This window comes from Panthera uncia, chromosome B4 (genome assembly GCF_023721935.1).
Source record: "Panthera uncia isolate 11264 chromosome B4, Puncia_PCG_1.0, whole genome shotgun sequence".
Taxonomy (NCBI): domain Eukaryota; kingdom Metazoa; phylum Chordata; class Mammalia; order Carnivora; family Felidae; genus Panthera; species Panthera uncia.
This window is the reverse complement of record NC_064809.1, coordinates 49,742,518-49,858,300: the sequence shown is the minus strand read 5'-3', so window position 1 is coordinate 49,858,300 and position 115,783 is coordinate 49,742,518. Positions and strand designations below refer to the sequence as shown.

Sequence of the window (115,783 nt, the reverse complement as noted above, 5' to 3'; positions counted from 1 at the left end):
TCAATCAGTTATATTGAGGCAAAGTCCATATTATAAGCCCATGCATTGCTTCCATCCATGCCACTATGACCACTGTTATCCTGGATCATTGTTGTAAGCACAAAGACGGCCAAGAGGCAGGTTGATATCTGCAGGACAGGTCATCCTGTCCCTCTGGTTGTAAAGTGACTTCTCCTTGGTGGATGCTCTCTGATGGGCATAAACATGATACACAAAGATATGAATATTTTATGTTCTCTCTAAGAGATCCATTCACACATTTTTTTCTCTGGTCCTTTTTGTCATCCTCACCCAGTTTTGTTTCGTACTGATCTCTAGCGAACTGGCAAAACCACTGATTGCTGCCTAGAAATCTGTACCATGGGCCACTTTTCATAACATACAAAAGGTAGACAACATAGTGCACTTCTTGAAACTGGCAAATGGGATAATTTCCTTCTACTAAAGAACTTCACGGTAACCTCTGTATAATGAGGCACAGTCCTCTTATAGCTGGCACTAATATCTCAAGCTTAGGAAAGATCTCTATCAACTAGGTACATTCAGATTGGATTGCTATGTAAATGAGAAATAAATTTTATTGTGTAATGTTATTCTAGCAAATTCAATGTTATGCTTTTTATAGTCAACTGTTTGCAAGGATTTCATTAATATTTTATAGTTTCAATATTGTCTTCATATATATATATGTACATAGGTAAATATATATATATATATATACATATATATTTATATATATATATCAGTTTAACCATTATATTTTAATTTTTTGTTTTATTTTGTTTTAATTATTCTCTTGGATAATTTCCGTTTTAGAGATTTGGTCTTCATTCTTTAAAATTATTTTCCCAGTTCAAAAAAGATTCTTTTGGGATGATTTGATGTGAAAAACAACATGTTAATTTATGTGGTATGCAAGAACTCTAATGTCGATATGGTATGAAAATTCTTTAATAGTTTAATCCATGCATACCTGTCTGTGATGAGTCAGAATTCAAAATTCCTCTGTTAAGGATACAAATATTTGAATATATTTTACAATTTTATTTATCGTACCTTGATTTTTTTGTCAAGATGACTTGGGATGACACATCTTGTTATAAGGAGTCAATGGAACAGAGTAACGCAAAGAAATGTTCTCTCACACACGAAAGATAACTGTGAGGTGATAGATATGTTAATTAACGTGATTGCAGTTTGATTGTGGTAATCATTTTACAACATATACGTGTGTGTGTGTGTGTGTGTGTGTGTATATAAATAAAATCATTATGTTGTATACCAAATCTATTACAACTTTATTTTTCAATTTACCAAACCTGGAAAAAAGGGGACCATGTTGGGAAAGGGGCTTGAGCTTGATCTGTTCCTACATCATCTGTTCTCACCTGTTCCCATCGGCTCCTCCCTGGGATTTAGCTTTGGGAGCCATGAGTCAACATATATGAATCTGGTTGCCCTGAAGGCACAGGGCTGGAGATACCACACAGGATTAGTAACCACACAGCCACTCAATATATGAGCATATCCAGCCTCTACCCTTGGACTAACTGATGCCAAGCAGAGCAGAGACGAGTTAGCCCACAGAATCTTGCCCCAATTGCAGATTCGTGAGCGTAATTGCCATTGTTGGGGGCTATTAAACCATTGTTTTGGGGTTATGTGATAATAGATAACCAGAATAGATAACTTATTAAAACTCTTGGCAGTTCAGACAATACAAAATATTTGGCTTTCTTATTGGGGAAAAATGTGAAAAAAAAGAACAAACCCACTTTAAGTCACTTCAAAACAGTCTAGAACCTGAAGTTGTTGCAATATCAGTTTTCTTGTGAATGTAATTCACACGTAAAGCAACTTGCAAGAACCTGAAAAGTAATAAATTACAGTTTTCCAAAGTGAGAAAACCACATCTGCTTACAGAGAAACAAATACATCAACATGAGACCATAGAATATTGTAGGTTTAGGATAGCAAGTGTGTCTATAAATCTCAGAGATAGTTAAGCTGTATCACTAGGCTGGGAATTGCCTAAGCTGCTTCTAGTAAAAAAGATGCTGTCATTCACTTTGGATGAGCTTCAGTGAGATAACACATAATGAGGGGCAACAGCTGAGGAAGGGAATGCCAAAAGGGAGGGGCCTTTAAAATGGTTTTGATTTAATACAAGGCATGCACTATTAATAAAGAGGTTGAATGATACCTGTATGTTTTATAGGTTTATAAATTGGCTGTAGTAAAATATTTTACATCTTAGATCACTAGGTATTGTTTCAGCTTATTATGGGAGATATCTATCTAGAGTTGACTGAATTGTATTAATCTGAACCTAGTTTAATGATGCCTTAACATTTTTATGGGGGAATTTAATGTTTGCAATATCCATGTTCCTTATTTGAAAGCGTGACTTATAGGTTTCTCATCTTCCTTAAATTATGAAATCCTTCAGCTAATAAAGGAAAATGATTATAGTTTGCAAAAAAGGCAAAGTCATTTAATAATCCATATAACTGTCTATTGTAGGACTTTGCATAATAATTGTAATTTAGCTATTAAGGATTCTAAAGGCAGTTATCAGTCATACTCTACAATTCTGGGGGAATCAGGCAAAGCCCAAATTATTTAAAGTATTTTAAATTCCCAAAGAAAAAAAAAGACACACTATAAATTGGAAATATACTTTATAATGACAACATATTATTTCAAAGTAAAGAAGAAGGTCATCATAATTTTCAAATGTATAAACTACCAAACAGATTGTTTTTTTTCTTTTGGATAGAGATACAATTTAATAATGGGAACGTAAGTTCCTCCAAGGAGGGAATTAGAAGACTCTATAGTACTAGTCGCAATGTGGAATTTTACCAACATTTTAGTTAATCCTGGAACCACTAAGTCATGAAGAATTAAGAGAAAAAAACGAGACCATTGAAGAAGAGTAAGATATGAGATTACTTGCCATTATTTGAGAGTATGACCATGAGTTACTGCTGTAGCGTCTAGACCATTCTATAGGACTAAAGATGACTAATATCTAGACACTTGGAAACATTCAAACAGATATTAAGTTAAGCTGGTGTTTTTTCCAGACATAAATTTATTTTCAAGGTAATCAATTATTTAGTTTTGGATGATTTGGGTACAGTTCTACATGTAAACACATCTAGGAATTAAAATTCTTGGGTTGGTTTGGAGGTAGAATGTTTAATTCATTCAAACAAAAATTCTTTATTTAAAAAAAATTTTATGTTTTATTTATTTTTGAGAGAGAGACAGAGTGTGAACAGGGGAAGAGCGGAGAGAGAGGGAGACAGAATCTGAAGCAGGCTCCAGGCTCTGAGCTGTCAGCACAGAGCCCGACGTGGGGATCGAACTCACAAACTGCGAGGTCATGACCTAAGACGAAGTGGGATGCTCATCAACTAAGCCACCCAGGTACCCCTAAACAAAAAGTCTTTTAAAAATAACCAGTTGGATGACTTTTGTCAGAAAATTTTAAAGCCTAGACTATTAGAAGTGTGTATTTTGCTTACATTGTCATTCTCCACAATAAGAGAGGTTTTGAGCAAACCCTGCTAAAAAGTAGTTTAAAAATTATGGGTTTGATCATTCTAAATTACTGTTTATTATTTTAATAATATCTTTTTAAGGCTTAACATTTTGTAGATAAGATTAACACGTCTTTGTGTATATGTATATAGATATACTACCATATACGTAAATAATGTTTTCATAGATATGTTATTATTTAATCAGATAATAACCCATTCTGTCAGAAGGAATACAAGATATCAAGTGAGTTAAAGGCAGAGAAATAAAGGAAACAACAAAATAAGAGAAAAAATGAGGGTTGGTATATGTGAGAAAAGTTGCATTCAAAATTATAAAATTGGGGACAGATTCCAGGATGGATCCCATCCCATGGGGAATGATTGGATACATATAAGTGTTAGAACAATAGGTTTGTAGTTACAAAAAATGGATAGTTGTTCATTAGTATAGCATTATAGTTAAAATAAGTGGGCATGAGACAAAAATGAGATTGAACAGTTCAGATGAAACTGAAATATAACTGAGGAATGAGATAATGTCCCCATTGTTCTTAGCAAACATCAGAATTTGAAGAAGAATTAGTGGACGTCTATAAAGTATTAGAAAATTAAATCTAGGAGAAAAGTTCACAAAAGGGGAATTTTGTACCAAAACCAAAATATACGCAATTTGGTTACCTTATTTTATAACAGTGAATAACATGTAACCAAGAAACTATGTAAAATGAAAAAAAAGATATTTTGGAAAATGTATTTTCTCTTACTACATTTTTACTTGTTAAAATCAGTATGTTAGTTTGTGATATTCAATGTTCTAAAAATCAGGAATAGAGCAACAAATGCTTTGGTTACTTCTTTTTTCTGTTAGTAACGCCTGCTGCTGTGTCAATTATCTATTTGAGGACACTCACCAAACACTGTTGATGGAAAATGATGAAAGGTAAACCCAGAACTTTGATTAATGATCAAAGATCATTTTATTAAATATTTATTAAAATATCTTTAAACAACATAATTTCCTCTCATAAGGAAAATATAAAACAACATAGCTTTAGTAATTTTATTTTACCTTTATAGAACCACTAGTAAGTGGTATCTATGAAAAAAACTTTAATTTGGACACATTGGCATGTATTTTTAAATTTTTTAAATTAAAAATAAATAAACATTAGAAAAATAATAATAATAGGAGGGCCGCATGCGTGGCTCAGTCAGTTAAGCATCCGACTTTGGCTCAGGTCATGTTCTCACAATTCATGGGTTGGAGCCCCACGTTGGGATCTGTGCTGACAGCTCAGAGCCTGGAGCCTGCTTCAGATTCTGTGTCTCCCTCTCTCTCTGACCCTCCCCTGCTCACGCTCTGCTCTCTCTCTCTCTCTCTCACACAAAATAAATAAGCATTAGTCAATCAATCAATCAATATTCACAGTTAGAAGATTAACAAAAGCAGGACTGGCCAGAACAGTGCTTATTAAAGGCAAACTCCGAAGAGATAGAGATTTGGTTGTTGGAAATGTTAGGGCAGAGGCTCAGAGATGTGGTTTACTATTATTTGTGTGTGTAGCATTTGTTTAATGGAAACAAAACAAAACAATTTGTGTCATGTTATTCACCACATATAATTTCTTCCCTGTAATATGAAGATGGCAAGTTTAGGAACCACCTCCCACCTCAAAGAGCACAGCCAACTAAATCAGTCCTGGTTATGCATAGAAATTATGCTGAGATGAACACAACAGCCAGAGTGCTGGAGAATGCACACCGTTCCCTTCCCAAAATAATGATTGACAGGATGATGAAGATAGGATAAGATAGGTGCACCATATGTTGGCAATCCAGGCCATAGACATCTTTCTTTTTAGAGGGATCAAGAAACATAAAACACAGTTAAATCCCCCCACCTTACACATACATTAAAAATAATGGATTTTTGAAAATATTCCTTAAGACAAAAACACAGCAATTGTAATATGAAAGAGGAAGGTATATGTCTGAAGATAATTTTAAAAATGAAAATGAAAATTGGAAGTCTAGAGCAGACTTTAAAATCTGCATTTTTGTTAGTGAAGAGTCAAATTAGCATTACAGAAAATCAGTTAAATGGCATTGATATAAAACAAGATTTTTTAAGAACATGAAGACAGTCAAATAAATGAACATATTAAAAAGCATACAATATAAATATTATAGATATGAAGATTAGAATCTAACTATAATAATAATAATAATACATATTCTTGGAATATAGAAGCAATAGTCCTTATCCTGGTAGTGTAAGGAGATAAAATTCTACATCTCAAATATGATTCAGTGTGTTTCAGAAAGAAAAAAAAAAAAATTCCAGGGGCCCCTGGGTGGTTCAGTCAGCTAAACGTCTGACTTTTGATTTTCGCTCAGGTCATGATCTCTGGGTTTATGAATCTGAGCCCCTTGTCAGGCTCCCTGCTGAGAGTGTCCAGCCTGCTTGGGATTCTCTTTCTTTTCAGCTCTCTCTCCCCCTACCCCGCTCTCTCTCCCGCTCTCAGGATAAATAAATAAACTAAAAAAAAAAAAAAAAAAAAAATTCTGGTCTCCCAGAAAAAAAAAACAAGTAAAAGCAATTGAAAAAATTCAGCATGACTTAAACTCTTTGCAATTATATGAACAGAATTTAGTTAAGAAAAGTAAAAAGTCTAAAGAGTTTAGAGGGAAGGTTTTGCAAAAGTCTAATTATAAAGACAGCTAAATTCTGGTTAAAATAAGACAAAAGAAAGATAGTTTCAGGTATGCAAGTGCTCTGAAAAAATACACTCAATGTTACTTAAAAATTATCAAAGTTTCAATTCCAAAAAACAGAGAATAATCAAAATGAAGAATTTAGGAACTAGAAGGCTATAAAAGAAATTGTGATAAGTCTAATTATATGCATAGAATGAGGTATGTGATATTATTTATTATCAATGACTAAAGTGACATTTGTGGAAATCTAGGCTATGATTAATCATATGATTAATCAGAAAAACAAACTATTTCAAGTAGACTTTGTTAGAGCAGAGAAAAAATTTAACAATATTATTGTCTAACAATATGTTTAAAATAATTATGATATAAAAATAGTTATGATATGTAGACTATATAATCATTTATTGAGTACATACTATATATGTATGTATGTATTGAGTACATACATGCTATATGGCTTAAATATATTTTATGTAAATATATAAAGTGCCCTGCAAAGAAGACATTATCTTATTTTACATGGTTGAATCTTTTATACACCTCAATATAATTAAAAAGATTAATCTAGATCAAAGGCCAATTATTGTCTGAATTAGAACTCACAAATAAATGTAATTGGCTCTAAACAGCTCTCCCCACCACAATACCCTCCTTCAATACTACTGAAAAATATATAGACATTTTAAATCATTTCTACAAGTGGTTTTGAGTTATACAAGAAGATGCCTAGGTTTGATAATAACATTTTTTTTTATTTTTTTCATTTTTGAGAGAGACAGAGCACAAGCAGGGGAGGGGCAGAGAGAGAGGGAGACATAGAATCAGAAGCAAGCTCCAGGCTCTGAACTGTCCACATCTGGCTTGAACTCGTGAACTCCAAGATCATGACCTGAGCGGAAGTTGGTCGCTTAACCAACTGAGCCACCCAGGCACCCCTTATGTTTTGATAATAAATATAAAAGTAAAATATGAAAGTACAGGTTAAGTATGATTTCACTTAGGGACAAAAGTACCACAAAAAAAGGATCGCAAAGAAATATACCAAATGATTATTAGCTATTGGACCTCAAGGGTTTTATATTATGTGAGAGACCCCCTCCCCCAGATAATATGTTCTTTATCTAAAAGTTGCCATTGTTTATGTAACTCAATATGTCTTTCTCCTTGTGCAGATAATGACCTTTATGTCAAAGTATTTTTCTGAGAAACTAGTGAAACTTTTAGGGCCTAGTATGTGTGGAACCTAGCATCTGTAAAACATATTTTAAAAACAAGTAAAGTGATTAGTATTGATCGACAATGTGTTATGGGCCAGGTGTTGCTCTAAGCTTTGGGGATAGAGCAGCAAATGAGACATATAAAAGTCCATACCTTCGTAAAGCTTGTATTTTAGTGGGAAGACACAATGATAAACAAAATATGTACATTATACAGGATGTCAGATAATGATAAATGCATGAAGACTACGGTGAGAAGTAAGTCAGCCAAGAAGGACAGGCATGCTGCAGGAGGGGCAGTGAAAGACTGGTGGCTATTTATTTATTCATGAGACAGAGAGAGCATGAGCACAGGGGAGGAGAAGAGAGACAGAGACAGAGAATCCCAGGCAGGCTCTCCACTACCTGCACTGAGACTGTGAGATCATGACCTGAGCTGAAATCAAGAGTCAGAGGCTTAGCCCGTTGAGCCCCCAAGAGTGGTGGCTATTTTAAAAGAAGGTTAGGTTTGGCATTCTCTAGCAGATCCTTTGAGCGAAAATCAGGAGAGAAGCATTCACAGAAAAAGCAAAACATTTTCCCCCTAGTCAAAACCATGTGGTTTATTGGGGGCTGGCACCATGCGGGCTGTAATGGGTAGGAGGAGCCCCGTGCCTCAGTCCTCAGCGGCGTTGAGCTGCATGTCTCCTGGTCTCGCAAAGCTCTCCACCGCAGTCTTTGGCCGGGGAGCTGTAAGGCCAGGCGGGCCTGGGAAGGGACTTAGGGGCCTCCACCGAGCCCCGATCCAGCTCTGCAGGCGGAGCATCACCACCACCATCCTCACCTGGTCTTCAGTGACTAGGTGCCAGGGCTCGAGCTGCTGTGGGCTGTACTTCTCCACCTGGTTGCGGAGCTCCATGTGCTCCGCAGGTGGACCCACTTGGCGCACTTGAACTTCCTCATCGCCTTGGGCCTTCTGATGTGCACGTGAAGCTGCGCCACCACTTTGAAGGTCTTCCCGCCCATCTGGCAGAAGTGGGGCCGACCCTCCTGGTGGCTGCGGGCCATGTGCCTCAGCAGGATCCCTTTTAGGGGAAGCGCTGCTTGCCGAACTCACACCTGAAGGGCCTCTCGCCCATGGGGGTACAGTTGTGCTTGTCCGGGCTGGCTTGGGGTACAGAAGGTCTTGTCACCGAGGTGGCATTGGAAGGGCTTCTTGCCCGTGTGCGTGCTCAGGTGCGGGTCGAGGCCGGCCTTCTAGAGAAAGGCGTGGCTCCAGAATTCACAGACACACGGCCTCTCGTTCCTGCGCTTGGCCTTCATGCGCATCTGCGGGCCATTTCTGCCAGAGGCCCCACTCCTTGCACACAAACAGCTTCTCCCCGCAGTGCTTAAAAGGCTCACGCAGCTGCAGTTCTCTTGGGACATCAACATTTGGCACAGACGGGATGGGCATGGAGCTTGGCAGCTCTATGCAGCTTGATCACGTACCTCTTCGAGTCCTCCTTAGTGAACTGCTGGGTGCAGGAAGAACACGCAGAGCACATCTCCCCCGTGTGGGACGCCGGGTGCAGCTGCGGCTCCAGCCTCCGGTGGAAGGTCTCCCAACACACGGAACCTGAGAAGACTTGTTCCCAGCCGTTCATATAATTTCGGGCTTCATGCTCCAAGAGTTTCTCCTGTTCCAAAAAAAACCCTGTGCACATTTGGGACATTGGAAGAGTTCCTCCCCAGTGTGTTTCCTGTTGTCAATTTTTAGATGCTATTTGCTAAGGCACGTTTTGGCAGAAAAAGGAAGGTCTTGAGTGTCCCCTCTTTCACCTGTTTCTTACCTGCCTTGAATTCAAAGTAATTTACTATGCCAAAGTGGCAGATTCTGAGGTGGCACTTTACGATTTCTTTCAAAGGAATATACATACTATCTAGGATTATAGGTGCTGGGTGCCTATTTTTATGGTACAGAGTAGAGTGGGGGGACAGCACCTAGAGAAAGTATTTCAAGCCTAGTGAAAAAACCCTCTGTGTGTTTGAGAGCTGACAGGGAGGTCAGGATAGGACAGCAGTCAGAGAGACAATGATGGCATAATATGTGTTGTAGAATGCTTGGCCTTCCTAATTGAAAAATATAAAGAGGGGCACCTGGGTGGCTCAATCGGTTGAGCTTCTGACTTTGGCTCAGGTCATGATCTCGTGGTTGGAGAGTTTGAGCCCCAGCTCGGCCTCTCTGCTGTTACCAAGGAGCCCACTACAGATACTCTGTCCCCCTCTCTCTCTGCCCCTCCCCCCGCTCTCAAAAAGAAATAAAGTATTAAAAAATATCAATATCATTAAATATATATATTTATATTTATATACATATATAAATATATACTTATATGTATATAAATACATATACATATATTTATATGTATATAAATACATATAAAGAAATTCACAACGTATACAGGAGACCTGCTTAGAATTACCAAATAAATGCTTAATATACTGCTACTAGCCCAGAATCTTTTATGTTTACAGTTGTTTGATAAATATCTCACTACAAAACTCTTAATTATTTACCCAATTTTAGGATAAAAAAGAGGTGTGCATGCATCTGTAATTATGAAGACAGACTGAGTGAATGCACTTTGCAAAGGCAGGCTCGATCTAACTCACAAATGGATGAGAAACCATCTTAGCACTATGCACATTGGCTATATCTCTGGACTTTTTAATCCTCTTATTTATTATTATTTTTGTTTTTGTTTTAAACATGAAAACTGCTTATGCTTATATTTCTAAATATCTATTATAAAAGTCAGTATCTAACATTGCTCCTTTTAAAACACAATTATAAAAGCATTTCTTATATCACCGTTAAATTTATTATGTTTCAGTGATATTTTGTTCCTTGTACGATAGGAAGTTAATAGGCTTCATGAACTGTATCTAGAATACAAGTTGTACGGGTAGCATATTCCAACCTCTAAATGCCTTTCATGTCAGCATGAGAGATACCATCAGGCATTTGAAAGCTCCAGCCTATTTATAAAGATACCATCAAAAACTGCCTGATGTAGCTGACTTATGAATCAATTATCTGAACTACACCAAGTGATGTATCTATTCTGAATTTTAGAGTCATATATTTGAAGCTAAACTACAAACAGATAAACTATTCAACAGCCTATCATGATTCTTATCTTCATGTTTATATCTGTCAAATGTAGGGAGAATAAAAGCAAAATCTGAGATTTTACCGGGAAGCTGTTAAAAAAAAATAAATCACACACGTACAAATTCTCTCTCTCTAACACACACACAGACACACATACACACAGACATGTACTTGACAATCAAATTACCTATGACCTGAGGGAAAATGAACACACAGATCAAAAATTAAAAATTTTTAAATAAGGTTTATTAATTTTGAGAGAGACAGAGAGAGAATGGGGGAGGGGCAGAGAGAGGAGGGAGAGAGAATCCCAACCAGGCTCCACACCGTCAATGCAGAGCCAGACACAGGGCTCAAACCCACAAACCGTGAAATCATGACCTGAGCTGAAGTCAAGAGTCAGTCGCTTAACTGACCGAGCCACCGAATAACCCCCAAAAACTAAAATTTAAATAAAATCAAGGACACATGAAGGATTACTATTGTTGCAAACGGGAAAACTAACAATAGGTAAAATTTATTCTCTTAAGTTTTATGTCTTAAATGGCTATTTCAGTAAACAGAAATGCTGTTGCTGTTCTAAAAGTTACAAAGTCACTGGATATGGAGAAGAAATGGTCCTGTTTCATCCCAGATGTTGTTGAAAATAAGCCAAACTTAAGAGAGATGTGTTGTTTTTTTTTTTTTTGTTTTGTTTTGCTTTTTTGCTTTGTTTTTTGCTTTTTGCTTTGTTTTGTTTTTAGGTGATACTTCAAAAGACATTCAACTTAAAAAGTTACACTTCATTTGTAAATGTTAATTTACACTTTCATTGCTTTGTCTGATAGTATTCAGATTTTAGGGAAGACCCATCAGAAACAGAAAAAAACTTTTAATGTTTTAAAACTTTTTTAATGTTTACTTTTGAGAGAGAGAGAGAGAGAGAGTGAGGGAGAGCAAACATGAGCAAGTGGGGGAGGGGCAGAGAGAAGAATCTGAAGTCAGCGCAGAGCCCGACGTGGGTCTTGAAACCACAAACTGTGAGATCATGACTTGAGCCAAAGTCAACACTTAACTGACTGAGCCACCCAGGCACCCCAGAGAAACGGAAATATTAAGATAACAATGTGTTAATATAGACTGAGAAATGTGGTTACTTTAGTCAATGATTTATTTTCTCAACACAAAAACCTGTGTGAGACACCAAGTTAATATCAGAAGTTTGCTCTTCTGCATAGAATTGTAATAAAAGAAACTCAAAACATCTTACTGCTTCCTTGAAAAACAGTGACCGCCAAGGTGAGTGAAAAATAAGAGGCAGTTAGGCAAAAAATGCTGATAAAGGCGTTTGGAGTTTAATACAACATAAACCAAGGCTTCTGAAGTTATGTTCCCTATAGCAGAATCTCCTGGGGGAAGGGGGTAGATGTGAGGGGATAGAGTAAATTTAAAGTGCAGAGTCCGGTGTATGGAATTATTGAATCACTATGTTATACACCTGAAGCTAATATTACTTTGTGTGTTAACCAACTGGAAATTAAAGAAAAACTTAAAAAAAGGCAGAGTCCTGGGCTCCACCCTGGATTTACTAAATTAAAATCTGTGGGCACACCCTAGGATTTAGTCTTAATATGTTTTTTTTAGTATTTCTTAGGCTCACTGGAGCTTGAAACACCTTTTCTGTTAAAGAAGGAATCAAGAAAGCTGGCATGGTAAGCAGGAGACAGGTCAAGATGGCCTAGGCTTCACGATAAGGGATTTGGTGTTTATGCTTAACATGGTGGGTGGCCATTGGACAGGGGAATGATGTGCACATATTTGTGTTTTTAAAATACTATTCTACCTGTAGTGTAAATAAGGGCAATGTGAAGAAAAGAATGGAATCAGGGAAACCATAGTCAGGAAGGAGGTGGTTGTAATGATCTAGCCCCAAGATGGTCATGGGTTGCACTAATAATAATTAAAACAATATTAAAAGCCATAGCTAACCTGTACTGAGCTATTATGTACCATAAAAAGTGCTTTACAAGCATTTTCTCACTTAAATTTTAAAACTACCGTATGAGGTAGGTGGGAACAATTACTATCCTTATACAGACAAAACAGAAAATCTCAACTCAGTTATCAAGTACTTTATATAATTAGCAAGTGGTAAAACAAGGATTCAGATTCCACATGTCAGACTCAGTTGCCTATGTTTTTTCAACTTTTTTTAATGTTTATTTATTTTTAAGAGAGAGAGAAAGAGAGTGCGAGTGGGGGAGGTACAGAGAGAGGGAGACACAGATTCCGAAGCAGACTCCAGGCTCTGAGCTGTCAGCACAGACTGACGCGGGGCTTGAACTCACGGACCGCGAGATCATGACCTGAGCCAAAGTTGGATGCTTAACTGACCGAGCCACCCAGACGCCCCTCAGCTGCCCATATTTTTAATTGCTGTGTTACTGTGTAAGAAGCAGTGAAGCAGCAGATTAGGGAACCACAGAAAAGACAGAATTTGCAGGATCGATAGCTGCTTATATGACAAAAGAGATAGGGAGGCCTGAGATGAGGCCTGGAACTTGGGATGGGTTGTGATATTCTTCGCTGGTGTCAGCGAATACGGTAGAAAGAAAGAGAATATATTCAGTTTTGGATTTTGAGTTTATGATATCTCTGGAACATCTATGTAGGTACGTCCAATAGGCAGATGAATATAACATTTTGGAGTTTGTGATACAAATCTCTGTAGTATGTATTTATAGTATGTAGTATAAGACTGTAGTATGAAAAGTCAGAGGCACGTAGAAGAAACTCAAGGTCTAATATCCAAATCCTTGAATACAGTGAGAAGAAAAGAAGGCTTACAGCAAAACATTAAGAGCACTAACAGGCAGGGAGGAGGAAGTGCCTAAAACTGTTACCATATAATATTTCCAAACTGGGTCTCTCTGAGAGTGAAAGGAGACACTGGTAATAATTACAGTGAGGTGATGGGCATAAGTGGGTTCTGACCCAGGTCGGCCAGCACATAAAGCCACCCTTCTCTAAGGAGACTAAGAAATGAGCATTTTAAAAGGCAGGCAGAAAGCCAGCCAACAGTGTTAGCATTGAATCCAGGAGCATTTACAATATCCCTGTAAGGCTTATGTGTGCATAAACACATTTGCTCTCAGGAAGCCCATAATTTAAGTTGTGATTTCCGTCTTCCCAGTGTGGACACTATGAGTGGGAAAAATCACTTACAGAGTGTTGTCTTCTCTGGCTTCCCTAAGTGTCACATTCCACATAAAGATAAAACTTCTACCTGGATTTAAATGATTATTTCAGTGAAAATTTCATCTACTTTTCTTTAGAGTTCTTCATTTGTTGTGAAAACTTATAATAACACATATTAGTTTTTGAAAGATGTTAAAATATCTTCATTTTTGGAGAACCGCTTAAGGAACGACGATGAAGATTAGGCTGCCCCATTTGTCATCTGTGATCTGGAAATGATCTCATGTTTACAACCCCTGGAATATTTCTACAGATGACTGATGCCATCTATAGTTATTTATTTTTGCATTTATTTCAGAGCAGTTTTACAATCCTGATTTCAAATTGTGGGTTAAGCCTTATTTCCTTTTGGTGTTCTGATGTGAACTTACTGATATGATTTTCTTACAATTAAAGGAGACTTAATATTCTCAGGATCATTATGTCTTTTATTAGAAGAGGAATATCATCACCTAGTTACTCTGCTCAATTTCCTCTCACATAACCATTTCCAGCACACTCTAGTCAAATAGACTATTGTTTTTCCTTTCTCATTCCCTATAGTATTGGTGGTTATTCTTTCCCACATAGCACTTGGGCCTTTTTTTTTTTTTTTTAAGAGAGCGAATAGGGGAGAGGGGCAGAGAGAGAGGGAGAGAGAGAACCTTAAGCAGGATCCACACCTAGTGTGGAGCCCCACGCAAGACTCAATCCCACGACCATGAGGGATTGATTCAGCTTGAGCCAAAATCAAGAGGTGGACTCTCAACCAACTAAGCCACCAAGGTGCCCCATCACAAGGGCTATTTTGTAACTTTCTCTTAACACATGAAATATTCTTTGTTAATCACGCTGGTTTATTCTATTATAGATATACTCAGGTTTTTATAAATATATACATGGAAAAATTAATCTTTGATATATGTATTTTTGTCCATAATAATATTGTGAGGTCCATAATGGTTCAGGACATTAACATGTGTAGTTTAAGAATGTAATAAATACTCAATAAACATTTATTGAAGGGATTAAATTTCAGGATTATTCAAGTGTAGAATAACACCTTGTATAAAGTAGACACAGAAATTTTAACTTGGCCTTCATAACGTACTGTGGTAGGTTGTAGAACAATGCTTGATATTAAAATGCCCTGCTCTTTTTTCTGCATTATCAAAATATCTCACAAAGTAATTACAGCAAATTCTTCTAATTTAAAGTTTATTATATCCTTAGAAATATTGCAAAATATAACAAAAGACATTATATAGGTCTGCCTTTGCACAGAAGTAATCAGAAAGTATTCTGTCTCACATATATATTAAAAACAATATAAAAGTCTAGAGCTGCAAAAGAAATACAGTTAAAGATGAGTAAGAATGTAATAAAAATTTAAATATTTGATATGTGATATGAAATAGATGACATTTGTGAACTTCCAGAGCATATTTCTTTTGATGTAACAAATGTGATGTCTTCAATACTTGATGTTGTCTCATAAATCAAAGGAAAATAATACAGCAGCTACTCCATATAAAATGGGTAAGGTTCACAAAGAAGAAAATATAAATAACCAATGAAAAAACAGATCAAAAATTATTCAAGTTTCTAGTAACCAAAAAAATTAAGATAAAAATAGTGAAAAGATTCAGCCTGGTCTATCACATGGGTAAATGTTAAGATGAGAATAATACTCAGTGAAAAAACCAGGATAGTGAGGCTGGCATTTCCTGCACCTTGCTGGTAGCATACACATTTATTAAACTTTACAGGAAATTAATTTGTCAGTATGTATCAAGAGTCTATGCCTGAAAAATCTGATTTTCTCTATGTGCATGGTATTGTGTAGATTTAGTACATTTTATTAAAAAATAAACACATTAAAAACACAATAATGCTTTATATAACTCCTCATTATTCACTTTTTTCTGACATAATTGTTTAATTATTATTAAATTTAGAGAGGGAGTGGACAAGAAAATATATGTATATTCCCTTTTTTCAAATTTTTGTGCAGTCCTATGATTTTTCTCTAAGTATTCAGATTTAGAACAGTCCAAACTCTATCAAAAAGTAGGTTAGTTTAAATTTCTACAATGTTTTCTTTTAATGTTTAAGTTATTTCAGTTATGTTTTTATGTGGAAAGGAGAAATGAATTCTGATTTTCTTGTTCTACTATGCATAGTTACAGTCCACTTGATTACACACTGGAAATTTATGCAAAAATTTGTTTTGAAGTTTAAATAATATGTTTTTGAGTAGATCTATACTTAAAACTATAGAAATTTTTTTTCCATAAGACCCTTTGTTCGGACCTGGGTCAGAATTATCGGCAGCATTTTATTCATTCTGTTTCTAATTTTTAAAAATATAAAGATCACATTTACTTCAATTCTTAGTCAAAGCTGGCTTTGTGGTAAGAGCTCTTACTTTCCCTGGGGTATTCTTTCATTATTTCAGTGGAATATTGTAAGGACCAAATGTACTACTTGGAACTTTTAAATTTCTAATGATGTTACAGGGCAAGATAGAAATAATACATAGGGCAATCATTCCTCTTTAACTCCTTCAAGATGCAAAGAGGTACACACATACAACTCAGTCTTTTGAAATAATATTTGTATTTTTTTTTGCCATGATATACTTAGTATTTCAGGATTCATTTTACAAATTGTTTTTATCTAATGGGATTAGTAGGAAATTTTAAGGTATTCAACTAATTATCCAATTAATTTATATTACTAATTTTATAGATGTGTGTATTTAGCATAAATGTTATTTCTTATTTCAGTTTTATACAATTAAAAATTCCACAAAGTGAATTATAAAATTATATTTCATTATTTTAACCATCGATGTGATAATAGTTTTTTGACATAATCATCTTAAATTGGTCATTTTATTTTGTGTGTATTAACACTTATTTAATGAATGCTCTGTAGTCACATATTTATGTTTTTTCAATTTTTGTTATAATATATACTGCAATTATATGTGTTATGATACACCTAGTTTTTCGTAAGATTATTATACAGGTAGGATAACATTCTGGAATAGGAAAAAAGTCAAACGATTGCAATGTTTTAAGATTTTTGATACTTATTGCCAAATTACTTGCTAGGTAAGTCTTCCAACTTACGCCATTTCCAGTACTGTTGAAGGTATAACAGTATCTTTGCTTATCCATTATTTCTTTGGTTTTACAATATCTTCTGCATTTGGGCCTTAGGGGACTTTTTCTTACTACAAAATTCATTTTCTACATTTGAGAATATTCATTCTGCTACGGAAGAAAGGAAAGTGAATAGAATAACTTACATGTTTAACTTGTGCGGCTTAGAAAGATAAAGTAGATCATATATCTGTGAATATAGAAGGGGATGGGAGAAAGCAGAAATACCTAACTAATATTCACAAGGCACTAAATATACATGAGGCACCTGGGACACTAAATATTCATGACATACTAAATATACATGAGGCATTCAATATCCTTGCAATCTTAATTCAGCCAACATTTGATGACTGCCATCATGGCCCCGTGAGTCCTCTGCCCTTGCAAGAAACATTCAAACCTCAGTTTTTGTCCTTGTGTCCATCCCGTCATCATACCACAAACACTACACACCCAAGAGCCAGGTAGTGCCCTTTTGATTTAATTGCATTATATCCTAAGCCAGTTAAGCACCCATCTCTGTCACTCAGCTTTGTGCTGTGTGCTCTAATTTAACTCAAGTCATTCAATTTGTTCTGTGAGCCTTTCCATTCCCTGATCTCTGGGGGAGGTTGTCTGGTAGCATACTTGTACTTGGAGGCTACCTTTGTATTAAGATAATTTCTCACATGACATTTTCTTACCTTCCCACTTGTAAATTTGAATACTTTTAAATACATTTTAAGCATTATTAGGTGTTTGTGTGAAGAATTTTAATAACATACAGTGTTAACCAATAGAGAAATGGGAATACATGTACTAATGACTGTGTAAATTTACACAAATTATCTTTCATCCAGTAATTCAACTTTTAGTAATTATTCTGCAATGTTTGCAAATGTACACAAAGAGACGTGTAAAGTAATAGTAAAACCTTTAAAATAATGTAAATATCTATTAAGAGGTAAAAGAATACTCTGAAGCCATTAAAAAGAGATCTCAGAAAATATATGGAATTTAAAATAGAAGGTATAAAAGTGTGTGTAGCATGTTCCTATATGTATAAAAAGAAGACATAGCTTTATTCAACATACACTTTTGTGAAATCTTATACGTTTGTGTATTTGTGTGTGTGTGTCTGTATTAATACCTGCAATTTTTCTGACAAACACACAAGAAGGCTCATATACCTATGGAAATGAAGTGGAGGTCTGAAATGGAAACAAAGATCGGTATTTTATATTTCTTTGTTTACTGTTTGTTTTCTTATGGAGTGCATGTACTATTATAATGATGATAAGGATAATAGACTTAATATATAAAGTAGTAGTTGTAAGACCAGAGTCTGGAGTTAAGATGCCCCTAATTGTTTAGTTTCATGACCTTGGGCTGGTTACTCAAAATCTCTGTGCCTAAGCATCATGTAAAATGTCAATAAAAATAGTTCTTAATTCCATAGAATTGTTAGCTCAGAAAAAAAAATTAAGAAGTGATTGACACCTGACAAACATCTAATAATAATCGATACTATTATTTCATAGAATGCAAAGTTATATAATTACATTTTTGTTGTATTCCTCAGAGAAATATGACATTGTAATGTCTCTTCCCTTGATAAACATTAATGTAGATTCTAGAAATAAAAAAAAGGTGGGGTAAAGACAAAATATAATTGTAGCTTAAAATTTGGTAGGTATGGTTGAAGGAAAGGAATTAAGGGAAGAGGAAGGAAAAAAGAGAGAAAAGAAGGAAGGCAAAAAGGAAGAAAAAGGAAGGAAGGAAGGAAGGAAGGGACTATATTTTCAGTAGGCAGGGTACTAGATTCTAATGTTATCACTAATATATAGTTTTGGACAAGTCATTCACTTTTTTTTTATTCAGTTAAGAAATATGTAACATACAATCTATATTTTTACAAACTTTTAAGTTAGTACAGTATTGTTAACTAAAAGTACAATATTGTACAGGTGATTTTTAGAACTTTTCCCACCTTGGAAAAGTCACCATTTTTATAAGATTTTTTCCTGTATCTCATGGGAGTTCTGGGAATTAAGGAGAGCAGTAGTGAGAGTATGTTTTGAATGGCGTAACGTGCTATACAAGAGTAAGGAATTTTAGTATTTTGGTTGTCATATTCTTGGCTTTCTGTTGGTGCACCAGAGTTGGCTGCTTAATAGCAGTTTTAAATATTGATAAAACACTTCCTTCCTCACTCTGTAGTAGTATAACTGCTATAGTGGTGAACAGATGATTGCATTATGTGTAGTTAAAAGTGACAGTGTTTGCAAGAAAGTTCCTTTAAAATGTAGTTTCATTTTGGATGTATCCATACGTAAGACAGAACAAACAATTCTAGATGCCTTCTTTGCTACTACTGAGTTACCAGAAAGCATGCAAAATGCATTAGCTGCTATTACTAGAATAATCTCATGGCGTATGTATCTCATATGGGGATTAGGAAGCACATAGGAGAGGGTGCTCACCGCTTTGACAAGTGAGGATGAGAAGCCAAGGGTAATGGATGGCTGTCTCTGCTTGGGAAGAATAACTCTCTGCTATTTAGAATGAAACTCTTTTCTCTTCCTAGGCCTCAGTGTTCTTTCATCCTTTCAAGCTGGGACCACATACTTATGTAGTAAAATTAAGGTTATAAGACACTTAGATCAAGTGGAATACTTTTATAAAAGTACTCACTGAACACAACCATAAAAGAGATGAACACCTACTGTGGTTGCCACAAAATAAACTATACCAACCAATAATTTAACTGTAGTCGAGAAATAAGAGTAGTTTTATTATTAGTGGAATATATATTTCTTTAAGAATTGAGAACTTGGAATTAAAAATAGAACAGATGCCCTAGCACTCATGTAATCCATACATTCACTAGGTTTTAATTAAATCTTATGCACATACTACTTGCAAAAAGTAGTTTTGTGGTAGCTATTGCATGTATGTTTCCAAGTTTATGGTTTCACACATACTAGGACCTAACAGTTTCACTAGTTCCTAGGAGAAATACCTTGACATAAAGGTCATTAGCTGCACAAGGAGGAAGACATAGTGAGTTACACAAGCAACTGCAAATTTTAGATAAAAACAGATTACATGCATGTATCATTGTCTCACATAGTAATAAGAAACCCTTGATAGTCTCTCAAATTCCTATAAACTGAGGTTATAGTTGGGGCTGCCCATGGATATACCTAAGCCTGCAGGAAGGAATCATGTCACCTCTAGTATAAAAGAGGAAGGATGGAGAAAATAGGCACCATGGCATCTGACCTATTCTCAAAGAATTCACTGCCAGTGAAAACACATACAACTGATGTGTTTGGTCTATTGTTGGTGTAGGTGACACTCCATCTGGAGACTCATTTAGCACCTACGTTCACAAGAGTCATCAATTTGGAGTCTATAAAGCACTGAAAAGCAATATTTTTCCTAAAATGTCTTAAATAAGTTGGCAAATAAGCTCACAAATAAAAGAAAGTATACAACCTGCCACAGAGCCAAATATGTTAAAAGTCCACCTACCTTTGCTAACTTCCTTGAAGTCCCAAACATTACAGAAGTCCCAGCCCTGACTAACATTTTGGATTTCATCCAAAACATCTTTTTCTCTCTGAAAACACTAATTCCAACTTCATAATATTCTCTCCTCTTTCTTTTATATTGTTTTGTAGATTGATTAATCACTCTCTGATAAGGCAAACGTCAGCATCCATTATCACAAATGACTCAATAGTTTCAGCTAGAAACTTCCTTGCAAAACAGAGTGAGGGGTAGGACACCTGAGTGGCTCAGTCGGTTCAGTGTCAAGACTCCAGAGTTTGGCTCAGGTCATAATCTCATTGTTCCTGAGTTCAAGCTCCAAGTTGGGCTCTGCGCTGACACTGTGGAGCCTGCTTGGGATTCTCTCTCTCTTTCTCTCCCTGTCTCTCTCTGTCCCTCTCTCTTTCTCTCAAAATAAATAAACTTAAAAAAAAAAAAAGCAGAGTGAGGAGGAAAAAGTTTGCTCTTTGTCCATGACGTATTAGTGGTATAAAAATGCTTTGTGCCTGTAAGTTTTCTCTTCTTTTGGTTTCCTTTCCTTTTTTCCCTTTAATTTCCTATTCTTTTTTTCTCCTTTCCTTTGCTCATTTTCTTTATATCCTTTCTTTTCTTTATTGTTTTTTCATTGTGTAGAGCACAAAAGATTTCGCAGGAGTGAAACTGTAAATTAGCCATCACTTAGAATAAAGTCAATAATCCTTACCATAGCCTGAAATGCTGTCTACCTTATATGCCCGTGCCAACCTACTGGACCTCATCTAGTTACAGGTTGCAAAGCCCCTGAGAAGCAACTGAAGTTAATTCTTGGTATTAGGGTGGTAGTAAATACTGTAGTCATATGAACTCCATTAAATATACCCAAAGCACACGCACACTCCCTCTTTGTGTGTGTGTCTTTCTCTTTCTTTCTCCACTCCACTTCTTTTAGTTCATTCTTGAGGGATGCTTCTAAGGAGTAAATGGACCGTATAAAAAACTGAAAGAAAAAAATGTGGAAAAAATAAACAAACGATCCTTGGATTTCTGGGATCTAAAGAGCTGCTTCACAGGAGGTTGTGAAGATATTGAGGCTGTTTTTCTGCACTCATTTCCCCCTGTTCTTTGAATCTTTCCACCTTCTATTTGTCTCTGTTACTTTTACATATAATGCTTACTGGGTGGAAAAATTTAGACACACCTCTTTTCAAATTAGAGCTTCACACTTACTAGCTGTAAATTGCCTTTCTTTGTTGCTATTGTCACATGTTGAAAATAAAAATAACAATGTCTATTTCATAGGCTTGGAGGCATTAAATCAGAGAGTGTATATAAAGTACTTCATGTACTGTAGAGCAAACAAAAACTGGTCAATACATGTTTCTTACCTCCTCACTTACTTTTCATTATTAGAATATATTTTCCTGTAAAAGTCTAATATCAGGAAGCTACACTAAAAGGAGAAGTTTTGTCAGTGAATTGCTTGTCCTGAGAGACTTCAAATTTTAAGCTTTCTAAGTAATAGAAAAGTATCCAATTTATTCTATATTAAAGGGGATTCTAAAATGTTTGAGCGGGTAGAATCGAGATATAATTTATTTCAGTGAATCTTGTGTGTTGGAGAGGATAATACTTGAATATTCGGTTCTGTTAGTCACAAAGCTTCTTTCACTGTATTCTTGTCAATAAAATCATTTAAATATATGAAACATGAAGGCAAAGTGAAACATTATGGTTTCCAAATCTTTACCTAGTTATAGATTATCAACATCTTAATACCACAGTTTTATTTTATACACGATGATGTTTTATATCCTGCACTAGACACCATAGGAACCGTTAATCTCCATTTCTAATAAAACTTCATAACTAGTTAAGTGCAGTTGTTAAATAATTTCTTTTTATAGTAAAAGCTTTTACAATTAACAAGCCAGACACTGATTCAAGTCATTATCAATTTCTCTGTGATTATTATAGCTTCCATAATAATCTGCACTCTATTAACATGGATTCAGCTGCACTTTAAAGAGCGGCGTCATTAGCTTTGGTTTCACAAAAAGATGAGAAAAAAGTTGGCTTTTAAGTTCATGGAGTCTCAGAGTTGCAAACTAACACCAAAGCTCTCGGACCAAAGACATAGACAAACAATATTGTGTTTAATTTTGAATATGACTTGTCTTTTGTTCTGAAACCAACTCTGAGGGCTTGTGCCCATTAATATTTTTTACACTTGTCTATTTCTCATTTAGATTTCAAATTTGAATAAAGTGACACTTAGACACTCATGCAGTTACATAGCAGAAAAATCACTTAGTTATAATTCATATTTATCATGCAGAGAGAAAAAAGGGTCCCAGAAGGAGAGCCCATGATTTAACAGTAATGCATCAGATATATTGTAAATGTGGTTGCGTCTAGACAAATAAGGAGAGTGTAAAACAATAATTATATTATATAAATGGAGTAGATGAAAGTTCAAAACACAACTAAAATCTAGAAAAGAGCATGCCTTTCCAGGAGAAGATGAAAGAAAAATATGAACTTCATGTATTGTTACATATACATTTCTATGGTAGGGACTTTCAGTTCCAATGTGGAGAGAGTAGTTATCAGTGGACCAGCATTCCCATCTAGTATAGATAAACATAAATCAAATACATAAAATAAAATAAAATAAAAATGAATAAAACACATATAGCATAAAATTCAGAAAAAGAATCTGTTTGAAGGAAGTAGATAGTTGCTGAAGTAAAAAGAACTAGAGAGAATTCTGAAGGGAGGAAAACTCAGAGATAAGGGATGGCTCTTCAGTGCTTACAGCCTGGGGCGTCTACTAGACTCAGGCATTTAAAGTAGCTGGATGAGAAAGGACAGGGAAAACAGAAGAATTATGGACGGGAATTTAGACTCAAGTACCTAGCTAAATTTCCTTCAGTACATTTGCCAAATGCTGAAGCTACATGGAGTGCAGGGGTAAAAGTTTAGCAGAAAAATTTTGAAGAACATGAGAGTGTTCACCATTCTCAGGAGGATAGAGACTAGAGGTTTTTACTGGTAGAAGAAAGATGCACAGAATACATAGTATTCTTAGTGGAAAACAAAAACAAAAACAAAACAAAACACAACCTGGGAAGCAGTATGAATCAGAGATGGATTGAGCCTTACTAGAACTTCAACCCAGCTTTGATTTATCATAATGTCTGGTAAGATTAAGATGATCAGCCACTTCTCTATGTGAGCTATGAAATGAAAGAGAGAGATTTCTAGCTACAGAAAATAACATATGAAACATATTACACAAATTACTATAATATTTTAGAAACACAATGTCTGGAATTCAATCAAAGATATCTACTGAATATAAGAACACAGAGTGATTGAAGTAATCAGATGGAAAACAACAAATCATGAAAACACTAATTAGAAGAAAGCCAAACACCAGACAAAATGGACTTAAAGCAAGAAGGCTTTAAATTGTTATACGCTTATAACACAGATTCAAAATATGAAGGATAAAAATTGACAGGAAACAAACAAAAAGAGCCAGACAAATGTACAATCATAATGGAATATTGTAATAAAAAACAAAAAATGAGGAAATATGTAGAAGACTTTATTGTAATTAAGAAATTCAAATTTTTAGACATACAGATAGTATGTGGATTCTTTTCAAGAGCATATATTGTACTTCTCCAAGTTAACTATACCCTGCATCATTAAAAAAAATAATTTAAATTATTGAGAGCATGGTCTCAGATTATAGTGAAATTAATCAAAGAGATAATCAGAAAATTCTCAATGGGTCAGAAATGAAACAAAATACCAGTAAATAACCAAAGGGTCATTGAAGGAAATATAATGGAAATTGGAAAAAAGTTAAAGCAAATGGAATGATGATATGACTCCTAAAATAATTCTAATGTCACACAAATGCATTAAGGAACACTTCCTAAGTTTCTCAGGTCAATTAAGCCTGAAAAAGGAATTTAAAAGAAGAAAATTACTAACAAATGTTGCTGAGCAAAGTAAAGGCAAAATAAATCTCAGCAAAAGAATAACCATAAAATTTAGAAATATATATGTGCATAAAGTATATATATATATATATATAGTATGAACATTTCCTTAAAATTTACTATATATGTGATACACACACACACACACACACACACACACATATATGAAAAACTGAGAAACTAATGTTTATTTTAGGATTGAAAGATTGGTTTAACAGAAAAAATAGTCCATACAATTCATCACATTTAAAAAAAGGACCAAACTTGTTCAATCAACTTGACAGTTACAGAAAAGATAGTTGAGGGGCACCTGGGTGGCTCAGTGGGTTAAGCGTCTGATGTCATCTCATGGTTCATGAGTTCGAGCCCCAAGTCGGGCTCTTTGCTGACAGCCCTGAGCCTGCTTCAGATTCTGTGTCTCCATCTCTCTTTCTGCCCCTCCCCCACCCACGCTCTGTCTCTCTCTCTCTCCCTCTGAAAGCAAATAAACATTAAAAAAAAAAAAGGAAAAGATAGTTGACAAATCCAATACATTTTCTACAGTGTACCCTCTAAATCAAGCCACAAAAAAAAAAAAAAAAAAAAAACTTCTAACAATCAGGAATAGAAGGATACTTCCTTAACCTGAAAGAAAATTTCTACAAATAACTGTACAAAACAGAAATATATATTTGATGAAGACTTATTTAAAAGAATGGCACCTGCTGTTGATTTGATTTGTAAATATTGATTTGAACATGTCTATACACAAAATGTCATGAACAAGAATACTCATATCAGCAATTTCTCAATAGCCACAAACTTGAAATCACTTCCAATGTTCAGATATACTGGAATGTATAAATCGTGGTGTATTCATCCAATGGAATAGGGTACCATAATAACAATGAGTAAACCACACTTACCCACAATGACATGAAAGGATGATTACACATAGTAACACAAAGTGATGACATGGAGGAATCTCACAAATATAATTTGAGTGAATGGAGCCTAACACAAAATGTACACACATATTATGCACATTATATGCTATTGTAAGTGAGGAGAGTGCATAAACTTGGGCACTGTAGCTGGAAGACAATAAAAGGAGTTTTGGGGGTTTGGATAATAAATTCATTTTTTTGTCTGGGTGCCAGTTACCTCATGGTTTCATTTCTGAAAATTTATCAAGCTGTACGCTATTACACTATATACTTTCCATGTGACTTTATTTAAATTAAGTTTATTAAAAATAACATAAGGATTCTGAAGGAATAGTGTTATATACAAAGTGCATCAGATTTATAGGGTAATTTTGTTTTGTAAAAGCATAAGAGGAAAGATGATCAGCACACTTATTTTGTGTAATTATTTTCCATAAGAAGAAACTACTTCTTTTGACCCTATCTCTTATGTGTATGTATATGAATATGTAAATGTAAATGTATATGCATATACATATGTATATGTATATGTATATGTGTATGTATATCTCTTTCTGATGCACAGATCATTCCTCATTTCTGTGAAAAAAAATGCCATTTTAAGATGAGGCAACCCAATTACTATCATCAAATCATAATTTGATGACACATAGGCCAATACAACCTAACAGAGAACTCAGAACAGACCCATAAAATATGTTCAACTGATTTTTGACAAAGATGAAAATGCAGTTCAAGTGGTAAAGAGCCTTTTCAATAAATAATGCTGGAGCAAGTGCGCATCCATAAGAAAAAAGAACAGAACCTCAACGCAAATCTCACACCTTATACAAAAATTAACTCAAAATGAATCATGAACATAAATGTGGAATTAAAAACCATAAATTTTCTAAAACAAAAAGGAGAAAATCTTTGGGACCTATGGGTAAGCAAATAATTTTTAAGCTTGTTACCAAATCACAATCCATAAAAGAGAAATCTGATAAATTGGATCTCAGCAAAATTAAAAAGCTTTACTCTGTTACAAGAAAGAAAAGACAGAAGAGTAGATTTTGGAGTCACATATCTGACAAAAAAAATCCTTTTATCTATAATACATAAAGAATTTTCAAATGTCAACATTAGAAAACAAAATATTCTAATTAGAAAATGGGCAAAAGATATATGCAGACATTTCACAGAGAAGATATACAGATGGAAAATACACATTTGAAAATATGCCCATCATTGGCCATTAGAAAAAGGCAAAACAAAATCACTTAGCGTTCACAAAATAGAGAATAGGAGAAGAAAGCTACACAATGCACAAGAGAACTCTTAAAAGGTCTTTAGACATAGGGGCACCTGGGTGGCTCAGTCGGTTAAGTGTCCAACTCTTGGTTTCGGCTCAGGTCATAATCTCATGGTTCGTGGGTTTGAGCCCCGCTTCAGGCTCTGCACTGACAGCTGCATAGCCTGCTTGGGATTCTCTGTCTGTCTCTCTCTCTCTGCCTCTCCCCTGCTTTCTCTCTCTCTCTCTCTCTCTCAAAATAAATAAATATTTTTTTAAAGGCAAAAAAAGGTGTTTAGATGTAGTCAGCAGAACAGTGATCAATTGACATGTCTGGGGAAACTATTCACAGGGAGGACAGAAATGTGAAGGTATTAGAGAAAGTGCACATGGTACTCACACAAGGCCAGGAATAGTGCTTATTCCCACCAGTCAGACTAGAAAATTTTATAATTCACAGGTAGAGAATGGAGAGGGGTCTAACAGTAGTGAATAATTCACTCTAAACTAAATACTACTCTAGTCCTGTAAAACAAACTTAAAACGCAAGGCACAAAAAGATCAAACTATTTGTGAGTTACTTAGTGTATCCCAGGAGGAGACTCAAGAATATTTTTAGGAATATGGGGCACTTGAGTGGCTCAGTCGGTTAAGTCTCTGACTCTTGATTTTAGCTCAGGTCATGATCTCAGGGTGATGGAATGGAGCCCTGCTAATCCCACACTCAGCATGGAGTCTGCTTGGGATTCTCTCTTTCCTCTCCCTCTGCCACTATGTCTCTCTCTCTCTCTCAAAATAAATAATAAAATAAGCATTAAAAAAATATTTGTAGGAATAAAAAAAAAATCCAGCACCGAACAAAGTAAAATCCACATGTCTGGCATCCAATTAAAGATGATCAAGTAAAAAAAAAAAAAAAAAAAAAAAGATGATCAAGTATGCAAAGATTCAAGAAAATGGGGGTGGTTCAATCAGTTAAGTGTCGACTCTTGATTTTGGCTCAGGTCATGATCTCAAGGTTCATGAGATCAAGCCCATGTTAGGCTCTGTGCTGACAGTGCAGATCCTGATTGGGTTTCTCTCTCTCCCTCTCTCTCTGCCCCTCTCCCGCTATCGCTCTCTCTCTAAATATAAATAAATAAACATTAAAAAAAAGATTCAAGAAAACATAAGCCTTAAAAGGGGGGAAAATACCACGCAATTAAGGCTGAGAATGGACATGCATGTTAGCTTTAGTAGAAAAGGATATAAAAACAGTTGTGCTAAAATACTTAAGTAGAGATATACATAACATAATAAAAAGACCCAAATAGAATTTCGAAGATGACAAATACACTGTGTGTCATTGACAGCAGATCTGACATTGAAGGAGAAAAGAATTAGAGAACTTGAAGACACAGCTACAGAAACCTTCCAAAATGAAATACTCAGAGAAAAACAAAAAATAAAATTGTAAAAAATGAACTTTGGACAACTTCAAGAAACCTAGTATATGTATAAAGGCGATTTCCAAAAGAAAGGAGAGAACAAGGAGGCAGAAAAAATATTTGAGAAATAATAGCTACAAATTTTCCAAATTTGATAAAATATATTGTCATGTTTTCCAAGAAGCTCAATAAATCTTAATCACAGAAACATAAAGAAAATTAACCAAAGCACATAATCAAATTGTTGATAATGAATGATATAGAATTTTAAAAGCAGCCAGAAGGGGAAAAAAATCATGTTACAGAAAATGGAGCTAAAAATGATAGGAGATTTCTTACTGGGAGTAATGCAGCAAGAAGAAATTGAAGCAGCATCTTTAAAATACTGAAAGAAAAAATATACTGGCAACATAGAATTCTATATCCAGCAAAAATAAATTTTGCAGAGGAAAACCAAAAAAAAAGAGTCTGTTTCAGACATAAAAAAACGAAAGGAACTCCTCACTGGCACACCTGTCAATCAGAAAGAAAATGATAGCATGGAGAAATCTGGATCTACACAAAGGAGTAACAAGCACTGGAAATAACTACATGGATAAATATGTGACTTTTTTATTATTTAAATCTCATTAAAAGGTAATTGCTTAAGTGAAAATAATAGTAATGTGTTTTTGGGTTTATAACATGTGCAGCATAAAATATATGACATTAAAATATGTCACAAAGGCCAGGAGAAGAGAAATGGAAGTATACTGATGTGAAATCCTTATACGACGTTTTTGGTGATATAATAGCACATAAAGGTGGACTATACCTTCATGTTAAAGTTGTACACTATAAACCCTAGACCAAGCAAGAAAATAATGAAAGAAACAGAGATAAAATGAATTCATAAAAAAATACTGGTTAATCTAAAGATAGAAAAAGAGGAAAAGATAAAGAATGGATGAGACAAATAGAAAATAAATAGCAAGGTAATATAAATTTACACATATATAAATACATTAAATTAAAATTATCTAAATATCTTAGTTAAAAGCAAAGATTGTCAGATTACATTAAAAAGCAAGACCCAGCATGTATATTGTAAAGAAGAATCCCCACATTAAAAAAAGAAAGAAAGAAAGAAAGAAAGAAAAGAAAAGAAAAAAGAAAATACACATAACTTTTAAGTAAAAGGGTGGAAAAAGGCATAGAATACTTGCAGTAATTAAAGGAGACTTAGGTAATTATATTAATGGCAGACAAGTGCCATTTAGAACACATTCACATACACATAATACACACATACCCTTCACGCTACACAGATTTTATACCTTTATAAGAGAGGCAAGAGTTTTGAAAACAATGTTCTATATGCTTTTGCTTTTCTTGAGCCAGAAAAGGTCTTCTGAGATTCCAAAATCTTGGCTTTGGTTATGAAGAACCAAGGTTTGGAAGAACCAAAATCCCAGAGTCTATAACACCAGTCAGGAGGCAGAGAAAAGAGTAAGAAGGTGTGCTGACATAAGAGCAGATTTCCCACCAGTAGAAAAGGAGATAATGGTGCATATAGCTTGTGGTGAGGAAAGACATCAGAGAGAAAAGAGTTAGGGTGTTGTCGTTGAAGGAGAGGAAAGTATGTGGGCACAGCAATTAGCGAGAGCTAAAAGTTGATTGCAAAGTTGTAAGAAGACAGCAATGCCCTCCTGAGTGCTACAATTAAAAGTTTAAAGTGATAAAAGAAACAGCAAGTGCATAATAAGTAAAAGGAGGGGTGTGTGGATGGCTCAGTCGGTTAAGGGTCTGACTTCAGCTCAGGTCATGATCTCACAGTTGGTGAGTTGGAGCCCTGGTTCAGGTCAGGCTCTCAGGCTCTGTGTTGACAGCTCAGAGACTGGGGCCTGCTTCAGATTCTATGTCTCCCATTCTTTCTGCCCCTCCCCCACTCTCTCTCTCTCTCTCTCTTTCTCTCTCTCTCTCTCTCTCTCTCAAAAATAAATAAATAATAATAAAATTAAAAATACGTGAGTAAAAGGAAACTTGGTCTGAAGTAAAAGTATAATCAGCAGGATCATGTTTGTGATATTAATGAGAAGGTGACTCTAAGTCTCAGTAAACTTCAAATATTTAAATTAAATTAACAGTTGTCCAGAAGCAATTTAATGTTAAAATTCAGAGTTCCTGAAAAGTCAATCACCGTGAATGTTTTCCATCAGGAGAAACTTATTTAAAATAAGTATATATGAGGAAAAATGGAGCTTGCTTTCCCTGAGCAGTGTTATTTTAGGAATTTGTTCTATGTGGTTAGATATTTTACATACCAAATAGTCATCATGGCTATTATGGTAACATAATAGTGAACCACTTGGAATCATCAATGAGGTGCTGGGGTGGTTAATTTACATGTTTTACATTTTATCCTTTTCCACATGAGTCAAGGAAAATATTTTTATCTCCATTAAACATATGAGGAAACTGCTACCCAGTGACATATCTAAATGGTTTGACTAGAAAGTGGCAAATTAGACTCAAAGTATTCTAACTCCAAGACCTCACATTCTTAACAGGATGACAGATTATGAACCTGTAACTAATAAAACTGAAAGAAAATAGCATAGCGAAAACAATAGTTTCCTACCTGAACAATATCAACACTTTTGCACGTGCAGTGCAAAAGTAATCTATTCTAGTTTCCAGGGACTATTAGTGAGAGTTCCATCTGGAATTTCTGAGATTTAAATTCGACCACCGGGCTAATCTTCATTTCAATCTCCTACAACTTTCTCTTCCTCAAGCTGAAACAAACATTCTGCCCAGCTGGTTCTTCCCAGGTCCCATTTCTCTCCATCCTCTCCTGTTTTTACTCAGTATCACTTCTACTTTGCCCATAGTCTGAGCCTGATTCCTGGCTCCTGTTCTGAGCACAAGGACTGTATCTGGTTCCATAGCCCCTCTCCAACAAGTTGAGATCTAGGTAGGGTCATTTGGTTGCAAAGAATGAATGAGAAAGAGACTCATTCATGCAACTTAAATAAACATGTGATTTATAATTAAGAATCCCATGGGCAGAATCTGGAAGAATTTCTTCAGTAAGTGAAATAGCTCTGGAAACCATTTCTTTCTCAGGAAGTGAAGATGTTAGATATTAGTGAAGATGGTTTCGCTTGAATCCTCAGTGGAGTGAGCTGTGTGTTCTTGGAAGATTGTTTCTTTTCACTCTTCTGTAGAATACAGATGATAATAGCACCTACACCATTGGCTTGTGATAAATAAATGATTATAGTACATGTAAAGCCATTATATTTTGGTTGGACCTCAGTATACTTTAAGTATGTGTGAACTTTGCTCCTACTTTGCATAAGCTTCATAGCCACCTTTTTTTTCTTTAGTTTTTTATTGAGGTGAAATTCACATATTATAATATTAACCATTAAAAATGTACATTTTCCCAGGCACCTGGGTGACTGAGTTGGTGAAGGGTCCAACTCTTGATTTCAGCTCAAGTCATGGTCTCACGGTTCCGTGAGTTCAAGCCCCAAGTCGGGCTCTGTGATGACAGTGTGGAACCTGCTTGGGATTCTCTCTCTTCCTTTCTCTCTGCCCCTCCCCCACTCTTACACTCTCTGTCTCTCAAAATAAATAAACTCAAAAAAATGTACACTCTCCATGTTGTGCAGCCACCACCTCTATCTAGTTCTAAAACATTCTTCTCCCCAAAAGAAAACTCCATACCTATTAAGTAAGCTATCTCCATTCTCCCTTCCCTCCAGGGCTTTTTTTTTTTTTTTTACATTTATTTATTTTTTGAGAGACATGAAAGACAGAGCACAAGTTGGGTAGGGGCAGAGAGAGAAGGAGACACAAAATGTGAAGCAGGCTCCAGGCTCCGAGCTGTCAGCACAGAGCCTGACGTGGGGCTCCAACTCACAAACTGTGAGATCATGACCTGAGCCAAAGTCAGACACCCAACCGACTGAGCCACCCAGGCGCCCCGGTCCAGGGCCATTTTTTTAAAAATTGTGGTAAAAGTACATAACATAAAATTTACCATCTTAACTATTTTTAAGTGTACATTTCAGTAGTGTTCACTTTGTTCACATGGTTGTGCAAACACATCTTTAGGACTTTCTCATCTTGCAGAACTGAAACTCAATATCCATTGAACAACAGCTCTCCCCACTTCCCCCTTCCCCAGCCCTTGGCAACCTTCATTCTACTTTCTGTCTCTGTAAGTTTGACTATTTTTGATACCTCTTATGAGTGGCATAATACAGTATCTATTTTTTGTGACCAGCTTACTTCTCTTAGCCTAATATCCTTCATGTGCATCCATGTAGGAGCCTCTGGCAGGATTTTCTTCTTCTTTTAAGGCTGGATAGTATTCTATTGCATAAATACACCACATTTTCTTTATCCATTCATCTGCCCATGGACCTCTAGGGTGCTACCATCTCTTGGCTATCAAAACTAATGTTACTATGAATATGGTTGACTTTTGACTTTGTCTGCAAATTTTCTTTGCTCTTCTCCTACTACGCACTTGCATATTGGGTTTTTTTTTTTTCAATTCTTAATATCTTTCTCTACCTCATAGACAACCATTTTTAAATTAATCACCACAAGTCTGATTTCATTAGATGACATGAATTATAACATTTTTGTGGCAGATTTATTACCCTTGTGTATCAGTTATGATTGTTTCAGTAGCAAGATATAGAAAATGCAATTAAAACTGGGATTTGTCCACATGACCAAAGATCATGGAACAGAGGCTCATGAATGAGGCTTTTCTGTGAATCTCAGCTTTGCCCTCCAATTTGAACTGGCTTTGTCCTTAAGGTAAGAAGATGACTCCTGGCAATCCAAGGATTACAGGCTTTCTTCACAGAGAAAGTGGTGACTTTTTTTCCTTTATCAACAACAAATCTTGAATCTTCCTTTGCCTGATTTGAAGCAGGACAAGTGTTTGTGGCTAAAGTGACCACCCTTACTCCAGTCACTGCAGCTAAGGAGTTTTGGCATATACCAAATGAGTGAGTCTAGTCAGGGGTTACCTTCTGGAAATCCAGGGCTTATTAAGAAGAGAGAAAGGGGAAATGGATACTGGAGAAGCAGCCAAGAACAGCCTCTCTGCTCGGGATTTTTCTCTTCAAGGATCGCTGCTCATGTCCTATTGCTGTCATCTTGTTACATCAATGAAACTCTCCTTTCTGAGTCCTTTAGTAGCCCCAGTGCATCATACTTTTTTCAGGTCACAGTGCTTCAGGAACCATGTATTCAGAATGCTCTGATATTATTCAGGAAAGAAACACATTGTGTGTACATATAAAAGTGCATACTCCAATCTTAATATCAGTATTGGGGCAATTCATAGACTAACATGGCCTCAAACTTGGGCATTTCTGATACTTCCCAAGAACATCTTTATAGGAAATTGAGGATCTTCTTTCTCTCCTGGGATCCAAACTCAGGAACATAATTGATCCTCACATATCCAGGAAGAGAACACAGGAGGTTTGCATGTATACTTCAGAAAAACGAATACACTCAGGTGTGAAAATTAAACTGTAATACTGCTCTGGATTATATTCATGTGTATGTTCACTCACACTACTTTGAGCTAAATAATAGTTACTAAGTATGTTTTAGTGTTATTATTCTCATTTTGTAGATCAAGATACTGAGACCCAGAGTTAGAACTCCTGCTTTAGGAAATAAAAAATCACTTAGGTTGCAGTAAGTGAATCAGCAATTAGAACTTAAGTTTTTCCGATGTCCAAACTCTCTTGTTGCATGCTTCAGAGGAATTTCACTCTTGGCTGTCTCCTTGTATCATGTTCCACAGTATAATTTTATTTATAGTCATCTGTTGTCTTACTTGAGCCTGTAGATTACCAATTGGGAGATAGATAGATATAGATACAGATATATAGATATAGATATAGATATAGATATAGATATAGATATAGGTAGATACATTTTTTTTCTTATTTTGGATGCTGCAAACTCCCAGGTTGTTCTGGGCAAGGACACATTCTCATCATCAGTTATTTTGTACGTCTGTCTTTAGTATGCTAACACAAAATACCATAAATTAGTTTTTGAAATATTGTAGAGAAGATGTCCTAACTAGCTATTGACATCCTTCAATGAGTTAAATTATATGATAAGGATCAATCACTAGAAAATAATTAAAGGATTTTAAATTAATAAGAACTCTAAGGCAATTTTTCTAACCAGCATTTGAAGCCAGAAAAATGAATTCCTGGTTTCAAAGTCACAGTTCTCAACCCTGACATTTTAATGCAATGCAGACTTTCATGAGGGAATACAATATGAACATGGCATTCTCTGAACTTAAATTGCTCTCCTTGGGCATGGTTTCCTTATTACAACCCATAAGAAAGACTAATTTCCTTGTTGGTAAGTTAGGAGACATTTTGGAAATATTGTCTATGGGAAGAAAATAGTTTTTTGTATGGTTTTGTTTGAGCCAATTTTGTATATGATGAATTTGTTTTGCATAATTGTGTGTATGTAGTACATGTACATCATACATCATACACACATGTACATCATGTGTGTATGAGAGCCTCTATTTTTGTGCTTATTCCAGGACTTTATTTATTGTATCCTAAATATTGTATCCTAAATATGTAATTTTGATTATCTCAAATCCTAACTTACCATTTATTATACCTAGGATCCAAGCCTATCAAACATATTCTTCCCTTATTTGATAGTCTTTTTAATATTTACTATTTAGTCCTCTATCAGTCTTGTAGCTTCAGTGACTTCATTCCATTAAATTACTTGTTTTCCAATTTAAGGCAGCAATAGAGAATTAAACAATATTTTAAATGAAGTGTGCTGGTCTTCTCCAGCTCGATTTAGACTTACATGTGTGCATACTGGTACACACAGTGAGATACATATGCCCTCTAAGAAAAATATAAGTTTAATTAGAGAGAATATTAATCAGATCTTCTACAATCATTGTGTAAATGCACATGTTTAAATAGCTATAAAACATTTATTCTGTATATACATGCATATGCATGATTCTTTGCCTATTTGAACTGAACTTTTTATATAGCACTGAAATTATTCAAAATTTTTCTTTTTTATCAGCTTTGCTAATTCAAAATATAGCTTAGAATTAGAAGTACAATGTAGAAATCATTTATATATTTCACCAAGTCATTCATAGAAAAATGTGCCTTCCTATCTAAGCCTATTCTTTAGATGAACTCAATGTTGCTGGATAGCTGCTATTAATTTGAGCAGGTATATTGAAGACAGACCAAAACAATTAGAGTTGGAAACTATCTGGGAAGAACTGTTTCTGTGATTCATGCACATGAAAGTCACTGACACAAATAGAATGATTAATTAATTTTAGAAAAACCACTACTCACGCCAAGGAAATCACCCCTGTGTTCTAACACAGTTTAGATTGTTCGAGTCTTAAAACCAATTCAGGCTTCCCAATTTCTGTAAGCTAGAATCAGCCTGCAAAATCTGAGCAACTACAAAAGCAGGTGTACTCCTAAACACCCTGTTCAGATGTGGCTAAGAAGAAAACTGACAACAAAGAGCTCATTAGCCAGAATTGCTGGGGGTTCTGCAAATTTCTACCAGAGAGTGAAAAAGCAAACTTCTCCAGTGATCCCAATGATCCATACTGGGATAGAAGACATAATTTGTCTTTTCAAAGTATTGGCTATAGGATTTGCTTCTGAACGTGATGGGGATATCTACACATTACCACGTGATTCTGGACTTTGAGCCAAATAGGACCTCAGGTTTTCTCCTTAAAAAGGAGAGTCAGCTTGTTCCATGTGTGGGAAGGAATATACAAATGGATATTTGATTACTAGCGGTCAGGCTATTGCAGAGAATGCTAGTAGCTATTCATCACATATGTTTATTTCTTCACAGGCACATAACTAGCCTGTTCCGTTTTCCTTCCACAGGTAGCTGTGGCCATGGGACTGAGCTCTGACTCATTTCTAGTGGAAATGCTGTACCACTTGCAGGTCTGATGTGCCCTCCCCTTTCTGGCAGACTGAGATGATGCTGCCCCGGGGATCTTGGAAGTCACTCACTGAAGAGGAGAAAAAGGTATCAGCTAGGGTTTCTAAAGGACAGTGTCGAGATCACTGCCCTGAAGTATTACTTATGAAAGAAAATAAACCATTTGGTCTTTAAATAATAAATTTGGTCTTAAAGTAAACCACCTGTAATTTTTTCAGTCCACTTATTAGTGTAACATACTGAGAGCTAACTGTCCTATTTTGCTGGAGAAAAAATAGGGCTTATGCCACTAATATAATACCATGATTTGTACCGTACCATTAAAATCAATGTTAAATGTGATCAGTCTCTACTGAAACATCCTAGGTTATTTGTTTGAAAATTAAAATGCCCAAAGTTTGCTTCTTCTCTCGTCCCATTAAAATGTGAAAAAGGATTCATTTTTCAAAGTGGTAGCTGTATAAGCATGTGAACAACTTGGAAAACAAGAGATTTTCCACAGTCTTAAGCTCAACAGGGATAGAGCGCATTTCAATATTTCTAATTAAACTGACAGAATAGGTGATGATAACATCTGGAGTTTTTGGGTAATAAAATCTATTGATGTTGCTGACCTGAATGTTTCTTATCTGTGAAAGACAACAAACGAAGATAAGCAAAGTTAAAAAGGAGGAAAATGGGAATAAATTCACCAGTAAATAGCTAATCTACAAATTCATCATTAATTATGTCTTAGAAAATTTTTTCAGGAAACTTTTACTTAATAAACATTAGATAAATTAATCAATATAAATTTTTCATGGTGTTAAGAGATATTTGACTATAGATACAAAAGGTGTTACAAAAATCTCTTCATCTCTCAAAGATATATGAGGTAAAAATTTACTTTCCCTAAGAGACTCCAACTTTTAAGTCACAAGTAAATAGAAAGTCCATTTGCACCCACTAGAAAAATGCTAAATGTTGGTTTTAGTGTGTTCATAAAATTAAATAAGAGCATACGTGAATGGATAGGTAACACGCTGTCAACCTTATGTACAATAAGAATGAAGAAGTCACTTTGTGGCTAATGCTTAACAGTTGACCAAAAAAGCACGCTAAAAAAAATAAATAAATAAATCTGTCTATAAAAAACAACATGGTTTGCAATATTTGAAATTACTGGAGGTTTTTGCAATATAGAAACAAATGTTTTCTTTGAAGGCAGTCTTATTTCCAAGCAGAGGATTGACTCTGTAATCATCAACTTCTATGGTTTGTAAGATGGAGGCAGCATCAACAGATGTGTGTTCACAAAACAAACACACTAAGAGTTGGTCCTTTTAAGTAGCTCAGAAGTAAATTAAGCATGAACAACATAATGCTACTTAACTTGTAATTGTGACAACCAGAACCAAAAATTATATCCAGGCTGGGCAAGCAGCACGTGTTCTTCCTTCTCTGTAATTATGCTGTTTATTTTCTCACTTTAATAGTCTTTTCTGAGGGAAGCATCCCATTTAGTATTCGTACTCTTTTTATTTCTGTAAGTCTGCATTTTGTCTTCCACAGTATTTAATGTGGACACAATATTGTCTTCTCTTTTGACCTTCTGGGCGGATTGTTGCAAGAAGAAAGTGTTTGATGGGAGTAATTTATGCAAATGTGAGTGTGGGGTCTGCCACTAGGGGGAGAGCAAACACAGTTTGGTGACAGTTGGGAGAAGACAGAAAGGGACTATGTATGGAGAAGCTACTTGCCGTGGACCTTGAGGCTTGCCGTTTTTACCTATGTTGCATGCAATTATGTAATTCTTACAAAAGTTTCCAAGGTAGAGTTTCTTTATTTAAGGATAAGTAGCCTTTCTGATGGTCAGAACGGCTGTGATTGGCTCCAGGTGATAGAGCTAGAAAGCCAGCATTCCAGCTAGGCGTCTACCATTACTCCCCGGAGAGCTTGCTGGTGTTTTCTGATAGTAGAAAGCAGTTGAGAAGAATTACAATGACAATGGGAAGAAAGGAGTGTTCTGTTATGTCCCCCCTGCCTTCTGACTCTCCCACAACACATCCACACAGACAGACACACCTCCACCCCACAGATGCTCAGGATGAGACTGGCCAGAAATGGGCAGAGGTGGGACCAAGCTGCCAGCCTGGCTGGCTAGTGCTCTTCTAATGTGGTATCTCCTGCCAGAGGCTGACTGATCACTGAGCATTGGAGCTGGAGCACAGCAGGGGTGGAGAGGAAGACACGATCGTGAGAAATGCAGAGACATTTATATATATATATATTATATATATATTATTATATATATATAATATATATTATTATAATATATATTATATGTATTATTATATATTATATAATAATATATATTATATATATATAATAATACATATAATATATATATATAATTGAGGATCTGGGCATATTTAGTTTATATTACACCTCCACATTTTTTATGTTTGTTACATTATTGTCTATAGTCTTGCTTTAACAAAGGTTATACACGTGTAGTTTAGGGGTAAGATGGCACTTTTCCTAGTTTTTCTGGATGGAATTGCATTTTAAGTGAGGTCATCTGTCAAAGAGTATTATCACCTACTAAGGAGGCTTAAATGGATAGAGGCTAATTTAACAGGGATATGTCCTAAAACATTTTGTATTAGCATACCAAAGAGGTTTTCGTTTTTTTGTTTTTGTTTTTGTTTTTTTTTAGTTTTAATGAACAGAGGACATAAGGATGTATCTGACACCTTATAGTTGACATATGATGCCTGCCTCAATAGCTAACTTATTTTTCCCTATATTGTACCATGCTGAACTGCATTTTCTAGCTATTGATTTTAACCAGAATTATTTTTATTATGCATAAATTACAACAACAACAAAAAACCTAATATGAGTGCCATTCCTCAGAGTTCAAAAGCAGACTGACACTTAGGTCACCTACTTAGAAGTTCAAAGTGGGTTTTTTGGGTTTTTTTTAACATTTTATTTTTTATTTTTGAGGGACAGAGAGAGAAGGAGACACAGAATCCAAAGCAGGCTCTGAGCTGTCAGCACAGGACCTGCTGTGGGGCTGGAACTCATGAGCTGTGAGATCATGACCTGAGCTAAAGTCTGACGCTTAACTGACTGAGCCACCCAGGAGCCCCAAAGAGTTTTTTGTTGGTTTGTTTGTTTGTTTTTTAATTCTGATCTCTTTTTGTTATATATTAAAAACAAAACATCTGCTTTCAGAGAATAGGTATGTGGCATCACGATTATAGAGCATTATAGAGGCAAAGTTAAAAAAAATGTAGCATTTGCAGTACAATACTCATCTGAAGTTGAGTAAGTTAAAAGTTTAATTAAAGACAGAAAAAATAAAGAATGCTTTGCTATTTTCCTGTCTCTCTAGATATGTGGAATGTGCATAGCAAATGGTGCACACACACACATTACCAAAAAAAAAAAAGAAAGAAAAAGAAAAAAGAAAAAGAAAAAAGTTAGCCCGAGCCAATTTCAGGCTCTCTTATTTAAAACAATACTTAATGCAAAAATAATTTCAGTATAGTAAGACATTGTGAGCAATCTCTATTATACACTGTGTAAAATTCAGAAGACATGGCCTCAATTGTATATTCTTTCTTTATTTGCTATTATATAATAGCCTTGACATGTAAAAATCATGTAATCTTTAAACAAACAAAAAGAACAGCCTTTAAATCAAGTTTATTTTGAAGCTTTATTGCTGTTCCTGTGATAATCACATGCTAACAATCGTGAAGCCCGGTTGGAATACTGGGAGATGTCTGCGGCAGGTAAAGTAAATACTCTTGCTCAGCATAAATTCAGCTTCCTTGTGGTCTTCCTTCAGTACTGCTAAAGACTACATTTCCCAGACTTCCTTGTGGCAGGAGTTTTGGATGTAAGTGAGGTTCTACCGATCATGAGCACTCATGTTAAGTCTTGAATTCAGAGCTAATCTAAGTGGAAGAGGGGCCTTACTATCAATATGGTTGGTGTAGAGGAGCCCGCAGCCAGCCTTTTCATGCCTGGATCACAGCAGGTGGAGCATTCCCCAAACTAAAGTTGTCTGATCTCCAGATTCCAGCTAACATTTTGTGATCATGAAGTCACAATTTGGAATATCAGTGCCTTTCTTTAGTTTCTTGATTTTGTTTCAGGCAGTTTAGTGGTCAGTTCTGTGATGTGATTCTGGAATTATTCAAGGATGTCCAAATACTGATTTGTTAGCACTTAATTCCTTTTAAGTACATCTTTGCTGGAGGTACTGCTAAAGCAGTTTCTGTTAGCTACAGTTAGACCTGACTGATCTTGTTTTCACAAAAGTATTCAGTGATAAAATGAGAAGAATCTAAGAATTTCTAAAGACTTTTAAAAAATTACACGTTAGAAGAGTATGAGAGAGAGAGTAAGAGAGAAAGAGAATCCTAATATGCTGTATCTGGACTAGAGTAGAGCAAGAAGATAAATCTGAGTCTACTCAAAGGCAAGACTAATTAAGCCTTGGTGGCCTAATTTCAACTACCCAGAAAGGCAAACTCTCTGCCTGCTTACTATGTTTTAAAACCTATTGTGACAAAAACCTCTATGACTTTCTTGTCTACAAAAGAAGGACAGTATTGTCCTAAAGAGTCTTTCTTTGTTTTTATTTTTTTAAAGTTGGTAAAATATGACTTTAAAGTTAGTGTTCTTCATCTCAGCATAATAGATTTGTGAATTCCTTCAGGTGGTCTGATACTCTAAAATTAATTGCAAAATGTTGTGTATGTAAATACGGAAAGTTTTCAAGTGAGTGATCTATGTTGGTGATCTCCAGATTTTCAAAAAGTTCCATCATTCAAAAGGAATCCTATGGATCATACATGAAAATCATTCTTTTTACATTATAGTTATACTACTACATGCATGAAAAAAAATCCCTATGCTCATATGATATTGTATTTAATTTTTATTATAATTTTGTATAAAGCATTCAGGGTAATTCTTTGATTCATCAACACCATACTTGAAGTAAAGAAAAAAAAAAGTCATTGGTTCACTCAGATGGAAATTCGTCTTAAAATCTTGGCAATTTATAGAATTATTTTCTATGATTTGCAATAATTAATTGTAATCATTGTTTTATTAAAAGTTCAAATCAATACAGTCACTACATGGTGGCGTAGCGTAGATGAATCTCATTATGTAAAGTGAAAACAAAGTACCTAGTATGTGATTCCCTTTTTTAAGGTTCAAAAGGAGTCAAAAAAAAAAAAAAAAAAAAGCTATGATATTTCTTTTGGAATGAAGAGAGCTGTTCAAGGGATTTAAGGGGGGGTTCCCTGGCACCAGTAATGTTCTGTATCTTTACCTGGTTGCTGATTATATGGCTGTGTTCTTTTTATGATAATTAACTTCACTTCAAATTAATGATATATTCACTCTTTGTATTATACTCCAATACATTTTACAAATTCCTAAATAAGAAGTTCATTTCTTATATAGATGCTCCAAAAATTGCACCAAGCACTACGTGTATTAACTACCCAGTCAAGTTCTATGGTTTCCCCTTTATTTTACCATGTTTTCCCTCCTGCCTTAAACCCCTCTAATATTCTGCCAGGCATCATCATTGATCTTTAATCATTTTTGAGGTCACACCCGACATTCTAAGGGAAGCAGTCCCTTAATATATTTCCTCTGGACATTAGTTTAAGGAAGCCTGTGGGCTTGCTTGTGAAACAGGTGGAAAGTGGGAGGTAACAATGTTCTCATTTGATCTTTCATTTATTTGATCTTTTATTTACTGTATGTGTCATTTGATCTTTCATTTATTCAGTATCATCCTCTTCATTTCCAAGACTCAAAAAAATTCTATGAACTAGATTTTGTATTCGTCTCCTTAGTATTTTATTGTCACATATCCCAGAAACAGGAAGATACCTACCTAGTAAATTTTAGTCTGACACGTTCTACTTCTTTATAGACTGAATACACAAAATTAGAATTTCAGATGCTTCTTTCTGGAGATCCATATCTACATTTGAGAAAGGGTGCTACTTGATAAAATGGTGTATATTCTTAGACTGATACCAGGTCTAAAAAGCTAAATTCTTGTAGGTGAAAAATAGTACTTAGAGTGCACATCCTTTTTGCAATCAATAATGACTTTTACAAATCTTTTAAATTTAATGAAACATAAAAATAACTATTAGTTCAAAACAGGATTGAAAGAAATACATATATGACGGTACAATGAGACCCCCTTTTTGAAAAGGTTTTTTTTTTTTTTTTTAATGTTTATATCTTTTTGAGAGAGACAGAGACGACAGAGTGTGAACAGGGGAGGGACAGAGAGAGACAGAAACAGAGAATCCGAAGCAGGCGCCATGTTCTGAGCTGTCAGCACAGAGCCCAAGGCAAGTCTTGAACTCAGGAGGCAAGCCATGAGATCATGATCTGAGCTGAAGTCAGATGCTTAACCAACTGAGACACCCAAGTGCCCCAATAAGATCCCTTTTAAATATGTATTTAGAAACAATCATAAAATCCTCAATTACAGCTTAATCTACCCTAAATTTTTTGTTTTTTGTTTTTGTTTTTTTTACTATGATGATAGCACTTAATTGAAATTGCATTTGAATACAGAGAATCTTATCTCTAGGAACTCCCAATATAATTATGCCAAAATCCTGTCAAGTAAGTGCTCTCCATTTATCTTCTACCCATTGCAACCACAGTAGTTACTCTTTTTATATCACCAACAGATGAATGACATAAGCTAATTCACTTTTCCTAGCATTGTCAATCAGAATAATTAGCGATCCCAAGTAAACTCCAAGGCACATGATTCCTTTTTATGAAAATGTGATTTCAAATTCAAGTTAACTTGGGAAACCCTGCAACGTATAAATGACTCTTGAATACCTGCAGCTCACATCGGTGTACTAAGTTCCAAGAAATTTTTCAGAAATAAAACTTAACTTTCATTAAACATTTTTAAAATGTATCTGCCACAGAAATCTCATTTTGTATAACACTTAAGATTCTACTTATGGGCTCTGCAGAATACACTTTGAATAACTAATATAGAGCACTGAAGGATCATTACTCATTTATGCTATTTCCCAAACACTGTATAGTGGGTGCAGGGTTCCAAGCTTCGTGCCATTGCATATATCCTCATGTGACTTTCTTGATCTTACATTTTTTCTTTCACCTTGAGGGGATGAAGAGGGGCTCACCTTTTATAGTCTGTGGAAAAGTCTTGCATATATCTTTCCCCTGCACAATAATATCGAATTTCTGTGATAACTAATATTTATGATGTTGAAATAAGAGTTTCTAATTATAAATTTTAAAACATAGACAAATGTATACCTTAGAATTTTTTCTAGTTTTCTTAGTTTTCTCTTCCACCAATATTTGTGTTACAATTTTGATGGGAAATTCTTCTTCCTCCAGGTACAAACCTAAGCTTTCCAATGTATATTTAAGTATAACCATTGTAGAATTAGGATATTCTTTTTTAAAAAATATTTATACTTTTACTAACAGTTCTTCTAGTGGTGAATAGAAAAATGATAAGAGTATGTGGACAAGTATTTACCTACTCACCAGTCAGAAAGAGCAGAAGACAATAGAATAGGAGAAAATTATATGCTGTTCAAGGTAGTCCAAATAAAACAATGACCTTCATGCTGCCTAGCACAAGGGAGTTTATTCATATTATTTTCTATGTTCATGTAACAATAATGCAAATGGCATCCCTAGACTTATCAATGTGTTGGAAATATACATAATCTTTCAAAGGAAATAACTATACTTATAATAATTCAAAGGAAATATTCATAATCTTTTGTGTCAAAAGAGGAATTTCAAAGAGTGAAGTAGTTAAGATTATGTACCCAAATCCTGGTTCTGAGACTCTCTCTGACCCAGTTCTCTGATATCAAAAATGATAATAGTAATGGTATTTAAATCATTTAATGCTAAGGAAAAAACCTGATATAATGACTATTACTTTTATTAGTTCCAAATACTTTCTGTAGTTACTGATGCTTAAGGACATATTTGGAGTTGTGAGATGACCTGATACCCATTATTTATTCATTAGAACAGCAAATACAAGGTGCTTACAATGTATTTTGTAAAGTTCTGAGAATTTAAAACACTGCCGTGATCATGCTGCCAGCATCTCTGCTGCCAGCTCACACACTAGTTAGAAATAGGTAGACAACAGGGTAACCTGGATGGCTCAGTTAAGCGTCCAACTTCGGCTGAAGTCATGATCTCACGGTTCTGAGTTCAAACCCCACACTGGGGCTCTGTGCTGACAGCTCAGAGCCTGAAGCCTGCTTCAGATTCTCTCTCTCTTTCTCTCTCTCTGCTCGTCCCTTGCTCACACACTCTCTCTCTCAAAACTACATAAATATTTTAAAAATTAAAAAAAGAAGTAGGTAGATAATAAATAATTTGAATGTGATGAGACCCAAATGATAAGATATCTGCCGTCTGAGAAAACAGCAACTATAAAAATGGAAGAAGAGAGTATGTGGGAAAGTATTTACTTCTAGTCAGAGAAAGCAGAAAATAATGTTAGGGTGTGGGGAGCCTGAGTGGCTCAGTTGGTTAAGCATCCGACTCCTGATTTCCGCTCAGGTCTCGATCTCACGGTTTGTGAGTTTAAACCTCGTGGTGGGCTCTGGGCTGACAGTGCAGACCCTGATCGGGATTCTCTCTCTTCCTCTCTCTGCCCTTTCCACGCTCACTCTCTCTCAAAAATAAATAAACCTAAAAAATAAAAAATAAGTAAAAAATGAAGGGTGTATTTGAGAATCCAGAAGAAATCCCATGTAGCTAGGCACTTATGAACTTAAAGATATGAAGTTATCAGTTAATAAAACAGATGTTTTTTATCTGTTAATAAAACATGATTTTTATCTTTGTGGATGTCATTGACTAGTATAATATTAACATTTTAATTTTAAGAAGTTTCATTGGGTTGAAAAAAATCCCAAATGAAGAGCTAATGAATTGGCGTGTGGAATATTAAATTAAAGGATTAAAATATGGTCTGGTAGAGGAAAATTAATGCAGGTGTTGCATACGACATTTAATTTCTTCAAATGTGTTTGCTCTGTCAGATGGGGATGGTCACAATTGTCTTGCCTACTTCATAGGGTATTGGGAGGATTGAATCTAATGATATATCAAGAACATTTTGCAAAATAGAAAATGGTAAGCCATTGGAAATTATTGTTACAAATGCCTGATTTTTTTCCTATAAGGTGGTTTACTACCTCATCTCTTTCTGGTCTATTACTATGTCATTGAGGCCTATTCCATTATACTTTTTAAGGTAAAAACAATCTCTAGGCATCTCCTTCAACCTTAAATGATTTTATTTTTTTCCATAGCATTTATATACTTATCACCTTCAATATAACACAGGGAAGGTAGGATTTCCTGCCTATACTATCACTGCATTATCCTCCGTATCTAGAAAAGTATCTGGCATGAAGCCAGCAGTCAATACATATTTGTTGTGTGAATGAATCAATGGAAAAAGGGTGTAGTTTACAGATCACCATTAACTTCTTTGTAAGCATTTTTTTTTTTTTGCATTTTTAGTTAATGTATGTTTAAAGAGACAAGGAAAGAAAGAGTTTTTCTCAAGGTCAAAAGCAGACAAGGCAGAGAGGAAAGAAGAATGGCCCAGGGAACACTCTTCTCTTGATTCTCTTTACCTGGCATCAAAACACTTCTCTGGATCTCCTCTGTCAACTATACACCATTATACCTTTTTACCCTACTTTACAATTGGTTAAGGGGATGCAACTGATGTGGAGTATGAAAACTCTTTGAAATTATCCATCCTGCTTATGCAAATATAAAGGATATTGTCATAAAGATAACCAAGCTGAAATAAAAAGTAGATACCTAGAAACCTGTGCCAAGGAGTACCAGTACCAGTGTTTAACAATTCTCTACAAGCTAAGTTAGCCTTAACACCGTTCAACTTCATACAGTGCTTAAGAGAAAGACAAAACTACTTCCTAATTGAAATAGTGATCTTATTTTAAAAGTTGTTTACCATATACTGTATTTCAACTCTAATGATTGGATTTTACTCCTTTAATCAAGATAGTATATTAAAAGAATGAGTAGGGCTTTTTTATGCTAAGCAAATTATACTAGAAACTACTTTGTAATTTGTGATTGTGCATGATTCTGATAGTGAAGAAATTTCATTACAGGTAGGTTGAAAAACCAGAATGCATGTGCATTTGCATGTCTGGATGCAGGTAAATAAATAGTAAAGCTCATTGATAACAGAGGCCATTATAATTTGAATAAGTTATATTCTTTCTAGGAGAGATAAAGGGTAATGAAAGACAATTCAGAGCCAGTTTGTTATTACTTCATCAAATACCTCAGCCTCCAGCTGATAAAACTCACTTGTATGGTTCCCTTGAGACATTAACGACAACAATGCTGCCAACCATTTGTAGTGATTTCTAAAATCATTAATATCACCATTAAATGGGTTTGTGATGTAGTATAACACAGGGTAGAGCCAGAGGTGAAACTACTACATACGCTTTCATAAAACCATAAGAAGTGAGTTATGAGAGACAATCAAATGAATTGTATTCAGCCTGGACAGATGCAATGAAAAGATAATTTCCCAGTGACACTAACAACAGGTCTTAATAACATATTAATTATGTTACTTATAAAAACTCAGACTTATTTAGTAACTTAATTTGCTTAAATCTTACTAACCAAATTTTAAAATAAGTACTTCTGCAAACCCTAATTATATTAACTGTTTATAGATTATACTAATATTTATTGTCTTCATTCCTCCTTAGCATATCAATTCATTGTATATAATCTTTCCTGACCATAGATCCACAGATAGTTATTTCTGAAATAGATGATCTACTCCAAAGATGGGACAAAGGGTCATTTTGCATTTTGTCCTTTTTTAGTGTTGTATCTGTTCAATAAGAGAGTAGGTCTCATTGTGCCAGCATTCATTTGGGTGTGACGTAAAATACACAATTTTTTTTTAAGTCCATAAATAAAGAAATAGTGATGGACACCCTAGAAGCAGATATCTAAGATTAGATATACAAGCTTGAATCTAACATCCAGATACCACTTTGAAAGTTGTTCTCATTTTAAGTTCCAAACTACTTACTCTTCAGTAATTTCCTGAACCTTACTGTCACGACAGCTTTTAGTTCTTGATTTCTTTCCTGTTGACTATTAACTGTGACTGCAACGCAATAGAACACATCATTTTAAAGTGAGGGTTTTTAGGGGAGGAGCAAAATACCAAGTTTCTGAAAATATGAGGGTTGTTGATGAAAAAAAGTAATAAAGCTATTATAAGATAAAATATTCTTTCAGAAGAAAAATTTTTATTGACATAATTTATTTCACTAAAAACATTTAGTTACCTGCAACCATAGGTCAAACTGCTTAACATCTTACATATGCCTATATAAAATAAAAGAGAATATTCTGGATATCTTACAAAGCCTATAGACCTTATCACGTAGCTACCAACACTTATTATGTCATCTCATTTTTATTTTTTTATTTTTTATATTTTTTTATTTTTGAGAGGCTGAAAGAGAAAGAGAGAGTGCTAGTGGGGTAGGGGCGGAGAGAGGGAGACAGAGGATCTGAAGTGGGCCCTGCACTGACAGCAGAGAGCCCAACGCGGGGCTCAAACTCATGAACTGTGAGATCATGACCTGAGCCGAAGTCGGACACTTAACTGACTGAGCTACCCAAGCGCCCCAAGTCATTTCATTTATATATTTATTTTCTACTGCTCTCACTGCACGTGAAAAAATTAACTGACCATGGCCCGAGCAAAACCCTCTGCTTTTTCATAGACTGCTTTTGGATGTAGTTGCTTGTGAATCCACAAACTAATCTGTTAAGCTTGGCATTTAACAGTTTACTTTTTTGGGTAAAATTTAACCTCAGAATGAATACTCAGTTCTTTTGTCTTACCTCTGCCTGCTTCTGGCCTTGTCACTCTTCAGCTCCTGTGGTCAGGAGAGGCTTTTCAACCATATCTTTGTCAGTTTTCATCACAAATGCTCTCTTCAGGGTTCCCGGCCCCAGCAGGGAGTCTTTGATTTTGTTCCTACCTGAGCTTTAGTCGATTACCTATTGTATCCTCAGCTTATTTATCTTGGTTTCAACCTTTAGCCTCAGTAATGAATTGTTTACCAGATTCCAGCTCCGATTTGCTGGCTCTGACACCTGACTCACTGGGCAGCTCATACCAGGACGTTACTGCAGACCTTGGCAGCCTGCCCCCATTATGCCACACGAGTCCAAGTCCAAACCTCCTGAATATTCCATGCTTCTCTCCAGGCTCACACTTCACAGCACTGACATTAATGTTGTCTGGTGTTTGTGTCTAAGAAACTCTACCAGAGTCACCTTACAATGACGACCACACACATGTTATGATTTATCTAAAATAGCATAAAATATGCTATCCATCATCCTTAAAATATGTTTTTCCATCATCAAAGAACACATCTTACAGTTTCCCCTGTTTCTATGCCTTCACTTACTGGCATTTATTCTTCTGCATCACATTTAGTATCTAGTTTTTTCTCCTTGTTTTTCTCCGCTGTTCAAAACTGATGGTTATTTTACTTCCTAAATACTTCTTGAAATTATTTCTTCTCTCTAGCCCTATTTGCCATTGCTGCCATTCAGGATCTTACTGTTTCTCATCTGGACTGTTCCAGGGGTTTCTTACTAGTTTTTATGGCTTTAGTCTTACTCCTTTGAATGTCATCTTCCAACCAGGTGCCATATTAGTCTTTCTAAATGGTTTATCTGACCTTATCAATAATTATTTAACATCTTTCAAAAGCATCTTCTTACTTGCAAAATAGATAGATGATATAGATAGATAGATAGATAGATAGATAGATGATAAATAGATGATAGATAGAATAAAAAAATCAGGAGATAGTCTTAAATTACAATGACCATAGAATTGATTGTCCAGAGTGAGACACATATGAGTGAAGGGGAATGCAATTTCTAGTTGCATCAGCACAAACGAGCAGAAACTTAGTAAATGGAAATATGTGGTTGCCCAGATTAAGATGCTTTCTATGGCCTGGTGTCTGATTTATTTTCCAGTCTCAACTTTTCTGATCCTAATCTCAAAATGCAAGTTCACCTTTACTATCCCATATCCCATCTGCCTTTACTATCCCAGATCTCAAAGTAGTCGTTCATGCTGTCTCATTTCTTTGGATTATTTTCCTTCACTCATCCTTTACATGGTTAATGCCTAAGTGCTCTTTAACACTGAAGTTATGCTTCATTTACTCTAGGAAGCTGTCCTTGACTCCTTCAGGGTATAGTGTCAAATAATATCACATGTTTGTGCCTATTATATTGCTATTTAATTGTTTTTCCTGTCCATCTTTTCTGCTAAACTTTGAGATCTCCATCTCCCCAAGGGAAGAGACTTTCTTTTTTATTTCTGCAAACTTACAGTAACAAATTAGTAGTAGTAGTATTTATGGATATTCTACAAGCGTATCTTGTTTTATTGTGTTTGTTCTGTTGTGCTTCTCAGATATTGTGTTTTCTCCAAATTGACAGTTTGTGGTAACCCTGTGCCAAGCAAATCTATCTGCACCACTTTTCCAACAGCACTTTCTCACTTTGAGTCTCCGTGCCATGTTTTGGTAATTCTTGCAATATTTCAAATATTTCATTATTATTATATTTGAGTGGGTAAAACTTTACCAGATAAAACTTTAACAGATGAGGAATTGTTTCTTATGGATGAGCAAAGAAAGTGATTTCTTTTTTTTAAAGTTTTTATTTATTTATTTTGAGAGAGAGAGCAGGGGAGCACCAGAGGCAGAGGGAGAGAGACAATCCCAAGCAGGCTCCATGCTGTCAGCGCAGAGCCAGGCATGGGGCTCAGTCTCACAAACTGTGAGCTCATGTCCTGAGCTGAAATCAAGAGTCAATGCTTAAGGGACTGAGTCACCCAGGTACCCCAAAAGTGGTTTCTTGAGTTTGAATCTACTTCTGGTGAAGAATCTGTGAAGACTGTTGAAAGGATTGTTGAAAGGATTTAGAATATTCTATAAATTTGGCCATAAAGCGGTGGACAGAGTTTGAGAGGATCGTCTCCAATTTGGAGAGAGTTCTACTGTGGATGAAATGCTATCAAATAGCGTCACATGTACAGGGAAATCACTCATTAAAAGGAGATTCTATTGATGCAGCAAACTTCATTGTCTTATTTTAAGAAATTGCCACAGCCACCTCAACTTTTAGTAGCTACCACCCTGATCAGCAGCCATCAACATGGAGGTGAGAGCCTCCACCAGTAGAAAGATTATGACTTGCTGAAAGCTCAGATTATCATTAGTATTTTTTAGCAATAAAGTATTTTTAATTAAAATATTTATTTTTTAGACATAATGCTACTGAACCCTTAATAGGCTATAGTACAGTTCAGCATAAACATATATGCACAGGGAAACAAAAAAATCACTTGACTTGCTTTATTGTGATACTTGCTTTATTGCAATGATCTGGAACCAACTGTGATATCTTCAAGGTATGCCTGCATAGATATGAAAAAGACACCACACTTGAAGTCTGTTGGAGAGACAGATAGATAATAGTACAGTATTAATGGAGAGTATGTTCTAAAAAATTAAAGAAGGTTTAAGAAAATGGGTGGAATCTGGACCTTATCTTGAGGTGGAGTACGAGTTTGATAGGTAGAATAAGTAGAGGAAGGCAGCAATGTATGTGTCTTCTGATGAAGAGATGAAGAGAAACTCCACTTACTTGATCAAATCATCAGACTCAACCCTGGTCATCAATGAGGTTATGATATATAGGTATTATTGTCTGTCAAGTTTCTGAAGATTATTTAATAATGTCCTCCCTGCTCCCAAGAGAAATTTGTTTAAAAAACAACATGTCAAAAATTTCAAGAAGAGGAATTATTGATTCACAAAAACTTGGAAGTTGTGAATTTCAAATGTACTACATTTCCTCTCTTGAGAGGTCAAAGAGAAGAGTTGCAGGGAGTAGATACAGCTGTATATATATATATGTATATATATGGATACATATATGTGTATATACATGTATATATATATATATATGTATATATATATATATACATATATATATATATACACACACACTCAGAGATAGAAAGAGGGAGAAAAATTATATATATATATATATCTATATATATATATCACAAGCATGTGTGCACAGAGAAACACATACACACTCAGATTATTGCATATTAAAACAAAACTTGGTGCACCTGGGTGACTCAGATGGTTGAGCATCTGACTGTTGGTATTGGCTCAGGTCATGATCTCACGGTTTGTGGGTTCAAGCCCCAAGACTGTCTCTGTGCTGGTACAGCAGAGCCTGCTTGAGATTTTCTCTCTCCCTCTGTCTCTGCCCCTCCCCTGCTTGCACTATTTCTGTCTTTCTCAATAAATAAAACTTTTAAAAAATTAAAAAAAAAAAACAAAAAAAACAAATGTTGTGGATGCCTGGGTGGCTCAGTCGGTTAAGCCTTTGACTCTTGACTTTGACTCAGGTCATGATCCCATGGTCATGGGATAAAGTCCCACATCAGGCTCCACGCTGAGTCTGAATTAAAAAACTCTCTCTCTGTCTCTAAAATAAAATAATATTAAAAAAAAACTTGGCTTGTCAATATACCAGCTGGAAGTTTAGTCTGCATGTAATTATTCACATGTCCAAGACACCTGAAAATTTTATTGTGTATATAGAATATTAAGCATGTTTTGTGTTTAGATTTCTTACTATGGAAGTGTTTTGGTTTTCAGTGCTGTAAAATTTTTTGGATCAGTAAAAATCATACACCACTGGCACTTTAAAACACAGATCCTAACTGCTATTTCTCTTTAAACTGTAGGATTTGTATATTGTAAATAAGTAGAGAACAAGTTTTATTAATTTAGTAGAAACTTGAAGATTCACACAATAGGAAGGACGACCTGGATTTAAAATGGTTAAAAGAAAGAAATTCACCACCATTTATAAAACCCTTGACATTTGTGACATGTACAACTCTTAAAATAGAAAATACTTGCAAAAAGGTCTATCCACAGGATGCCCGGGTGACTCAGTCAGTTAAGCAACCAACCCTTGAATTCGTGTCAGGTCACAATCTCATGGTTCTTGGTTCATGAGATAGAACACTACGTTGGGCTCTGCACTGACAGTGCAGGGCCTGCTTGGGATTCTCTCCCTCTGTCTTGCCCCTCCTCTGTATGCTGTCTCTCTCAAATTAAATAAAGAAATAACTTTAAAAAATGTCTATCCAAAAATAATGCACTAAACTTTGGGCATGAATTGGCACAAATACAGCATTTTATAAACATAAGAAAAGTTAGAAGAAACACTTTTGATGCATACATATTTTGGTTATCTGGCTTTTGTGATTTGGGTCTGCATCCAGAGAATATGCATTTATTTCTAGTTTTCATCATACCATAAAAAATACCTTAGAAATAGTAGACAATCACAAAAGATGTCTTAAAATTTATTTAGTCAATTACTTTTTTAATTACGTGAACATAAACTATTTTCTTATTTAAACAATAATGCCAGCTCTTCTATCCATTGCTGGAATAGCAAATTCACAGGGCTGATGGTTATTGCATTGAAGAAGCAAACAATATTGTAGAAATTGTAGTATGTTTTTCTATGAGATCAAGTTAATCAGCTAATGGCTTCAATAAAAATATGGAGAGTCATCCATTTGTTTATACTATTTCCAAACAACTGTTTGTTCTCATGATTGCAAAGTCATTAGATAGTGTACGTATTGTGTAATCACATCATGTTTCAAAGATCTGGACTCACACCATTCAAGCAGACTTCAGTTACAGTAACTTTCAGGTTTGCTGAGTAGATGTTAATTATAAAAAATTAATGGGCAAAAATTTTGACCAGACACTTCACCAAAGAACATATATGGATAGCAATAAGCACATGAAAAGATGCTGAGTATCATTAGTTATTAGGGGAATGCAAATTAAAGCCACAATGAGAAATCACTACACACCTATTATAATGTCCAAAATTAATTGTCATACCAAAAGTTGGCAAACATGTAGAGAAACTGGAACTTTTGAAGTTGGTTGATGGAAGGTAAATACGTGCAACCACTTTTGAAAACAATTTGATAGTTTTTTAAAATGTTAAACATACACTTGGGGCACCTGGGTGGCTCAGTCGTTTGAGTATCCAACTTTGGCTCAGGTCATGATCTCACGGTTCATGGATTCAAGCCCTGGATGGGGGTTGACACCTGAGAGCCTGGAGCCTGCTTCGGATTCTGTGTCTCCCTCTCTCTCTGCGCCTCCCTCGCTTGCACTCTGTCTCTCTCTCTCTCTTTCAAAATAAATGAAAAACATTTTTTAAAAATTAAAAAAAAACCTTCAACATACACCTACCATAAGATGTGGACTTTTCATTGCCACGTATTTACCTAGAGAAATGAAGATGTATGTACATGCAAATACTTCAAATGTTCGTGGAAGGTTTATTTGTAACTGAAAACAACTCAAATCGTTATAAAAAGGTGAATGAATTTTTTAAAGTGTGGTATACCCATGCAACGGACTATTATCCAGTAATAATAAAAAAAGAGATCCACTTATATATACTTCATAGGTGAATAACAAAATAATTATGTTGAATAAAATAAATCATGAAGAAGAGTACATGTTGTATGGTTTCATTTATGCAAAATTCCAGAAAATGAAAACTAGACTGTAGTGACAGATGGCAGATCTGTGATTGCTTGGGGTAGGAGTGGAGGGTGGCCTAGGGAGGAGTGGGAAGGGATACTGGGAGAATCACAACAGGGCACCTTGGGGCACAATGGACAGTTTCACTATCTTGACAGTGGCAATGACTTCAAGGATGTACACATATGCCAAAATTCATCAAAATATACACCTCAAATATGTGCAGTTTATTATATGTCACTGGCAGAGGGATATGGGTCAAAGGGATTGAAGGAAAACAGTTTGTGAGACATTGGGTAATCCATGATCCATGGTGCAAATTACCTTTCTTCCTTTTATTGTCCTTTCACATTTGACTATGAATGGATGAGGGTATTGGCATATTAGTGAAAAGAAAATCAATTTGAGGATATAGAATTCCTAACTTTAAATATCAAGGAACCTGCAGATACCCTCCATTAGCAAAAGTGGACCTTGGCTCACAGTGAAGAAATGTCAGATGACTTGACTTTCATTCTCTACCAACACCAGATGGTCTTCAAAAGACTCAGAAATACAGTTTCAACAAAAAGAATGCCCAGGACTTTGTAGTTACCTGAGATCAATGTTATTTCTTACAAACAATCATTATATAAACAAATACATATTGCAGGTGTAGATTTATGAATACTTAGGCAACCTGTACAATGATAATTCTCTTGTCTGACTTACCAGAATAAAAGAATAAATTCTTTTACAATATGATTCTTACTTCATATAGAGGTCACTTAGAAAAATAATTTAACCTTTATAATCTGACAGGACAGATTGTTAAAAACAAAAAGAAAAGAAAACATGTTACCCAAATGTAGCTATTAGGTCTATAGATTGCCATTGGCCATGTTAGTAAGTTTCAAATGATGTAAACGTAGAAACATATATCTTTAGACTTTTCTCAAAACACAATGGTATAATCTTATATACCAATTCACTGATATGTAAAGTAACACAGTCTCTTCCAGCTTCATTTAATTACAAAGCATGGACCTGCTTCTTTTTAATAAAGTTAGCTTTCCAGATTTGTATTTAATGCTTTTACGTATTTAATTAATTTGATGTCGAATATCCAAATATTTGGTTTGTACCTATATGCTCTTTGTTTACTGTGTTCTCAATTTTTTTTTTAATCTGAATGTCTTTGGTGACAAATACACAGAGCCCAAGGATAGTTAAAGCATAAGACTGAGAGTCATAAATCTAACTTCTATCCTTTTCTTTGTCATAACTGGCAGTAACCTTGAGGAAATCACTTAATCTCTCTGTGCCTCCATCACTTCACTATAAAACTTGGATAATGATACTTATCTCACTGGATAAGTGGGAGATGTTAATGTTTGTAAAGCTTTTGAGATCTTTAGATAAAGTAAACTAGCACAGAATTGTTAACATAAAGAAATCACTATTGTTATGTTTCTTCCTCTAATAATTTCAAGATATTTACAGGTAGACTGATATATCTCTCTCTATATAAATGTATCATTACAAGTACTTCATCCATGTTACTTTAAATTAGTCACTGGAAAATGTAACATACTAGATGTAGAATGGTTTTGGTGTAATGCATGCCAATTTTCATTAAAATGAATAAATTTCCATTTTACCTGTCATTCTTCAGGTATGAGATTCTTATATATAATAAATACATTTTTATAGAATATACCTTATTCACCTGCCTTACATAGGTCCAAAGAATCACAACCCTGAATTGTTCTTAATGCTCAATTTCTAGTGTTTACACATTTTTCAAACATTAATTATTGAAGTATATAAACATTCAGAATCTTTGTACTATACATTTCATGTTTTCTCAAATCATGTATTAATTTTATTCAGATGACTCCAATTATTCCAAAAAAGGAGAAAGGACTATAGGAAGTGTAGTTCAAGGGATATAATGATAAACTGGACAAAGTTTCTGTACTAAAGGATGCTATACTATAGTGAAATACACAACTCCCTCTAATACATACCCTGAGAAGATGTGATGATATAAACTAAAAATGAGAAAAATATAAGAGTAACAAATCCTGGCTGGGGGAATCTGAAAAACCTTTAAGACAAAGACGTGAGTTTAATGTGGGCATAGAAAGTTAAATGCTTAGGATGGCTTTGTGGGAAGAAAAGAACAGGGGTTCAAAAGAGGTCGTTCTAGGCAGATACAGCAATTTGAACTATAACATCAATGGAGATGACTGCATTCAACAATAGCAGAAGCCAGATAGCAGCACATAATTGTCAACAGCAAGGTGTATGCAATTACTGTAATGAGTAGGCAGCAAGATTGGAATAGCCAGCAAGAGGCCATCCACACACAGGAATATGTGATGAGGGTGAATAAACCATTATGTTATTAGGAGTAAGGAGATGGTTAGCCAATAAGGTCATTATTTTGACTAAACATCAGAAACAATAAACAATTGGTGAGCAGAATGCTGATGTCAGTTACCACAGTAGAAAATCATAATCCAGTTTCCTGACTTGCAATATATCTTCTAAGGGCTAATAGATATATTAGGAAGTTAAGCAATACTGAGGTACATAAAACACCATTATGACCCTCCATGAGAGGCAGGGAATACACAGGTCAGATGATAAATGCATTCTTGCCCTAAGTTTGCTTCCTAGTGAATCCAAAGGGTATGAGTACCAAACACTGGTCATCTTTCTAGTCATGGATTTGTAATTAACATGAACACATTTAGCAGCTGACAGAACCCTCACACTAGCTAGCTGTGGAATGAGAACCTAGATTTTACTGTAGGGAGGCCAGGAGGAATCCTTTGAAACTACATACATCCTTGACCCACATAGAAAATCAGAAGCAATACAGTATCTCAAGTTGAATGGTAGCAATTAGTGCTACTCTGGAAGAAGACTTAGGTGTGGTAGTCTTATCATACCACTGTTTATTTCACCGAAGGTCCTTAAGATGAGTAAATAATAGAAGGCTGTATTAAGCTAAACAAGTGATAGCCCCAATCTTAGCTGATATGCTGAATATGGATTTGGTACTAGAACAAATCAACAAAGCCTCTGGCACTTTAAGGTAGCTATTGATTTGGTGAATATGTTGTTTTCATCCCTACAAAGGAAGAGGGTCAGAGCAATCTGTATTCCCTTGAAATGGGCAGCAATATACCTTCATTGTTTTATGCTATAGCTATAATTGTTTTCTTGCTCTTTGTCACAATATCATCCAAAGTAAACTTGATCATCTGGATATTCTAGTAAACCTCAAATCGTTCTCTTAAACTGATGACTTTATTTTAATCATATTCAGGAAGCAAGGAATGGAAAGAACTGTGGGAAAATAAGAGACACGAGCACCATAGGTTAGAAAATAAACCCTGCGGAGACCCAGGGACTACCTTGTTAGTGAATATTGTAGAAGTACAATGATCTAGTATATCCCATCTAAGATATTGCTTCTTGGAACTCCTATCTTTAAGAAAGATACACAGTGCTAGGTGGGCCTCTTGGGATATTTGGGACATTAATAATGCATTTAATGACTCAGAAGACCACAAGTATAGAGTAGAAAAGAGACAAAGAGAGAGCTCTGCACAGATTAGGGCTTTGGAATGAATAACATGTGATAAAATGAGAACACCAAGTCTCATTTCTGGCAAGTCCCAAGGAAAAGTCTAAGAATTTAGCAGCAGAGACCCCTAGGTTACTGCTCCAAAACCATGTTCTCTGCAGCAGGGACCTATTTATCATTCAAAGTCCAGCTTCTGGCATGCAACTGGGCCCTTAGACACACACAGGCATCTATCAAGAGATACAGAAAGTGTTTCATAGGAGACAGGGAGGCAAAGAACGCAATACTCTCCTGGAATAATATACTGATAGCGAAAATTGTATTATCGTAAGAGAGAGGGTTGATGCTACATAATGAGGACCAGTAAGAGTGTATCTGGAAATCAGAGAATTCACTATGGCTTCTTTGTCCATGTCCCACAATGGGCAATTTTAGCAATAATGGCTTGAAAAGACATCATAACCAGTGGTCGTTCCTCTCAGAAATTAAGGTCTGAGTTACTCCACTAGTCAATAAATTTAGGGCAATGGAAGTGCTGGCCATGGATGAAGTACATGTTGAATGAGTGGTATGGGAGCTATAAGAACATATTCTTATGGGACACGAGTGAGTCTTTGCCGTGCAAGGAGTACACTGGAGCAGATAGTTTTGATATCCTACCCATATCCTTTTGAGCTTTCCTAGGGCACTAGCTCTCGGTCTATCTTCCAGTCATTCAAGTTTCTTTATGATTGGACTCCACTATGTCCACTTGCCAGGCAGAAAACAAGTACTAGAAATTTCCATCCACCCCAGGAATAACAGTCCACCAATGACTGACAGAACTTGTTAAATAAATACCCCGGGTCCCTTAATCTGTGGGAAACAATTTTGAAGCACACAATCTGCACTGACTTTCAGATTCCCTCAACTTTACCTCCACATTTTACCCCCAGATGTTCTGTGGTTCCATCTCCTAAATGATTTTACTATCAAATTTTTGTTTCTGGATTTTCTACAAGTGGAATGCAAACAAAGAAAATATATGTAATTATTTGAAGTAATTTGTTACAGGTTAATAGGAAACTGGTCCTGGGACAAGAATTATATTCCAGAAGAGCCTCTTTTCAGTTTATGAAAGTTGTGTGCAACTCTATTGTATGATTCCTTTGGCAAAAGTCAGGACCAGAGCCTGATTTTTCTATTATCTTTTCTTTTCTAGATTTCTTTTCACTATAATATATTGATTTTCTTTTTTTAAGGAAAATAAATTTGTGTTTATAATTAAAAAAATATTAATTCAAAGATAAGATTATATGACAAGAACCTTGCTCTTCTTACTAACAGTCTTGCAATGCTAATATTTTGCTAATTTTCTTTTTAAATAATGCTTGATTCTTCTAAGTTATGCCACTCTCAAATGGAATCTTATTCCTTTGTTTTCTCTTTAGATATTAAAAATATGATTTTATGCCTATTAAAGCAATCAGCCATTTGCAGGTTACTGGTGATACGGTAGTAAACAATAACACTGTCCCTACTCATTTGCATTTAAAGTATAGGGAGGAAACAGACATTAATCACAGATCACATGCATAAATGTACCTATCTAATAGAAACAATGGGAACATAGACAGAGAATCATGGTCAGGAAGTCTCCCTGAGGGAGGACCGTTTGAGCTGAAGTCTGATTTGAAGAAAAGCAGGGCAGAGCCTAGGCATAGGAAATAGTGTGCAAAGGTACTTTGGCTAGGAGGAGTAGAAAACACTGAGTGCCAGAAAGTTGGTGTGACTGAGATGTGAAGAAAAGGAGAAAGCATGATAACAAATAAGAATGGGAAATGGATCAAGATCTTTCAAAGAAATTGAAAGCCAAATACTTTTTAAATAATGGAGATGGTTGTGTTAGGGTAATGTGATCAGATTTGCATTTTGTAATGACCACTTTGGCTAAAATACAGGTGTGGAATTGGAAGCACTGAGATGAATGACAGACTGGTTAAGAGTCCATAATTGTCCACATGAGAAATGATTTCTTCACGTAAAGTGATGATGCTAAGGAAAGAGAGTAATGTGCAAATGTAACAAAACTTAAATCTAACAGTATTTAAAAGGAAAATGTAACGGGACTTCCTGATACATTTAAAATGGGGAATATTGGCCTATGCAAGAAGATGAATAGTTAAGTACTGTAACAAAAACTTTGGAGGACAACGATTTCAGGGCAAAGATTATGAAATTAGGCATAGATATGTTGAGCTTGAAGGGCTTTGTGAAATCTAAGTAATACTTTTTAGCAAACAGTAGCTTAAGACAGCTGGAGTTCAAAGAGGTTTGGCTCAAAGTTAGGCATTTGGGAATCATAAGCAAATGTATATATGGTGCGTGAAGTTATACGTGAATTTATGTGGAGGAGGTTGGCTATAGAGGAAGTACAGAAGAAAAAGAGATTGCCTTTGAAATGCTGTACTGATGTTTTCTCTATTCACCCACTTCTGTTTATGACAGACTTCTGTTACAGCCTTCTCACTTTCTGTCTGCATATCGCCTATTGCTTCTCAATATATTTTTTTCTTTTTAAAAAATGTTTAGGTATGTGTTTTTGAGAGAGAGAGAGACAGAGACAGAGACAGAGAGAGACAGAGAGAATCCCAAGCAGGCTCCATGCTGTCAGCACAACCCCCCCTGATGTGGGACTCTATCTCATGAACCATGTGATCAGGACCTGAGCCAAAATCAAGAGTCAGATGCTTAACTGACTGAGTCACCCAGGAGCCCCATCAATATGTTTTTCAAGTTTATTTGATACAATTGTTGCTGCTACAGGTGTTGATAATCAAAACAACAAATGTCATGATAATCATAATACAAATAATGGCAGGTAACATATATGGCCTGTAAAAAATGATCAGAAGGTTTATATGAACGAAAAAATTTAATCTTTATAACACATTATGAGGGCAGGTATCTTTAGTTGATTTCCAGTTCACAAATAAAAACAACTAAGTCACAGTGAGGTTAAGTATTTTTTTTTTATGATTACATATTAGAAAGCAATAAAGTGCAGGGACACCTGAGTGGCTCAGTCAGTTAAGCCTCCGACTTCAGTTCAGGTCATGATCTTGAGGTTCCCGAGTTTCAGCCCCGCATCAGGCTCTGTGCTGACAGCTCAGAGCCTAGAGGCTGCTTTGGATCCTGTGTCTCCTTCTCTGTCTGCCCCTCCTCACTTGCACTCTGTCTCTCTCTCTCAAAAATAAATACATATTTAAAAAAAAAAAAAAAAAAAAAAAAAAGGAGTAAAGTGCAGATGCAAACCCAAGCACCCACCTCCAGAAACTTTGCCATTAGCCATTCTGCTCTTCTAACAGAATATATACATTTTTAAAGTGTGCATTACTCATTTACTAGCATAGACAATATTCCAGGTCATAAGAAAAGTCTTCATAAATTTAAAAACTTTGAAATCTTCAAAGTGTGTTCTTTGGCTATAGCAATATTAACTATAAATCATTTTTTAAAAAGGTATCAGGAAGAATCATCAAACATTTAAAAAAATTTAAATATCTAAAATAACTAATGGAATAAAGCAAAAAATTCACAGAGAAATTAGAAAACATTTTGAACTGAATGAGAAGAGGAAAATACAACATATCAAAGCTTGTGGTTAAAGTAGTCCCTAGATAGAAATATGTTGCATTAAATGCTTCTATTAAAAACAAAACAAAACAAACAACAAACCTAAAATCCAAGATCTATGCTTTCACTCTAAGAATAGAAAAAAAATGAATTAAATACCAAATGGGTAAAGAAATAATAATTTTTAAAATGACCAAAGATCAATGAAATAGAGAAATTATAGACAAAAATCCATATCAACACCATACTAGTACAATAAGACAATTTTGAAAAACATTTACAAAAGATTTCTCATCTTCCCAAAAAATTGGAGAAGAAAAAATTTAAATGTCTTTTTCAGAGCTGACACAATTGTCTGTGTCGAAACTCAAAGATCTTCAAAAAAACTTCTGGAATAAATAAGTAACCATAGCAAGGTGGCAAGAAACAAGGTCAGTAGGCATAAGTCAATGGCTCTTCTATATCAGAAATGAACAATTAGAATTTGGAATTTTTAAAAATGTCACTTATAACAACTCCTTCCAAATACTTAGGATTAAGTACAGCAATACATATATACAACATTTTTAGGTAGATACTACACAGAATTGATGAAAGAAATCAAAGACTTAAGGGGAGCCTGTGTGGTTCAGTTGGTCAAGCAGCTGACTCAGCCCAGGTCATGATCTTAAGGTTCCTGAGTTGGAGCCTTGCCTCAAGCTCTGTGCTGGCAGCTCAGAGCCTGGAGCCTGCTTCAGATTCTGTGTCTCCCCCTCTCTCTCTGCCCCTCCCCTGCTTGTGCTCTGTCTCTCAAAAATAAATAAACATTTTTAAAAAAAGGAAATCAAAGAAATAAATGAAATTTTATGTTCATAGATTGTATAATACAATATAGATAAGATGTGAATTCTTCCCAACTTGAACTATCTTTGACAGAATTACAATCTAAATCCCAGGAGGTATTCACTAGGTAATGAAAAACTGACTCTAAAATTTATATGGTGGGACCTGGGTGGTTCAGTTGGTTAAATGTTTCACTCTTGGTTTCAGCTCAAGTCATGATCTCAGGGTTTCGTGAGTTTGAGCCCCATGTGGGGCTCTGCACTGCCAGCATAGAGCTTGCTTAGGATTCTCTCTCTCTGCCCCTTTCCCACTCACACTGTCTCTGTCTCTCTCAAAAATAAATAAATGGACTTAAAATATAAATAAATAAATAAATAAATAAATAAATAAATAATAGAATTTATATGGAAAGGCAAAAAGACCTAAAATAGCCAATAAAATACTGATGAAGAAAACAAAGTTGGATGACTCACATTCACTGATTTGCACTTATTTTAAAGCTATACTAATCAAGATGCATGGTATTAGTGAAATCACAGATTTGTAGATCAATGAAACAGAAGACAAAGCCCCAAATAGACCAAAACAAAAATTCTAAATGTATCCTTTACAAAAATTCAAAGGCAATTCAATGGAAAAATGATATTATTTTCAACAAATTATGCTGGAAAAATTGGACATCTATTTGCAAAAATTTGAACTTAGACATAATTCATATACTTCCCCAAATACATAACTCAAAATAGACCTAATATAAAATGAAAAGCAACAAAACTTCTAGAAGAAAACACTTAGGAGAAAATCTATGTGACATTAGATTTAGTGATAGATTTTTTTTATTTAAAAAAAAATTTAAGCTTATTTATTTTTGAGAGATAGAGACAGAGCATGAAGAGGGGAGGGGCAGAGAGAGAAGGAGACACAGAATCCAAAGTCAGCACAGAGCCCGATGCAGGGCTCAAACTCACAAACTGTGAGATCATGACCTAAGCTGAAATCAGAGGCTTAACCCACTGAGCCACCCAGGCACCCCAGATTTAGTGATAGAATTTTATATACAACACCAAAAGCATGATCCATTAAAACAAAATAGATGCATTTGACTTTATTAAAGCCAATGATTTTGCTATGCAAAGACACTGTTAAGATACTAAGTATAAGTGACAAACTGGGAGAGCAAACAATTATCAAAAGTTAATCAATTCCTAAAAGTAATTACCAAAAGTCAATATTCCATAAATCAATACCATAAAGCAACTTTTTCCCCCCAAGATACAATCAAAAGATTTTAGGCCAGTTATAAATCTACTGAGCTAACTTGAAAGTGATATTTTTCCTCTATAGGATGCTGAAGTCACCAATGCCTGATTCCATTTGCAAAAGATCAGTGTTTCTACTATTAAAAACAGAAATGCCAATAGTGGGAAAAAAATCATTTTCAGGTTCAAAAGTATTTTTATTACATAAATTGCATTTTTGGGAGTTGGGGAGTTGGACTATGGTAAGTAGGTTCAGAGTAAGCAAAACAAAAGAATATATGGCTGAAGTAAATATACTTTTTAAATAAATAGGAGTCAATTCCCTTAACCAAGAAGTATCAATAAAACTGAGTCCTCATTGAAATTTTACACCTGAAGATTATTACTTATAACTAAAAAACATGAAAATCAACAGTGTTTAAATTTGTATAGCACACTGGAAACACAAAGGTATTGAAACTCCAGAAATTAGAAGCAATGTTTATTTCATATAATATAGTAAAGAATAGCTAACTCTATACATATAACATGAGATATTTCATTTTAGAATGAAAGAAAGTGGAATATTTTATAATAATCTGTATCAAATCTAAAGGAAGGGTGACAGTATTTGTGAATTAAGAATAAAATCTTTTAGAGCACATTCCCTAGAGAAGAGGTTTTAAGATTTGTTTCCCTAGTCATATGCTAACCTTCTTAAACTCATAGTAGATATAATCAATTTTTGAAATGCCTTTTATAAGTGTCAAACTAGATAAGATTACAGATTTGTTGGCTCTTCAAAGTGTGTTGTCATAAAGTCCCATTTGCTTCAGCAAGATCATTATTTGTCTTTTTTGATAGGCTGTTTTACATGATCAGTAAGAGAATCATGGGAATAGTTAAAGGGGCACTTAGAAATAATATGTTTGAATTCTTCAGTAAATATTACTTTCTTTAGTAAGAAGTCTGTGTGAATTCAGGAATCAGGCTAAAATATTTTTTGGTAATAAGATAGAGTTTATTTTAGCTGTAAAGGTTTTAGTGTACTATCAGAAATGCTAACTTTTTATATTCATATATAGGATATGTCAGATTTTCATCATGTTTATTCTACTTATCTCAGTTTTAAGTTTATCTAAAGCTTTTGAGTTAATTATATTTTGTTTAAAGCATTGTGCATGTGTATGCCACGTGTATCCCATTGTAAGAATACATCACAATACGTTCATTCATTCATTCATTTGATAATGTCAAACCAATTTTGGCCTCTACAAGCAATGCTGTTATAGACATTCATATACATTCCTTTCAAGATGCACACTTTAGAAATTTTATATGGTGTATACCACTAGGAATGGAAATAGTCATAGGTTATGTGCCTTTTACTATCAACTGACATGGTGTTTTGCAAAGTCATGATAGTATTAAGTTTAGCACTATCATGATATAAAAATGTCCAATTACTCCATATTATTGCTTGATATTGTTAAAGTTTATAATCTTTGCCAATTTTTCCCATTTATAATAGCAACATGTATTCATCATAATTTGCATTTTCCTGATTACTAATGAGACTTAGCGTTAAACAACTTTTCATACATTACTTGGTCTTTCATCAGCCTCATTTGTGAAGTTTCTATGAAATTATTTTACCCATATTTCTATTGAGCTTTTTCTGAATTGATTTGTAAGTGTTTTTAATAGTTTCCAGAAAAAAAACACATTATTATGCCAGTTTGTGTTGGAAATATATTCTTTCATTCTATGTATTCTTTTTTACTCTTTTTTTCTTTTTTTTTAATTGAGGTAAAATTGGTATATAACATTATATAAGTTTCAGGTGTATACACCATTATAATTTGACATCTGTATACACTGCAAAGTGATCACAATCAAAAGTCTAGTTACCATTAATCACCATCAAGAAATCCTCTTTTTCCATTTTACCCATATCCCCAATTCATTTTTTCAAAGAATAGTTTTACTTTGGTTAGATCTACATATCTATTTATTATTTACTTCATTTTATTTGTATATATATATGTGAGTGTGTGTGTTAATAAATATATATGTGTATATATATGTATATTTATAAATATATATTTACATTTATATTATGTTTATATGTATATTTTATTTATATTATATATTTATATATATTTTATAATATATATATATTTTTTTTTAATGTTTATTTTTGAAAGAGAGAGACCAAGCACAAGTTGGGAGGGGCAGAGAGAGAGGGAGACACAGAATCCAAGGCAGGCTCAAGCTCTGACCTATCAGCACAGCTCACATCAATGGCTTCCACTGCTGTGAACATACCTATGAGGAGATCTTGAAGTCACAGGGGTGCATGACAACAACCAGGGCCTTGCAGATGCTAATGTGCCCATTGTTGGTGTTGGCCCTTCCTGCTGGTCCCAGTCCTCACTCATATATGTGTGTCCTCAACTGACCCCTGCCACTACACAGGCACAGGCATCTGGTGCCTCAGAGTTGAGTGTATACCAACCACCATCTCCAGCCATCACTGGCAACTGCTCTGGTTCTTAGCTGTTGGGCTTGGAGGTGCTACTGAGGACTCCAACAGCCCTTGAAACTACTGGGGACCACCACAGCGCTTGGCAAAGACCACAGAGTTGTCAATGTTATAGACCCAGTGGTCTGGGTTGTGAAGACATCATGCCCCAAATCAGGTAATAGTCATATTCAGAATGTTCTATATTGTATATTCATAATATTCTAATGTTATAATATGATGTGTTAACCACTTAACTGTACTATAAAGATCAAAGGCTAACCATATTAAAAAACATATATGCATATATATGTAACTATAGCTATGATAATTTGTTAATGGATACATAACACAAAAATATATAGTTATATGTGGAAAATTGTGACATCAAAACACAAAATGTGTAACAGGAGTAAAGGGTAAATTTTTCATATTAAAATCAAAGTTAAGTTGTTGTTAGCTTAAAATAGACTATTATCACTATAAGATGTTTCAAGTAAGCCTTAGGATAACCATAAAACAAAACCTATAATAGTTACATGTAAGGTAAAAAGAAAAGAATCAAAATATAACATGACAGAAAATCAACTCAACAAGGAAGAAGGCAAGAGAGGAAGAAAGGAGAAAAGGAACTACAACACAACCAGAAACAATTAGCAAGATATCAATAGTAAGTTATTACTTATCAATAACTACTGTGAACATAAATGGGTGAAATTATCAATCAAAAGACAGAGAAGTGTGGCTGAATAGATTAAAAAGGAAAAGGAGGCACAACTGTATGCTACCAACAAGAGACTGCACAAAGGTTAAAAATGAAGGGATGGAATATGATTTCAGTCATATGTGGAACTCAAGAATTGTTGAATCATTATATTGTACACCTGAAACTAAAAACAAACCAGTGAACAGCAACAACAAAAAAAGTGAAGGGATGGAAACCAAAAGAGAGCAAGGGTAGCTATACTTATACCACACAAAATAGACTTTACGTAAAAGATGATAACAACTGACAAAGAAGGTCATTATATAATGGCACAACAATCAATTCATCAAAAGAATATAACAATTGTGGTTTTATTGTACCTGGTTGGCTCAGTGAGTAGAGCATGTGACTCTTGAACTCAGGTCATGAATTCAAGCCCCATGTTGGGCACGGGGCCTACTTAATTTTTAAAAAAGAATATAGCAATTATAAATATATCTGCATACAACATCAGAGCACTTACATTTATTAAGGAAATGCCAACCATTCTGAGGGGAGTAATAGACAACAAAACAATAATAATAAGGGATTTCACTATCTCACTTTCAACAATATATAGATCATTCAGACAGAAAAATCAATCAGTAACACTAAACCCAAACTATACTTTAGACTAAATGAACCTGATAGAAATACACAAAACATTCCATCTGATGGCAGCAGAATAGAGATTCTTCTAAAATACACATGAAACATTCTCCAGGATAAGACATCTGTTAGCTGATAAAATCATTCTTAGAAAATTTAGGACTGAAATCATACCAAGTGTCTTCCATCATCACAGTGGTATGAAACTAGAAATTAGTAACAGGAGGAAAATTGGGAAATTCTCAAATATGTGGAAATTAAACAGCATGCTTCTGAACAACCAATGAATCAAAGATGAAACCAAAAGGAAAACTTTTTAAAATACCTTGAAACAAAGGAAAATAGAAAAATAATTATCAGGACTGGCGGAATGAACCAAAAGGACTCCTAAGAGGAAAGTTTATATGATAAATGCTTACATGTAAAAAAGAAAGATCTCCACCTAATTTTATACCTCAAGGGACTAGGAAAATAAGAACAAACTAAGTGCAAAGTTAGCAGAAGGAAGGAGATAACAGAATAGAAATAAATGAAATAGAAACTGAGAAGTTATGAAAGATCAATGAAATTAAGAAATGGATTTTTGAAAAGGTAAACAAAATTGACAAACCTTTACCTAGACTTACGAAGGAAAAAAAATAAATAGGACTTAAATAAAATTATAAGTGAAAAAGAGTATATTACATAATTTCACAAAAATACAAAGAATTATACACCAAAAAATTAGACAACACAGGATAAATGGATACATTCCTAGAAATGCACAATCCATGAAGACTAAAATATGAAGAAATAGAAGATGTGAACAGACCAATTACTAGAAAGAAAATTAAATCTGTAATCAAAACCTCCTGACAAAGAAAAGCCCAGGACTAGATGGCTTCACAGGTGAATTCCACCAAATAATTAAAGGAGAATCAATACCAATCCTCAAACTCTTTCAAAAAGTTGAAGAAGAAGGAACACTCCAAAACTCATTTTACGAGGCCAGCATTACCCTGATACCCAAGCCAGATAAAGACTCTACAAGAAAAGCTAGAGACCAATACACCTGATGAGTATAAATGAAAGAATTCTCAACAGAACATAGCAGACTGAATTCAGCAGTACATTAAAAGAATGATTCACTATGATTAAAGAGGATTAATCTCTGTGAAACAAGGACACTTCAACACATGCAAATCAATAAATATGATACATCACATTAATAGAAGTAAATACAAAAATTATGTGATCATCTCAATAGATTCAGAAAAGCACTTAACAAATATCAACATACTTTCATGCTAAAACCTGTAGACAAATTGGGTAAAGAAAGAATATATGTCCACATAATAAAGGTCCTATATGATAGATCTGCAGCTATTATCATACTTAATGGTGGAATGTTGAGAGCTTGTCATTTAAAATCAGGAACAAGACAAGGGTGCCCACTCTTATAACTACCATTTCAACATCATGGTAGAAGTCCTAGCCATAATAATCAGGCGGGAAGATGAAAAGACATCAAAATTGGAAAGGAAGAAGTACAATTATTCTGTTTTCTGAAGACTTCATATTGTATATAGAAAATCCTACAGACTCCACATAAAAACTGTTACAACTAATTTAAAAATTCAGCAAAATTTCAGAATTCAAAATCAACATACAAAAATCAGTTGCTTTTCAATACACTAACAATGAAATCTCTGAAAAATAAACAACACAACTCCATTAACAATAGCATCAAAACCAATAAAATATTTAGGAATACATTTAACCAAGACTGTAAAAAATGTATACACTGAAAATTAGAGGCCATTGATCAAAGAAATTGAAGAAGCCACCAATAAATGGAAAGATATCCAGTGTTCATGACTAGAAGTTAATATTGTTAAAATATCCATACTACCCAAAGGCATCTATAGATACAGTGCATTCCCTATCAAAATTCCAAAAGTATTTTTCACAGAAATAGAGAAAACAATCTTAAAATTCATAGGGAAACAAAAGGCCTTGATAGCCAAAGCAATCTTTTTTTTTTCCCATTTAGAATTTATTTATTTTTTTATTTTTTTATTTTTTAAATATATGAAATTTATTGTCAAATTGGTTTCCACACAACACCCAGTGCTCATCCCAAAAGGTGCCCTCCTCAATACCCATCACCCACCCTCCCCTCCCTCCCACCCCCCATAGCCAAAGCAATCTTGAGAAAGAACCAAATTGGAGGCATTGTGCTTCCTGATTTCAAACTACATTACAAAGCTATGATAATGGAAAAAGTATGGTACTGGCATAAAAACAGACACATACCAATGGAACAGAGTTGAGACCCCAGAGATAAACCCTTACATATATGGTGAACTAATAGTTGATAAAGAAACCAAGAAGACTCTATGGGGGAAGGACTGTCTCTTCCAGTCCCAATAGTGTTGGGAAAACTGGACATTCACATGCAAAAGACTTAAATTGGATTCCTATCTTATACCATCCACAAAAATTAACTCAAAATGGATTGCCTACTCAAACATAAGACCTGAAACCATAAAACTCCTTAGAAGAAAACATAAGGAAAATGCTCCTTGATAATGTCTAAGCAATGATTTTTTGGATATGACACCAAAAGCACGAGCAACAAAAGAAAAAATCAAATGCTGCTACATAAAACTAAAAAGCTTCTGCAGAGCAAAAAAACAACCAACAAAATGAAAAGGCAACCTATGGCATGGAAGAAAATATAGAAAAGCATATATCTGACAGGGAGTTAATATCCAAAACATATAAGGAATACATACAACCCAATGGCCAAAAAACAAATAATTCAATTTAAAAATAGATGAAGGACATGAATAGATATTTTCACAAAGAAGACATACAAATGGCCAACAAGTACACAAAAAGGTGCTCAACATCACTAATCATCAAAGAAATGCAAATCAAAACCATAATGAGAAGACACCAGCTCACATCTGTTAGTCTGGTTAGTTATCAAAAAAGAAGAAATAACAAGTGCTGGTAAGGATATGTAGAAGAGGGAGCCCGGTGGCAACATAAATTGGTACAGCTACTATGGAGAACAGTATAGAGGTTCCTCAAAAAATTAAAAATAAAACTACCATATAATTCAGCAATCTCATTTCTGGGTACATAGCCAGAGGAAATGAAATCTGGATCTTAGCATTATTCACAATTCACAGTAGCCAATATATGAAAAAAACCTAAATGCCCATTGACCGATGTATGGATAAAGAAAATGTGGTGTGTGTGTGTGTGTGTGTGTGTGTGTGTGTGTGTGTGTATCTGTATATATTTACAATGGAATGTTATTTAACCAATAAGAGAAGGAAACCTTGCCATTTGGGACAATATGGATGACACTTGAGGGCATTATGCTAAGTGAAATCCATCAGGCAAAGAAAGACAAATATTATATTGTATCATTTATATGTAGACTCTAAAATGTTAGACTCTGGGGCATCTGCATCTGGGTGGTGCAGTTGGTGAAGCGTCTGACTCTTGATCTCGGCTCAGGTCAGAATCTCACAGTCCATGAGTTCAAGCCCTGCACTGGGCTCTGCACTGGGCTCAAGCAGAGCCTGCTTGAGATTCTGTCTCTCCTTCTCTGTGACCGTCCCCCACTTGTGCTCTCTCTCTCTCAAAATAAATAAATAAACTTAAAAATTTTAAATAAAATGTCAGACTCACAGAAACGGAGGGTATATTAATGGTTACCAGGGGTCAGGGAGTGGAGGAAATGAAGAAGGATTTATCAAAGGGTACAACTCAGTTGTTAAGAAAAAGAAGTTCCAGGGATCTAATAAATAACATAGTGTCCACACTGAACCATTCTGCACTGTATACTTGAAAGTTACTATGAGATTTTAAAATGTTCTCACCTAATAACAACAACAAAGTACTAATTATGTGAGGGAAGAACATTTTAACTAATCTTATGGTAACCATTTTGCAACATATACACATGTCAAATCATCACACTGAATCTTAAACTTGTTGTGTGCCACTTATATATCAATAAATCTGGAATAATTAAATAAGTAGGTAAACAAACAAATAGTTCTTTCCTAATCTGAGTTCATGAAGTCATTGAATTCTTTGAAATAGAATTTTGTACTTGATTGCTGGTAGTGGTCCAAATTTATTTTATTTTTCCAGTGCAAATTTAAGTGTCCAGGCTACTCACTAAAATATCTTCCCCTTCTCCACTGATAAGCCATTTTTCTGTTATATATAAAATGTTTATATATTCTTGGGTCACTTCAGAAGTAATGCTATAAGCAGGACTTCCATGCCTGCCACCAACAATAGGCTGGCTAGTCATGGAATGTCAGTACTCCAGAGCCCCTTGGTCCACAAGAACTGATTAGATGGAAGAAAAGCAGAGAAATTTTAATATAGTGATTAAGAATTGGATCTGCATTCAATAAAATTGGCCTCAAATTCTGTTTCTATCTATAACTACCTGTGTGATCTTGGACAAGTTATTTAAGTTTCTTACACTTCAATTTCCTCTTCATTGGGATGAGGGCAATAATAGTAATATTAGCTAACATTTATTGGAGTTTTGCTTTGCATCAGGTCCAGTTTGAAATTATTTATATAACATTTCAGTATATGTATCTCTGCATTACTAATAATGAAGAAAAAGCTAAACTTTTATTCTTACTAAAATTGGGAAATAGTGTATTATTGCTTCAAAACCTACCAAAAGCTAATTAATACTTTGGTACTTCTCTAATATTTCTTACCTCAGTAAATAACATCATTATATTTCTGAGTAACCCAGATATTTGGAAATTATCTTTATTACCTCCTTCTCCCTCTTCCTCCATACTTACTCCTTCACCATATCCTACTAATTTTAACTAATTTAGAAGCATCTTCCCTGTTTCTACATTGACACTCCCCTGGACCAATTTACTTTCATCTCTCACCTCTATCACACTAATCTATTCTTAATGGTTCATCCTATGTGCACTGTTTTCCTCTCCTGTAATCCCTGCCTTTGCCCCCCAAATCAGACTGATCTTTTAACAATGCAAATAGCATCATGGCAGAGATTATTTTACAGCAGCATTCTGGCCCATTCCCAATAATGAGGTGGGAGAATACACATATATTACAGAATACCATGAATGCAAATGTTAATGTTGCTAGAAAGAAGGAGAAATTCTGAAGGTAAGCTTGGTTGTGAGGAAGAGTGGTGACATTTAAATCGAGTTTAACCTCCTATTTTGCCACCAATTAGCCCTGTGACATTGGGCAATCACTAAATCCCCTCCAAGTTTCTCATCTTTAAACTGTGTGCTTAAATGAGATAATTTCTAAAACACAATATTGTCTTGAAATTATGTGATTATATTTCAAAATGATTTAAAGAGAGTAACATAACTTTGCTCCTATGACAGAACACAGGTTTGTAACTGCATTTTACACAAATGAAACATATTGTCTGAATGGCAATTTTATATGATGTTGAAAAGTCAAATGAATACACTAAAGCCAGAATCATAAGAACATCTATCAACTTAAATAAGACTAGAAATTCGAAGTTGCTTAATATTTCTTTTTAAATCAAACAGTCATTGAGCATTCACCACTCTGCTTTTACCCATTTTTTTGGTACCTTGCTGACATTTACAAGGGTCTGTTTTATTTTTTTCCTCCTCTCTTACCTTCAAAGAAATGGCGGTGACAACAACAAATGTGGGTATTTTTAGATCTGATTTAGAGGATGGTAGTCTGTTAGATATTTGCTTCTGACCCTATCTCCAATAAAATTAAATTGATGTCATTGACAAGTAGTAGTATTTGACGGATGTGTTTATCAAGATGGTGAAGAATTATTGTGGGTGGCTCATGGGAATGTAAGCAGAAGTGACAGGACAAACTGAGCCAGTGAAATCACAGCCTGAATCTCAGGACAAATGCCCTAACAGTACTTTGACCTCTTTGGGGAAATAGCAAAAGATCTATTTTTTTTTTTTAGTACATTCAAAACTTATAAGATATCTGGCAACTGAAGTTAAGATGGTGAAAATAGACTTATGAATGCTCTCTCATATTGTGGCTTTTCAGTTGAAAGAGAGTCATAATTCTGGGGCTCACTTTCTATGAAAAAACTAGGTTTTGGCTTCGATGTCTTTTAGGCTCATATTTAGTCTGCCAAATGTTTGCTTGTATGCTTTTCAACTTTCCTTAATGTAACTTTCCTTGACTCCATTTATTCAATTATTTATTTACTTAATTCTTCACCAACTACGAAGAAAATATCTTCACTAGACCATTCCTATAATTTCTTAACTTGATGGTTACAACTTGCTCTACTCCTGGCCATTTTTGTGTTTACATATTATGAGCAGTCACTACAACACATGAACCAAACCATTGGTATGCTGTTACCTGTGGTAGGCAGAATAATGCCTTCGCTCCCCCGCCAAAGATTTCCACATCCTAATCCCAGGCACCTACGATGATTTTACCTTCCATAGCAAAAGGTATTTTGCAGATACAATTAAGGCTGAAGAACTTGAAATGGGGAGATTATTCTGGATTATCTCAGTGTGCCCAATCTAATCACACAAATTCTTAAAAGCAGAAAAATTTTCTTGGCTAAGGTCAGAGAGAGAAAGGTCAAAGTGATGAGACCTTGCTAGCTTTGAAGATGGAGGCAGGGCACAAGTCAAGGAATGCAGCAGCCTCTAGCCACTGGGAAAGGCCAGGTAATAGATTTTCCTCTAGAGTTTAGAGAAAGGCATGCAGGGGCTCCTGGGTGGCTCAGTCAGTTAAGCATCTGACTTTGGCTGAGGTCATGATCTTACAGTTTATGAGTTGGAGCCCCGCATCAGGCTCTGTGCTGACAGCTCAGAGCCTGGAGCCTGCTTCAGACTCTGTGTTTCCCTCTCTCTTTGTCCCTCCCTCTCACATGCTCTCTCTCTCTCTCTCTCTCTCTCTCTCTCTCTTAAAAATAAATAAACATTAAGAAAAAAAAATAATAGAAAAAGGAATGCAGTCTTGTCTTGGTTTTAAGCCAGTGATACTCATGTCAGATTTCTAACCTACAGAGCTATAAAATTATAAATTTGCAATTTTTTAAGCCACAGAGTTTGTTGTAATTTGTCATGGCAGCAATAAGAAACTAATCAAGTATTAATTTCTCACTGAACCATTTTGTCCTTTTAATATGGTATCTATGAAGACGTCCCAAAATTGTTCCGTTCATTTGTTTATTCACTTTTTCATATAATCCTTTTTGTAAAAAAAAAATAACTGTATATAGCCAGCAATATGTTAGGTGTAGAAGCTATTTAAACAACTAAAGTATGGCCCCTCTTAAAAATCTCACATTCAAGGGGCACCTGGGTGGCTCAGTCAGTTAAGCATGGGACTTTGGCTCAGGTTATGATCTCGCAGTTCGACTTTGGCTCAGGTTATGATCTCACAGGCCATGTGTTCAAGTCCTGCGTGGGGCTCTGTGCTGACAGCTGAGAGCCTAGAGCCTAGAGCCTGGAGCCTGCTTCAGATTCTGTGTATCCCTCTGCCTCTGCCTTTCCCCGCTCGCACTCTGTCTCTCTCTCTCCCTCTCAAAAATAAATAAACATCAAAAAAATATTTAAATCTCACATTCAAGTATGTGATTAACAATAAAGCATTATCTATGTAATATATATATGCAATTGCTATTGTCATAACTCAGAAGTAATTAATTTTCCACAGGGGTGATATGATGGAAATAGCATAAAAGAAAGCTGCAAAGAAGTGAAATTTGAACTAAAATTTAAAGGTTGAGTAGGTTCCACTAGGTAGAAAACTGAGGAAAAAAATGAGTTAAATATAAATAGAATAGGATGAGCAAAAGCAAGAGATTTGTACAGCTGGATACAGTGTGCTCAAGTCAAATTTGTTGTTTGGCTCTTTAGAATGCAATTTGCTTATTAGAATGCATACTAATATGAGAAAAGTTTTGCTCACTACTGAATCCTTAGCACCTAGAACAATGCTAGCACAGTGCTGGCATTCAATAACCCCAGGTTGTTTGAGTGGATGCCTTTCTTCTTGAATGTGATTTAAAGGAAATTTATTTAAATATAAAAGTATTGGGGTGCCTGGGTGGCTCAGTCGGTTAAGCGTCCGACTTTGGCTCAGGTCATGATCTCACAGTTTGTGGGTTTGCGACCCGTGTCAGGCTCTGAGCTGTCAGCACAGAGCCTGGAACCTGCTTCAGATTCTATGTCTCCCTCTCTCTCTGCCCCTCCCCGGCTCACACTCTGTCTCTCACTCTGTCTCTCTCTAATGTTTAAATAAACATTAAAAAAATTTTTAAATATAAAAGTATTTTACACATATCTTAACAGATTAAAACATATACTTAGATTTGCATTCCATAGTACTTTGGAGAATTATGCAAAGTCCAGTGTGCCAAATTCGGCTAATATATGGGACATGGGAAACAAAACTTGAAAAATTAGAGAGCTCATATGCAAGTAGGTATGATATTGCAAAATATTTCGTGGACCCTAATATCACATCTTAGGATGGCAATTTTATTCCAAATTTTCTAAATAATGATATCATCTTTAAGTAACATCTAATTTTGATAGTACAAATAATACAAAATGTAATTTTTTCCAACACTGGTATCTATCATCAAGTTTAATATGCTTAAAATTTTTTGAAGCACCTGATTTTAGATAATCTAAATGTGAAAATACACTCTGCAACCACTCCAAATTTATTATAACTAGGAACAGATGTTCAGCAATATAAATTAATGAGCTCTGCTTTTTATTACACTGATTAGAGTATTTTTAAACCTTTTAATAGATAATTGATTTTTTGTAATCTTTAATTTTAGTTTATTGGAAAAATCAGTATTCGTCTACATTTTATCCTTTGTATTGTGTATTTTAAGATTTTAAAAGATCATTTATTCATTTAAATAAAAGAAAAAAATTCAAGCATCATTTCAAGTTAAAAAGAATTCGTTTCTTACAGCTCATAAGACACTTCAGATTTTACTCATTGGAGACAGAAGAAACATCCAAAGGACAGTTTTTTCTGTTATTTTCATTTCAGTTGGAGAGCAAAAAGGCAAAGGGATATAGTTTGAGGAAATCAGCAATACTCTACTTTCAAACTCTAGACTCTGTGTAAGAGGATATGGACCTTCTCATCTAAAATGGTTTTCACTGGGGGCGCCTGGGTGACTCGGTCGGTTAAGCATCCGACTTCAGCTCAGGTCATGGTGGGTTCGAGCCCCGCGTCGGGCTCTGTGCTGACAGCTCAGAGCCTGGAGCCTGCTTCAGATCCTGTGTCTCCCTCTCTCTGTGACCCTCCCCCGTTCATGCTCTGTCTCTCTCTGTCTCAAAAATAAATAAACGTTAAAAAAAAATTAAAAAAAAATAATAAAATAAAATGGTTTTCACTGAAGTTACTAGTGCAAGGTGTAGCTGGAGTTGCTGAGGTGTCTTGGATACATTGAGCTAATATGGAAATATATTTGGGGGTATAGAATAATAAACTTTATGATAAAAGAGAACTCTCCTCTTTTCTAATCAGGAGTAGTTAATTACTTCCTTCTGAATGAGTTATAAAAGAAAATAAAGGAGAAAAGAAATATGAAGATGTTTTGCACTCTCAGCAAAAATAAAGAGCCCTCTTCTTTTGTATAGAAGCAGAAGACTGAATGTAGGATGATTCTAAGGAATAGTCTTTTTTGCCCCCTTTATTCTAGTACCAATAATGTCTACAGCTGAAACCGAGGAATATGTTTGGTCTAAATGGTAAATAATTGAGTTCTTGATGCCAAAAGCCAAGTATTTGAGAACCAACTACCCAGCTGATTAAAAAAAAAAAAAAAGTATGAATTATAAATTAAAGAACAAACCTATAAATGACATTTTGTATGCTGCCTAATTTTATTATAATGAATCTATTCTTTTAAGTTATTTAGACGTATTCAGAATTGCTTTTGAATCTATGTGACAGGAATTTGACCGGACTGACATGAACAAGTAACCAATTTTATGGTAATAAAAAGTTTCTGAAATCAGTTGAAACTGCTTTCAGTACTGAAAAATCTAGACATCTTTCTGGTATTCTAACATTTTTTTTTTAACTCTGTAGCCCTATTTTTTCCAGTTTTATTGAGAAATAGTTAAAAAAAAAAGAAAGAAATAGTTGGCATACATCACTGTATAACTATAAGGTATACAGCATGATGGTTTGATTTACATATGTTGTGAAATGATTAACACAATCAGTTCAGCTAACACCCATCATCTCATATTGAGACAATAAAAAGAAAAGAAAGAAGAAAAGAAACAGAACATTCTCCTTGTGACTAGAACTCTTAGAATTTACTCTTGTAACATCTTTCCTATATATCATATAGCAGGGACAACTGTAGAAAACATATTGTATATTACATCTCTAGTGTTTATGTATCTTTTAGCTGAAAGTTTGTACCTTTAAAGAAATTTTTTTAATGTTTATTTATTTTTGAGAGGCAAAGAGACAGAGCATGAACAGGGGAGGGGCAGAGAAAAATCTGAAGCAGGCTTTAGGCTCTGAGCTGTCAGCACAGAGCCAGAGGCAGTGCTTGAACGCATGAACTTGTGACCTGAGCCGAGGTCGGTAGTTTAACCAATTGAGCCACCCCGGTGCCCCAGAAAGTTCATACCTTTTGATCACCTTCCTCCTACTCCCCATCTCTGCACCTGGTCTGCTAATATATGGTAATCCTCTATATGCTTATAATAAGACTGAAGCCCTGGGAACTACATCTGTGTTTTACATTTTGAAAAATGGGGCATGAGCAAAAGAGTAAAATATATGTCAATTGAATATCTTTTTGTCAGGATATAAAGCAGTGGAGTTTCATAGTTGCAAATTTGTCTGGGGAGGCAAGTGTCTATAATCATGTGTACTGCTATTCCCCTAAATCGGGATTCTGCTTACAAGAAAGAAAGAGAGGATAGGTATTAGATAACCAATTAGTGGGGCACCTGGGTGGCTCAGTCAGCTGAGCATCCGCCTTAGGCTCAGGTCATGATCTCACAGCTCATGAGTCCGAGCCCCACGTCGGGCTCTGTGCTGACAGCTCAGAGCCTGGAGCCTTCTTCAGAATCTGTGTCTCCCTCTCTCTCTGCCCCTCTGCCACTCGTGCCACGTCTCTGTCTCTCAAAGATAAATAAACATTAAAAATATTTTTTTTTAAAAAGATAAGCAATTAGCAACATGTCTTATTTTGCCTTTGATTTTTTTAATTATTTTTTTTTTATTTTTTAATGTTGCTCATCAAGTTATTTTAATGGTTATTATTTTTAGCAAAAATAATCAGTGGGGCCTGAATAAATAGCATAGTTAAGTCTCTGAGAAAAAAAAGACTATTCTTCATAGTTTGGACAATGGTACTATTCAATATATATCATAATGATCTGGTGTCTGTAAATCAATCTTAAAGTTTAATTTTAAGGCAATTAAAAATGGCTTACAAGCAAACTCTTCTAGGGACACCTGGGTGGCTCAGTCGGTTAAGCGTCTGACTTTGGCTCAGGACATATCTCGCCGTCCCTGAGTTCGAGCCCCACGTCGGGATCTGTGCTGACAGCTCAGAGCCTGGAGCTTGTTTCAGATTCTGCGTCTCCCTCTCTCTCTGACCCTCCCCCGTTCATGCTCTCTCTCTGTCTCAAAAATAAATAAACGTTAAAAAAAAAAAAAAGCAAACTCTTCTAATGATTAAAATGGTTGTTACTGGACAGAGAACTGGTTCTGAACTCAAGTTCAGCTGCTCACTGCTGGAAAATCGATATTTGAAAGATAAGTCACGATGGGAATGGAAAGTTCGCTTTATTCAGGAAGTGGACAACTTGGGAAGATGGTGGACTAATGTCCCAAAGACCATCTTCTCTGTCCAGGTAAAAACAGAGGGTTTTAAAGGAGAAGGCATGGGAACCTGGGGGGGGAGAGGTAGTCAGCTATCTGCAGAAGAAGTAGGTGCCCAGGCAGTTGTGGTCCTGAACAGACTTGCTGGTGTCAGCACTAGGTATTTTCAAATGTAGTCAGGCCTTATCTTTTGGGAAAGTTTGGTTCTTCACTCTTCAAGGCCCGTGGTCTGTAAATCTCAAGGAAAGGAGGCTAGTTCTGCTAGACCAAGGGACTCAAGTCAGCAAGCAAGGAGTGCAGTAAACTTGAAGCAGGTTAACCCTTAAGATTGGTTGGAGTGTTTTATAGTTATTTTATCATTCTTTTAGCCAAATACCCGAAAGAAAAATAATAGCTATGGATACTGAGAGGAAAGAGGCAAAATTTTCATTAGCGTAAATGATTGTTTGTTTAGGACTTAAGACAATCAATAGAAATATGCTAATGGAGTAATTTGGCTAAATGAAAATATCAAAATTCAGTAGTTTCTCTATAAAATGTCAAAATAATCAGAAAAAAAGTATAATGGTGAAAGCCCTTTGCAGTAAAAATTTAAACCAAGTAAAAAACTATGAAATTTAACTTTAAGAAAAATTAATGGAAACAATTAAAAGCATACACTCATATTTATTTAGAGATATAGGAGAAGTCTTGGAAAATGGAACAAGATACTTTGTTGCTCCTATGTTAGAGGAGTGGATGTTTATATAATGTTGATGCTTCCAGAATTATACCAGATATTTAATATAATTTCAACATTCATCGAATGTATTGAAAATTTATGTAAGCATGATGTTAACAGGAGCTGGGATAATTTTGAAAACAAAGATGGAAATGAATGTGGTCCCCTAGGGTATAATACTCTTATATAATGTGCTGTATAAAAACATAAATTGGTAGGTCTATAACTATAATGAATTGCCATTAAATTGGACCTAATACATAAAGCAATTTAATATGTGATAAGTAAAGCATCATGAATCAGAGGGCAATTATCTCCTCACCTATGAAGAATTATACTGAAAACTTAGGAAGTCATTGTAATGAAAATGTTAAATTTGACTTTAAAATTTTAACATCTTATGCAAAACTTATAACCAAGGTTTAAATTTAGCATCATAAAATTGTGATGTAAAAGCAAAAAGCACAGGAAAAAATTTCCAATATTCTTATTTAAGTTTTTTGATGCTGTTAGTAGATATCATTGACAAAACTTTATTAAATGTATTCTTATTATAAAATTATTTCTGAAAAATATATTTGTTTATTTTAGATATCATAGTATTTAGATACTATATATATATATAAATAGATATAAATAATATCTATTTATTTATAGGTATATTGTATCTATAAATTTTATTTAAAATTTTTTTAATCTGTATTTATTTTCGAGAGAGAGACAGAGTGTAAGCAGAGGAGGAGCAGAGAAAGAGGGAGACACAGAATCCGAAGCAGCCTCCAGGCCCCGAGCTATCAGCACAGAGGCCATCGCAGGGCTGGAACTCACAAACCGTGAGATCATGACCTGAGCCTAAGTTGGACGCTCAACCGACTGAGCCACCCAGGCGCCCCTATAAATTATATTTCAAACTTTAATATATTATTTATTACATAGGCATATTTTTGAATATTTATGTTGTTCAATTAATTTGGTTGATATGATAGGAGTTAAAAAGATATATGGAATTTGATACTTCTCTAAGTTTAAAATTGAGTAAAGAAGGTATATATGCAAATAACTAGAGATTATAAAGAGTTATATAAATGATATGATAAAATATTTGTGATAAATGAATAATCAATCATAATTATTTTAAGAATTTTTTTATTTCCCATGAGTAGCCATCATTATTTTTAGAGCATATGCTAACTTAATTTATTTAACAAAAACCCATTATAGGGGCGCCTTGGTGGCTCATTTGGTTAAAGTGTCCAACTTTTGATTTCGGCTCAGGTCATGATTTCACAGTTCATGTGTTCAAGCCCTGAATTGGGCTCCATGCTGATGGTGTGGGGCATGCTTGGAATTCTCTCTGCCCCTCTCCCACTTTGTCTCTCATTCTCTCTCTCTCAAAAAAAGATTAAAAAAAAAACTATTATACATATATTAGGTTTGAAGTTCTATGTTATATGCTATAAGATCAATGAATCCAAGTAAAAGAAAATTCACACTTAGTTCTGCAATTAATTCCCAAGTTAAGAAATTAAATAATCAAAATTAAAAGTTAAGAAAACATGCACAAAGCATAATTGGAACTCCAAATAAAGAATAAAGTTATTTTTTACAGGACAAATATGCATATAGATTAATTAATTTAATCAGGGTCCATAGTAAAATAGAATAATCAAACAAAGATTCCCTCCCCTCCTCCCCCTCCTCCAGTGTTTTCTTTTAAAAATCATTGTTGCTGATGAATTTTGTTTTCCTTCTTAATTGAAAATTAGTTGATCGTAAAGAAAGCAATTGCTTTAATTTTATAGCCTCAGATTAAATTTAATTATTTGGACACCTTAATATTCTCATTTAAATGTACTCTTATAGGTCTTTATTAATATTATTATTATATTAAAATGCTTAATAAAAGTTGATTTTCCAAAATATGTGTGTGTGTGTGTGTGTGTGTGTGTGTGTGTGTGTGTGTGTTTGTGTACTGGTTTTGGTTGCTTTGACAGTAAAAGCAAATAATCTCATGTTCAACATACCATTTATATAACTATATCTTCTTACACACACACACACACACACACACACACACACATCCACACACACACATCAAGGAAATTAGTTATTAAGGTCTTTAGTAGTTTTTAATTTATTATTTTAAAACATGCAAATGAGGGGGTGCCTGGGTGGCTCAGTTGGTTAAGCATCTGACTTCAGCTCAGGTCATGATCTCACGGTTTATGAGTTTGAGCCCCACATCAGGCTCTGTGCTGACAGCTCAGAGCCTGGAGCCTGCTTTGGATTCTGTATCTCCCTCTCTTTCTGCCCCTCCCCTGCTTGCATTCTGTCTTTCTCTCTCTCTCAAAAATAAATAAACATAAAAAGAAGAAAAATTTTAAAAATAAATAAAACATGCAAATGAGGGTATCAGAGCAGTAACTCAAATGGCATAAAACTAGACAAATCAAGGATTAGAAAATTTTTCAAATAATAAAAGGGAATTTTGACAGCACTGCATAATTCAGAAAGACAGATATTTGATAGTAGGAAGATTCCATTTAAATTCCCATTGACACCTATATATAATAATTTATCTTAAAAGCAAGGGCTCTCTTATTCACTATTATATTCTCAGGACCTAGTCATTAGTGCCTAGAAAATACTACTGCTCAATAAACATTGAAAGCAAGAAAGAAAGCAAGAAAAAGGAGAGAGGGAGAGAAAGAGAGGGAAAGAAAGAAAGAAAGAAAGAAAGAAAGAAAGAAAGAAAGAAGCAGAGAAGGAAGGAAGGGAGAAAGGAAGGAAGGCACAAGGCAGGAAGGCAGGAAGGAAGGAAGGCAGACAAAAAGGCATAACCCAGGTTAGTGTCTGAATTACAGAATGGAATCAATTGATACATTAATACATTAAATAAAATGATAACTTGTTTAACGTATTTGGAAGTTCTAAATCAACCTTCTTTAAAATGCAAGCCACCTAATATTACTTCTCTAAAGAACAGAGCCTTCACAAATGCTACAAGAAATAATCACTGAGATATAATTTCCTTTAGTTAATAAGGAGCATATAGTTAATACAGAGCATAAATTGTGTGCAGTAGGCCAAAGAAAAATATGTTAATGTGTCTGCGATTTGAGGTCCCATTTGTTATGTAGATGACCGTGCGTCCTTCTGTTGGAGCTCCTTTTTATTTTTTTCACAAAACATAAACTATTTAATTCTGATTTTTAAAGAGCAAAATAATTTACTATATTGAAACAGCCCATTCATCATATAAAGCATTTGATTCTGTCACCTCGAGTGCTTGTTAAATCACTTCCAGCTGCTACAATCAAGGGCCAGGTACTTCTAAGGTCTGGCACTTTCTGAGCTCTATTACACCTTTAAGTATGATTCTTCAATCCAATTCTAGCCTTCATAATAATCAAGTGCCCACTCCAGTTAACTTCAAGGCAACTGGGAACTTAGAATTCTCCATATGTGTCTGTATCTGATTTTCAATCAGACCTCTTCATCCAAAACCTGAAAGGTTCTGAATATCTATGAAGTAGTATAGTAACATTTTCACTTAAACCAGTGTCAAGAGCAACATCATTGAAATAAAACTTTGGCAAGGAAACTAATCTATAAAAGGGATACTTTACCAAACCAACAAGGAAGGAAGTTAGCAAAAGAACTGAGAAGCAATGTATTCTGTGATTGTACCTACATGAATCCATTGATTAAATAATTTGGCATCAAGGTGGAAATCAATGTCACTTAAATTACAAGAGGAAAGGAGGGATTCCATGTTTAAGAGTCTGTATTGAAGCAAGTTCATTTGTTCAACAAATATTTATTAAGCATCTATTAGGACTGTTGATGTATATACATGTATAAAATAAAATATAGTTCAAACATCCCATAAAAGTAACAAAACAGAACTCAGTGACCTTTAAATCTCCAGCTCATCTATTCACTTCATTCTTTTTTTTTATTTAAAAGACTTGAAATAACTTTAGAGATATGATTCACATACCATAAAATTCACCCTATTCAAGTGTACGATGTAATGTGGGTTTTTTTTTTTTTTAGCACATTGACAAGGTTGTACAACTATCAGCACTATTTAGTTTCAGAACATTTTCATCATCCTAAAAAGAAATCCTTGGTTGTTATCAATTGCTTCTCATTTCTTCCCAATCCTTCTTGCTGTAGGCAACCACTGATTTACTTTCTGTCTCTATGGATTTACCTTCTGAACATGTGATATAAATGGGGTCATCAAACTTTCATGAGCTTATTTTACTCAGCAAAATGTTTTCAAGTTTTATCTTTTATTCCTTTTTATGTCTAAATAGTATTCCATTGTATGGATATACCATATTTGGTTTTTCCACTCATTAGTTGATAGCAATTTGTGGGTTGTTTCCACTTTTGGGCTACTATAAATAATCGTCTGTGAACATTTACGTACAGGTTTTTGTGTTGTGCATATATTGTCAATTCTCTTGGATTTGCTAGCCAACTTAGTACATCTATGAAGATGACACTTTAGTTGTACCAACATTCTTCCTCACTTAAGAACTAGTTATACTTTACTAAAAATTGTTAGTTGAACATTTTTAGTGCTGTTGTTAGTTTCACAACTTCATTCAGTGTCCAATTCTGACAGTTGCTTTGTAGGTAAACTAACATTTGCTATATTTCTTTGTTCACCCCCAGATTTGGTGACATATAATTGACATATAACATTGTATACATTTAAGGTGTAAGTGTGGATCTGATATCATTTTATATTGCAAAATGAATTACCAACTGAGTGCTAGCTAATAGCTCTATCACATCACATAATCAACATTACTTTTTTGTTGTATAACATTTAAGATTTACTCTTAACTTTGAAGTATGTAATATATTATTACTATAATCACAATTCAGCACCTCAGACCTCCAGAACTTATTCATATTCTAACTAGAAGTTTGTACCATTTGGCCAACAGTTCTCCATTTTCCCCACCATCTTCCAGTCCATGGTAACTACAATTCTTCTCTCAGTTTCCGTGAGTTTGGCTTTTTTAGATTCCACATATATAGTACAGTATTTGTCTTTCTCTGTATGACTTCTCTCAGCATTATGCCCTCAAGGTCCATCCTTTTGTTGCAAGTGACAGGATTTCCTGGATTTTTTTTAATAGCTGAGTAATATTCCATTGCTCTTCTTTAACCATTAATTTGTTGAAGATCACTTAAGTTGTTTCCATATCATGGTTGATTAACTGGTATAATTTAGAAGTAAAGTCAACAGAATTCCTTATGGATGAACGTGGAGCAGGAAAGATTGAGAATAATTAAAGATGCTACAGGCATTTTGGCTTGAGCAACTACAAAGAAGGAGTTGCTATCAATTAAACAAGAATGTCTTCAGAGACATAGTGAGGGAAGAGGAAATAAAGGTCCTTTTCGTGACATGTTAAATTTGAAATGTGTCGTGAAACCTAAGATTATCAGTAAGTACAAACAGGCACGGAGTCCAAAGACAGAGGCCTGAGTCACTCCAAATTCAACAAACAAGAGTGATGAGAGGAATCAGCAAAGGAAACAAAGAAGCAACAATCAGTAGGGTAGCATGACAATTACATGGCTGCACTGTCCCAGAAACAGTATCTTTCAAGAAGCACAGAATTACAATTGATGTCAAATGCTGCTGATTGGCCAGTCATGAATTATAACACTTGACCATTGCAATAAGACTCATCAATGTCCATAAGGGATATTTTAACAAAGGGAGAGTGTAGAAACTTGATTGGAGTAGATGTAAGAAAACAAATAAGAATAATTGGAAATGGTGAACATAGTTCACTGTTCACTCTTGTGGAATTTTGTCAACAAAGTGGTGTAAAGGGAGGAAGTACCTATAGAGTATTTTTTAAAGTTACACTTTTTAATTTATAATAGTGTTACATTTATAGGACAGACAGTTTGTTTGTACCCTGTACCTAGTTTCTTATATTAATACTTTAAATTAATATTGTACAGTTGTCACTATGAGCCAATACTGATACATTATTATTAACAAGTATCTATATACTAACTAGTATATTTGTCTGCTTTGTCTGACAATCTGCTTTGTCTGAAATATCTATATACTAGATTCCTTAATTACCTTTTTTGAGTTCCAGGATTCCACTGAGGATACAATATTGTATTTAGTTATCATGTTTCCTTAGGCTTCATTTGGCTGTGACAGTTTCTCAGACTTTCTTATTTTTGATAACTTTGGTCTATCGTTTTCTTATCTTGAAATATCTTCATATGGTTTCAATATTAAAGCAATGTTGACCTTATAGGATGACGTAGAAGGTATTTCTTTTGATTCTTTTTTCTGGAAAATATGGAGAATTTGCCTAATTTTGTGGCTAGAATTCACCAATCAAATCAATTGGGTTGAATGCATACTTTATTTTTTTATTTTTATTTTGAGAGAGACAGGGGGAGAGAGAGTGAGAGAGAGAGAGAGAGAGAGAGAGAGCGAGAGCATGTGAACAGGTAAGAGGGGCAGAGGGGGAGAAAGAATCTTTAAGCAAGTTCCATTCTCAGCACAGACCCTGACGTGGGGCTTGACCTCAGGACCCTGGGATCATGACCCGAGCTGAAACCAAGAGTTCAGATATTCAACCATCTAAGCCACAAGGTGCCCCAACTATACTTTTTTTTGGAAGATTATCAATTATTGGTTAAATTTATATAATAGTTATAGAGTTATTCTTGTTGTCTATTTCTTCTCTGTGAGTTTTGAAAGCTTGTGTCTTTTAAGAATTTGGTTGTCAAATTTGTGAACATATAGTTAATATTTTTTTGATTAGCCATTGCATGGGATCAATTGTGAAAACCCATCATCTATTTCTGATAGTGGTAATTTGTGTCTTGTATCTTTTTCTTGATTAGCCTGACTAGAGGTTTATAAGTCTTATCAATATTTTATATTCAACTTTTACTTTGGTTGATATATATATATATATATATATATATATATATATATATATTTTTTTTTTGTCTTATTTCAGTTTCATTTATTTATTTCCTAATTTTTATTATTTCTTTTATTCTTGCTTTAAGATTATAGTACTCTTTTTTTCACCACTTTCTTAAAGTAGAAATTTAGGATATTGATTGTAGATTTTTCATTTTTTAAAGTAAATTTCTCTCTAAGCACTGCTTCTGCTGCATTGCTTAACTTTTGATAAATTGTATTATAATTGTAGTTTCAATTCATACATTGTTTTCTAGTTTAATTCCATTGTGTTCTAAGCATATACTTTGTATGATTTCAGTGGTGGCCTTTATGGTCAGTATATCGTCAATCTTGGTGAATGTTCTATGTGGATTGTGAAAAAAATGTATTCTGCTCTTGTTGGTTGGAGAACTTTGTAAGCGTCAATTGTCATACAATTGATTAATAATATAATTCAGGTCAGGGCACCAAGAAGGCTCAGTCAATTAAGCCTCTGATTTCAGCTCAGGTCATGATCTTGCAGTCCGTGGGTTCAAGCCCCAGTTTGGGTTCTGTGCTGACAAATGGAGCCTGGAGACTGCTCTGGATTCTGTGTCTCCCAGTCTCTCTGCCCCTCCCCTGCTCCTTCTCTGTCTCTGTCTCTGTCTCTGTCTCTGTCTATGAAAAACAAACCAGAAAAAATTTTTAAAAATACGGTTCAGGTCATCTATATTCATACTGACTTTGTATCTCTTTGATCTATCAGTTACTTACAGAGGGTTGTTGATGTCTCCAGCCCTAACAGTGGATTGGTCTATTTCTTCTTTCACTTCTATCAGTTTTTGCTTCGTGTTTTAATGCTCTCTTATTAAGGGCATGTACGTTTAGGACTGTTATGTGTTATTACACAATTAACCCCTTTATTATTATGCAATACCTTTCTCTATTCCTGTTAATTTTCCTTGTTCTGAAATCTGCTTTGTCTGAAATTATAACTACATTGCTTTTCTTTGGAGTGTTAATATTGGGTGTTTCTTTCAATCCTTTTACTTATGTCCTATAAGTCTTTACATTTAAATGCGTTTCTCATAGACAATATGGAATGCTTTTGTTTTGTTTTGTTTTGTTTTTAAATCTAGGGTGCCTCAGTGGCTCAGTCAGTTAAATGACCGACTCTTGATTTTGGGTAAGGTGGTCAGGTCATGATCTCAGTGCATGAGTTTGAGCCCCACATTGGGCTCTGTACTGACAACATGGAGCCTGCTTGCAATTTTCTCTCCTTCTCTGCCCCTCCTCACCCTCAAAATAAACAAAAAATAAAAACAAAAAATTGGGCCCCTGGGTGGCTCAGTCAGTTGAGCATCCATCTTCAGCTGAGGTCATGATCTCATGGTTGGTGAGTTCAAGCCCCACATCTGGTTCGCTGCTGTCAGTGTAGAGCCCACTTCAGATGCTCTGTTCCCCTCTTTCTGTCCCTCTCCTGTTCATACTCTCTCTCTCTCTCAAAAATGAATAAACATGAAAAAAAAATTTTAATTAAAAAAAATTAAAATTCTACTCTGACAATATATGTTTTAATTGATAAATTTAGACTTCAAATTTAAAGTGATTATTAATATACTTTTCTTAGTAGGTACTGTGTTTAACTGGTTTTTACTTGTTGCATTTGTTCTCTATTTCCCCTCTCTTTTTTATCTTATCATAATTAAAAAAAAATTAATGTTTATTTTTGAGAGAGAGAGAGAATGACACAGCGTGAGCAGGAGGGGGTCAGAGAGAGAGGGAGACACAGAATCTGAAGCAGGCTCCAGGCTCTGAGCTGTCAGCACAGAGCCCGATGAGGGCTTGAACTCACAAGCCAGGACATCATGACCTGAGTGCAAGTTGGACCCTTAACCAACTAAGCCACCGGGTGCTCCATTACCTTCTCATATTTAAATTAAGCATTTTATATGATTACATTTGATTTCTTCCTTTAGACTATCAATTGTACTTAATTTTTATAATTTTTGTAGTGCTTGCTGTATAGTGTAGTATATTTAAATAATTTAAGTATAAAATAAGTATATTTAAATAATTTAAGTCTACCTTAAATTATACTTCAAGTAACTCTATATGGTTTCATATGGAGTGTAGTTATAACCAATTCCTTCCTTCCATTCCTTATAACATTCCTGTCAATTACCTCATTTGTATATAAGTGATTATAATCACCCATTACATTATGACTATTTTTACTTTAAACAGATATCTTTTAGAACAGTTAAGAGCAGATTTAAAAAAAACCTTTTCATTTATTTATTCTCTGCAGCTCTTCCTTTGTCTAGGTAGATCCAAGTTTATTCCTATGTCATTTTTTTTTTCCTGTCTGAAGAACTCCTTTTAGCATTTTATGCAGGGCAAGTTTGCTCATGATGAATTTCTTCAATTTATGTTTATGTGAGGAAGTATTTCTCTTTCACTTTTAAATGATACTTTTGCTTGATATAGAATTCTAGGTTGACTTTTGTTTTCTTTCAAACTTTTATTGTTATTCTACTCTTTTTCGTATGGTTTCTAGCAAGAATTCCACTGTAATTATATCCTTGTTACTCTGTAAGTATTTTTTTAAATCTTATGGCTTTTTAAAAGAAATTTTTTCTATGTCTTTGGATTTCCATTGTTTAAATATAGATAGAGTTTGGGGAGCTGTTTGTTTGTTTATTTTTCATTTATCTTACTTGATGTTCTCTGAGCTGGATATGTGGTTTGGTGTCAGTCATGAATTTTAGAAAGTTCTCAAATATTATTATTTCAAATATTTCTTCTGCTCCATTCTTTCTTTCTTCTCCTTTTGGCATTTCAATTGCACATTGAAGTTGACCCCTAACTATTGGATATTCTTTTATGCTTCTGTTTTTTATTTTTATTCTTTTTTGTCTATGTATTTCACTTTTGCATGTTTTTTATTTAACTATATTCAAGCTCACTGATACTTTCCTCAGCTTTATTGGATTTATTGATGTGTTATCAAAGGCATTCTTCATTTCTGATACAGTGTTTTTGATTTTCAACATTTACTTTTTATTTTTCCTTAGAGCTTTCATCTCCCTGCTTATTTTACTCATTTATCTTGCATGTTGCCTGCTTTTTCCATTAGCTTACTTATTCATCATAGCTTTGTTAAATTGCCTGTCTGATAATTTCCATAACCGTGTCACATCTGAGTCTGGTTCTGACATGACTTCATCTTTCAGATTGCTTTGTTTTCTTTCTTCTTCTTTTTTTTTATTTTCCATATGTGTGTGTATACACACACACACACACACACACATATATATATATGCCAAACTAGACAAGTTGTACTGGGTTGTAGGAACTGTGGTAAATAAGTCTTTAGTGTGAAGGTATATACTAATCTGGCTAAGAGTTAAGTTGTATTTTATGTTTGCTATAGCTGTAGATTCAGAAACTCTAAGTGTCTATAGTATTCTTACTTTTTAATCCCTCTTTACTTTGGACTTCTCTCTGTATTCCTCTTCAGCAAGAAATACTGTGTCGTGCAGCACCTTCAGCTATAATACATCGTTAATATACTAGAGCTCCTTTGGTGTGATGGTAATGTGTGTGGGAAGGGTTATTAGTCTACAATCCTATTAAATCTGTTTCAGTGGCCTGTGTTTCAGGGCTGTGACTTTCATAACTGTTTCTGCAGTGGTGTATATATATATATATATATATATATATATATATATTTTATTTTTTTCCTCTTGTCCATTATGCTCTTATCTGGCTGCAGTGTTCTCAATCTATTTCCATGAAGCCCTGATTCGTTTGGATGGTTTTGTTTTTTGTTTTTTCCTCTCTCAAGTGAGACAGAATGGCTAAAAGTTCCTGGAGTGGGAGGAATGAACTTCTTCTGATTTAGGACAAAGCTTTAGCCTGGATGTTTTTCCCTGGATAGTAGGTTCTTTGTTAGGTAGAAAATTCTAGGTACATTTTACAATGAATGATTCTTCCTCTCCCCTGCAAAATCATGAAGGAATTTGGAGTTTGAATTCTCACTGCTTTACCATGAAAGACTGGTGGGTTTCCTTCATATAAAGCTCATGAAAATCTGGGCAACCCTAATATCAAAATCCCTAGGAATTTCTCACTCTTATGCTTGTCCACCCTTAGTCTCAAGCAATTCATCAAAATTACCATTTAAGTGTTCATTTTCAGTTTGCCCACCATTTTTCTTCTTATTAAGACAGAAGTGACAACTTCCAAGCTTTTGACATGTAGGGGTGAAATAAGGGGTCTAAAGAGTGATTTTTAAAAGTAGCAAATGTTATAACATGCTTGACACATATACAATTATGACAATATATTAGAAAAAGAAAAATTGAATATGAAGGACAGAAAATCTACCTAAGGAGGCTCCTGGGTGGCTCATTCGGTTAAGCGTCTGACTCAGGCTCAGATCATGATCTTACAGTTCGTGAGTTCGAGCCCCACATCAGGCTCTGTGCTGACAGCTCAGTGCCTGGAGCCTGCTTTAGATTCTGTGTCTCCCTCTCTCTCTGCCTCTCCTCTACTCATGCTCTGTTTCCCTCTGTCTCTCAAAAATAAGTAAAGGTTAAAAAAAATTTTAAAAAAATCTACTGAAGACAATTAAGTCCTTAAATAGGTGAGCGGGGTTAGGATCAAATTCATGAGAGAGCTTGATCTTAGATAGGAGTACAGATAATGTATTAGTTGAATTGAATCTCCCCCCAAAATATTGTAGTCCTAACCCTGAGTACCTACACGTGTGACCTTATTTAAAATTATGTCTTTGCAGATGATCAAGTTAAAATGAGGTCATTAAGGTGAGTCCCAATCCAATACTAACTGTATCTTTTTAAAAATGGAAAATTTAGGGAAAAATACACAGGGAGAATGTCATGTAAAAATGAAGGCAGAGATTGAGCTGATATATCTATTATCTAAGGAATAACAACAATTGCCAGCAAACTACTAGAAGTCGGGAGACAGGCATGGAAGCAATTTTCCCTCACAGCTCTAAGTACAAAAGGCAGATCCATCAACACTTTTTAGTAGAAGTTGATTTGACTTACAAAGTTTTTTGTCTAACTTCTAGCTCATAGGTATTGAAAATGTTATCAGCCAAAACATTTAATCCAGGAACTCTGTGAAAATTCAAAAAGACACAAGCACAACTTGTATGTATGTGGGAGTAGATGTAACTGAAGGCCTAACTGCCATATATAACAATGAGTTTATTCTTTTTTCCAATGATAAGTTTTCTATATTAATAAGATAACATCCTAGGCAGCATGGCATTACTTAGGGTAAGCTATTTTATATCCAGTCATTGAATACAAAGGAGAAACTATTTTTTTGATTACTTGATAATCCTATATAATATTTTATTTTAGAATTATCTATGCACAGCCAAAAAAATAGCTCTTTTTTCCATTCTGTTTCATCTTCCTGAATGTGCTATATTATACTTTAAAGATAACAAAAGCGGCTTATATTAAGGTGGTTGTTTAATCATTGATCTAAATGTATTTGATCTATTCTTTGTTATGTGTTAGGCTATTCTAAGTAATTTATACTTTCCCTTAAAGATAATGGAAAGCTATTGAAGGAGTTTAAGTAGGAGAATAAATTAATTAGCTAACACTATCTAAAGAATCACCCCCAAAACTTTGTAGCTTAAAACAATGACTTTATCTCAAGAATCTACAGGTCAGCAATTTGTCTAGACTAAGTGCGTGTTTTTTTGTTATTGTTCTTGGCCATGCATCTGCTATCAACTGAGAGTCAGCTTTGCTGATCTTGTTGAAGCTCCCTGACTTGTCTGGGGCCTTGATTCATCTATGCTTCACATTTGTTATCTTCTGGTAGTCTGGCCTGTGTCAGAGGCAGAGGTCTCAAAAGAAGTAGCAGAAATACACAAGCACTATTGAAACATGGATTCGAAATTGGAATGTTATCACATCTTCTATAGCCTGTTACCCAGAACAAGTCATAAGGTAGGGTAAGAGTAAAGAGGTGGGGAAATAGACTCCCTCTTGGATAGGGGAAGCTGTTATTTCAAATTGCAAAAGGTGCAAATACTGGGACAGTGAATAAAAATGAAGAAATTTTTACTAGCAATATACCACAGAGAATGATATGATAAGACTCACATTTTAGATAAAATGTCTTGGGGATGTCTGCATGGCTCAGTCAGTTGAGCATCCAACTCTTGATTTCAGCTCAGGTCATGATTCTAGGGTCATGGGGATTGAGCTCCCTGTTGGGCTCCCCACTAGGGTGGAGCTTGCTTAAGATTCTCTCTCTCTCTCTCTCTCTCTCTCTCTCTGACCCTCTTCCTTGCTCCCATGCTGTCTTTTTCTTTCTAAAAAAAAAAAAAAGAAAAGAAGAAATTCCTGCTTCAGTGAGAAGAGCAGATGGGAAGAAAGCAAGATATTATCTATTATCTCAACTACAAATGTATTTAAGGACTTAATATTTTCTTTAAAATACATTTATCATATGGAAAGAGTGATATTTTTATGTGTTTTGTATGTGTATGTGTGTGTCTGTGTGTGGTAGTTGTTGAATTAAAAATAAAAGTATTCTCAGAAAATATCAGCAAGCCAAATTCAACAGCACATTTAAAAATACATATACCGTGACCAAATTGGATTTACTCTTGGAATAAGAGGATGGTTCAACATATGAAAACCAATCAATAGAGTATACTTCACTAACAGAATAAAGGACAAAAACCACATGATAATCTTGACTGATGCAGAAAAAGCACTTTACAAAATTTAATATTCTTTCATGATAAAAACACTCAACAAACTAGGAGTGGAAAGAAAACATTCCCACAAAATAGGGGCTATTTGTGATTAACTCACAGTTAACATCTTACTCAGTGAAGAAAACCTGAAATCTTTTCCTCTAAGATCAGAAATAAGACAGAAATACCTGGTTTTTCCTCTTTTATTCAGCATAGTATAGAAAATTCTAGCCAGAGAAATTAGGCAAGAAAAAGAAATAAAATGCACCCAAAATGGAAAGGAAGTACAATTATATCTATTTGCAAATGATTATCATCTTTATGTAGAAAATCTTAAAGTTACATACACACTCCAAAAACAAACAAACAAATAAACAAAAACACTGTTAGAACTAATAAATGAATTCAGCAAAGTTGCTGGATACAAAATCATAAAACACCCCTAACAAAGGAGATAAAACAATCATATACTTGAAAGTAGAAAGCTTAGTTGAAAAAAATTAAACAGCATACAAATAAATGGAACAACACCCATGTTCACCTTAATATTAAGGTATCGTATTATCAAAAAAAAAATCTACAGGGGTTCCTAGGTGACTCAGGTGGTTGAGTGTCTGACTTCTGCTCAGGTCATGATTTGTGAGTTTGAGCCCCACATCGGGCTCGCTGCTGTCAGCACAGAGCCCACTTTGAATCCTCTATGCGATATTGGTATAAACACAGACATATAGATAAACATAACATAATAGAGTGCCAGAATGAAGCCTTGCAAATGATCAAATGATTTTCAACAAGGTTGCCAAGACCATTCAATGGGTAAAAGATAATGTTTTTGGGAAATTATATTGGGATTATATTATATCCACATGCAAAAAAATAAAGTTGGGATCTTCCCTTACACCATATACAAAATTTAGTTCAAAACAGATCAAAGGCATACATGTCAGAGCTATAAAACTCTTAAAAGAAAACATAGGGGAAAATTTCAACATTGTATTCAGCAATGATTTCTTGGAAATGACACCAAAACACAAAGGAAAAAAAAACACAGATAAGACTACATCAAAATTTAAAACTTTTTTTCATCAAAGGATGCTACCAACAGAGTGAAAAATCACTTAATGGAATGGGGAAACATATTTGCAAATCATATAGTGCAAAGAATTAGATTCAGAACAACAAAATAATTCCTACAACTCAAATAACAGCAAAAATATGATTTAAAAATGGACAAAGCACTTGAATCAATATTTTTCAAAAAAAGACATACAAATAACCAGTAAACACATGAAAAAATGTTCAACACCATTAATCATTAGGGGAATGCTGGTCAATATTATAATGAGATACCATTCACACCCACTAGTGTGACTATTTAAAAAAAAGCATATAGAAAATAACAAGTGTTGGCAAGAATGTAGAGAAATTGGAAGCCTTGTGCACTGCTGGTGGGACCATAAAATAATATAGCTTCTGTGGAAAATAGTATTACAACAGAATTCAGAAAATTAAAGTGAAAGTGAAATTACCATATGTTCCAGCAATTTCACTTATTTCTATATATCCAAAAGAATTGAGAGCAGAAACTCAACTATGGCACACCCATATTCATAGCAACATTACTCACAAGAGCCAGAAATTGGAAACCACCTAGTGTTCACTGACAGATGAATAGACAAATAAAATGTAGTATATACATATAATGGGATATTATCCAACCACAAAAAAAGAAGGTAATTCTGACACATACTACCTCTTGGATAAACCCTGAAGACATTCGTTAAGTGAAAGAAGCCAGTTACACAATGACAAATACAAAATGACAAAGTATGATTCCACTTATATTTAGGATCTAGAGTAGTCAGCTTCATCGACAGAAAGTAGAATGGTGTTTACCAGGAGAAGGGGGAGGAGCTATGGGGAGTTAGTGTTTAATGGGTACAGGGTTTTAGTTAGAGAAGATGAAAAGGTTCTGGTGAGGGGTGGTGGTGATGGTTGCACAACAATGTGAGTGTACCTAACGCCACTGAACTGCACACTTTAAAAAGGTTAAAATGGTAAATTTTACATTGTGTGTATTTAACCGCAAAAAAAAAAAAGGAAAAGTAAAAAAAAATACATATTTTTACAAAATAGAAAGTTTTGCTGATATCATTCTTAGGGAAGTCTTTAATGATCTATGAGCAAGCATGTATTAGGTCTTAGAAAGAGCCTTGAGATAAATTCTAAATATATTCTCACTTCTACCTACTGGGTCTGATCTGGAAAGTGAATCACTTTTTATTTTTTTCACTCCATTGTTACCTTTCTTGGCATTATGACCTAGTTTATCCCCTGAAATATGAGTGAAAGTTGCATGTGTTTCTTTTGTGCAGAAGAAAGAAGGGTGATCATGTAGCTCTGATAACACTTTTTCCTGCTACAATGAGACCATCATGTCCCAGCTAGCTACTACTAGAGTTTCGGTCCCACTATGCAGAGAATGTGAAGCAGAGCTGTGGCTGACTTGAAATGGATGTAATCTGGACATGAAACGTGTCTGAAAGGCACTAAGATTGCAGGACCATTTGCTACTGCAGCATAGCTGAGATTTCACTGACCAATGAAGCTTAAGATAATGAATTAATTTTAGGTACCTGGTATATTGTTTTTGTTCACTTTTTCTTTTTTACGATTTTATCATTTGTGTTGGAAACTGGATTTTTTTTTCATGTCTCGATGTACCAAAATTCATGTTCCTGGGTCGTAGCCAGACACATGAAGTGACTGGCTCTCTCTGAATTTTTTTTTTTCCGATTCTGAGGCCATTTGATAGACCTAACTTGTGTTCAGTGTGTATAGCTGGTATAACCCAGTACAATTGATTGAGTGTGATGTTGCCATTTAACACAAACATGGCTGCCAGGTGTACATCTCTGTTCATAAGAAGTGGCAATATTTTTAGACGGGATGGGCATCCAAATATTGCCCACTGCACCCCACATATGCTGTTTGTAAAAAGAAGAGACACAACATCGGAAAACACAAGAGTCTAAACATGCCTGTAGAAATTAATCACATATGCCCAACTAAGCAAAGGAATCCAAAGACCTTAAATATATTACATTCATACTTGTTTAGAATTTAGAATTTAGAATTTAAATGTGGTTTAAGATAACCAACCTCAACCTCTTATGAACTGCATGTGGCAAACAAAAACACATCGAATCAAGGTGCCTAGAGTTTCTTCCCACCAAGTAACACAATCAACAGTATTTCATTGTTTAATTTTGTCCCCCTATGACTATGGTTTGAGTGAGATGTTTTAGGAAGATAAATATGAAGAGATTAATTTACAGGCTTTTTTTGGGGCACAGCCTTAGTAAACTTCTTTTAGATACTACCTATTTGACTTGAAATGGCTATATAACTAACTTTCACAACTTAATAAAGTAAAGGAAAATGTATTTTTATAGAGATATCTGTATTCTTTGATTTTTTTAAAAAGGTGTGGAGATTATAATACAAGTGGCATAAGATTGAAGTCTTAATTCCTTCAATTGTTAAAAACTCTAATGCCCAATTCTTCTTGACAGCTTACCACTATTTTAAAAACGACCATTTAAAGGTTTATAGGTCTTATTTACTTCAACTTGCTGTTGAAAATCTGGCATACCATTAGACTTCTACTTTTTAGATAATATTATTTCACGTATAAATAATCACGAGTGCTGTCCATTAGTACTTCTGTGATGATAGAGATATTCTTTATCTTCAATACCCAAGCCACTAGCCACCTGTAGCTATTAAACATTTGAAATATGGCTACTCTGACTGACAAACTGAATTTTAATTAAAAAAATAATTTAAACAGTTACATGCAATTAGATGACCTAAATCTAAATCTCAATAACTTGGAAAATACATTGGATTGATTCATGTTTTTATTTCTGATATGATCCAATTCAGTGGTCTAAAGGACACACTGGTCTTAGAGGAGGAAAAAAGAAATTACGAATAAATATTTTAAGCCTATACTATAAGATTGATTTTAATAAGGAGGACTATAGAAAAATTATTTGTTTTAGAATATGGAAATGAGAATTTTCTTAAAGCTTTACCCATATAGGTATAATAGAATTATAAAAAACAAAGATTATAGTGATAAAATGTTATTATAAAAATGTAAATGCCACAGGGTTTTATTTAGTAAAATTAAAGAAATCACAGTGCAAAATAACATTATAAAAAATATGCCAGATACATCTAAGTGAGTTAGAAAAGTAATTTTTTAGATCAATATTAGGATTTATTTCTCTCTATATAAAATAGAGATTGAACTACCTCTCTCATATAACCAGCTTGTCATTCTTAGGATCAGAATAAAACTTACATTTTTTTGATGCTGCATTGTTTATTTCATATATTTAGTTTCTGTAACTAAATTAGTAATGACAGAATAAAATTATATTCTAAGACATAGCATGTGTGTTATTATTTACATTGACGTAAAAATCCAGTTTTCATAGGATTTGTACTCTATGAAAATTTTCCTCAGGAAACACTTGAGAATAGGATTTGAAAAGATAGGAATATTTGATAAATATATATTAGAATCATGAGTATTTGGGAAGAAATACGTTACTACTCTAAAGATAACTGAAGAAATAGTATCCTGGGTCCTGTATTCTGGCAAATAAGTACATTGCAGAAACTCCTTTCAGAAGCCATAAATATCAAGTAATTTTAAATGATCATTATTAAAGATTCATATAAAATTAATGCATACTGAATTTATAAGTAATAATGGAGAAATTAACAATTTCAAAGGTAAGCAGTTTCTAACATATTTTAATTTTTGTTAAATGAATAAAATATAATTTTTTTTCAGATGACCTTATTTTTGTGGCTATCTTCTCTTGCACAAAATGTTGCCTTCATTCTTTGAAGCCATTTTCTTAAATTATACTGCAAAGGTGGTTCATACAGTAAAATGTCAAAAATACAGACTTCAGAATTTACAAGTTTGGATCACTTTCCTTAGAAGGCCAAAAGATGGTGCTGCTGTGTAGCTGAGTTATCATTCCTCAATAATCAATTGCCTTCTGCAGTTTCAATTCAACTGCTAAAATGGCGGAAATACATCTGTCATCAGAACAAGTAAAACAGGTCTGAAAATGCAGTGAAACGAATCAGGTAACAAATTAACTTAGAGTGATACCCAATGATAATTGGACTTAGTGAAAACTGACAGTTGCTGAGTGGCAAAGACATTGGTAGTCTCTTTCTGCGTTAAATGTGGAAATTTCTGAGAATTCAAGTTAAAGACTCCTTGTAGAGAAGTCATAGTTTAAAGGAGAGGCAGGGAGAAAGAGAGAGAGAGAGAGAGAGAGAGAGAGAGACTTTAAAGAAATTGTCATCTTATGAGGACAACCTAATGGGTCAAGTATTAATGTTTTCATTTTAATAATTTAGTAACTTATAATATCAGAGTAAACCTCAAAATTATTTTTTCTTCAAAACTATTAAAGTTTTGTTATAATTAACATTAAACTATAATGCTTTTCCTTATAGTCACTACATTACATAGAGCTAGACATTTCCCATTTTAATTCTTTAATTTTAATTTTATGCTTTATCACATTAACATGTGCACAGACTTTTTTTTAAAAAAGGTTTATTTATTTTGAGGGAGAGAGAGACTTCACGCATGAGCAGAGGAGGAACAGAGAGAGAGAGAAAGAGAATCTCAAGCAGGCTTTGTGCTGTTAGCACAGAGCCCCACATAGGGCTCGAACAAATGAACCTTGAGATCATGACCTGTGCCAAAATCAAGAGCTGGACGCTTAAGCGACTGAGCCACGCAGGTGCCCCTATGCACATACTTTTAAAAGTTAAACAGTTTTATAAAGTTTATAATAGAAATTAAAAAAAAAAAAAAACTTCTTTACATCTCGACAATGCCAAATGTCTGCTCCTCGGAAGATAGCTTTTACAGATTTTATTCCTGTATTTTGTTAGTATCCCACATTTTTAAATGACCTAATTATTTTATTTTTTTATTGATTTTCCTGTGTTAGACCTATCCATTGACTTCCTACTGCCAGTCTGCTATTTGCCTTCTTTCGTGCACATGTCTTTCTCTGTTTTCCCAGTATAGGTGTATCTGTAGGTTTTTTTGTTAAATACATAACATTGTATTATGAAAATGTGAACATTATTCACAGTTGAGCGATGAAGTGTACTATGATTACATTTAACTTCTGTGCAACTTTGTGTTTTTTAGATTATATAGTCTATTATGTTTTTCTTACTGAGTACCTATCACTGTAGGCAGTTTATAATTTATCCCCAAACCCCACTGAAGTGTTAATTTCCTCTCCACACATTTAAACACATTATCTGTATAGCTAATATAGTATTAGTTATTTTCACCATGCTGTATATTAAATATCCAGTACTTATTCATCTTACATAACTGAAACTTTGTGCCCTTTTTTTTTGGAGGTCATTGAGAGGATATGAACACCGGCTGACCCTCAAGCACAACATGGGCAATCAAAGACTCCTTACTTCCTTATCCTTGGAATGTGTGTTCCTCTTGCCTTCCATGCACTAGAAGCTTCCCTAAAGATGTAACTTTGAGACAGTTATGTGTTGTTGAGAAGTGTGTCTGGACGATATAAGTGACTGCATCCAGTTGAGACATTTATAGAAACTTTTAAGATTCTGGTGGGCAGATGTAGAGATCTATAGAGATCTACTTGTCTTGCAGCTTCTCAAATCAAGCCTCCTAAGTCACCTTGCCAGTTAAACCTGGAACCTACTAATCTGGACTGGCCTGCCTTTCTTCAGTCTCTCCATGTACAGAAGACCAAATAAACGGGCCTTGGGAAAGAGGCATCCATGGTGGAAATTCTGCATTGGCCACCATCATCTCTGTGGGGAGAAGTTCCTGTAGATCAGAAGCTTGTGGACTGCTAGCTGCTTTAAAGTACTTGCTTGAGAAATTGCACAGAGACCAACATGGCAGAGAAGGAAAGCAAATGGCTGCCACAGTGAACTGGTTTCTACTGTAGACACTTCAGCGGGTCACTGATGTCTAAGAAGAGGCTGAAACTCAGGTTAGAAAGATGGAAGAGCTGAGGTCAAAGAAGAATGTATGGATGTCTGCTTTTCTACTGGCTTCTGGGAGACAGACAAGGTGGGGGAGTGGGATAAACAGTTGGAGATATTAGTGTGCTCTTTTGCAGAGCTAAGAAGGTGCAGGCTGTCACAGATAAAGATCTGAGCATGTGTGACACAGCCTGGTAGGATGCTAAGAGGTGGAATCCCTGGGAGGGTGAGCATACTGAAGAGGAGGTGTTGTGGTGATTGACAGTGAAGCGATGAAACGCCTCCTGCCATCTGACCCCAAACAAAGGAAAGCAAAAGCAAAGCAACCTCAGCCAGCAGGACAGCTCCAATTCAGGAAACGTTCACTATGAGAGAATATACTCCCACTGAGCTTGTTGACATAGCTGCCAAGTTCTAGCAAAAGGCCAGCAAGTATCCAGGCATGGTTAGTGCAGCTAAGGAAATATGGGTGGAAGGGAAGGGAGAGACAGTGGCATTTTTCTGACCAGGTATGAGGCAAAGAAAATGAGCAATATCACACACACTCAGTCCTCCAGTAGTGCCTACATGCTGCTTGCTTGGAGGTTCAAGGTACTCATTCCTTCATACACTGGATTATTCTAGCCCACAGGGAGGATTGGCCCAATGAGGGAGACTTCCTTCAGCATGTGGGACCCTGGAAATCTACACAGGAGGTAACACAAATTCTTCGGGAGTTGGGAATAAGATAGGTCATACACACTCCTGTGTTTGAAGGACCTAATTGGGCTACATTCACTGCAGGAATAAGAACTAAGATTCTCCAGTCCACTCCAGCATCCAGTATAGGATGCTGATATCCATGCTGAACCCTGTCATGGAACAAGACATATGTGATGTTGGGCAACCCATTGCTGATCTGGGGGAGACTGACAAATCTCAGGAATGAGTATGGGCTATGAAAAAGTCCCAAGAAAGAGAGGGAGCTGGAAAAAGCCAAAAGGCTATCCTAGTTGGCTATAAAGTATCTGGCTAAAGTAACCTGAAAACAAATGTGGTTTGGCCTGATTGCTGCAGGGATTCCACTACAATAGATAGACTGGCAACACTGTGCTGGTGGGTCTGTGGAAGTCTTAAAACCAGAACAATGGTTCAGACTTGGGCCATCTGCTCCTATCTTACCTGACACCCCACCTGCTCCAGAGGCCTCAGAAATACAGTGCTATTAGGGATGAGTGCAGGATGGCTTGAGTATAGGATGCAGGCCAAGACTGCCACCAGGTGAGGGCTGTTGGAGGTGATCAGAGTCCTCACATCAAGCTCACTGTTCACTGGTCCTCCAGAAATAAACAAAGATGACTGCTCTGGTTGACACTGGACCTGGATAACAACGGGCTGCTGAGGATTGAATAAAGTCGTGCTTGAACAATCACAGTGAAACCGTATATTCCACCCATTCACATAGCTGTGTCCAATATTGCCACCATCTTAGATACCTTGGCCAGAGTCCTAAGAGCATACTATGCTGGAATGGACTTATCAAATGCCTTTTTCAGAAAATGCCTGACCACTGAGTCACAAGATCACTTTTCCTTCACGTGGGAGGGACAACAATGGACCTTTCAAGGGGTTGCCCAAGGTTACTTGCACAGCCCTACCGTATGTCATGGGATGACAGCCAAGATCTGTCCCTGTTTTCCTTCCCCACATCAGTACAATGGACTGTGAGTTTTTAGGAGTCATTTAGTCAGGTAAGACATGTGTTGTCCCAGAAAGCTGTAATGGATCAGGTGCAAACCTATTCAACCCCTATGAATGAGAAAGAGGTACAAGCCTTTTCAGGGATTTTGAGTTTTGGTGTATTTTTATTCTTTCCATCCCTTATACTGGCTGGTAAAAAAAAAAAAAAAATGGGTGGGGGTGGCATGTGTGGAACTGGAAATCAGAACAGCAAGCACTTTTGAGAAGGTGAAAATACTAGTGAGGCAGATAAAATCTCTGGCCATCTCCCAAGAAGGGCTTGTGTTAGATGTGTCTGTGACTCCAGAAGGTGTGGATTGGGCACTGTGACAGAGACAACAAGAAGAGTGTCCTTAAGATTTTGATTCCAGCTCTGGAAGGGGGCAGAAAGCCCTTGTACTCCCTTAGAACAGCAGGTCCTGCTAGTGTACATGTCGCTCCTCCAGGTAAAGCCTTTCACAGAGGAACAGCACATTGTGGTCAGAACGGCCCTGCTTATCAAAGGGTGAGTTGAGAACATGTTCCATGTTCTGCCATGGCTCAAACTCCCACAATGCCTAAGTGACATGCCTGTCTGCTGCAGAGGAGCACCTTTCATCTAGAAATATGGGAGCTACTAGGCCCTATAGAATATGTGGATTCCCAAATGTTCCCACTCCTATTCCTGCAGCAGCAGAGAGGGAGCAGGGGAAATTCCTACTGATGCCTGATATACATACAGATCAGTCTAGTCTGGGCAATCTGTCCACAGGGTCTGTAGTTGCTATTCAACTCGGCACTGACACCATGTGGATGGAAACAGGAATAAACTGCATCAACCAGGGGACTGATTGATGTCAGTCCACCAGTTTGGCTGGTGATTACTCATGAGCCCTGGCTATTAACCATTTGCACTGACAGTTCGACTGTTCTAAAGGGATTGACCCTATGGCTTGGACAATGGGAAGTCAAGGGTTGATAATCATAAATAAGCCCACAACCAGGCGTATGTTAGGGATGAAGATGTGTGGAAAGACATTTGGGTTCATCTATAAACTACTGAGGCAGTTTTCACCATCTTCCACATCCCAGCTCATAAGGCACTAACACCCCCCTAGCAATCAGGAATGTCCTAGTTTGTGTACTAGGAATGTCCTAGTTTGTGTACAAGCCCTAGCAACTGACCCTTTGGTAGATAAGCAGATTGGGTACATAAAAAGAATGGCTCCCATAGAGCCTGGGTGGGATGGTATATTGCATAGGCTGCTGCATTGTCCTTGAAGTACAATGCTGTTACAGTGCAGTAGTAGCATGTCTTGCATGTTCTAAATGAGGCCCAAGGGAACTGCCAAAGGAGTCTGGGGCCATCCACTGGAGCCCAACCTGTGAGGGAAGCTAATATTGATTTGACAATGTTCTTCTTCTAATGTGTGATGCTATAGATTCCCTCCAAATACTGTTATAACTTCCTCTCACAAATTTTCTTACATTGTGTTTTCATTTTTATTCAAGAGTTACGTATATCACTTTCAATTATTTATTTGGTCTGCATGCTATTTAGAAATGTGTTATTTATTATTTAGATTGCAATTATTTTGGGGGTGTTTCTAGATATCTTTCAGCTGTTGACTTCTTATTTAATTTCACGATTAGAGAATGTACAGTTGAGAGAATATACAGTGCATATTTGAAACTATTGAAATGTATTGATATTTTATGGCCCAGAATATGGTCTTTCTTGGCAAATAGTCTATGTGTAATTGAAAATAATATTTCCTACTTCTGTTGGTTGGGGCACCTCATAAAGGATAGTAGATAAATTGGGTGGTAGTGATATCTAAATCTCTATCCTTACTGACTTTCTGTCTACGTATTCTATCAATTATTGGTAGAAGGATGTTAAACTCTCTGGTTGTAACTGTGGAGTTGTCTATTTCCCCTTCTGGTTCTCTTGAGTTTTTGCTTCATTTTGATCTCTGTTATTAGGTGCATAAATGACTAGGATTTTTATGCTTTCTTAAATTGACCTCAATCATTATGAAATGACACTATTTAACCCTGGCAAAATTATGTGCTCTAAAATATACTCATCTGATAATAATATGCCCTCTCCACCCTTTGTTTGATTAGCATTAGCATAGTATATCTTTCACCTTCTTTTATTTCTAATTTACTCATATTTTTATATTTTAAATTTATTTCTCATAAAGAACATACAGTCCAGTATCGCTTTTTAAGAAACCCAATCTGATAATTTTTGCTTCTTGATTCCTGTGTTTATTCTGTTTACATTTAGTGTTATGCATGCTATTGGATTTGTATCTATCATCTTGCCTTTATTTTTAATATACCCCATCTCTTTATTTCTTTTTTTTCTATCTTTTGTATTAATAGAAAGATTATTAGTATACCATTTTATTTTTTGTTGTTGGCTTATTTGCTATAATTTTTGTTTTATTGTTGATTGTAGTATGCATATTTAACAATCACAATATATATTCAATAATACTGTACCACTTCAGGTACAGTTCAAGAACCATAAGTATTTTTCCAGTACTCCTCTGATTGCTTTATTTTCAACTGAACTATTCCTTGACCTAAGTAATAGCATTTCTGGTGTTCAACTCAGGGATAAAATTCATTCTTGGCTTTCTTTGACTGCTAACTCAATTACTTTGAGCTACTTTGGACTTTATTTGTCTAAGATTTTGTCACTCATACCTCCTGTCCCATTCCTTTTGTTCTTTAGTTATTATGTACTTTTAAGTATTTTCTAACAGTACTTAATGGGGCTTTAAAGGGGAAATGGTACATGCATCATTAATCAATGATGTTTAATCAACAGGAACCACCATTTCATTTTAATGATATGTTTATATTCAGACATACTACCTTGTAGGAAGACAATTTTATAGCCTATATATTGCCTGAGTGTAATGCTTACACTTCCTCTATTTTTCCTTACTCAGCGCATTTCCATTACCAGCCTCTCTATAAGCTCTAATGTGTTTTCAGACTGAAAACCAAATTTCATTACCAAATCCTTAGTATTTGCCTTATAGTTTCTCTTTCACCGAAACTTGTTTTTCCCTGGACCTTGTTCACTTCCCAAGCAAGCATTTCAAGTGAATGCAGCTCTTTTTTCACATATTCCTGTTACTGGTAGAGGCAGAAGTCAAGTTTTTGTCTTCTCTACTGAAGTCCATATTATTTGGTTATCCCACCTTTTTCCAATACTCAATTTTATAGTTCATCAACATCTAGATTACTCTCATGTTATAAGTAATTCAGATCCTGACTCACAGTTTTCCTCTTTAGTCATTCATTATTGGTAATGACAAAGAATCACATTGGTATTAGAGTCAGACTCATTAGGATTGATTTCTAGCTGTGATATTTACCTAAAAGATATTGTGATAGATTATTTGCACTAACTCCAATTAATGTTTTTTATTCAAATATTCTTGGCAAAGAGACTTTTCAGCTCCTTCCATTAAGAGTGAATTCTACTTTCCCGCCTCTTATATCGTTAGTGGATTTTTGACTTGTGTTTGAGGGATATGGGGAATATGAGAGTTTACCAATTTCTAAGATAGGCTCATGGGATGTCTTCCTCAGAACTCGACTTCTGCCATGATAACAAAGCCAGCAAAGGAGATAGACTATAAAGACAGAGACGAATCATCTCAGCTGAGGTCATCTTTGACGAGCCAGTCCCAAGTCTACTTAGCCAGCTGGTCACAAATATGTAGGTGAGCCCAGCCAAAACCTACCAAGCTTGGATCAAATCAGCAGGACTGCCTACATGATCCTCAGAATTATTGTGCATTATTATGGGACAATTGTTTCTATTTGTAGGCTCTTGAAGTATGATATGAGCTACCCAAAGTGCATGGTTCAATTGTTGTCATTTGGTAGGTATTTAATAAATGTACTTATCATCCTAGATATTATTATTCACAAAAACTGTAATACCAACGTTTATACTTCTTTTAATACCTTGGACAAATTGCCTTCAATGCTTCATAACTTCAACAATTTCAATCCTTTTTTTCTTCTTCAATTTTCAAAGCAGCTCTATATCATATTATCTCACTAGTTAAAAAATTCCACCTATAAAACTCAAGATAGAAAATCAAACTTCTAACTACAATCTTCTTTCATTACATTGTTGAATGCCATGAAGTCAATAACTATGATAGACTTTGATAATTTTAAGTTTAATATTGAGTAGAGCTCAATAAGACAGACAAAAATATTGTAAATAAAAAAAACCAAGAGACTAGAAGAAAGTTGTCAGCTTTGTTGGGTCTGCATTAAATGACCAAATACATTTTTCATCAGAATTGATTTTTAATGACCATTTCTCCACAAAGATTCTGATGCTAACCTTATTATAACTAGATAAGCTTAAAACGGCAAGACTCCAAGTACTAATATTAACTACCAAACCAAATATACACAGACCAAATAACTGTGAAGATCACCAAGAAAAAAAAAAAAGTGGAGTACTAAAATGACCCTTGAACATAGGTCGATTTAGGAAACACTCATGAGTTTTGTACAATAAAATAGAAACTCCCTGGAGAACTCTTCAAATCAACTCCACATCTCTGGAAATTTAGTAGCCTTGATCTTTTCTGAGTTTACGAACCCACTTTAGGTCAAGAGAAATTACATCTGAAGAAGACTGTGTCAATTTCTAACTTAGGCTTAGGAAATCCTGCTTAGTTCTATGTTCTTTTTCTCTCACAATTGTTAACTTCAGTGTACTGTTGAGTGAATAAAACCTTGAAGTGAATAATTACTGATTTATCCTGTATCCTTCATGATATCTAATAGTAGAAAACATCATTTGTTTGTCTCATGTTCTTTTACTCTCTTTTATTTCTTTATTCTCATTACAATTTTCAGATGTTCAACAATTCCCACTTGTTTAGCCATCGACTCAAACCCCCCCCCCCCACTTTTATTTTTGGCTTCAGTTGCCACATTGGGCAGTTATTTGACATCACTTGACTTTTTACCTCTTACTATTTTTGGCCAGTTACTTCAAATCCCCCAAATTGTCTTCCTGCTATCCTGTCTTTCCTTCCTCTAGAGAAGCCTTCTTTCAACTCTGATAACCCCAAATTTATCATATCATCATTTTCTTGTATTTCTCTACCAAAATTATTATAAAAGTTTTGTATTTTATGATTTCATTTTCTCAAGTCCAACTTATTTTGTTAATGGCTTCAATCTGCCTTTCACCACCATCTTGTTACTGAAATAGTTATGGTCTGCCTCTATCTCTCTTGCTTTTGCACTGATTATTTTCACCTCTCCTTAACTGAGATATGTACATAATCATGCCATTGTTTTGTTCTCCCTTTGAGTTTGTTTTCTTTTTTTCTATTTACCACTTTCCCTTTTAAATGTTTTTCTTCCTTGGATTTCTCAGGTGGTCAAAATTTCAATTCACCTTGTAATGCCTTAAGGACCTGGGATTCTGTGCATCTTCATTTATGAATTTATTCACTTAACAATAATCTTTTTGAGGTGCTTGTGTGGCTCACTTGGTTAAGCATCCAATTCTACGTTTTGGCTCAGGTCATGATCTCACGGTCCTCAAATCAGTTCCCATATCCTGCTCTGTCCTGGGCTTGGAGCCTGCTTGAGATTCTCTCTCCTTCTCCCTCTGCTCCTCCCCGACTTGCATGCATGGGTGGGAGTTCTCTCACTCTCTAAAAATAAAAATAATAATAATAATAAAAAAACCAATAATCTCTTGAATAATTGCTATCTGTCACACACTATTGCAGACTGGAGATATATAATTATGAAAAGGAAATAAAAAGTCCCAGATTTCTTTCAGCTATGTCTCATGTATGATACAAACAACAAAACAATGTCAAAACTGTGTACTAAGGGTGAAAATAGGGATTTTCAGAGGATCAGCCATGGGCTTTTATGGAGTAAACACATAATCCATACTGGAGGGTTGGAAGTGATCAGAGGAAAGTGTTTCATTCAAGGCATTGGCATCACATAAAACCAGTCAGATGGCTAAAATTAAGGAGAATTAGGGATGTGACTGCTTGCAGAGATAAAGATTTTAGAGGCACCCAGAGACCAACAACAGAAAAAAGACCATTACCACCCACAGCGCTGAAAAACACAGGGAGAAATAGTGTTACTGGAGTCCAGGGGAGCTGGAGCCTGAAGAAAGGTCAACCTTATCTGGGTTGAAGCTGCAGTGCTGGAAGAGAAAATACCCAGAATTCTCCATTCCCCTAACCTTCAAATCCCTATCCTTCAATCTGTCGTTAATGTCTGCTATTTGCCAAATTTAACTAACAGCAAACTAGTAGGGAGCCCCTGGTGTCAACCACCAGGAGTACTGAACAGAGAAGAAAATTCAAGGGTTAGGATGGGGGAAGGTGGCATATTACCAATATAGACTACTTCTCTTGTCAATAATATTTATTCTTACCATTTACTCAAATGAAGAAATTCTCATTTAGAGGAAGCATAAACTGCCACTTTATTCTTATCTAGAATCTAAATGATAACACTACTATCATTATTCTTCACACTAGTTAGCATGAAAGAAGCAAATTTTATATATATGTATATATACATATATTGTATAATTTCTGTAATCCTGACTCTTTCTAGTCATGAAACCAAAAATAAAAATTATAACTTTTTATTTTACCATCATCTATTTTATATTCTCTTTTTCCTCTATGAGCTGGTAAGATAGCCCTATATTGGCTTACCTAATTGACTAATTCAACAGAAACTGGGTCTTAAATCATTCTGCTTTTATTTTCATGTCCTTCATAGTATGAAATAAAAATTCTAGAATCTTAACTGCATTTATAGGAAGACACTATTACGTCCAGGCTTCAAACAATCAACCAAGCAAACTCTTAGAGCATTCCAAGTGCTTTAGCTAACATATGAAGTTGCAAAACTCAGATAAATATACCAACAATGGAAGATCTGTTACTATGTGATATCAGGTTTTGCTTTCTTTGACCTAATAACTGTAGAGTCCATTTGAATCCATATTTCTCTTGGTAAGATCTTGCAGGTACTTGCAGGTACATTGATATGTACTTTATTTCCCCATAGAAAAGACCTTTCAGTTCTCCTTATGTGTGACATGCTGGTATTTAACTCTGGAAGCAATGAGAAGTGTTGAGATTGTGTCTTTTGGAAAAGAGGTATTATCTCTGCATAATATTCCTGCTACAGTTGAAGTTATTGAAAGGCATTTAAACAAAGAAAGGCTTTTTTGGGTTCAAATTCAGTGTATGAACTGGACCACTGCATGCCCAAATTCTCAATTCTCAAGGATCCACTTCTCCCTATTATTTTCTTAAGTATAGCATGAGAAGAAACTTGATGCATTGATGTATTTTATTGGAATAAAAATTGTGCAACCCAAACAATCAGTTTTTGAGTCAGGTGTTTAGCCTGTTAGTCTTATGCTTACAGGAGAAAAGATAACTTTTAAAAAGGGACTCATAAAAACATTCAAGTTCTCTTCTCTAGCCTTGAATTAGGTATATTTATTTTTTACACTTTTCAGCATTCTCTGATGTCACTGGCCTCTTCTATATTCTTTATATGTGTCACTGTCACTATTACAATGAATTACAAGGACCACATAATCACCCAAGTTCTTGTGCTATATTGGCGACCTATCCTAAACTACTACCAATGGTAATCTGGATAACTGTGATGCAATGTATTCCACATACGAGTACCTAATTTTTTCCCTCACTAAGAGGTCATGTTTTCATCAAATATATGAGCAATCCAGATGCATAACCTAATGTTAGTGGTCAGATATTGGTTACCTTTCCAGAACTGAAAGGGCAAAGGGTAGGGTATAGTCTTATTGGAGCCACAGAATTGGGGCCATCTGATGGAAATTGTTGTTACAGAGAGACACAACTACTGTCTGAAAGTGGTGTCGAATATGGGGCTCCTGGCTAACTCAGTCAGTTCAGCATTGGTCTATTGATTTTGGCTCCGGTCATAATCTCACAGTTTCGTGAGTTCGAGCCCCACTTAGAGCTCTATGCTAACCCTGCAGAGCCTGATTGGGACTCTCTCTTTCTCTCTCTCTCTTTCTCTGCCCTTCCCTGCTTACATTCTCTTTGTCTCTCTCAAAATAAATAAATTTAAAAATAATTTTAAAAAAAGTGGTGTCAAAGAAAGGTGGTAAAGAGAACTACTTTGATGTCTCTTTACTTCTGCCCACTGATTTGTTGGTTCCTCCCATTTGAGGTAGAGTACAACTAGAAGCCAGATCATAAAAGATTCTAGTGATTCAGTCATGAAGTCAGCCTCCTGGCATGGTGAAAATCAGAAATTGTTAGAGAGTAGTTTGGAGATGTGGAAACAAACAGAATAGTCCATTTACGAAGTAACAGTTACACCAATGCATAAAATCCAGAGCATTTTTAACACATTCTCGTGTTAAAGAATATGATATCTGGAAAAATGTTGAAGGGAATGTTTTATGCATACACACACACACACACACACACGATCATGTCCAAAATCTGGGTACTGAGATGTTGTATTTTTCTGAAATTAAAATAAGATTGGTATGGCTGAGATGTGAAGTGGGAGGTGGTGAAAGGGCAGGTGCAGCAGACTCTTAGATAATGCCACATTTTCTAAACCAAGTTGAGAAATTTAGATTTTTTTTCCAGGAGCAATAGAAAGACACTCAATGGTTTTAAGCAGGGATATGGTAAGGTAATTTTCCTTTAAGAAAGGGCATAGATTGGAAGAATAAATTCAAGATGTATTAGAAAAAAAAATATCAGTGTTTTAGTTGATAAATAATGGGATCCAGAGTAAGAGCAACCATTGGAATGGAGATGACACATGGAGAGATATTTAGAAAGTATAAACAGCAGGACTTGATAATAGGTGTGTGTGTGTGTGTGTGTGTGAGAGAGAGAGAGAGAGAGATAGAGAGAGAGAGAGAGAGAGAAACAGTAATAAGTAAAGATGCCTATAACCGAAATGTATGCATTTTACAAGGCTCTATCCTTGGAACACTCTCCTCTTTCCTACAATACCTTCCTTGTCAAACTTATTTGTAATTACAGATGCCTCTATTATGCCAATGTCATTTCCAGCCTGTATCTCCAACTAAAATGTGTGTGTGTGTGTGTGTGTGTGTGGTTTTTTTTTTTTTTTTGAGAGAGAGAGACAGAGAGAGAGAGAGAGAGAGAGAGCACAAGCAGGTAAGGGGCAGAGAGAGACAGAATCCTAAGCAGGCCTTGTGCCTGCCAGTGCAGAGCCCAATGCGGGGCTCAAACTCACAAACTGTGAGATCATGGCCTAGGCTGAGATCAAGAGTTGGATGCTTAACTGACTGAGCCACTCAGGTGCCCCTCCAACTAAAATCTTCTTAATTTTTTTTTTGAAATCCAGCCTCAGAGTAGCAGTTGCAAGGTAGTTCTACCTAGATCACACTGATTTCTGAAACTGAACACGTTCTAACAAAGATCATTTGTCTTTCATTATACTTCAACCCATTTTTCTGATTTCCTGTTATTATTTTAATGGTGCCATCATTCTCCAAATTTCTCATCCTTGAAACCTTGGAATCATCTTTCATTTACACCTCTTTCTTGGTTCATCATCATATGCAATCAAACAAGTCTTGTTGAATTGAACTTTTTGTAACTCTTGCGCTCATCCCTTCTTTCCTCTGCACATGCTGACTTCGTCTCTACTATACTTTTAAGCCACCATTTCTTTCCAAATGCCCAACTGTGATATCCTCCTAGCTAGTTTGATTAGATTTTCATTCCAATACATTAGGTAAAATTAGTATCTCTAACATAATATTGAGTATGTCATTTCCTATATGCAATATTATCAAAATCACTCTTTAGAAACTAGTTTAAATCAATATTTGACATCATTCCATTCATTACATTTTGTTTTCTTATTTTCATTCACATTGGTTAAAAATTTCTTTAGAAATCATAAAATTTGTCCTTTAACTGCAGTAAGTGTTTGGTCTTAATTCAATTGCTAACCATGTCCAATCCTTTATGTTAAAAATGTCTAGTTGGTTGTGAATATGAAAACAATTATCTATAGTCAGAAATACAGATTTTCTAAATAATGTGTTCTGACATCTACATATATCTGTCATAACAGCTATGGATATTAAGCCATCTGGACCATACAGTTAGTTAAATTGGTAAAACTACTTTAAAAGATTGATTCTGTACTGCCTCTTCAGACAGAATTTTTCTCAGTGCTTCTTAACAGTAATAGCTTCTTTATGATAACATTATTATAAACAAGAAGGAATTAATCATAATTGCTTAGTGAGAAAATATTTGACTTCCTGGAAATGAGATTTTTATATCTGTAAATGGGGACCATAGCACTTGCCCTACATACTTGACAGAATTGTTTTGAGGGCCAAAAGGCACTTTAAAATACAAATATAATATTCTAGAGAGAGAGATAGGGATCCTATATCTGTGCTTCAAAATCTCAAACACATATAAGGATGAGAAAACTGCTTGTTTTAGTTTAAGGACTACCATTAAACATGAATCCTTTCTGAAATTACTAACTGGGATATCGGGCATGTTTAAGTAAGACTTAAACTCACCAAGTAATTTCTTTTTATTTATTTTTAATTTTTTTATGTTTATTTTTGAGAAAGAGAGAGACAGAACCCAAGTGGGGGAGGGTCAGAGAGAGAGAGGGAGACACAGGATCCGAAGTAGGCTCCAGGCTCTGAGCTCTCAGCCCAGAGACTGACACGGGGCTTGAACTCATGAACCAGGAGATCACGACCTGAGTTGAAGTCAGACACTTAACTGACTGAGCCACCCAGGCACACCACTAAGTCAATTTCTATATTTGAAAAGTTAGGTTAAAATCTAATACTCATCTGTCAAGTCACTGTACTGTGCTTGGTGAGTAAAATTCTCATTAAGTCTTAGTTTATTCAATTCTCCTTGTTCTAGACAAAATAGGCCAAAACATATGAAATAAATTCCAAGTGTAGTAAAGTTCAGTCATTAGAATCATAATTTGTATCCATTAGTTATATCTTTCTGTCATTTTGAAAAAAATCACAAAAGTGTTCCAGCTTCAGTTTCTAACAAATTTTCTAGCCACATTAGGTTAAAATACTAAACAAATAAAGATCAGCTTAAAGTTGTTATCATTGGAATTACAGGAAAATAAAATCAAAGGAAGTAATAGAAACCATTTCAAAACATGGGGGAAGAGGTTGGCATTCTTGTTTTTAAAGTTTATTATTTTATTTAAAAAATGTTTACTTGTTTATTATTTAGAGAGAGAGAGAGCAGTGACGCCCAGAGAGAGAGACAGAGAGAGACAGAGAGAGAGACAGAGAGAGAGACAGAAAGTCCAAAGCAGGATTTGCACACTGTCAGCACAACCCCTATGTGGGGCTCAAACTCCCAATCCATGAGATCATGACCTAAGCCATGACCTGAGCCAAAGTCAGGTGATTTACCAACTGAGCCACCCAACTGTCCTGAGGTTACCATTCTTCAAACTAAATTCTTCATATCCGCAGGGCTCAGGGATGCACCAGAAGGCAGAGGTGGAGGGAAGGTTACAACAGACTCTGACACCTCCCCTAAGTAGATACAGAGGGTTTTCCCAAAATCTTTTGAGAAAAGTTTCTGTTGTCACATGTTCCCCTCCCTGCCACTTCCCACGGTAAGTCCCCCAAGGAAAATGTTTGAACAATTCCATTATAGAGGAAGGCATTTCTTCTCTGCAATGGATGTTACTCTGCTACCCCACACTGAAATGTTGTTTCACATGATGGTGATGTTATGTCATTAAGAAAACTACACTATGTTCACATAATTCTCTGTCAGAATGCAACTGAGTTTTAGTGATAGGCTGAACAACTGAATGTTTCAGTTCCCAAAACCTATTAACGTTACCTTACATGGTTAAACAGATTTTGCATATGTGATTACATCAAGAACTTGAGAAAGGAAATTACCCTGGATTATTTGTGCAGGTCCAATGTAATCACAAGGGTCCTTACAAGAGGGACACAGGAAAATCTGAGTCAGAGGAGAAGGAGATGTGTCCGTAGAAGCAGAGAGGAGTGTGATGTATTTTGAGCATGGGAAAAGGTGCCACAAGCCAAGGAATGCAGGTGGCTTTGCCTACTAGAAGCTGGAAAGGGCCAGGTAATGGATTCTCTAGAAGGAACCAGCCCGGCTGGCACCTTGACCTTAGTCCAGTGAAACAAATTTTAGGATTATGATTTTCAGAACTATAAGAGAACAAATGTGTGTTATTTAGCCCACTAAATGTTTGGCAATTTGTTATAGTGACTAGAGGAAACTAATATAAGTAATACATTTGTATCTGTGGCTGTGATAGAAATATGTATGTGATGATTATAGCTTCATTTGACAGTGTTTTCTATGCGAGTTCCTATGAAGTTTCTCTAAGTCATTCACACATTCATTTATAAACTTAATGCATGCCAAATATTAGCTGCTGTTTTAGGTTTTGCAGATTATGTGTGTGTGTGTGTGTGTGTGTGTGTGTGTGTGTGTATATATTTCTACAGTGCCAGATCTTAAGGGTCCAGGAGGAGTTTGGTTGAAGGGATGGGATAGATATTAAAGAGGTAATTATGATAAAGAGTTAAATCTTTGTTGGTATTGTGATTTATAATAAAAAGTGTATATTTGGTCTTCATCCTCAGTTCCTCACACTCGACTTCTAAAATCCTAGTAAATTTCTAAGTGATAAGAGAACCAGGAGCATTTTTTTATTCTAATGAAGTGACTGTGTGTAAACTCCTGGATGGCTCCTAGATGAGGGCTGGTCTCTGGTAAGACGAAGCCATGATTAGAAACTTTGGAATTGTCAGCTCCGCCCTTCTTTTGAGAAGGTGGAATGGCTAAAAATGGAGTTTTAATAATAATAATCAATCATGCCTATGTGATGAAGGTTACATAAAAATATCAATATGTATAGGGTTGGAGGAGCTTTGAGGGTGATGAACACATTCATGTATCAGGAGGGTGATGTACCCCAAAAACTTATGGACAGAAACTCCCAAGCTCAGGACCCTCTCTGACCTTGCCCTGCCTATCTCTGCGCCTGGCTCTTTATCTATATCCTTTATCATACCATTTAATAAACTGGTAAACATAAGTAAGTGTTTCTCTGAGTTCTTTGAGCTGCTGTGGCAAATTAGTCAAACCCAAGCAGGAGGTTGTGGGAACCTCAGATTTATAGCCAGTTGGTCTGAGGCACAAATTACAATCTGTGGCACCTGAAATGGGGTGGGAGCAATCTTAGGAGACTAAGTCCTTAACCTGTGGGATCTGATGCTATCTCCAGGTACACAGCGTCAGAATAGAGTTAAATGGTAGAACAGCCAGTTGATATCACAGAAGATTGGTGTGGGGAAACAACAACAGCAACAACAACATACAGCTGGTGTCAGAAGTATTGTGAATGTGGCGATAGCGTAACA

At 35.2% G+C, this 115,783-nt stretch overlaps 1 pseudogene; it reads right to left on the bottom strand.

Annotated features, from left to right (window-relative positions):
- Positions 1 to 7,975: 7,975 nt before the first annotated feature.
- On the bottom strand, positions 7,976 to 102,794 carry LOC125919814 (telomere zinc finger-associated protein-like; annotated as a pseudogene).
- Positions 102,795 to 115,783: the final 12,989 nt, after the last annotated feature.